Here is a 115,856-nt window from a genome sequence, read left to right on the forward strand (position 1 = left end):
AAAACCGGAAGTGGTGCTGTGGCTCAAGTGGTAGAGTGCTCACCTTGAGCTGAAGAGCTGAGGGGACAGCGCCCAGGACCAGAGTACAAGCCCCACGACCGACCAACCCCCACCTCCCCCCCCCCCCTCCAAGAAAAAAATCAACTTCTTTATGTCTAAGTATTTTTGTTATTTCGGTGCTAGTCCTGGGGCTTGAACTCAGGCTGGGTGCTGTCTCTGGGCACTTTTGCTCATGGATAGCACTCTACAACTTGGATCACGGCTCTACTTATGACGCTTTGGTGGTTAATTGGAGATTCCAGTGCCACAGGCAGAACATTTGAGCTGGCTTCATATCTAAGCCTCCTGAGTAGTTAGGATTACAGGCATGAGCCACCAGCACCCGGCTACAATATCTACTTTTGCTGGCCATAATTTTCACCAGATAGCTGATTTGTTCTTCCCTGTAAAAACAATTTGAATTTTCCATACTAGATTTTTTTTTTTTTTTTAAGATTTTTGAAGTTCAACACTTTCTGCCCATTGTCTCTCAGTAAAGTTTAAGTGAAAAGTTTAACACAAAATTTTCCAATACACAAAATTTCTTGTGGGAATGGTACTGGTATGAAATCAAAGCACAACACTGCACTTGCTTAAGCAAGTGTTCAACCACTTGAGCCAGTCCTCTAGCTCTTTTCGTTTTTATTTTCACCACAGGGTTTAGCAGGGATTTTTGTTGTTGAGTCTGTCCTATAACATGATCCTATTTTTGCCTTCTGCTGGAATTACAGGCACATACCAGGCCTATCTTATTGAGATGGGGGTCTAACATTTTGCGTAGTACAGCCTCAAACCACAATTCTCCCCAGAACTCTGCTTTACAAAAGCTGGGACTACAGGTATGAGCCACAACCTAAAAAAATGTTTTAATAGGTGTGCCAGAGCTAGCCAGGCTTAGGATTCATGCATTTGCATTATGGACTACCAAATCAGTTTTCAAAATCAAGCATAAAAAAACTATGTACATTTAAGCTTCTTTAGACCTCTAGCAAATTATGAAATCTAGGTGGACTAAATACTGAGTGGCCATACACATCATCCAAACTGGGATACTTCAGGGTACACTTCAGGCATCTCAAACTTTGCACCATTCCCTCTCCGTTGTTCTTCTTGACTTCTCATTTATCCTTATCCATCACTGAATTTCAATAATGCTAAGCCCAAATGGCAGGCAAGGCAGTGGTCCTAATTATGGACTCACTTGCTTCCTCAGGCTGAGGACAGAATTTTTATTCTTTGCAAACCATCCACCATCACAGAAATTACCATACACGTTTGAAAAAAAGAAATTACTTTCTAAAGGCAAATGAACAAGAGCAAGTCATCCAAGCTATTTAGCGAATTTGTAAACCCAGCCATTGTATATTATAGATGGAACAGGAGTTTGCTTTAAGATTCTTTTAAGAAGCTGGGCGCTGGTGGCTCATGCCTGTAATCCTAGCTACTCAGGAAACTGAGAAATGAGGATCTCGGTTCAAAGCCAGCCCAGGCAGGAAAGACCATGAGACTCCTATCTCCAATAAACCATTAGAAAACCAGAAGTGGTGCTGCAGCTCAAGTGGTAGAGCGCTCGCCTTGAGCTGAAAGAGCTGAGGGATAGCACCCAGGCCCAGAGTTCAAACCCCATACAGACCAAAAAAAAAAAAAAAATTGGAAAAAAAGAATCTTTGGTCAATGCTATCTCTAAATCATGAAGCAGTCATTGGAACGAAGAAATAAACCTTATTTTTGTTTCTACTTGTCTGAAGTTAAACTGGAGATATGAGTAAAGTGTTCTTATGCTGTATAAAAATGAACAATCCCTGTCTCACATTCTAACGACATGCTTCCACATCAGTTGATATAGCTAGTAAGAGTTTGATTTTAAAATGACAGGAGATGGAGATATTTTTGGTATACATTAAGCACAAAGTTGATTATGTATTATATCTATAGGATGTATTCCCTGTGTGTACCGGCTGGTACTGGGCCTTGTTGGAGTTTACTCTTAACTTTTCCATTCAAGGCTGGCCCTTGAGCCAAACCTCTATTTCTGGCTTTTGTGGTTCACTGGATATACGTCTCTTAGATATGTCTGTCTGGTCTGGCTTCATATAATGATCCTTAGATCTGAGCCTCCCGGATAGCTTTACAAGTTTGATCCACCCGTACTGGGCTAGACGTTTGTTTTTTCAAAAAAAGCTCTTCTGTGACAATGTTTGCTTTGTAAACATTATGTCTCATGACTATACATAAAACACTTAAAAGGCTGAGACACATATGTTAATAATTGTTAATCTAGTTTTCAAGGAACATTAGTCTGTTGGAATTTTTTTTGTAATCAATAATCCCTTATAATAGAGATGTACATTTCACCATTTGTTACTCATTTTATGTCTATTATATATAGATTTCTATTCTATGCAAGGCACTCACCCATGGCCATTACCACCATTCCAAATTAGTATCAGAACATTTAGAAAAGGACAGAGTTGTCAAGATGACTGAGGTAAGCAGAAATACTAAGTAACAAATACAAAGGGAGATGATCATGGGACAATCCTTTAGGGAAAAACAGGCTGTCATATTTATATCCAAGGCACTGCTTTCTAGCAATTCTTTCATTTTGAAGCTTTTCCTTTTCTGTGTCAAACATTCCTGTGTTTACATTTCAATGGGTAGACCTTAGCCATTTTATTACTCAATTCAAAATCAATCATTTGTGCATTTTTTGGGGGGGAGGGAGGGTAGGTCATGGGTGAACTCTGGGCCTGGACACTGTCCCTCAGCTCTTCAGCTCAAGGCAAGTGCTTACCATTGAGCCACAGCAACACTTCCAGTTTTCTGGTTGTCAGTTGACGATAACTCACAGACTTTCCTGCCTGGGCTGGCTTTGAACAGGAATCCTCAGATCTCAGACTCCTGAGTAGCTAGGATTACTGCTACGAGCCACTGGTGCCTGGCCACTTGTACATTTTTTTTTTAACCTCTGTTGGACTATCTAGTACCAAATTATAGACTGCAGAAATGAAAATATGGATGGCTGGGTGGTCCTACAGATCAGATTATGTAAACTAAACTAACACCCAATGGCTTTTTTTTGCCAGGCCTGGGAACTGAACTCAGGGCCTGGGCACTGTCTGAGTTTCTTTTGCTCAAGGCTAACTCTACCGATTGAGCTGCAGTGCTCCTTACAGCTTTTTCTGTACTGAGGAATGGAACCCAGAGCTTCATGCATGCTAGGTAAGCACTCTACGACTAGCCACATCCTCCCAGCCCAATGGCATTATTTTAAGGTGTCGCTGAGTCATTGATAAGATTCACGGAAGAATGGTCCACAAAAAGGGCTTGCCTACCTGTAGCTGCTGAAGGTAGTTCTGCAGTTCATGGGCACAACATGGATGAATGGCCATGTTCGAGACATAGAACTTGCAGAGTGATTTTTTTCCCTTAGCTAGCCAGTATCTAAGGAATGTTGCCTTGAGGCAAAGATAATTTCTTCTAAGATGTGACTTTGTCATCTATAATGTAGTGATAATAATTCACCTCAAAGAGCAGCTAGCGGATTAATTAAATTTAAAGGGATTAATTTGAAGCAAAGGAAATCTTTTAGCCAAGCAGCTGGTACACAGTAGAAGGATGCTGTATTGAGAGTAAAGACAAATTGTCCTTACCGGGCAACAGTGGCTCATGCCTGTAATCCTATCTACTCAAGAGACTAGGTCCTTGGTTTGAGTCCAGCATGGGCAGAAAAGTCCTTAAGACATTTATTGAAGTGGTAAGAATGCCAGCCTTAAGATAAACAGCCAACCCAGAGGACACACACACACACACACACACACACACACTTAACTGAAAAATAGAATTTTCTTGGTGCAGATCCTGGGCATAAACTCAGGGTGTGGGGCTGTTCCTGAGCTTTTGTGCTTAAGGTTAGTGGTCTACTACTTGAGTCACAACCCCACTTGTGGTTTTTTAGTAGCTAATTCAAAATTAGTCTCATGGACTTACCTGCCTAGGCTGGCTTTGATCCTCAGATCTCAGCATCCTGAGTAGCTAGGATTATAGGCATGAACCATCAGCACCTGGCCAAAGAATTGGAACTTTTATTCCACTAACAGTCCTTAATACTTTCTTATCAAAGCTTCCAAGATGCATCTCAGGCTGAATAGCAATTTGATACTTTCTAGTAGTATATAGATATTTGCTTTATTAGCATTATTTTGGTGCCCAGGTAGCATTATCCCAATGCTCAAATACTGTTCTCATAGTCCATCCTTTCTTGGCAAGAAAGTATGTTAAAAATATCCAATATCCTTTATATTAGAGTCAAGATAATATGCAATATTTTATTTTGTGTGTGTGACACATCCCTAGCTTTAACTTCAAAACTTACTTTTGACATTTGATGACAGGAAAAGGGAGCCTAAAAACCTAACTGGGTAGGTGATATATAGTTAGCCTATTTACCTCACAACCAATGGTATGACCCTAGTAATTTAGGACTTCAAAACATTTAGATTTGAAATATCCACATATGGGCGCATTTATCTATGCAAATGAGTTTCTGGAATGAAGGAGTTAGCACAGTCTACAGTTAAAATGAAAAATACTCCTTTCAAAAAGTGAGTCCCTTTGCTTTACTTAACAGTATCCTTAGATACACAATATCCAATTTACAAAAAAAAATTCAATCCCTAAAACAGCTATAATGATTTGCTTATTGATAACAGTTTCCACAAAGTTTATCAGCAAGAAAATAAATCCCTTGACCCAAGGAAAACCTTTTATAACGTGGTCCCCAAGTTTGGAAATCCAACAGGTGATGATGTTTATTACTGGAGAAACAAATCCAAAGCTGCCTGTAGGTAGCCACATACCATAGAGGATTTATTTGACAGATCTGATCAATAAATTATACTGACTTTTTTTTGCTTCATCGAAATCAGCAGAAATCTATAATACTTCAGATATATTATGGGACATTATGTATTATGTTTTTTCCTCTTTGACAGTGCAGCTGAATCAAATCAGATTTATCTGCTGTACGGAAGAAATCCTAGAATAACAGAATTTTCAAAAGCAGTATTATTGATAAAAGTAATAATTATAAAGGGTCTTGACTGTTGACAAGGGCATATAATGTTCCACAGAGAACTGTCTCCTAAATATATATCTTTTCTTTTTTTTTTTTTTTTTGGTCGGTCGTGGGGCTTGAACTCTGGGCCTGGGCGCTCAGCTCAAGGCAAGCGCTCTACCACTTAAGCTACAGCGCCACTTCCGGTTTTCTGGTGGTTTATTGGAGATAGGAGTCTCACGGTCTTTCCTGCCCGGGCTGGCTTTGAACCGCGATCCTCAGATCTCAGCCTCCTGAATAGCTAGGATTACAGGCGTGAGCCACCAGCGCCCAGCAATATATATCTTTTCTTTATATCATTCATATTGTCTTTCCTATTATTTCTCCATCCAACTATAGCTACTTGTTGGTTCTTCATAGACTAGGTACCTTTATTTTTTCAATGTGTTCCATATCACACACCCCCGCCCCCAAATGCCTCACCAAAGTCTTACTATAAGAAATGCATTTTGAAAGTTTGGAGACAGAGCGGGGAACAAAAAGGAAAAGCCAATAGCCACTTTCTTTCAGAACAGTATTAATAAAATCACAAGAATTTTCTTGTGTTAAAATTAACATGCTTTTGTAGTGAATAACACCTTTATGATAAAAGTATTCAATTTTTAAACCAAAACCAAGTAAGAATCTCTGCCAGGTAAAAGGGAGTTTAAATGCCACTTCTATTACCTAAAAGGCTGTTTTTATCAGTACCAAAATCCAGCATATTTGTATTATACTGGTATTTAACTTAGTTCTAATTTTATATTTAAAAACTTATTTTGAAGTTTACTTCAGACGTTACAGTTCATGAACTCCCAGGACTAGAAACAACATAAACTTTTCTACTTGAAAAAATAAATCATAGCAGTTAATGGGGTTTGTTTTAATTTAATCACTGAGACACCTGAAACTGCTAGCAAAAATTCCAATAGTATGCTACCCTGGCTAACATGGGGCACAACTTTCAAATTGGTTAATAAAATGGATTTTTTTTTTTAGCTATTCAACAGAAGGTACATCATTTAAAACAATCTATAGAAATGACATGTTACCAGTAATTTACAATAAAAAAACAAACTCAGCCACGCAAAGAGTCAAAGCTAAAAACAAGATTTTTACTATGATTCAGTGCTTCTATTATCCTTCTGAAAGGAGTTAATGTGATGTAAAGGCAACATTGAAAGTTCTTTAAATTAACCACCTAATTAATCCCTAAAATTACAAAGAATCAAAGTCTTTTACAGGTCAAGTGCAGTAAACTAAAATTTTCTCTCAGCACAAAGCAGCACTAGAAAAATAACAGTACAGATGGGACTTGACTAGTTTTGCAGTGGCTGCTCCATCAATAACAGACATCAGACAGTATCCATCCCAGAGCACAGACACAACTACAGACTAGAGGCGAAGAATGCATCACACTCTTGGCTGAAAAATGTCCTTTGTCTCGGAATCTTTCTAGTTTGAATGAAGTGGACTTTTAAAAAAGTAAATCAGGTCATATAAGTTGGCTGTTTAAATAACATCATGATGAGGTATGAAAGCTCTGTATTCCTTACATTCAGCAGGATTTACCAGAGATGTGTAACAGCTTGTCAGGGGCAACTGTCCAATAGTTTTTACACTTTGGGATTATAATGAATTCTAGAAGGGTATAAGTAAGTCTAAAGAGGATTAAAAAGGATATATGCTCTGAATGAAGTGAGCAACTTTTCCTTCGGAATTCATTTTGAACAGATATCACCAAAAATCTTCTCTGATCACGTATCCCAACATTTGAGTCAAGATGGCCAACTAGCACCGAGAAGTCTTATTGAACTCATTTGCAGTTCTCTTGGCAATTAATACATTTTGTTTTCCATTCCCGTCCAAGCAAAATGTGGATCAGTGAACACAGTACTAGAAGAGCCATTTGTAGATGCAGACTTGTAGGGTACTAGTAGAAGTTGAAATAAAATCGTTAGCCAACACTGAGGTTATTAGAAAAAGATCATTGCCCTTGAGTTAAGCAGGTCTCGTTGAAAAGATGGTTATTTTTTTGAAGATAAAGATGTTACATTATAGGGATCCTATATGCAGCGCAAACACATTAAAATCAAGGTACACTGGCTAAGAAAAACAAATCCCTAAGTAATCTTTCAAAGTATGTTATTTTCCAGGCATGGAGGGGAAAGCACCTAGGGTGACCTCCAACTTACTGAGGACCTTGATCAGACCACAAAACCTGAAATATTTGCTGCAATGCAGACAACAGCCTCTAGTCACACTGGTTGAGTTTGGGAAAAGCAAAAGGTTTGGTTTTCTTCTTATTCCTTTATTAAATTATAGGATATGGTTTTTACTAAGAACTCTAAATCTTGAGAATTGAAACCACTTCCAAATCCTAAGACACATAAGACCAAAGAGAAGCAAAGTCATTCAAATTAGTATGTGCTCCTCTCCTTTCTGCTTTAAAGGGAATCTGCAAACCAGTATCACATTTAAGAATCAGAGTTAATTCTTCAGCATTCCTGACAACTAGAAAGCACATTCACTGAAGGCTGAAGGTGAGGGAGTGGATGGTTTAACTTTAGTATCTGAAGAATGGCGCCAATAGAGGAAAGAAAACCATCCAATCTCAGTAAGGATTAATGCAAATTTGGCTAGAAAAAGCCACCAGGTAATCCAAAGGTTCACTGTGGAAGAACTCATGAAAAGTACTCTGAAGTATACATAACAGGTCTAAACACCTCCCTTGTTGCAAGTAGTTGTGTGAAATTCAAGATAAAAGGTTTAGTTTTATCTTTTAATGTCAGTATTTTTCCCCACTCTATAAAGGGAATGAGGAGGAAGTCCTCTTTTTTCCCCACAAAAAAGGGAGCCACATTAATATGTGTATATTCCCATGACTCTAATGTAAATGCAGATCTCCAAAGCCTAGGGATTTTTCCATAAGAGAGTGGGCCATTCTGGTTACCCTTTTATTATAAGGGTATTCCACCACAGAGAGCCAGAGGTTTTCCAATGTGTGTAAGAGAGCAGGTGCGCAAGGCAAGCAAATGAGCGCAAACAGTATTATGGAAAACATTTGAGAAGATAGCTCCATGAGGACTGTGGGCTCCACAAGAGGACTCAACTGAGTAGCCTGGTCTTACACAGGAACATGAAAGTTGAATATTCCTTCAAAGCTGGAAACCTTCCATAGGAGCCTCACACTGCTGGAAGATGTACTGCTGCTGGCTAAGGTCAACCTGGGGTGCAATGCTGCTATCCTCATCTTCGGTCCCAAAGTAATGCTCAATAAGATCAAAGGCCTTCTGGTAAATCTCCTGGTTTTCATGACTCTGTAGGAATTCAATTTTGTCCAGACCTAGAATGAAGAATAAAGGAAACTCTTGACTGGCAATTCCAATAAATTATTTTGCATATACTTCCTTTTTTGATTTAAAGGAAAAATCTCTACTTACATATCTCTTATATTCTATGCCAGTATAGAAATGGTTGGTGGTATTACATGTGAAAGCTAGTAAAGGCTCCAGCCAGGTGCTGGTGGCTCATATTTAATTCTAGCTACTCAGGAGGCTTAGATCTATCTGAGGATTGTGGTTAAAGCCAGCGTAGGCAGGAAAGTCCATGTAATAACTCTTTTATCTCCAATAAACTACTCAGAAAAAGCCAGAAATGGAGTTGTGGCTCAAGTGATAAAGCACTAGCCTTGCGCAAAAAGAACTGAGGGACAGTGCCCAGGCCTGGAGGTTAAGCCCAGACCCAGCACAAAATAAGACATAGAAAAAAAAAAATCTGACCTCTTAAAAACACAGGCAAGCAACACCCTGTCCATAGAAACAGAATTTTTTTTTTTTGATCAGTTGTGGGGCTTGAACTCTGGGCCTGGGTGCTGATCTCCTTAGCTCGTCAGCTCAAGGTGAGCACTTCACCACTTGAGCCACAGCGCCACTTCCAGTTTTCTGATGGTTATTTGAAGATAAGAGTCTCTTACCTGGGCTGGCTCTGAATTGAGATCCTCAGATCTCAGTCTCCTAAGTAGCTAGGATTACAGGCATGAGCCACCAGTGGCCAGCAGAAACAGAAATGTTTTTTTTAAGAGTTCTTACATCACATAGTACTAAGAAATGTTAGTATTTTTATTGGAATCATCTATGGCTTAATTCTTAGCAATAAGCTTCTTCACGCAAAGCATCTTACCATAAGCTTCTTCAATCAAAGCACAGTACGGATTAATGCCAGAGCCATTTCTTTTGGCCTCTTGTTCTCCAAGCCTCAGAATATTTTCCAAACCATTTAGGGCAACCTGTACAATCTTAGAGTCCATGACAGTGAGGAGATCACAGAGTGGCTTGATACAACCCAGTTCTACTAGGTACCTAAATCAATACAAAGAACAATGTGGTCAAACAATATACCTCATTTTGTAAAATGGTAAGAATCAACTTCAAACTTACTGAATGAAATTAAGTACTCAATCAACTATACAAGTTATACCTAATCACAAAAAAAGCTTCAAAAATTAACCAAAACCAAATATCCTGACATCTGTTTTCCTCTTCACAATTTTTGGATTGCAAAAAGTAAGAAATAAGAATTCTTTCTAACTATGAATAAGAGTATTTTTTCAAAAAAGTAGTTTTCCTGGGCTGTCATATTTGTTACTATAGACAAGCCACAATTCTCAAATATGACAACGTATTTGGTTTGAAAAGCCAGCACAAGCCCAACAGATTATCTTCCCAATGTAATTAAAATTTTATGAAAGTTGCTGAGAAGACTATGAGAAGAATAGAACAAACTTAAAGAAGACGCTGACCAAAAGAAAGACATGTAGACCAGGTATGGAGGTCCATGCCCATCATCTTCATGTTTAGAGATACAGGTAGGAGCATAATGAGTTTAGAGACCAGCCTGGGATATCAAGCAAGTTTAAGACCAGCCTGGGCTCAGAGTAAAACCCTGTCTCACTAAATCACAAAATAAAAAACCAATGAGGTAGGTATTAGGACATTAAATGTACATTTGAGTCTATAACACTAAAAGTAAGTGTTAAAAAGGGCTAGAATTAAGCATATTTAATTAATAATATCTCACCTTATTCCTCAAATAGAGTTAAACTTTCATTCTAAGTAATATATTGGGGAGAGATGGAAACAGTGTTTCCTTCAATTTGCAAAATATTACATGGTCAGTACGTACTTGATCTGTTCAGCTGATCCTCCAGAAGTTGCATTTGTGATGGCCCAAGCAGCTTCTTTCCTTGTTCGAAACTCAGCAGTTTGTAATATACTAATAAGGGCTGGAAAAATGTTGGCGTCTATCACAGTCTGAAATTAAAGCAAAATTTAAATAGAACAGGAAATTAATCCTAATATTAACTTTTAACTAGTTCACTAATCACACCCTGAGGCCACCTGTGAAAACTAATGGGGCTAGCCAGGTGCCAGGCGCTCAGGCCTGTAATCCTAGGTACTCAGGAGGCTGAGATCTGAGGATCACAATTTAAAGCCAGCCTGGGCAGGAAAGTCCGTGAGACTCCTATCTCCAATAAACCACCAGAAAACCTGAAGTGGCACTGTAGTTAAAGTGGTAGAGCGCTTGCCTTGAGCTAAAGAACTCAGGGACAGAGCCCAGGCTCAGAGTTCAAACCCTATGACTGACAAAAAAAAAGAAACAAAACTAAACTAGTGGGGCTGGATGCCAGTGGCTCACATCTGTAATCCTAAATTACCAGGAGGCTGAAATCTGAGAATCATTTGAAGTCAACCTGGGATGACAAATCCTAGAGATTAAATACATTGGAAGAAGTCTTTATTATCATTAACCTTCAGGCTATTAGTGGTATCAGGGATAATATAATAACAGTTTGTGATGTTATTCTCCAAGTATTCTTCCTGAGCTCTTATCTTCATTCTACCCCCATAACAAATTATACAATTTATATATAACTGTGTAAATTATAAATTGCATGATTATACAACAAATTATAAATTATATAATACAAATATACTATTGTATATTATGATTGATACAATTACATAGTTACACAATTCTATCTGTTAATCTTATCGGTTCCCTTGTATGCACTCTTGCATATATGTTGTGACTCTCAAGTTAATCATTTGTCGCTGAAGTCCACCCAGGGTACCCAGCAGCTTACTACACATCTCAAACGCATCATCTGCCCTCTCTATCATCTCCTTTTAAGCCTCTCCAGTTTACAAAGGCTATTTATCTTCATTCTGTATTCACTCAATCAGTTATCACTATCAACTGGAAATATCCCAAGTCTAGCTTTTCTGTTCTTTAGGATTTCTACTCCATCTTATTCCAAACTGCTACCTCTCAATGAGATTAGAAGGTCATTATTTGAAATACTCTGGCTCAATTCCAGTAACATGATTTTATATGCACACTACAAATGGCTACGGTTATCAATCTCAGTTCCTAATTCAGTTTTATAGGGAGACTAATACCATTCATGGCCAAAACTTTTTGTCAGTGATGAAAGCCAGCAATATTTAACAGAAAGAATCCTAATTTGATTATGTCATTTACTGGAGATGTCCTTGAGAAAACTGATTTCTATGAGACTGTCTTATCATGTTCTAAACTGCTATGTTCATTAGTAATAACTGTATATAGATAGTAGGTATAACATGGGAGATGTGATTTTTTTCTTTCTTTTTTTTTTGTTGGTTGTGGGGCTTGAACTCTGGGCCTGGGCACTGTCCCTCAGCTCTCTAGCTCAAGGCAAGTGCTCTACCACTTGAGCCAGTGCTGCTTCCAGTTTTCTGGTGATTTATTGGAGATAAAAAGTCTCATGGACTTTCCTGCCTGGTCTGGCTTTGAACCCGATCCTCAGATCTCAGCCTCCTGAGTAGCTAGGATTACAGGCGTGAGCCACCAGCTCCCGGTAGGAGATGTGAATTTATTGTGATTAAAATTCTGGTGAGACAAACCTTATGACTCCACTCAACTCCAAGTCCTCTGAGTCTCTTATTATACCTTTTCCAACCCATTTTTCCAGACCTGATCATGACTTGTGCTGAGCACTTGGCACAGTGCTTTTCCTTCAGTTATTTTCCCAGTGACAAAAAGGCAAAATTAAAGGGCAAATAATCACTTGGAAAAAAAGGAAAGGAAAGCCAGTCTCCTAAAGTTTCTGATAATACATGAGTTCATTGTAAAAATAAACATTTTAATAAGCATGAGTCAATTAAATCTATTTAGCATAAAGTCCATCATATTGTTTAAAAAATGTAAGATATTTTTTCTAGGATCTTTAATAAATCATTACTTATTAAAGGCAAAGGGAAAAATCAAGGCCTAAATGTGTGTGTGTTTAAAGGTTCGGTGAAAAAAACTACCCATCAATAGAAATAAAAGCAGGTACTTTTTGACATTACCTGGATTTGTGCCCTATTTCCAGCCGTGATGTTAGATATAGTCCAGCATGCTTCCTTTTTAATAGATTCTTTCGGGCTACTCAGCAAATGGAATAAACTCTGAAGAGCTGAGCAATTCAAAATTACCTAAAAGGAAAAGTTTAAAATGTTCACTGACTGCATTATTCCAAACTTATTTTAGGAAAATATCAAAATCTTCTCTTGGACTTTATATATTTTCATATACATAAGAAAGTACTAAAGTTAGAATTAGTTTCTAGGTCATCAAACTAGTTTCATTATGTACTTTCACAACTGCTAAAATTGCAGTTTATAAAATATAATACTGAGCCAAGTATGTTGGCAATATGCCTATATTCCTAGTAGTCAGGGGAGGATGAGATGAGATTCACAAGTTTGAGGCCAGCCTTGGCTACACAAATGCATTTACTTTAGTGTCACTACAGCTAACGGATAAATATACCTAGAGATCAGAAAATAAGAAGTATTCTAAGATTTTTAAGTCCTCAAATAACTATCTTGCAGTGAAATACATACTCAATGAAATCTATATCAAATATAGAATACAAATATTAAAAAAACATACCAAATATGAGTTCACAAACTCTTGACTGGGGGAGAGGGGGTGTCTCATGACCCTGGGACCCCCTCCCCCTACAAAAGGAAACATTACTGGCAGAATATAGGTTATGCATAAGATCATGATAGATCAGCAGAGACAAGTGTCCTATGCTGATGGAAAAAGTAGGCATGAAAGCTCATGGTGGTTGGGTACCGGTGGCTCACACCTGTAATCTTAGCTACTCAGGAGGCTGAGATCTGAGGATCACAGTTCAAAGCCAGCCTGGGCAAGAAAGCCCATGAGACTTTTTTTTTTTGGGGGGGGGGGGGGGGGTCCGGTCATGGGGCCTGAACTCTGGGCCTGGACACTGTTCCTCAGCTCTTCAGCTCAAGGCTAGCGCTCTACCACTGGAGCCACAGCGCCACTTCCAGCTTTTTTCTTTTTGCTTATGTGGTGCTGAGGAATCAAACCCAGGGCCTCAGGCATGCAAGGCAAGCACTCTACCACTGAGCCACCTTCCCAGCCCCTCCATGAGACTCTTATCTCCAATAAACCACCAGAAAAGCAAAGTGACGCTGTGGCTCAAGTGGTAAAGCGCTAGAACCTTGAGCTGAAGAGCTGAGGGACTGTACAGTGCCCAGGCCTAGAGTTCAAGCCCATGGAAAAAAAAAACAAAAACAAAAACCAAAACAAAAGCTCATGGTGGTGAGTTGTTATATTTAATTAAAGGAACACATATGGTAAGCACCTAAAGCCTATGTGGCAGTGAGGAAATACAAAAACTTGCTTTTTAATTCCCCCGCCCCCAAACATACTCTTAGTGAGTTACAAACCCAGTCCTAGAAACCACTGAAGACTATTAAGCATATGGCTCAAAATTTGAGGAACACAAAAATTAGTTGCAACACTCCTTTTGATTCCATACCCCAATCTACCAAGGTTCCCTCAGAAATAAATGCCATTAGTCCTATTCTTCTAAAGAGATTTCACCCAAGTACAATCAAACATGTATTCTTTTCTTCTTTTCTAAAATGTCTAAACTAACACTGTAGGGAATGAGCAGAGAGGGGAGAATCAAGCTGATGTCCAGGTTTCTGGCATGGACAACTGTTAATGCCACTCACTGAGATAGGGTACAGAAGCAGTAGTTCAGATACATGAAGAACAGAATAATTTGGAAGTATACCGCAAATAAATAATTATAGCTGGAAAAACTTAAGACAACAAATGTAGTCTATTTAATTATATAGAGACAAGGAAAGCACAAACATTGAATAAAAAGTTAGAACTGGTTAAGAAAAAGCTAAGTTCAAAATTTTTCCTAATTTTCACAATCCATGCACAAAAGGGTTATCATTAAAGTTGTAAGATTTATGAATGAGCTGAAGAACTTCCCTGTGGAGAATGATCTCACAAAGAGAACAAGAAAAAGTAAAGTTGGTAAGAAGAAATAAATGGTCAATGAAACAAAGAACCAAAACACGTCAATATCACGAACAACTATCTAGGAAGGTAAGTTTTAAGACATCTCAAAGAAAAACGTCCAGAACAATCCACTGTATCTTGATATCAAAATTGAGTGGGCACTAGAAAAAATTTTTCTTACATAAAAGATAAGGAAGCTATCAAAAAGATAATTAATTCAACAATTAGTCATTTCAAATAACAGTATAATAAATAAACATTTGCCTCCAAAAGGAGGGGTGGGAGGGAGAGAGTCAAGTAACAGGCCAATACAGAGATACAAGTTATTGAGAACAGAGATACCTAAGGAAAATATTTCTGTTTTTGCTTTTCTGTGTGCCAGTATTACAGCATTAACTCAGAGCACCTCATTTTCTCACTAGGCATTTTTTTGCTCATGGCTGGTGCTCTACCACTTAAGCCACACCTCCAACTCAAGTTCTTTGCTGGTTAGATTGGAGATAAATTTCTTATATTTGTCTGCCAGGGCTGGCTTCAAACCTAGATCCTCAGATCTCAGCCTCCTGAGTAGCTAGGACTATAGGCATGAGCCACTGATGTCTAAAGCTCAATATGCTGTTTTGGAAGGGCAAAATATAGTTACTTATTCATACCTGTGTCTGAATATCATCCCCCGTGACAATGTTTCCTACAGCTCGCAAAGCAGGAGAAACTACTTTATAGTCATCGTGCCTGCAACCATAAAAAGAAATGTTATAGCTAACAGCTCTAATCTACAGTTCCTTTTCTAAAGGGATAAAATCTGAAAAAATTATAAATGGTTAAGATTTTAGAGAAAACATACCTATTAGTTATTAAGGGAACCCTAACACAATGACAAAATGCTTGGTATCCTCTAGAGGAGCTGCCTTTTCCCTTTAATGCTTTGGGAAAAACTACAAATAATTTCTAGTCATCTTTCCCAGGCATTTCAGCACCCTGATTGCACAATTTCCTTTTTCATTCCTAATGTGGGCTTCCTCTTTAGTCTTCTATAGTTGCTGAGATAATAAAGAACAATGAGTAACGTTTATATAGTTTTATAATTTATTTTTTTAGCAGTGATACTGATAAGTCAGCTGCTTAACTAAGTTGAAAATAAAAGTGAGAATTAGTACCTCAAATACTGAACTCTTCCTACTAAATCTACAAAGCTGTCTTACTGGTCAAAAACACTTTCCACAAAGGCATTTTATATACAAAACATAGCTACTAAGTCCTAATTTCAGAATAAGTCAATATTATTTAACTTTCCTTAAAGGTCCTACTTTCTTCTCCTTTAATGAGACTGGTTATTCTTAAAACAGTTTCTTTACATTTAAGATTTAATAACTAAAATACAATAATTAAAATGTATAGAAATATAAAAGGATTACTTCCCAGACTTAGATAGCTTCTGACTCTAGCAGCATCATGTTGCCTTTAATTCACTATAGCATTACTTTCTTGCAGTTAAGTCTATTGGCCAGCTTTGTACAATCCCTGAATTTTGTGTCTGTACATTAAACTCAACTACCCTATTCAACGTCATTCAGAAAAATGTATATCTACTTTGTATTTCAATTAAATTTTATTTGTTGCATATACACTTCCTCATTACCTTACCAGTCTATTTTTTTCTAAGTACTACCTAAAAATGTAATTACTATACTTTCAAATTATTTATGCCATGAGTAAGTCTCTCATTTCATCACCAAAGGCACAATAAAGGATAAAATAAGATTCAATGTCTGTTACTAGTAGCTCTAAGAGAGACAGATAAAGGATGACTATTTTTAGTGACAATAAGCCTTCTGATTTTTAGTCCCAAGCACAATAAATCAATAAAAATATGATCAACTAATATTTAAGTATGAACAAAAAGAAAAGTACTATGGAGGGGAAAAAAGCAGATACATTTTTAAAAAAAGATACATATTTCGACAGTAAAACAATAATAAAAACACACAATGAATCCTATTGAAATTCTTTTAGAAGGGGAAAAAGGCAGGCAGAGTAATTAGAAAGGGTGAGATTCATTACAATACATTGTAAATGTGTGGAAATTCAACAATGAATACCTTGGGCCCCCCCTTATAACTAACACGTTTAAAAAAAAAAAGATATCTTACATCAGCAGCTCCACAAGTCTCCTACATACTCCTGCATCAATGACTGCCTGAATTTTATCATTGGGTCCATCTGATAGATAAGAAAGAGCCCAACAGGCATCAGCCAGTACATCAGTGTCGCTGACAAACAGCAACCAGGAAAGGACATTCAGACAGGGGGAGACCTATTAAAAAAAAAAAAAAGACATTATGAAGAAATTGAACAGAATAAAAAGCAGAAATAAGATACTTAAGAAGGCTGCCAGGCAATCACTTGATGACTGATTGCATTTCTGTCTTTGGGAATGCTGTCTGTGGTCTTGTTTACTTCGCTGAGGTAATCAGAATCCAGAATCAGAATATAAATTCAGAGGAATATAAATTCAGAGTGGCACAAGCGTTAGAGGACTCACCAAGGAACAACAACAAAAAAGGTTCAGAATATAAATTCAGAAACCAAGTTTTATATATACCTATTCTTAGGGTTAAATTCTTTGGCCTAGTCTTTGTCAACCAGGTAAAAGAATCTCACATATGCCACTGCTCGGAAATGCTATATTTTAGATACTTAGTCAACAAAAAAGGTTCAGAATATAAATTCAGAAACCAAGTTTTATATATACCTATTCTTAGGGTTAAATTCTTTGGCCTAGTCTTTGTCAACCAGGTAAAAGAATCTCACATATGCCACTGCTCGGAAATGCTATATTTTAGATACTTAGTTGTTAACAAAAATTACTAAAGATGAATTTGGAGTTTTTCCAGGCAGCAAGAAATGATCTCAAATTTAAACAAAAACCAGAAATGACCAAAACAATCTATTTCTGTACAAACTGATAAAATTCTTTTTTTTTTTGTCGGTCGTGGAGCTTGAACTCTGGACCTGGGCGCTGTCCCTCAGCTCTTCAGCTCAAGGCGAGCGCTCTACCACTTGAGCTACAGCGCCACTTCCGGTTTTCTGGTGGTTTATTGGAGATAGGAGTCTCACGGTCTCTCCTGCCCGGGCTGGCTTTGAACCGCGATCCTCAGATCTCAGCCTCCTGAGTAGTTAGGATTACAGGCGTGAGCCACCAGCGCCCAGCTCAAACTGATAAAATTCTAACATTCCAAATTTTACTATTCAAAATTATCTCTCTGTAATCGTTAAATTGGTTGCTGAGGTCTTTTAACAGCACTTTTCCTGCCAATTTCCCACAAGTATAGTGCTTACCTTTGCAAATTCTGGAGGTGGACTTTTCCCTCTACAGAGATTAGACAATGCCCACACTGCATTCCGGGTCATGGTCAAACGATTTTGCTTTGAAAATAACCTACAAGCATGAGAGTGTGATGGTAAGTTATACAACAGATGTTAATTCACTGACTGCGTAAAATAAGTAATAAACTAATGCTATGGATAAAACAGTAGACTTCAAATAGATTTCTCCAGGACAAAAAAATTCATTAACTCCATTATAAGTAATCTGGAATTTTAGCACTGGAGCAAGTGTCTGAAGAAATGATCTAACAAATTAATAAGAAAGCATCAGGGGAAGGGATAACATTGTCCAAAAAGAAACCCCTCTGTACACCATCTTTTAAATAAATAAAAAACTGGAAGGAAAAAAAGGCATATGGAAAGTAACACTAAAAAATACAAAGTAATTTCCAAAGATAATGCTTTCTGAGGAACTTCTCTTGTTCTTATTATTACTCATGGAAAGGGGAAAAAAGGCAAGCAAGCAAAAAAAGAAATGAAACTTACTGCAAAAGAGGAGGAAGGATATTGCAGTCTAAAACATAGTCCCTGCACATGGTACTATCACCAGCAATGTTGCCCAGGGCCCAGACTGCCTGTGAAAGAATTAATTCGTTAATAATAATGTGTAACTTAATTCCCTCATAAATCTTTCAAAGGGGCCAATATATCACAGTAATGCTTTAAATAAAGAAAATGAGTTAAATAACATTTATGGTGAGATGAACCAATATTTATATTCTTTCTTTCTATAGGACCCCATTCTCATTCCTAAGTAACATTTTATATAGCTCTTGGCAACCAGCAGATTCAAGTACCTTACTAAGCTGAGTTGATTCAAGTGCTATCAAAATACAGATAATTTTATTAAACTTTTGGATGTGATAAAAAGCCCTATTCACTTAGTGGTAATATCTTTTAAAATGTGATAAGGCTGGCAATAATAAAAAAAAATAATGTTGTTTTTGTCTTTTCTAGTAAAATGACTGAAGACTTCAACTAGAAACTCCCAAGAAACCCTCTTATAGAGACTAAAAAGCTTATAGAGACTAAAGAGTTTTATGTGGCTAGAAGTGTGCTTATATTCACAAAATATATTCTATTTTGACTAAGTTTAAATTTCTAGAACACTCCCAGGAACAAACTGGATTATCACAGTATCACCCACTCAAGTCCTGAATATGACTAACAGGAAGGTTTTAGTCATTCATAAGTTCATCTGCTACTCCTTACTTACTGTATTTTTACTTAATTTTACTTGTTTTGTTTACCTGTTCCTGGACATCTTCAAACTCTGAGCTGAGCAACTCTATGAAGATGGGTACTGCTCCTGCCTGGATCACAATCCGGGTCTGAAGGGAATTTCCTGAAGCAATGTTTGTCAGTACCCAAGCTGATTCAAACTAGAAAAATAAGAATAATTTTCATCATCCTAACAACTTAAAATCTTGCTCATAATGATTTCTATATATAAAGAAGAATCTGAGATTGTTATTTGCAGCTCTGATCAGCTGAATACCATTATAATTTTATACCAGTACTGGGGCTTGAACTCAGGGCTTCGTGCTCTTGCATGGCTTTTCTGTTCAAGGCTGGTGCTCCTATTACTGAACCATACACCCCTACTACTGACAATATTAACTTTAAAAGAACTTCAAAGAATTAGCACACCCTATATTCAGGGTGTCTAACATTTCAAATCAAGTTACAGTTAACATGAGACCATAAAAAAATGAGGAAATGTTGTGTAGGCTATAAAATAAGACTCCTGAGGTTCAAATAAAAAAAACTAAATGAGGGGCTGGGAAGGTGGCTCAGTGGTAGAGCGCTTGCCTTGCATGCCTGAGGCCCTGGGTTCGATTCCTCAGCACCACATAAGCTAAAAGAAAAAAGCCGGAAGTGGCGCTGTGGCACAAGTGGTAGAGCACTAGCCTTGAGCTGAAGGACAGTGCCCAGGCCCAGAGTTCAGGCCCCACGACCGGACCCTCCCCCCCAAAAAAAACTAAATGCAAAATAATATACATAAATATAGTGCAAAATCACATTACCAAACAGGGTTAAAAAGACTATGAGTTAATACAGTTTTATTTTGAGGCACTTAACTTAGGGACTCAATGTTTGATAATATACAAGTTACTCTACCACTTGAGCTACACTTTCAACCCTTCTTAGATCTAGCTATTTTTTCTAAGGTTTTAAATTTTCCCCCAGACCAGGCCTCAGATGAGAATTCCCCTACCTATACCTCCCACATTGCTGGGACCACAAGTGCATGCCACCAAGCCTGGCTTATTTACTTAGATAGTATCTTACTAACTTTTGTGCCCAGGCTAAGCTTTAGTATTGACTGGATCTCTGCCTCCCGAGTACCTAAAATTACAGGTATAAGCCACTGAGCCTAGCCCTTAATGTAATTATTGCACAGATTATATCTGAATGCAATTATAAGAAACTATAAAATATGTATTACTTATACAAAGAATCCTGGATGACATCAGAATGGGGATAAGATAAAAAAATTTTCACTGAAAACTATGTTCCCTTGGGCCTTAATCTATGTATATGGTATCATACATAATTTCTGCAAGACTGGCAAAGCAAAATAGAAAGATATTAGTGTAAAGTGTATAAAATGTGGTTATAGCGAGAAAGGCAAAAAGTATTTTAAATGTTAAATAGGTCAAAATGAGTTAACAGGGAATTCATAGAAATAACAGCTTCAATACATAAGAGCTTCCAATAAATGAGAAGACTCCAAACCAAAGAGCATTTCTTACAGAGCATTCCAAGTATTGAGAAAAAAGGGCACATATGGAGTATTATAACACTAGTAAACAGAAGATATGAACAAAATTATAGTCAGCAAACTAAAGCATGCTACTAATTCTACAAATCTCTAGCAGTAACTTGTCTCACTAACTTAGTGTTAGAAAGTAGAAGTTAATAAATATTTCTTTCTTGGTTTTGGTCAATCCTGGGACTTGAACTCAGAGCCTGGGCACTGTCCTGAGATCTTTTGCTCAAGGCTAGAACTAGGGACTCTACCACTTAAGAGCCACAGCTCCATTTTCTGGTTAGCTAATGGTTATAGATAAGAGTCTCATAGACTTTCCTGCCAGGAATGGCTTTGAACCACAATCTTCAGATCTCGGCCTCCTGAGCAGCTAGGATTATAGGCATGAGCCACCAGCACCCAACGGAAAGCTTGTATTTCTAGATAGTTCATAGTTCTCATACTTATTTAACAAAACACATAGAAAGAAAAAAAATTAACATTCCTTTCCTTTATTTATCTAACAGGTCAACAGTACTTCTAACTTTTTCTAAGCTTTCAGATAAACTAAAAAAGCAGGGGCCATAAGGGAAAACAGAGCCATCAGAGGAAGAAATGGCAGACAAGGGAACTGACACAGTTCAAAGCCATGTGAGTGATAATAAATGCATAGAATAGCAGAAGGCACTTAAAAGATTGAAAGCATGGCTAATGTGGTGGGCTACCTAGCAAGGGCAATCAATTCATACTGAGCGAAAAGAAAGAAAGGGAAAGAAGGGAGGGGAGGGGAAAGGAGGATGTTCAAAGCCTGTAAGTGACAAAACAAGTAGATGGAGTAGCTGATAGCCTAGATATGGAGGTTAGTTACAGCAGCCAAGGAGGCCCAGACTAGGAGTATCACAGGGTTAAAGAGAACTATAAATTTTATCTGAAAAGGTAGGATTTTGTTGTAGCAGAAGTTCAGGAAACTTACGGTTTAAACCCTGAACACTCCCACAAAACTTAAGACACATTCATCACTTACTAATAAAAGCAATATTCAAAACCTTTTAAAAGTCTCTCTAAAACATATCTGTAACACTGCCACAGGAACATTTAATTGCTTTTATTTTTATTTCTCAGAAATAAAATAGCGATATGCCAGACAGTATGGGCTAAAAAAACAAGAGTTCACCTAAAGTAGTTTCTTTTGCTTACTAGGAAAATTAAAAGAGAAATATAATGTAAGTATAAAAGCAAGGATCCTGCCAGAAGATTACCCCAAGGTTCAACCATCACCAATCCCTGCAGAGATCATGTCAAAAGAAATAAAAACTGTGAGTAAAAGTCTTTTGGAAATAGAATCTATATAATATGTAATATATACCAAATATTATATATGATATATAATAGGTAACATATACTATACAATATATATTACATATAACATACTATATATAATACAGACAAAAAGATCTGCAGTGAGGTTTTTTTGATTTGGTGGCACTGAAGTTTTGAAATCAAGGCCTTGTACTTATTATACAGGTACTTTACTAATTACTACACCCCTAGACATTTTTAGTTTTAGTTACTTTTCAGATAGGAAGAGGTTTTTGGTGTTTTTTTAACTGGTCCTGTGGCTTGAACTCAGGGCCTGGGCTCTGTCCCAAGCCTCTTTGTGCTCAAGTCTAGTGCTCTACCACTTGAGTCACAATACCACTTCTGGCTTTTTCTTAGTTTGTGAGATAAGGGTGTCAGACTTTTTCTGCCAATGCAGAAAACCTTGATCCTCAGATCTCAGCCTGAGAAGCTAGGATTATAGGCATGAGCCATCAGCGCCCAGATGGTCTAGTGGTTTTTATAGAGGGTCAGCTTGACTTCAATCCCTCTAATCTATGACTTCTGTTCAGTTCTCCTACCCATGCTTCCTGAGTAGCTGAGCTTATAGGCATGAATGATCATGCCTAGTATATTTGTTAAAATTTTTGCCTAGGCTAGCCACAAAACCTCCTAACCTCTTAAGTGGGATTACAGGCATAAGCTACCTTGCCCAGCTGTAGTGAGGTTTTGATGCAAAATAATAACCCAACTAAGTAAAAGACATGTTAAAGAGTTATTGAATAAAATCAATTTGAGTATTAATGGTACCAGAACTCAAACTGCTGAGTTTACCATTAAAGACCTCAGAGGAAATGAGGCAAATCCAGAAGCTACTTAAGTAAATTAAACAAAAACAAAATGAAGTGACAATGACTATAGCAAAGAAAAAGAAGTCAATAATGTCCTGAAGATGGATGATACAAGACTGGAAACTAAGCCAGGTGTAGGGCAAACACCTCTAATTTCAGCACTCAGGAGGCTGAGGCAGGATGAACTTGAATTTAAGGCCAACCAGAGCTACCTAGAGACATCCTATGCCAATCAATCATCAATCAATCAATCAACCAGTAAATCAATACTATATCATAGCAGAGGAACAGACAGTTGTGTTTATTACTGAGAAGTTCATGATGACAACCACTGAATGCAAGAATATTTAGAATGGAAATTGAAAGGTAGTTTTGTTATTTTCAAAGACAGAAACAGATAATAACTATAGATGAGGGTCACTGAAGACAAACAGTATCCATGCATTCATAAAGCATAAAGATACAAGTACTTTGGTATTTTCACCATATAAAAACAAATTTTCTGTGTGTGTGTGTGTGTGTGTGTGTGTGTGTGTGTGTGTGTGTGTGTGTGTGTGTGTGTGTGTGTGTGTGTGTGTGTGTGTGTGTGTGTGTGTGTGTGTGTGTGTGTGTGTGTCTGAGGCCATGAGAAGGACAATTCCCTTAAGAGTATTGGTCTGTTAATGATGGAAAAAGCAATGTTTAATGTTAAGTAGATTTTTGAAGACTTGCAGTTGAACTACTTAACTTCCCTTCATCAGAGTCTAGTCTGCTCTTATGATTTTCATTTTTTTTTTATTATTTTGAAACACTTTAGAGCTTTGAGCACTAGATTAGAATTATAAAATCGGAGAGCCCAGAACAGATGGTAAAATTAATAATAGAAGCAGCTTAAAAGAATTAGTGTAATATATTATGACTCAATAGAAAAATAAAAAAAACCTGGGGGAGGGAGAAATTTAAGAAATGGTATCACTTTTAATATCTATACAGTGGCCAAAACAGTTATAACCTTCACTCCTCCTTTGTTGTTTTAAACTATCAATAAAGAATGGAACCACAGAAGGAACCTCCTTGCCGCTAACTGCTTATAATTAGCATTTTCACTAGTATTTTTCACTGTCCAAAATCTGCTAAAGGCTGCCACTGAATTCTACATATTGAAGATTTGATGTTTTCTCTATACCCTTTCTCAGTTTCTACCTTCTGGTGCTCAGTTCCTTAAATAAGGGAAATGAGAATCCAAAGCTGAAGTACTTCTGACCTCCTATCAAGTTTCCCACTCCAGGTTGAGGTACGCCTGGGTTCCCTTTCTCCATTTGGATCAGGACTCTGTTGCTGGCCACTTTGCCGGTTCCACTCTGGTTCCTAGCAAATGCCAGGCTCACCTGGAGAGCAAGTGAAAAGAAAGGCTCGCATCAGAAAAATAAACCCAGATATCAAACTCTGCAGAGCACAGTGCTTGAGTCATCTGAGCAACCTTCCAGAAAGGCAGAGAGGTCAATGAAGATGGGAAAAAGCATAGGAGGATGAAGGCTTACTGCAGTTTATCACATTAAGCTTTTAGAGGGGACAAGTAAAGCAGGAAAGGGGAAACTAAGCCAACTGAATTCAAATTTACAACTTTTGGAAAAGTACCTATCTACTGTTTAGAAGCAGAAGGTAATTTGCTAATCTGTAGTAGATATTTTTATAAGCCATTATTAAAAAGGGCTTGAGAATGCAAAATTGTAGCACTGTAGAACAATGGGTCCATAGATAAAGACCAGTTTCATGTCAAAGGCTCAATTAAGTATGTCTGATCTGGATGTCACTGGCTGCTTTCAAATTCTGTATTAGATCCAAGCTCACTTCTATTTTGACGGTAAGTTTGTCCCTGGGTAGTAATGCTAAAAACAAAACAAACAAACAAACAAAAAACCCAGCTATTGATTAGGAAAGTCAGAATGAAGAAATCAAGTTTGTCCTTCAGACTAATTAGAGTTGTCTCAACGAATTTCCTCTTTCTATACAGTACTGACTCTCTTTCTGGAAGAGAATTGGCAAAATCACTATTCCAAATATGCTTTATTTGTAGCTCTGGTTAAGTAGACAAGAGTATTGAGAGCTAGCTTATGTATTTTACTGCTAAGAAAACAGGGCATACCCTCTCAGCTTACAAGAGCAAGTCCAATTATTTGAATACATAGCACAGCATCAAGTCTCCTGACTCTAAGCCTCCTTGAATGAATATTCTTGCTCTTTCTGCTTCAGAAGTTAACCATTATTCACACTGGACAGAGAATGCCATCCTGTGCTTAAACTGGCAAGAGAGAAAGCTGGAGAGGACAATTCTTCAAATAAGTTATTTCTTGGTCTTTAGAATAGCTAAGATGAAAATCATGAGATCATGAGGTGGTCACTTGCACAGGAGTCATTTTCAATCTGTTAGCCTATTAGTTTGCACAAGAGTACCATCTAGAAATTTAGATAGAAGCAAAGTAGTATTTCTGAAGGTTTTCATCTTCAGACATGTTAAATGTACATTCTAGTATTAGAGAGCACTGAATCAAAAAATGATGCCTCATTTACATGTGCTAGTTAAGAGAGGGCACTCTGAGAACATATTGTACTTTTGTAGAATAGAAATAAGATTCATTTCTTATGTAGAGAATATAAAGATAAGACTCATTTCTCTGACTTTTCATTTTGGGTAAACTTTCTTTAATGCATAAGAAATTGGATCTTTGCAATCACCTAGGAAGAACCACTACTAGAACAGTAAAAATCAGTTTATCTCTCAACTCTACTCATTCCCAGAGACAGGACAGAAACATTTTTGTTAGCATGAACAAAATGATAATTTTCCCTACCTCCCTTTTCCTACAAAGCATTTCAAATGATAAACTGCAGTAAGGCTCCTCATTTGGTCCCTCTGGTTTTCTTGGCAGGTTGCTTAGGGGCTCAGGCTCTGTTCTCTGCAGTGTTGGTTGTCTGGATTTCCTTTTTTTCTGAGAAAAGTCTCTTTCTTGTGTTCAGGGTGAACAGGATTTTTCAGGTGTCTGGTGATTTTGGCCTTAGATGAGGACCAGAATTACAATCCAGGAAGCAGCTAGCAAAACAGAATCTTAATTCAAATAAACACAGGGATTGGCAAATGTCAAACTGGAAAAGAAAAACTGATGGGACATCGAAGTATTCTAAAAAATTGATGGGAAATCGAAGTATTCTACCTTTTCTATACTGCTTGTTTTCCCTGTAAGGAAATCAATATGGTAATAAAGATGTAAAAGAAAGACAGAAGGGTAAAAAGAGAGAAAACACCAAGAAAAAGCATTAAGATTAGGAATGATCTGGCCAGTTAGAAGCCTGGAGATATGGGTTACCTTGTACAAAAATGCCCCACTCCCTACAAAAAAAAAACTATTAAAATATAGTAAAAGCACACAAAGTACAATGGGAGTTATCTTTATGATTAACTTATTGTCAATTATTACTGTAGAAAAAAATCATCTCACTTTGTGATCTCCTTGACACCTAACCCAATTTTATAGTTGCAGTCTCTAAGAGGGTCTGAGGCATTCTGTTTAGATGCAAGGCTGAGAATTCTGAGATCCCAGACACCTGTTAATACATATTGATACTGACTCTACTGGCTACTCTAATGAAGTCTAGACATTGAAAAACCCACAAGAAAAAACTCCAGCTCTTATTCAGGAAAAACATACAGGTTTTTAAATTTTAATTCTACATAATTCCAAGGATGAAGAATGGTTGGCAGTTGGTTCCTTTTACTGTGAAAACTATCTAATTCAGAGGCTGCAGAATTTCTTCTTTAATCTCTACACAAAATAGTACTGAAATATCAAAATGATACTGGCAGGAAGCACAAATACAGACTCTGACAAAACAGTCTCTCCATCAGCTCTTTTAAGGTAGAAGGAGGATTGAAAGTTGAGTTTTTGATCCAGTTCTTCTTGAGACTAACATCATCTTGAGATTAACAATTGTAATCTATAAGACCCTCAAAACCATTTTCCCCCCCAATCCTGGGGCTTGAACTCAGGACCTGGACACTGTCCCTGGGCTTCTTTTGCTCCTAGCACTCTACCCACTTGAGCCACAGCACCAATTCCCGCTTTTTCTGCTTATGTGGTACTGAGAAATAGAACCTAGGGCTCCATGCATGCTAGGCAAGCACTCTACCACTAAGCCACATTCCCAGCCCTCAAAACCAAATTTTATGCAGCCTATTTATAAGGTTCTTATTTATCATGGCTCCTCTACATTTCCTTCTTACATATTACCTACAATAATAATCACAAGATATTTTAAATGACTAAAAACAAACTCTGAAGAGCACAGCCAGGGGTTATATGTTACATCAATAAAGCTATAACAGCTTACAATGTAGTCATCAGGAATATTATTATAAACAAATATAACCTCCACAAAGATCAAAGTAAATAAAAAAATTCATATACAAAATGAAATTTTCCAAGAGCTAAGAAATGAAAATGTTCGCACCTGCAGTGTACAGTTCTCTTTTCGTTTGAGGAACTCCACAAACCTGGCAACTACGCCTGGTGTGCTGATAACTTCATCAATAGGAGGATTCGGCTCTGTTTCCACATAAAATAAAAAGAAAAACAATCCTTTGATTTCAGTGTAAGGACTTTATAGCTCAAAATTATTTCACAATACTCCCTCCTTTATTTACTGGGCCTCACCACTTCAAGACTAGGGCAAGGTGAAAGGTTTCACATAAACCAACAAGCTTTAATAGGAAAATAAAGAATGGGCAGTATTCATTGTGTCTTAAGTGGTAGGAAGCTTTCTTTCGTTTTGTGGTATGGGGCCTTGATGAACTATACACCTACACCGTAAAAATTCTTAAAAATTAAAATTACTCCAACTACTATTTTTAGGAAACCCAGAAAGCAATGGAAAACAACAACAAAAATAACAACACCCAGACAATTACAATCAGCATTTTGTATCCTTTCTGCTGGTTTTCTGTCCATGAGCTTTCAGTTTATCATTTTTGTTTTTCATACTGTTTTTATCATGGACTGTCTTGGGGGAAACTGCCTTACAGAATTTATACTGTGTTTACAGAATACAATTAGTATCTGTCGTGATGAATGCCAGCAGGAATTCATTAAGATTTACTCGCCAAATTAATCTCATTTTTAGTTATGACAATAAATACTTTATAAATGAAGTATTTCAATAAATTTATTGGGTAACAGATTGGAAATGGCAGATAATGAGAGTAATCACAGCAGAGACACAGCAAATTTTGAATGTACATGGGGCAATACCAGAAAATATGCAGTAATTTCACTGCATTATCTGTACAGAATCATAGCCAAGTTAGAAGTCTTATTGAAAGAGGTTTAATTTGACAAGGATCCTAATGACATAACTTTGTCTGTTTCCACATTTTTATCAATCACTCAACTAAATAAATTTGTTACAATAAATTGGTTAATAGGATAAATTGTAGAAATATACACCAAAACTGATAATAAAACAAGAGAAATAACACAAAATTCAGCGAAGACTCTTGTTGTTTTATAGTGCCTATGCATTCTGGTAAGCACTCTACTGTTCACATTCTGAGCTCCAGCAGAGAGTGGGGGGAGGGAGAGAGAGACAGAGACAGAGAAAGAGAGAAAGACAGAGAGAGAGAAAGAGAGAAAGGGTGAGAGAAAGAAAGAGAGAAAGGGGGGGGATAGAGGAGAATGGAGGAAAAGAGGAGCTAAAGATCAGTGAAGTCCTGGGGCTTGAATTCAGGGTCTGGATACTGTCCCCTGGCTTTTTTGCTCAGGACTAGTGCTCTTACCATTTGAGCTACAGATTCATTTCTGGCTCCTTCTGATAGTTAACTGTAGGTAAGAGTCTTATAGACTTTCCTACTTGGGGTGGCTTTGAACTACAATCCTCAGATCTCAGCCTATTGAGTAGCTAGGATTACAGGCATAAGCCAAGTGTCAATCTAATATTTGGTTTTGTTTGTATGTTTGATACAAAGTCTGGTCTCCTCCCTATGTTGACCAAGCTGGCTTCAAACTCTTAGGCTCAATGATACTCTTTAGACTCCTGAGAGTCTAAAGACTCTAGGCATATCTGCCATTTAGCAACTAAATTTTACAAAAAGCAATCTCACAAAATACAAGCAAAATACAATTCATGAAGAAAACCACTAGTAAATTTAATGAAAATTCAAAATACTACCACTATGCAATGACTACCAAAAACACTACAGTCTCTTCTATCATTGGCATGAATAATTTCAGGACAAAGAAGGTAACACCTCTCATCATGCTCTACACTAGAAAGAGCATATATGGTGTTTTGTATTCTAATGTTTTGTAATGTACATTTTTGTACACAGGGACTCAGTATGTAGCTCAGACTGATCTTAAATTTGTAATCCTCCAGACATAGACTCTTCCTGAGTTCTGGGTATGCCACCATGCCCAGCTTGTATACTTTTCTTTAAGAGGAATGTTGGCAAATCAGAATATATGTAAGGTAGTAGTGGTGAAAGTCTTAAAAAGCCCAATTTTGTGAGAAATCATTATCATGCTAAAGAGACAATAGTTATAGAGATAGAGGACATATACTTTCTCTTCGAATACTGGTTAAGTCGTCGTGTAAAACAAGAGTTTTTAGGTATGTGCATTATGGTGGTAGGTTTTCCTTTTATTTAACTTCAAAGGCTGTACTTTGGGTTTTTTTGTGCTAGTACCAAGTCTTGAATCCAAGGCCCTATTGTTGGCTTTCTTTTGCTCACAGCTGAGCCACTGGTTAATTAAAAATAGAGTCTATTGGACTTTTCTGCCCAGACTGACCACAGTCCTCAGATCTCAGCCTCCTGAATAGCTAGGATAATAAGCATGAGACTCTGGCACCTAGCATATTAATATTTTACATTACTAATAACCATAACTTATCACTGGAAAATTATTTACTAGCATCAACATTTTAATTATTTTTATTTGCCTAGGGTGACAAGTACCATACTTCAGTCCTATTCTATACTTATTATACCAAACAGATGGGTTTAAACTTAACCACTAACAAATCCATGGTAACTTTCAGTAGTAAACTAGCATTAGAAACATCATACTATTTTTCAAGTAACATTAAAAAATTTTTCCTAAAAAGAATTAACATAACATGTTGGTCACTACACTATAAAAATGAAATTGCCTGTAGTCTGAAAAGAGGTAATGGGAAAGTTAAAATTTTTTTGGTGCCAGTCATGGGGCTTGAACTCAGGGCTTTAGCCCTGTCCTCTAGCTTTATTGATCAAGACAGCATTCTACCACTTCAGCCACAGCTCTACTTCTAGCTCTTTTTGGTGGTTAATCAGAGATGGACTTTCCTGCCTGAGCTGGTCTGAGTTGCTAGGATTACAGGTATGTACCACCAGTGCCCAGAAGGAATATTTTACAGAAAAGAAAGTATTCTTTCATATCGAAAGAAACATACTCAGATCTTACCTTTTGAAAGCAGCTTTCTGAATTTCTGTGTTGCAGAAAGCTGTTGCTCTGGGCTATTAGAAAATATCATTTCTATCATGTCAGAAGTAATGACACCACCCTGGATCACAAACAAAAAGCAAATATAACAATGTAAACCTTAATTCAGATAAAATAAATAAAAAAATTACAAATTATGACAGACCAAAAAGAAAAAAAAGCAGATCACACGGAGTACATTATACAAATATATGAAAATGCCACACACACACCTCTTTAAGATAAAGTTTCTATTCAGCTCTGACTAACCTAGGAATTCACAATCCTACCTCAGCCTTCCAAGTGCTAGTATTATAGATAGATGTGATTTACCATGCCCAGGATTTTTTTTTCCTTTAAATTTAAAAAAAAAATAATTTTTTTGTTTTGGAGGTTGAACCCCAGCCCTCTACATGTATTTTCATTTGTTTGGGGGTTTTTGTATGTTTTTAAAGAAAATACTGTCTACTTTAATTATCCTAACATTTTCCTTCAGTACCATTATGCCACTATTACTCAATTTTGGTTTATTTCCCGCATTCCCCCCACCCCTCACCTGTCTGTCTTATATCTCAAAGAGGTATGTGTGGGGAGGCCAGGGGGGAGCGGACAGACCATTATGACATTTTCATATATTTGTATAAACGTACTGTGTGATCTGCTTTTTTGTTAAATTTTTTTGGTCTGTCATGGGACTTGAACTCATGGTCTGGGCATTATCCTTGAGTTCTTTTGCTCAAGGATAGTACTCTACAACTTTGAGCCACAGTTCCACTTCCAGTTTTCTCGTGATTAATTGGAGGTAAGAATCTCATGAATTTTCCTACCCAGACTGGCTTTGAACTATGATCCTTAGATCTCAGCCTTCTGAACAGCTAAGATTACAGGCATGAGCCACTAGCACCCAAACCTATGATCTACTTTTAAACTACACAGAAATCCTACACATATATGAGGTATGTAAATAAATAATAAGTTCTATATCTTTATTGGCTGCTAACATTTTATAACAGAATATCCTAATAGTTCTGATACAAATTCAATTTTTCAATTTATATGGTATTTTATAGCTATAAATTTTGAAGAATTTAATTTTACATATTTTTTAAATTTTGAAGGGTATATTTTTTTAATGACACACATAACTACAATTTTATGGGGTACAATGAGACGTTTTGCCACACATACTATTTTTTAAGTTGAGACAGGGTTTCTCACTGACCTCCCACTCTTGCCTCAGCTACTCCAGTACTAGACTACAAATATATACCATCACACCTGGCTCTCTGTAAGTTTTTATTTATTTATTTTCTGTTGGTCGTGGGGCTTGAACTCTGGGTTAGGTTCTGTCCCTGAGCTCTTCAGCTCAAGGTGAGCACTTTACCACTTGAGCCACATGCCACTTTCTGTTTTCTGGTGGTTGTTTTGGAGATAGGCTGGCTTTGAACTGCTATCCTTGGATCTCAGTCTCCTGGGTAGCTAGGATTACAAGCTTAAGTTTTATAGCTGAGTTATCTTTCTAATTTAGTTGATTTTTTACTGCATACTACACCAAAATACAATAAGCATGTAATAAGCCAAGATGATTAAATATGTAACCTAAAATACTAAGTGCCTTTTATAGCCATCTAACATAATGTTTTATAAAACTCATAGAGACTTGCAAAAACTGGAGAGGCTCTAGTGGTAGGGCACCAGCTATGAGCAAAAACCCAAGGGAAAGAATAGGTGGTGAGTTCAGAGCCCCAGTATAAAAAATAATTTTCAAAATTAACTTTAAAAAGAGAAAAATCTCCTATCTTCAACAATAAAATAAGTTCCTTTTAATATCTTACTTACTGGTGCCATCTCCATGTTATTAATCTGGGCCTCATGAAAGCCACCATCGGACATAACTTCCTCTTCTGTTTCCTCTTCTGCTGTAGCAACATTTCTTCGCTTGAATAACTGAAAAGTAAGATAATGAATAATGTAATTTTAACCCAAGGGAGTTCAACATGCAAATATTATTAAGTACTCCTTTCCAAACAGCAATAGGAATGAAGCTCTTTAAGTCATTTAAAAAATTCTAAACACTGTACAGCCCTTAGACTTTCCTGATGAAGTACAATTTCAGGCTTCTCCATAGTCTTTGTCTAATACTGTATATTAGCTACAACCATGTATACAATTAATACTTGGTGGCATAAAACTTGAGAGGTCTTACAGTGAGTAACAAAAAAATAGTAACACTGGTAAAAACAAAAATATATAAGGTTTGAAAATGGTCTGGTAATCTTTGTCATTTGCCTCACCTTTTTATGTGAAATAGACAACAAATAAGTCTTAAACATTTTCAGGGAAAAGGAGACAAAAATGCTATTAAAAGTAGAAATGTGGAAAAGTGCCAACCTTGAGTAAAAAAGCCAAGTGAGAGTACGCACAAGGCCCCGAGCAAGCCCCAGTACTGTCACAAGAAAGCAAATAACGAAGCAAGCAAGAAAAAAAAAAGAGAAAAGATTAGAACAATATTGGTCTTCAAGGATGATGGACTGAAACTTCTGACCTCCCAATCTCTCTAGCAATCAGTAATAAGGAAGGACAACTACTTGAATTCTATAAAGCATCTATTAATTTGTGTAAATCTCTTCAAACTCAGCCAAGTAAGGTGCTTCTATTATATCCTCAAGAGTCCTAGGCAGTACACACTCATCAAACCATAGGAACCTGTCCTCCAAGCTAAACAGCCAAAAAGCAGACAATACAAAAATAATAAAATACTGTTTTCCTACCTTTAAAAAAGTATGTACCACCAGAAAGTGATTTTTCAAAATATCCAAGATTAACCCCCGACTCCCTCAGATAACTGCCTAGACAGTTTTCAGACTGTAGTTCAGGGAGGGTAAACCCAAACAACTTAACACAGACAAGTAAGAGGTTGGAACTATTAAGGCTCAAAATCAGAAGTCACAAATCAGAGTAGAGAGGCAACATAGTAAGAATATTCCAAACGGGAGGTCCCTCCTTTGACAATTTTGTACTTATCAGTGCACAATCATGTTCTTCCAGAAGACAGAAGCAGAGGAAATACTTTCCAACTTATTCTATAGGGACAGCTTTACTCTAACACAAAACCACCTTGGTCCCCTTTACTTGGTATATTATGTCCAAGTTATCAAGGGAAAAAATTACAAGGCAAACTAAATGAATAAAAACAGACAGAAAAACAGCTTGACAAGACAAAGTATCAGAACTAGACTATTTCAGGGATGTTGGAAGTATGAGACTCAAATTTGTGAACTATGACCAATATGCTAAAGACTCTAAGGATTTAAGAATATAAAAAAGGATAGGAACCTAAAGGAGAGAAACAAAAGCTCTAAGTAAGAAAGAAGAAATGAAATCACTTAAAAATACTGTAACAGAAATGAAGAAGTTTTTTGGGGGGATGGGGGGAATCGTGAAACCTGAACTCTGGGCCTGGGCATGTTCCTCAGTTCAAGGCTAACACTCTACCTTTTGAGCCACAGTGCCACTTCTGGCCTTTTCTGCTTATGTGGTGCTAAAGAATTGAACCCAGGGCCTCATGCATGCAAGGCAAGCACTCCACCACTAAGCCACCTTCCCAGCCCCTGAAGAATGTTTTTGATGGCTTATTACCTGAGGAAATCATCTCAGAGCTTTAGGCTATGTCAGAAACTTCCAAGAGTAGCCATGTCTACTCTGTGACAGCACAACTGTAATCTCAGAACTTGGGGGAAAAGGCAGGAATATCTGGAGATGAAGTCCAGCCTGGGCTACATAGCAAGACTTTGCCTCAGAAAAAAAAAAGAAAAGGAAAAGCAATGTGGAGTCAAAGTTGGTGGATCACATTTATAATTCTACCTACTCAGAGGAATTAAGAGGCAGAAGGATGATTCATGAGTTCAGGCCAGCCTGGGGAAAGTTACAGGGATTGTATCTCAAAAAAGCAAAAGGGCTGAGAGTACAGTTTCAAGTGGTAAAGGATTATTGGCCTAGTATACACCAGGCCTTTACTATGGGGAAAAGGAGACCAGAATGCCAAACCAAAAAGCAAGTAAGAAAAAAAAAAAGACAAAAATGCATGCGTAAATAAATAACATAACCACAAACAAGAAAGGATGAATAGAAGAAATATCATAGAGGCTTAAGTAGGCCAAGAGGATCGTTGGTTCGAGGATAGCCTGGGCATTCTGTTACCAAAATGCCATTCCTACCAACAAGCCAGGCACTGTGTGTGATATACACTCACGGTTTGATACAGAGAATACCATAAATAGAAGGATTTTATCTGAGGCTAATCTGGGGCAAAAACCTAAGGCCCTACTTAAAAAATAACAGCAAAATAAGGCTGAGAGTATGGCTCAATTAGTATAGCTTCTACTTAGAAAGCCTGAGTCCCTGAGATCAAATTCCAATACAATAAGGAAGGGAGAAGAATGAAAATCATATATCCTTAATTAAATCACAAAAGATGACCACTAATGGGGGGTCATGCCTGTAATTCATAATCCTACCTACTCAGGAGGCTGAGATCTGAGGATCACAGTTCAAAGCCAGCCCAGGCAAGAAAATCTCTAAGTTTCTAATCTTCAATTAACCACCAAAAAGGCAGAAATGAAGCTATGGCTCAAGGAGTAAAGTATCAGCCTTGAGAGAAAAAAGCTCAGGAATGGCACCCAGGCCCTGAGCTCAAGCCCCAGTACACACACCACACACACACACACACACACACACACACACACACACACACACACACACACACACACACACACACGCATGCACATACGCACGCATGCACACACGCACAATAAATATATACATAATTGGTAACATATGGTAAAGATCTAGCCATATTAGTAATTACTCTATATGCCAATTTTATAAATGCACCAATTAAATGAAAGATTGTCAAAGTGTATCAAGAAATATTTTCTCAATCAAAAATACCCATGTTAAATAGAGAACATACATCAACTAAAAGTAAATTAGCCATGTATGTTAACACTAATCAAAATAAAGAGTAGATAAAATAGCTTCAGACCAGATCAGATTTTAGAGAAAAGTAACTTCAGAAGCATTATATAGTGAAGTCGTCAATTCTTCAAGAAGACGTAATAGTCCTTAACGCGAATGAGGTGACAATAAAGTGTCAAAATACATAGGCAAAATCTGATACATGTACAAGGAGAAATATATTAATTCACTTGTATTTGGAGACTTCAAAATCTATCAGAAACTGACAGGTCCAAAGATAAAAGAAGGTAGGAAGGGAGGGAGGCACAGTATCAATTAGAATGTAACTGCACCCAATAACCTCAGCAATACTGTGCAGAATTAGTTTCTATAGACTCCTTAATGCAAAACCCACAAAATATATATTATTAACCTTATGTGAAACTTATCAAGATAGCATATACAACATTATGAAACAGATAAGACACTCAACATAATAAATAAAACAGAAATCAAAGTGTCTACCAGATTACATTGAAATTAAACTACAAGTCAGAAAAAAACTAGAAAAATAGATGAAAATATCTCCAAATACGTATAGATTAAACATTTATTTTCTTTATTGAGATTAAGGACTTACACAAATTCATAGTTTTGGGGCACAGTGATAATTAGTTAAAATCACAAACATGTTTTAACCTTCACAATGCTAACTGTCATTGTCTTGATCTACAAAGCTTATGAATTCTACAGACTAAAACTTGTGGCATAGTGATAATTAGCTAAAATCACAAACATGTTTTAACCTTCACAATGTCAGCATTTTCTTGATCTACAAAGCTTATGACCTCTAAAGACTAAAACTATTTCTTCCAAATTGGGTGATTTGTATATTTCCTTCCTTTTGCTTATGGTCAGCGGTTTCCACTTTCTCTCTCATTCCCTCCCTTCCTTACCACCCCTGAGTTGCTTAGTTCACTTTCATCAATGTCCTCCACTACAGCTGAGGGGCCCCTCTGGGCCCCTCTGCTGTACTTTTCCACCCATTTTCCTCTAGTTCTGTGCCTCCCTCCTAGCTTCCCTCAGATGTGCACGTGTATACACCAAGTATGAGGTCAAGAATAGAGAGTCATCTAGAAACTATATGACAAATTAAGAAAAGTTCCTTTGTTTCTTGAATCCTGTTTACTTGGTCATATCTCATGTTTTGAATCTAACATCAGCATATCAGAACACATGCCATATGTCTTCTCTGTTCTTGGCTTATCTTACTTAACATGATTTGTTCAAGTTCCATCCATGTACCTGCAAATATCATTTTGTCCTTTCTAATGGCCATGTAATATTCCATTGTATATATGTATCACAATCTTTGGATCCTTCCATCTGTGGTGGGGCATCTGGGTTGTTTCAGTATCTTAGCTATTGTGAACAGTGCATCATGGAACATGGAAGTGCAGGTGTCCTTGTTGTATCCTGGTTCCTGCTCCTCAGGGTAGATGCCTTGGAGGAGTATGGCTGGGTCATAGGGAAGCTCCATGTTTAGTTTTCTGAGGAACCTCCAAATTTTCCAGAGTAGTTGTATTAGTTTACATTTCTACCAGCAGTGTAGTAATCTCCGCCAGCATTTGTTATTGCCTGAATTTAGGATATAGGTCATTCTGACTAAGGTAAAGTGGGTTGTTTTTCTTTGTATTTCCTTTACGGCCAGGGATGATGAACATTTCCTCATGAGTTTCTTTGCCATTTTTATCTCTTCTTCTGAGAAGTCTCTCTTCTGCTCTCTTGCCCATGTAATGATTGGTTTATTAGATTTGGGAGGGATTCATTCCTTGGGTTCCCTGTATATAACGGGTATTAGGCCTTGGTCTGATATATTGCTGGTAAATATCTTCTCCCAGTTGGTTGGCTGTTTTTCTGGTTTGGTAGCTATGTCTTTAGCTGTGCAGAAACTTTTATTTTGAAGTAGTTCCATTTGTCGAGTCTCTCTACAATTTATTATGACCCTGGAACTTTGTTCAGGAAGTTCTTGCCTGTGCCTATAAGTCTAGTGTCTCTCCTACTCTGTCCTACAGTAGTTTCAGAGTTTCAGGTTTGCTGTTGAGGTCTTTAATCTATTTTGAATTAATGTTAGTGCATAGTGACAGGCTGGGGTCCACTTTTAGTTTTCTACATGTGGCTGCCCAGTTTTCCCAGCACCAATAGTTGAAGGGGTTATGTTTTTATCACTGTATGTCTTTGTCTCCTTTGTCTATTGTCAGATGAGTATATGTGCTTTTATTTATGGATCTTCTATTCCATTAGTCTTCAGGTCTATTTTTGTGCCAATATCAAGCAGGTTTTTTTTTTTTGTCATTATGGTTCTAGAGTAGAGCTTGAAATCCTGCATTGCTTCTTTTGCCTAGAATTATTATGGCTATTCTAGGCCTTTTGTTGTTCCTTATGAATTTTTTGGAATGTTTTCTCTATTTCAGTAAAGAACACCACATGGATTTTGATGGGAATTGCGTTGAATTTGTGTATCATTTATAGCAGTATGGCCGTTTTCACAATATTGATTCTACCTATTGATGATCATGGAAGGTCTTTCCATTTTCTGGTGACATCTTTAATTACTTTAAATTTTAATAGTTTTCACTAAATAGGTCCTTTACATCTTTGATTAGGGTGATTCCTAGATATCTTTATTCTTTTAGGGGTTATTGTGAATGGGGTTGTTTTCCTGATTTCCTTTTCTGCTTGTACATTGTTGGTGTACAGAAAGGAAATTTATGTTTGTGGGTTAATTTTGTATCCTGCTACTTTGCATAAGTGGTTAATTCTAGGAGTTAGGGAGTAGAGTTTTTTGGGGTCATTTAGGTATAAGATCATGTCATCTGCAAACAAGGATAGTTTAATTTTTCCTTTCTATATGCGGATCCCTTTAATATCCTTTTCTTCTATTCCTATTTTCTACAGAGCTTTCAACATAAATGGACGTGATATTTTGTCAAAAGCCTTTTCAAAGGTGGGCACCAATGGCTCATGCCTGTAATCCTAGCTACTTGGGAGACATATCTGAGGGTCACAGTTCAAAGCCAGCCTGGGCAAGAAAGTCTGTGACTCTTATCTCCAATTAACCAGCAGAAAACCCTAAGTGGAGCTGTTGTGCAAATGGTAGAGCACTTGCCTTGAGCTGAAGAACTCAGGGACAGCACCCAGATCCAGGAATTCAAGTCCCACAACCAACAAAAAAAAAAGAAAAAAAGAAAAAAGCATTTTCTGCATAAATTGAGCTAATCATGTGGTTAATGACCTTGGCTCTATTGATGTGGCAGATTACATTAATTGATTTACGTATGTTAAACCAGCTTTGCATCTGTGGGATGCAAATCATAATTATCATTTTATGTTTCTGGATTCTGTATGCTAATATTTTATTGAGGACTTTTGCATCTATGTTCAGAGAGATTGGTCTGTAGTTCTTTTTTTTTGTTGGATCCTTGCCTGGTTTAGGGATGTGTGGTATTGGTTGCATAGAATGAGTTTGGGATTGCTCCCTATGGTGCTTTTTCACTGAAGAGCTGAGGACTATGGGTATTAGTTCCTCTTTCTTATTGAATTCCATAGTGAATCCATCTGGTCCTGGGCTTTTCCTTATTGGAAGACTTCTGATTGCTTCCTCTATTTTGTTCTATGTTATTGGTTTATTTGACTTAAATATTATTGGTTTGGTTTGGGCAATTTGTATTTCTCTAAAAATTTGTTCATTTCAGCTAGGTTTTCTTCTTTAGTGAGTATAGATTCTGGGAAGAGTTCATCTTTGATCATTTGGATATCTTGGATGTATAATTTTTCCTGTGGCATCCCTAATGTTACTAATTTAGGTTTCTTTCTCTTTTCTTAACTAACCTTGCAAGAGCTCTGTCAACTTTATTATTTTTTTAAAAAAGCTTTTTCATGCTGGGTGCCAGTGGCTCATGCCTATAATCTTAGCTACTCTGTAGGCTGAGATCTGAGGATCACGGTTCAAAGCCAGCCCAGGCAGGAAAGTACTTGAGACTCACCTCCAATTAACCACCAGAAAACTGAAAGTGGCGCTGTGGCCCAAGTGGCAGAGTACTAGCTTTGAGCTGAAGAGCTGAGGGACAGCACCCAGGCTGTCATTAATTTCTTTGGTTTATCTTGCTCTTGTCTACAAACTTTCGGTTCAATTTTTTTCTTGCTTTTCTAACAGTTTTAGTTGCATCATGAGAATATTTACTTGAGCTGCCTCTGTTTTCTTGTTATGTGCACTGAGAGCAATGAATTTCCCCCCAGGACTGCTTTTCCTGTGTCCCAGCGGTTTCTTTGTGATGTAGGAACTTATTAACCCAAGCGTTAATCAACCCTAGCATTGATTAGTGTGCTGTTCAATCTCCATGTATTTGAGTAATTTCTACAGTATGCTTTGATGCTGAGACTTAGTTTCATTCCACTATGGTTGGATAGAAAACAAGGATTGAATGGGTTATCTTGTATTTGCTTAGGCTCTTCGTGTGAACTATGATCTGGTCTATTTGGGAGAACATTCCATGGGCTGCTGAGCATTCTAGAATGTGTACTGGGTGTGTTGGGTGGGAACTCTGTAGATGTCTATTAAGTCCATTTGGAATATGGGGTCATGTAGTTCAGAGGCCTCTTTGCAGATCCTCTGATTGGCAGACCTGTCCTTTGGGGAAAGAGGGGTATCAATCTCCTACTATTAGTTGGGTCTATTTTTTCTGTAAGTCTGAGTGTATTTGTTTAACCTCTTCTTGGATTGTTCCCTGTATTAATTGTGCGGTGACTTTTGTCTTTTTATACTGATTTTAATGAGAATTTTATTTTGTCAGATGTCAAGATGGCAACCCCTGCCTTCTTGCTGGGTGCATTTGCATGGAAGATCTTCTTCCACCCTCTCCCCCCTTCACTCAGTTTTTTCCTTTGACTGCAAGACAGGTTTCTTGGAGACAACAAATGGATGGACCTTGTTTTTCTGACTCACGCTGCAGTTCTTTTTAATTGGTGAAGAATCCATTAATGTTTATGGTTATTATGGAGAAATGTGTTATGTTTCCTGTCATTTTCTTGCTTTCCTGAGTTTTGCTTCTTTCCTTCTCCTGTGCTTACTAAATTGATCTCCTAGTGATATCTATATGATGAGGTTTCCTGATCTTGTTTTTTTCAGACTATTCTTTCCTTTTAATGTTTTTTTTTTAAATAATTCTGGTTTATTGTTCATGAATTCCTGTAGTTTTTTTTTCTTTGTGTATCAGTCATGGGGCTTGAACTCTGGCCCTGGGCGCTGTCCCCAGCTCTTCAGCTCAAGGTGAGCACTCTACCATTTGAGCCACAGTGCCTCCTCCAGGTTTCTGGTGGTTTATTAGAGATAAAGTGTCTCACAGACTTTCCTGCCTGGCTGGCTTTGAACTTCGATCTTCAGATCTCAGCCTCCAGAGTAGCTAGGATTATAGGCATGAGCTAATGGTACCTGGCCCTTCAGTTTTTCTTTACTATTAAAAATTCTATTTTATTTTATTTTTTGGTCGGTCGTGGGGCTTGAACTCTGGGCCTGGGCATTGTCCCTGCGCTCTTCAGCTCAAGGCTAGCACGCTACCCCTTGAGCCACAGTGCCACTTCTGATTTTCGAGTGGTTTATTGGAGATAAGAGTCTCACGAACTTTCCGGGCTGGCTTTGAACTGCAATCCTCAGATCTCAGCCTCCAGAGTAGCTAGGATTACAGGCATGAGCCAACGGCACCTGACCCTTCAGTTTTTCTTTACTATTAAAAATTTTAGTTTGTCCATCAAAAGCGAATGCTAGCTTAACTGGAAATATCAATCTGGGTTGGCAATTGTTGGTTCTCAGTTTTCGGATAGCAATGTTTCAGGCTCTCCTTGCATTGAGGGTCTGTGTGCAGAGGTCCACAGTGATTCTGATTTTCTTTCCATTGTAGAATAGCTTCTTCTTTGATTTGTGCAGCATTTAAGCTCATCTCTTTCTACTCAAGTCTAGTATTTTTACTGATGTGTCTAGAAGTGTTCCTTTTAGGATCCTATTTGCTAGAGTTCTGTATGCTTCTGTTATATAGGTGAGATTTTTCTCTTTTAAGATTGGAGAAATTTTGGTAATAACTTGGTTGAGTAAGTGTTACATCCCTCAACTCTGGTATTCCTCTCCTTCATCAATCCCAATTATACGAAGATTGAACTTCTTGGCATTGTGTGCCTGTTCTTAGACTTTTGTTAAGTTTTGAATGTTTTTAACAAATCTGTGACTGTTTTTCTCCAGCTGCTGTGTTTTGTCTTCTATTTTCCATCTCATTTATTCTGTTACCTATGGCTTCCATTGTGGTTTGCATAGTGGAAATTGAACGATTTATGGTTTCTATGTCGGTTCTCAAAGTGTTAATTTCATCTGGTTATGTACTGTGTCTATTTTTTTATTGTGAAAATACTGTACAGAGGGGTTACAATTACATGGGCAAGGTAATTACATTTCTTACCAAGCATTGTTGCCTCCTCCTCTGTTTTCCCTTCCCACCCCTCCCACCCCTGCCCAAAGTTGTAAAGTTCATTTTTCTACATAACAACTTGTACATCCCCTTGTTGCAATGGGTCTACCTGTATCCCTATTTAAATGATTTGTTTTTTCCCTTCTCCTCCACAAATTATACCATCATGAAATACAGTGAACGTAGGGGTTATACTGTGCGGGAGGGACATACAAAACAACAGAAAAATCATCTTTCTTATAAACATGTTAGAAACAATAGCAAGAAAGAAAAACCATTTGAATCCTGTGTCTATTCTTGACTGCATCTTTTTAGGTCTTCAAATTCCTTTGACATTTCTTTGTATTTTTGGGGAAGTGGAGGGGGTCGGTCATGGGACTTGAACTCTGGACCTGGGCACTGCCCCTCAGCTCTTTAGCTCAAGACTAGAGCCCTACCACTTGAACCACAGCATCACTTCCAGCTTTTTTCTGCTTATGTGGTGCTGAGGAATCGAACCCAGAGCCTCGTGCATGCGAGGCAAGAACTCTCCACCATTGAGCCAACTTCCCAACCCCTCGAAATTGCTGTTGTATCTCTCCTTTTATTTCTTTGGCCAATTCCTCCATCAATTCTATAATTGATCGTTTGTCCTCTGTTTCTTCTTCCCTGGCACTGGAGTTCTTTTCTGGGTTGCTGCTGGTTTGGGGTCGGTTACTGTCTTAAAACTATTCTTCAATCTTGTAATTTTTCGCTATGACTTACACTTCGGGGTTCAAGGATTATTAAGAGTTGAATCCTGAGCTCTGACTGTTTTTTGGCTGATAGGTGGCGGCCTTCGCCTGGTTCTGGGTTGGTTTGCCCTGGCCATGAGTGTGCTCAGGTGCCAGCAGGCTGAAAGGAATTTGCCCAGTCTGCAGCCAAGAATGAGCCAGTTGAGTTCAGGCTTCCTATAGTCATTGGTTTCATGAGGGATGGCTTCCAACCAGTACACTGGGGATGTTTTTGGTTGGGTGGGGGTGAACCTTGGCCTCAGGTTCTCTCCTCTACAGTGGTTGGTGCTTGGTTCGCTGCTTAGGCTACCTTGTCTCATGCACAAGTGCATGCTCCACCCACTCTCAGTGCATTCACACAAAGCGCATTTCTAGACAAGGCAGAGATTTTAGTGGCTCCCTTCAGGGGACAGTGCCTCCCAATGGGAGTGTGCTGCCTGCATTGCCATGTATCCTGTTTCCTTACAGGAGTTGGAATGCAGGTGAACTGGCTTGGCAGATGTATGGGGGGAGGACCAGTCCTCTTAGCTACTGGGTGCTGCCAAGTGTGGCGCATACCTAGGATCCCAGGCTTGGCAGATTTTGCCAGGGCCAGGGATGGTTCTTCGGCCGCTGGCCACGGCAGGCATACCTCGGTGTCCCGGCTGAAGGGAGAGGGGAATGGACTTCTGGCACTGGCTGCTGCTAGACTGTGTGCACTTCGGCTCCCCAACTTGCAGGTTCTGTAGAGGGGGAAGAACGTTCCTCCAACTACTAGCCGCTACAGGCCTGCAGGCACCTCAGTTCTCCAGCAGGAGAGCCCTCCACCAGCTGCTGCCCTGTAGCCAGCCACGCAATCCAGGTAGCCAGAACTGTGGGCAGACTAAGTACTAGCACCCATCAAGTATGGGTCCCTATAACCTCCCACTGAACATTAGTAGGTGGAGCATGGGGGATGGCTCTGTCCTCATTTTCCCCTTAAGGTGCAGTGTTTCTTCTTGGGAGGAGGAGTGAGGGGTCCAGTTCAAGCTCTGTGGGTGACTGGCATTGGTCTCCCATAGGGGAGGTCCCCAGCAGGGTACTCACTGATCCTGGGACTAGTTGTTGGTTTCTAGCAGTGCTGTGGGAGTTCTCCGCTTCTTGGTGTCTCAGTGCCATGCCTCTGGTCTCAGACTGTCTGCACTGTCCAGGTCACGCATTGTGGGAGTTTCCTGCCTCTGAGTTCTGCAGTCCACTGTGATCCTTTAGTGGCGAGCATCTTCTGCCGCTTTCCAAGCCCCGCTCTAGTGGTGGGTGCAGGAGAGGCCTTCGTGGACCTCCCTCTTTGTGTATGCAGTTTATGAGCTCTTTTTTCTCTTTTCTCCTTTGATTCCTGTGGTTCTCTTGTTCAGCTTCTCATTGTTGTTGATCTCTTGGGGGGGGGGGGGGGGGGCTAATTGTATGTTGGGATTCTCCACTCTCTATTTGGTTGGAGAGAACTAGGGTGATTCCCTATTGTTTTGGCACCATCTTGGGTCCCTCTGACTAAACATTTATAATAACACATAGATCAATGAAGAAATTATGAAGAAAAAAATAAAACACTTCATTAAAATGTGTGGGATAAAGCAAAGTAATGTTTATAGAGAAACTTGCAGCATTGAATGCTATAATGTATTAGAAAATAGAAAAGATTTCAAATAAGGAAACCAAAATAACAAATTAAATCCAAAATAAATTAAGGAAAGCATAAAAATGAGGAGTATCAAAGATACTGAGAAGAGGAACTCAACAGAGTAAAACCTACAAAACCAAAAGAGCTGGCTCTTGCAAACATCAATAAAATCTACAAACCTCTAGGCAAGCAAATTAAGAAAAAAAAAGTCAGAGGACACAAATTACTAATGTCAGAAATTGAAGAGAGGGTGCATAATACAGAAACTATAAACATTAAAAGGCAAAAAAAAAAAAAAAAAAGAATACTCTATAGCCACAATTTGGTATATGAGAAGACTATCCTCATTCCATGAGGGTCTAGTCCTATACCCAGGAGGGAAGAATTCTGCAGAGAGTACTAAGTACCCAAGAAGGGGTAAAAATGCAAGTTAATGTAACTGTTAAAGTGAAAATTTTCTAACATGCTGGATAGGAAAATCTTTCATCAATAAGTAAGTCTATAAGTACAACTGCAATCACACAGAATTAGACATGTACCATCAATTTCCAATAGTTGTTATCAGTATCATTTAATATTTAGTAGTTTTAAGGAGTCAAAAAGTTTTAAGCCTCCATTTTAAACTACAGTCTATTTCTATTCTGCCCTGAAAAACAGTGTGTAAGTGTTGTTTAGCAAGTAATTTTCATCAGATGATCCTAAAAATATAGACAATACTGTGGAAAGTGTACCTCCACATATAATGGGAGTTTTGGTTCACTAATCTAACTAGTCTTTGGAAAATCATTCAAACTCAAAACTGTTTTCTAGTACATGATTTATATACTCATTGTCCAACAGAAACGTCACAAACTAAATTTTCAAAAATTCTAGTAGTCACATTTTAAAAAGAAAAACAAAGCTGGTATGATGGTTTATTATTATAATCCTAGCTACTTGGGAGGCTACAATTGGGAAGACAGTAGTTTGAGGGCCAGCCAGGGATAAGTTTGTAAAATAGTGTCTCAACAGAAAAAACTGGATGTGGTGTCACGTGCATAAACGGAAGGAAGGCCTAAATAGGAGGATTATAATCCAGGCTAGGCAAAAAGTGAGATCTTAAAAAAAAAAAGGCAATATGTAGAAATATACCTTATTTAACCCAACAAGCACAGAGTTCTATTTCAAAGTCAAGAGAAAAAAAAAAAAAGATTACTTCACATGTTTTTCTTTGTAGTAATTCAATGTAAATTTTATAAGGACACATTTCAATTTGAACTAGCCACATATGAATGTTATATATCAGAGGCTACCATATTGGACATATAGTTCAACAGGTTTTGTTTGTTTTTTTGCAGAGAAATAGAAGAAGCATGAGACATACCTAAAACGCCAAACCTTCAGAATACAATTTGAATGTTAATTGACCTAGATGATGCCCAAAGGTTCCTTCCAATGTTATTTTCAATGAATTGTTGCAATCACTGAAGTTGCTGGACTTCAGCTAAAGCATGAAGAATGCAATGAAATTATTTATTTATCTGAGACTGGACTCAAACTGTGTCTGAGGCTTTCAGTGACTGCTGATGCTCTACTGCCTGAGCCAGGCATCCAACTCCAGCAATTAACAAACTTATATTTTTTCCTTTTCAATGTTTTCATGCACATATTATACTTTATTTTGCCAAGGATCATATATTTAAAGACACTTCAATTTCATTCAATGAATTTTTTGTTTCATTTTTGGTTCACCATTAAGAGTCTGGCTCAGAGAATGAGTATGTTAGTCATAAAATTCTTATCCACACAGTGCCTGATATATCAAACACTTAACCGTTAACTATTATTACCCATGCTTCATAATTACTAACCAGTACACTATTCTGGAACTGGAAGGGAGGGAGGGGGGGGAGGGAGGGAAGGAGGGAAAAAAAAAAGTAAAAGAGGGAAAACAGAACCAGAAAGTGAAGCATCACTACAAGAAAGACAGAAATTTCCCACAAAAGTACTTAGCACAGTAGCTCCACAATTGAGCCCTCCGATAAGCAATGCTAATTGGAACAAGACAGAAAAAAAAAGGGGAGATCTCCAGTGACAGTGAATGAATTATATAATAGTTGAATAAGTAGAAAATTAGAAAAAAAATTAAAGAGCTAGCAAAAAAAAAAAAGAACTCCAGGAAAAACATAAGTAATATTGCCACATTATTTCAGCTCAGCTCAGCAACGGAAAATGCAACCATACTGAAATATAATTGTACTATGAGGAAGGATAGAAGGACGGACGGATACAAAGAATACTTACATCTTCATTACAATAGAACATCATCAGATTATTTTCAATTTACATATAATAAATAATATTACTTAGAAACATAGCAGTATAAGCCACATTGAACAGTTACAGAACTGAGAAAGTAGATGACCTGTAAATAAAGCCAGGAAACTGTTTATTTTTGGGTATTTTAGCCTTACTTTAACTTTCTCAACCATGTATATTATATATGTATGTGTATCTATATGTGTACATATATATGTACATAGACATACTGTATATATATATACACACATATATATATATATATATTCAGATAAGCCCAGGTTTTTGAAAAAATGCCTGATAAACAATCTTAACTAGTGGACTACATATAATATATATATAATTTATAGAAAATAATTGCCTAAACTTACCAGCCAAGTTGAGAAATGCTGCCTATTCAAAAGTTTATCAACTTGTTATTCCAGATGATATTTCTTATAACTAGCAATCCCAAACAAGCCTCTATTCTTCATCACTTTGGTTTCCACAATTTTATTAGACATACTATATCACTCACACTGAGTCAGCAAGAATCTATGTAATTCAGACTATATTTTAACATTAAATGCAAACTGACTGTCACTGTCAAACAGGACAGAGGTTCTTTTATATAGTGCTGGCTAGATAACAAAATATTCTGCTAAAATGATGACACTAATTGTCTGTGTATTTGACCGCATCAACTGCCATACTTTCTACAAATGCAACATCTTATTAGTTGGTTGACATAAACCTGTTGACTTCTCCAGATAGATGACAAAGCAGCTGTAGAAAGATAAACAGTAGCTAAATGAATTTGCATTTTCCTGATGTTCACTATTTTAAATATTAGACATGAAGTAAGTATGGCTGTGCTATTGGGAAGCCTGATTCGTTTTATAAGTTCTTCCTATGATGTAAGATGAAATTTTTTAAATGAAAAAATTAGTTCTTTGTGCCAACTATGATCCCTAGGCTAGCAGTTACATTCGCATATACAGGTGCATTCACCTACATATACATGTATTTACTTTTACCTAAGTGAATATAAGTATAGAAAAATGTTGCTTGATTCAAAAATAAAAAGGAAATTTATTCCAGACATAAAAGACAGTAATAATACTTAAGTTCATCTAAAGAAACTCAAAGTCTATTGTATTTACAAACTACCTTTTCCAGTGATGATACTAATTAAGTGCTTGATTCAAGCATCTACAATGCTAACAACAAATACTGAAGTTATAATGTACTCTAGGACTTAATTTAACTGAATTAGCCAGTAAGGGCTTCTCAAGAGTATTTGTTGAAACTATTTTACTGTAACTGCAAAATGTTTATGAAAGATTACCTTATTTCTCAGGTATAGAGTTATAGCTACTTCATTTGCCTTTAACTCTATGAAGTTTTTATGGACGTGTGTGGCCAGAGACAAATGATTCTTACAAACTAAAGTCTCTTCATACAAAAATAAATAAAAAGTCACCAAAGGTTTATGTCTTTAAATTTCTTTGTCCTAAGCTTTTTTTTTTTTCTGTGCAGGTGCTAAGGCTTGAACTCAGGGCGTGGGTGCTGTCTCTTACCTTTTGTGCTTAAGGCTATTCATGAAGGTTCTGTGATCATTACTTTAATCATATTAGATCCACCAGCATCATCACACTAGGAATTAGGATTTCACATTCAAATTAGGGACAGATGGGAACATTCACTTTATGGCAAATACCAAGACCATTTATGTATGTACCGCTTTGAGCCACAGATCCATTCCTGGCTTTTTATGATAGTTAATTAAGAGGTAAAAGTCTCCCAGATTTCCTACCCAGGCTGGCTTTGAACTGTGATTTCTCAGACCTCTGCCTCCTGAGTAGCTAGAATTACAGGCATGAGCCACCAGCACCCAGTTGTCCTAAGTATTTTCAAAGAACCATAAAGTGAAGTGAAATCCCATGTGCTCCTATATTCTCAGGTTAAAAATAATTTTAACTAAAAAAAAAATAATAATTTTAAAAGAAATCAACACCTAAATGTCCTTATGAATAAAACTTTTTTATACCAACTTACTAAATACATGTAAAAATAAATATGAAGTACAGCAAACTGGAGACAATTACTAGATTCAAAGATTATGAGGTTCACTATCCTTCCATTTTTTATGTTTGCAACTTTTCAAATTAAGTTTATAATGAAAATTAATGAATGCATTGTTGGGTTATTTGAAAATTCATTAATTAACATACACAAAAATCTTTAAGAAGTTGAAATATTAGAAAAATGAAATACACTAAAAACAGGTCAAAATATTAAACAGTGGTTATATTAAGAAAATAGGAATGTGGGCTGGAGGCATGACTCATGGTAGAGCATCTGCTTAGCAAGTACAAAGCTGATGAATGCAATCCCCAAGAAGAACCAAAAAAGAAGAGAAAAAAGAAAACAAGAACCAGAGATTTCCTATTTTTTCTTATTGGTATACAATTCAGTAACTGTTACTGTATTCACACATACATGCAATCCTTTTTACAATGAATGATACAGCATTTTCAAGGAAATTTTATTGTGCTATATTTCATACACTGATACAATGTACTCTGACCAAGTTTATCCCCTCTATTGCTGTTTCTGATCCTTTCTCCTTTTTATTTACTGACATGAAACAACTCCATTTCAGGTTGTTGAATAAGTGACTATATGTAAAGGCCCACAGCATATTCTTTTTTTGGGGGGGGCGGGGGCATCTGGTCGTGGGGCCTGAACTCTGAGCCTGGGCCCTGTCCCTTAGCTCTTCAGCTCAAGGCTAATGCTCTCCCACTTGAACCACAGTGCCTCTTCTGGCTTTTTTCTTTTTGCTTATGTGGTGGTAAAGAATTGAACCCAGGGCCTCATGCATGCAAGGCAAGCACTCTACCACTGAGCCACCGTCCCAGCCCCCCCCCCTTTCTCCTTTTTAAAATCATTTCTTAACTGGCTTTATTATTCTACTTTCACATGAATATAAAGTACTTCAATCCTATGTAACACCCCTTCACTGATCCTCCCCCACCCCATTGGTTCCCACCTGAGATTTCTCTATTCTTCTATTTTTCAATACCTCTTCCCTATTCTAAAAAAAGTGTTTATTTGATGAAAGAGACAAACATTGATTAAATATTGCTAAAATATAAAGAGGATGTCTCCCACTTTAAAATGGAATGAGTAAACACATCAAGGACTTACTTGTTCTTCTCTTTTCTGCTTGCGTAACTGCAGTCCTTCTTCCTCCCTCCTCCTGCGCATCTCATCAGGATTCAGAGATTTGTTCTTGTAACTTTTTAGGCGAAAGTTCTCTTTTCCTGGGGTGGTCATGATTTCTATAAGAACAGAGAACACATGAGCTTACTTAAAGAGTTCTATTTTGTAGCTGCTCAGCCTTAATCACATATACAGGCCCAGACTCATTCAATAGGGACATCAAAAAGTTCCTTTTTTACTGCTATTAAAAGGTACAATACAATCATTTTAGGACCCACACATATGTGCAACCCTTACCACAATTAGTTTTACAGTATTTTCATCACCTCAAAAAGAAATCTTGGGGCTGGAAGTATAGTTTAAATGGAAGCGTCCCTGCCTAGTAAGCACAAAGCCCCAGGAGTTCAAACCCAGGACTGCCAAAAAATAAACAAGAACCAGAAATCCTGTATTGGTTAGCTATTATTCTTACTCCGGACATTTCATTTCATATGGACAAAATCATGTAATACACAATCTTTTGTGACTAGCTGCTTCTTCATGTGGACTAACATACACAAGGTACATTTACACTGTAGCATGTATCAGTATTTCCTTCTTTTTAGGGCTAAATATTCCATTGTGTGCATATACCCAATTACATTTATCCTTTCAACTAACAGGTATTTAAACTACTTTTACCTTTGGCTATTATGAACAATGCTTCCACATACACCTATAGACATTACATATATACAGATGTGTAAGCATGTATGTATTTATGTATGGGTCAAATTAAAAGTCATGACAACCCCATTTCCTCACTTGAGGAACTACTCAACTATTTTTCCAAAATGGCTTTATCATTTTGTATTCCTTCCTACCAGTAGCATATGAAGGCTATACTTTCTCTACATCACCAACACTTGGCTATTATTGACTTTTTTTAACCAAGCCATACTAGTGGGGATAAAATATCTTCTTATGGTTTTGATTTGTAACCCCCAGATGAATAAAGTAAACCGTCTTTTTAGGCAATTATTTGCTATATATTGCCCATTAAAAGCTATGCAAATCCTTTACCTATTTTTAAATTGGATAACTAGGTTGTCTTTTTACTGAGTCATAATAGTTTAACATTTTAGATAAAACATTTCAACTACATGCCTAACAAAAATGTCCCCCAATCCTTTACCTTTCCACCCCCCCCCCTTTTTTCTGTAGGTACTGAGATTTGACCTCAAGGTCTCCATACTGGCTAGATAGCTGCTTGACCACCTGAAACACTACCCCCAATTCACATTCTTGATGGTATTCTTTGGAGCATAAAAGTTTTTAATTTTGATGAAGTCTAAACTAATCTACTTTTTCCTTTTGGGGGCAATACCAGGCCTTGTGCTTAATTGGCTTGTTTGGCTAGTCCTCTATGACTTGAATTATACTTCTAGCCCTGTTTTTTTTGTTGGATATTTTGGAGATGGAAGTCTCTAAAACCTTTCTGCCCAAGCGGGCTTTAAACTACCAGTTCCTTTGACTCTCAATCCTTAGTATCAAGGGTGACAGACATGGGCCACCAGAGCCCAGACTGGTCTTTCTCTTATTCATGCTTTTGGTGTCAGATCTAAGAATTAGTAATCTTGTTTCCTTACAGGAGTTTTATTTTAGTTTACCTCATACATTTATATCTGAGATTCATTCTGAATTAACTTTTTGTACATGGTATAAGAGCCAAGCTTCATTTTTTTTTTTCATGTAGCTGGGCAGTTTACTAACATTATCTGGTTAAAAAAAAAAAAAAAAACTATTATTTCTCCTTTCAATGGTCTTGGTATTTGCTATAAACTGAATGTTCCCATCTGTCCCAAATTTGTATGTGAAATCCTAATTCCTAGTAGGATGATGTTGAAGGTGGGTCTGGTGTGATTTTAAAAAAAGAACATCAGTCATGTGTGATGCCTCACACCTGTAGTGTCAACATTGAGAAGGCTGAGGCAGGAAGACTAATGTTCAACACCAGCTTGAGTTTGACCAGTCTGCCCTTATCTCAAAGAAGAAATGCCAGCGTCTATGAAATTAGGTGCAAGTTCTCAACAAATATAAATCTGCTAGTACCTTGGTCTTTGACTTTCAAGCCTCCAGAACTGTAAGAAATAAATTATGTTATGATTATTAAATTTCTGATCTTTATTACCTGCCAAAATGGTATTCAATAAGCAGCTGTGTGTGTGCAAGTAGGTGTGATTTGGTTTACAATTCCACAATGTCTTGGTCATCACTGCCTTGTAAAAAGTTTTAGAATGAAGAAATATTTAAATATTTACGTTCTTTTACAAGATTGATTTACCTTTTGTGAATTCCTTGCAATTCCACACCAATTTTACAATCAGCTTGTCAACTTCTATAACGTCCGTCTACTCTGCCAAGGATCTGTACTCACTGTAGGTAAGTGTATGGAATACTGCTACCTCTAAGTACTACACACTGAGACTTGGCTGACTGTTTCTAAAATGTGGAAGAGTTGGGGATGCAGCTCAGGGGTACAGCACTTGTCTAGGGTATATGAAGCTCTAGATTAGATCCCTCACATATAATAGTAAGATAAAATCTGAAATGCATATCAAATTTTATCTGGTAGTTATTGAAATAATTGTTTTTCTTCTTTGAATTACTAAATACACCAAGTTATACTGACAGATTCCTCAAAAATGATCCTGATTGGGGAAAACATGGTGTTGCACACTTTTTACATTCTTCTATTTAAATAATCTCATTGTTATTATTAAAGTGTTTTGAAAAGAGGCTACCAGTTCTTAAATCAGGTAATAAGTACATTTCATTTTTGGGGGTAGGGGGTACAATGTCACTCCTTCCTTTACTTTCTCCCAGCTCCCCCCCCCCCCCCCGCCACTTCCCTCCTTTTTAAATTCTATTGGCTAATTTTTTTCTTAACCACCTCTACACCAGTATCCATAGCTAACAAGATACAGTTTCTTCTCTTTCAGGGAGAAAGGGTACTATATTTATCATGGTAAAAGATTTTTTTAGTATATTTTCAATTTTATGACTTCTGGAAGAGATGTATAACCAACCAGGTATTTGTGATGGAAGAAAGGCAATTATTAGGAAATAAAAAGTAAAATGTGTCAGATGTACATACAGAATTTTGATAGTAGTAGAAAAGCAGGCAATCAGGGAATTGCCCATGCAACTTGTATATGGCATAAGCTCATAAGCCAAAAATCTGTCAATAAATTAAAAAAAAACAAAACAGGAAAATAGAGGAAGGGGGGCTACAAAAGAATGAAAATGCAGAGGTCATTGAACCTTTTTGGCTCCATGAAACAAAAAGAAGACCCACCAATCAGAAAGCTATCATCTTCAAGTACTCCAATTCTCCAAATTTAATCCAAAACCAAGCTCTTTAACCCTAAAGATGGCTGAGATGTGCTGAAGTGCTGTTTTCCCCATGACATGTCTATGCTGCATGCTCTTTCTACCATTTTTCTTTTCTAATAAATTCTCAACTGCCATCCAAGTGCATGCCCAGACAGGAAGCAAAATTCTAGTCCAAATGGAGCTGGAGGTTCAGCTGTAGAGTGCTGCAAGCAATCATGAGGCTGGCTCTAAGTTCACTTCCAGCGCCACCAAAGCTACACAACAAAACCTACCTAATATCTAACCCGTTCTGATACAAAACTGAATAAAATCAAGCTTTAATGATTGCAGTTCAATACATTACAGATAGCCTATGTTTGAATCCCACCTCTACCAGTCAGTGAAGTGTAAGGCAACTTACCTCATCATGCTGTACACATATACTCTCCTCCACAGAGTGGTTTTGCAAAGATAATTAAGGGAAACCAACTCACTTAGCCTTTACACATTTGTAGATTCTATTACTTTCTGTGAGTTTGTTCCCCAGCTACAAACCCCCATTCTGATCTCAAGCCGCTTTGCTGGTCAGAGCATAGAGATACATGGACAACTCAGCACATATCCCCATTAGTGCTGGAAAATCAATCATGATGAGTAAGCAGACTTATCTTTGTATATGAAGGACAGCATTATTCTTGTTATATGAAGGAGATTATCTCTTTTATCCACATTCTGGATTAGTGCCTGCTTTCAAGAATGGTCTCAATTAGTCTACAACATTAGATCAGAACCATTTTTCCCCTGAGGTCTATTTTATAGTGTTAACATTTTTAAAAAGAAAAACAAACTACATCCCATCAGTCCTAATCCCTGCTCTTTCAGTGCACAACCTCAAAAGTTTTCTAATACCCTAATTGGCAGCTAATTAACTTATTTACTATTCCCAATATTTTCTTCCATTATTATATCTAAATTCCTAATCCTAACAAAGTACAAAGACATTTAACACAAAATCAAAAAGCCCTAGAGTTCTTTATCACTAGATTACTCATCTTTACTTGCATAGCCAATTAAAAGTCTTAATTCATTTTATGTACAATATTTATATATAGATACTTCTAAACACAATCTGACAGATTTAAAAGCACAGACATCATAAATTACTAAGGCTTTTATTAACTCAATAACCCTGTGCTAAAACCATGGCGATCAAAAGTAAAATATTACCTTATTCTCAAATGTACAAGAAAAACATAAAAGATCAAAATAATCAAGACCAACAGAAAAACAACAAAAATATTTTACTCCAGAAACCTGCAGCGATTCCAAATTAATACAAAGCAATTCATAATACAGTTGAGCTTAAGAAAAATTACAAAACTTAAACACACAGCACATTATAAGTCACCTAAAGTTAAAATTTAAAAAAAGACAGTTTTAAAAAAGCAATTTAAGCCGGGTGCTGGTGGCTCACGCCTGTAATCTTAGCTACTCAAGAGGCTGAGATCTGAGGATCTCAGTTCAAAGCCAGCCCAGGCAGGAAAGTCCGTGAGACTCTCATCTCCAATAAATCACTTGAAAACCGGAAGTGGCGCTGTGGCTCAAGCAGTAGAGAGCTCGCCTTGAGCTAAAGAGTGCAGGGATAGCGCCCAAGCCTGAAGTTCAAGCCCCACAACCGACCAAAAAAAAAAGCAATTTAATGAAGTCATTTGTTAATTTTTTTTTTTTTTAGAAAAAAAAATTTGACTCTAGTCTGTCTTGGGGGGCGGAGCACAATGTAAGGTTTTAATTTAGGACTTTGCTTGGCTTGCTCTATGGGTGCTCTACTACATGAGCCAGCTTCCAGCTCAGCCTTTTGATAGTTATTTTGGAGATGAAGTCTCATGGACTTTTCTGACTGGGCTAATTTCAAATCTCTATCTCTGGATCTCAGCCTAGTAATTAGTATTACAGGCATAAGATACCAATGCCTGGCTTTAAGCCTGTATTTCATAGGGACCAACAAACAAATTAGAAAGTTTTACATGGCAAATAAATAATACAATTTTTTCATGGCCACTTTATATGTAGTAATTCTAAATGAATATTAAGGCATATAAATAATTAAATCAGTGCACCTTAGAAAACACCTTGCAAGTCAGGATAAAGATACTTGCACTATTCATTGAAGCCAAGTTATAGAAACAGCCCAGATGCCCTCCAATCAAGAAATATGAGTGTGAAATACATCCACATATATATGTGTATATATACACACACATATATAATAGAATTTTACTCATCCATCAGGAAGAATGAATATTTATCTACATATATATACATATATAATGGAATTTTTCTCAACCATCAGGAAGTATATTATGGCATTTGCAGGGAAATAAATGTACCTTAAAAAATTATGTCAAGTCCGGCTCAGAGACTAAGGACACATAGGATGTATGTTTTCCCTTATACATGGAAGTTAGAGCTAAATTACAAATATATATATATATATGTGAACATATATAGGGTCACATGCATATATACACAAACATATTTACTAAAGTTAGCTATATGCATGGAAAAATAACCACAGTGCATTATTGTAACCCCTTTAAAGAACTAAGAGAGGTTAACAGAAGGCATACCAGAAGGTAGAACATGTACTGGGGATCAATGAAGAGACAAAGTATAGGCAAATGCAGTCATAATATGAGTGGAGTTGGGAGACAGGGAGAATGATAAAAGGTGTGATGTCATAGACTGACAAACAACTGAAATCCCTTTGTATAACTACTTAAATAGAATAAAAAAAAAACAAAATGGTCTGGGAGAATACTCTGAACCTTTAACATACATGTCCATTTTGTATGCTATCTCTTGTTATAGACAATATCACCTCCATGTTTTCCAGAGGAAGAAGAAATGAAGAACTGGCATCTTGGATCTGAAAAATCTAACACCACCCCCCTCCGTCGTGGGGCCTGAACTCTGGGCCTGGGTGCTGTCCCTCAGCTCGTCAGCTCAAGGCTAGCGCTCTACCACTTGAGCAACAGCACCACTTCCAGCTTTTTCTGCTTATCTGGAATTGAACCCAGGGCCTCATGCATGCAAGGCAAACACTCTACCACTGAGCCACCTTCCCAGCCCCCGATTTTTTTTTTTAAATTAAGCTCATGAATCCTTGTCTGTTCAGTTTGCAATCTTACTGATCTCATTACTCAGTGGTCGGCAGGTTTCATAGTTTATACAGAAGAAAGCAAAATCAAAAGAAAAAAGTTAATCCTAAAGTACACTACAGGTACTCTGTCACGTAATTTATTCTAGTTTAAAAAAAAAAAATGATTCTAGGAATGGAACCCAGGACTTTGGACACTCAAGAATCTTACCACTGAGCAACATCCTTAACCCTATTTAGGGTTTTTTTTTATTGTGGAGTAGAGAAGATTTTATTTTTAATTGTTTTTGTTTGCTTTTCTAAGACTGACCATTATGTGTATCCCAGGTTGGCCTGGCACTCTGAATCCTCCTACCTCAGCTTTTGAAAAGCTAGTATTACAAGCATGAGCTTTTTGTTTCCCAATGAATATAAGACCCTCAAAACTTATGCTTTCATTTGAACTTGTCTTGATATGTAGTCACGTCCCTTTTTGCATTTCTGTTAAATTACAATGACTGTTAAAATGTCATTTGGTTAACATTTGTATTAACTGTTAGTCTTTCCCATTATGCTATAAATTCTATCAGGAAATGAGAATAAGGATACACCAGTTACAATCACTCTCCAAGTACTGGATGAGTGAATGGATTAAGTAAATAAACACAACCAGGGCCAGGTAGAGTAACACAAGCCAGTGGCAGATTTTAAGTTCAAGGCCAGCCTAGGCTGCATAGTCAGAAATTCTCAAAAAACCAAAGACAAAACCAACAAGCAGATTTTTTTTTTGGTTCATTTTTAGTTTTCTTATTTATTTAGTGCCAGTCCTGGGGCTTGAACTTAGGTCCAGGATACTCACCTTGAGCTTTTTTGCTAAAGGCTAGTGGTCTACCACTTGAGCCAAAGCTGGATACCCAGCTTTTCTGCTGGATAACTGGATAAAAAGACTTAAGACTTTCCTGCTGGGTCTGGCTTTTAACAGCAATCCTCAGATCTTAGCCTCCTGAGTAGCTAGGATTACAGGTATGAGCCTCTGTTGGCTGGACTAGTTTTCTTTTTTCTTGTTGTTTTTGTTCTGTTCCAGTCCAGGGGCTTGAACTCAGAACTTGGGTTCTGTCCTTGAGCTTTTTGCTCAAGGATAGCACTCTACCACTAGAGCCACAACTCCACTTCCAGCTTTTTGATGGTTAATTGGAGATAAAAGTCTCACAGATGTAGCTGCCTGGACTGGCCTGGAACCCTAATCCTCAGATCTCAACCTCCTTAGTGTGAGGCTGAGTCACCATGGCCCAGCATTTTCTTTTTCTTTTTCTTTTCAGTGTTGGGGATGGAGAAAAAATTTTAATCATAGTACCAACAACAACAACAAAAAATGACAGCAGGGCGTCAGTGGCTCACACCTGTAATACTAGCTACTCTGGAGACTGAGATCTGAGGATCATGGTTCAAAGCCAGCCAGGGCAGGAAAGGCCAGGAGACTCTTATCTCCAATAAACCACTCAGAGAAAGGAAGTGGCACTGTGGCTCAAGTGGTAGAGTGCTAGCCTTGAGCTGAAGAGCTGAGGGACAGTGCCCAGACCCCACAACTGACAACAACAACAACAACAAGAATGAACAACAACAACAACAAAAAAGAATGACAGTCCATACATCTGAAAATTAGGGAAAGTGAGTATGTACTTTAAGTATTGAGTGTTTAAAACACATGCTTTTAGCACATTATCTGGAAAGAAGCTCCCTAAGTGTTCATTATTTTCTCATGCTTTCTATCTTAAAACTGAAGCATGACAGGTGAGAAGACAGAAAATCATTTCATCTTCAACAAAATATCAAAAAGGCCAGAGTCATAAGTTAAAACCAGAAAAGTAAACTGAAAAAGCTTTTCTATCACCATACCTCACTTTTAAAATTAGAAGATCAGGAAATATAGTCTCTCTTTCTCTCTTTCTTCAAAGTACAGGAGACTGTCTAAATCTATCGTTTGAAACGGCAAAACTTTGGTAGCTATAAATGGATGTGTAAAGGTAGAAATCATGAAAGGCATATCTGGCAAAAAAAAAAAGTACTAAATAGTACTAAATGTTCCCTATGTTTTAGGTGGGGCTTACCATCTTATCTATGCAAAACATTCGTGGAATAGTTAGTTGCTAGAAAAGCTGTATTCCCCTAGTATAGAAATTACACATAGGGGCTTCCATTTTTGAGAACAGGAAAGGCTTCCATATTTTCCATATCTCCCAATTTTAACTTATAATAAAAACAAATCTTTGCTGAAACTTCACCTGCTGAGACTTTCCTTTTGTGAGACGCCTTGAAATACTTTTCATCAGTGGATCTCAAGGACCTGTGGTTTTGTGTCAAAGCTGGAAAGCTGAAGGAAATCCTCATCCACCCATATATAAAATCAAATAAACACAGTATTCCAACAATTTCAGCAAAAATAGAAAAACACAGTAGAGCTCATTCTCACTGTTCTTGGAAAAGCTTAAATATCATCAATCTTTTAAGTGGAAGGAGAAATAACTTGTGAATTATATTTCAGAAAATTACAAATGCAAGAACAACTTAAACCGAATATGGAAATTTAAAATCTCAGCAACTGAGAAGGCAGATGCAGGAGGATTCATCTGGACCCACAGAGAGACTCTCAAAAACAGTTAAGAAAGAACCTAAGGCAGCTCGGAGCCAATAGCTCTCACATTTGTACCACAGCTTCTGAAGATCATGGTTCTAAGCCAGTAAAGTCATTAGACTCTTCTCCCAATTAACCACCCGAGAGCCCCAAGTGAAGCGGCTCAAGTAATAGAGCAAACCTTGAAGAGAAAAGGCTAAGGGACAGTGCCCAGGCCCTTGAGCTCAAGCCCCAATACTGCAACAAAAACAATGAAAAATATTCCATAGATAGGAAAATGAAAAAAAATTGCCTATTTATCTGCTACCGGTGGCTTTTTTTTTTTTTTTTTTTGGGGAGAAACTGTTGTAAGGAGAAAAAAAACGATGTTGGTGACAGTAGGTAACAGGGCATCTCGGAAAGATTATTTCCTGTTTATTCTGAGAGTTGTAAACATCCATTATTTTGGAACTTTTCATTGAAAAAGTAGGACCAAAAAACAACAACAACAACAGAAACAAAACACCCAAACAGAAGCCTGTCCACTGGGGCCTAGCACCGGCTCTCGGGACGCCCTCCGGACTCGCGCGAGTCATCCCTCAGGCTGAACTCCGCGGTAGTTCTTAGCGGTTCCCCCCGCGTCCGCGCTCGCCCAGGCTCCACGCACACCGAGTTCTGTCATTCCCATCATCACCACACCCCGGCCGGCCGCGGCGGGCCCGTGGGGTCACGACGTCGGTGAACTGCAGCCGACCGACCCCACCACACCCCACACCGGCTCCGGTCATCCCCCCCCCCCCCGCCGCCCCGCCCCGCCCGTCCCTTCCGGGGGGAGGAGGGGGAGTGCTGGGATTTCCGACTCGCCTCCCCGGCTCTGCCCGGCCTCCCTCGCAGCCCTCGCGCCGCCCGCCCACCCTCCAGCGCGCGCGCCACGGCCCCGGCGCAGGCTCCGCGCGGCCTCATCGCCGCCCCGCAGCCTCCGCGCCCCGCCGTCCTCGGCGTCGTTTCCTTCCACCCGCCCCGCCTCGACCGGCGGATCCCGATGGCGGCGCACACTCCGGCGCTCCCCGCCCCCATCCTCCCCTCCGCCGGCCGCGCGGCCGTTAAAGGCACCCCCGGACCGGTGACGCACGGACGCACCGCGAGCGTCCGGGCCCAGGGAGCCGAGCTCGAGCTCCCGCCGGCGCCCCACCGTCCCCCCTCCCTTCACCCCGTCGCCCCGGGGCCTCTCCCGGATCCCGCCGTGGACACCCCGGATCCATCGGCGGGAGGGGGAGGGGCCGCGGCCGCACTCACCGGCTCGAGGCAACCGACCCTGGTGCCACTGCTAGAGTGAAACGCTGGCTCTCTCGCCCCTCCGCCGCGCCTCTTTCACCCACCACCTAAACAAGCCGATCCCGGCCTCAGCGGTGCGCACCGGACCAGGCCTCGCCTTCCGCCGCCGCCGCGCACCGAGCAGCGAGACCCAGCTCAGCCGGCGTGCGCAATGCGCCTGCGTGCAGGGGGCCGGCCTACGCGCCTGCGTACGCCCCTGCGACGCCCACCGCAGAGCCTGCCGGGAGATGTAGTTTTCTGGTTGTTAGGCGTCCGATCGCCCAGAGTCTCGGAATCTTGAGTCCAGGGATAGGATCTCACTGACCGGGAGATTGGGGTCCGCCCATAGCCATAGCGGGAATGAGCGGGGGGGGGGGGGGGAAGGGGGGGGGAGAGTGGAAGGGAGTAATGTCAACGAACCTCCTTTACTAAGCTATTATAGAATGCACAGCTCTCCCCCTACTTTTCCAGATACAGCCTCTCACATAGTAGGCACCTGATTTTTTTTTTTTTTTAAGGAACGATGGCATGGTTGAAGGAGGAAGAATATAATGGAAGTATTAAGTCAGTGTCTCACGGCCAAAGAGATCACGTGCAGCTCGCTTGCTGGAAGCTTCTTGCTATTCTCTTTTTAGTTCACACCCATCCCCTCTGCCTGATAATTTGTAAGTAGTATCAAAAAGAAATTAATTCTTGAGCCAGGTGTGCTGGTACACTATAAATTCCAGCAATTAGGGAAGCTGAGGCAGGTGGATCAGGAGTTTAAGGCCAGCCTTGAAGAGCAGCATTTTATAAGAATAGCTCCCTAACTGTATATTTTGTTATTTTGAGAAATTTAAAAGCTATAGAATAATTTTTTTGCCACTACAAGTAGTGCTATTACTAACATTCTTATGCATCTATACTATAGACAAGAAAACTTCTAAATGACAATATGTTGATTACATTTTTGTAGTATTGGAGATTGAATCCAAGGCCTCACACATGATAGGCAAGCACTCTGCCAATTGAGCCATGCCCCTCATATTTTTAAAATAGGATTTCAATAACTATGCTCAAGCTGGCTGGCCTTGAACTCACTATCCTCCTCCTCCACTTTCTAATTAACTGGATTACTGATATGCTTCACCACATCCAACTTACAGCATTATAATCATCAGATGAGGTAGGCACAATTTTAAGATACCAGCCCCTCCCATGATCTCTGCCCCTTGGTGTTTCTATGTATATCTCCACTCCCTGAATGTAGATGGGTCCTCTCACTTCAACCCAATAGAATATGACCAAAGAAGCAGAGACCTCCCATGATGACATTTCATTGCATTCATTCATTTCATGGTCTTCTTATACTAGAGCTACACACTTGCCTGCTGCACTTGAATAAACAAGTCATCATGTTGTCAGCTGACTGGAGATAGTTACGTGACAGGTAACCACTGATAGCCTCTAGGACCTGAGTGTAGCCTTTAGCTATCAGTAAGAGTCCAGGGCCCTCAAGCACACAACTACATGCAAATGAATTCTGTCAATAGCCTGTGAGAGGTTAGAATAAGATTAATCCTCAGCCAAGCCTCCAGACATGACAGTCTGACCTTATACTTTCCTGAACCTTATTAGAGCCTGAGCAGAGAAACAAGCTAAGCTGTGTCTGTACTCCTGGCTCAGAGGAACAGTGAGATAAGTGGTTGTTAGGCCATTAGGTTTGTTACAAGGCAATAGAAAATGAATGCACTAGATATTGCTGGACTAGTTTCCAAAATGCACCAATTTATACTCCACACTGTGTAAGATTCCCTTTTTGACACATTCTTGCTAATATTTGGAAATGCCTGCTTTAAAAAGAATTGTCAATAAGAAGGTATGCAAATAAATAAAAATGATATAAATCAAAATATATTCATATATTTCTTGAACATAAAAAAAATAGGCATTGACCTGGAATCATGCATTCCAGGTTTCTCTGTTACATACTTTCTATTACTTAAACAAATAGCAATAATACTAGTAATAGTATCAGCAACTAATAATAATGAGTTAGGCACCAGTTAAGCAAGTAATAAAAACATGAAAAATAGCAATACTTTAAAAATGTTCCTATCCTTTAGTGCAGCAAGTTATTTTAATTATTACATGTTTAAATCTTAGAGGCTGTACTATTCTGTATATGCAAATACAACCAATTAACTAGGTAACCTATATTAATTAAAATAATGACTTATTTCTGTCCCATGATATTATAGATCATTTTTATTTATTTTCTGTTCTGCTTTGTTGGGAGCCATTTTTCTTTTATGTAATGACAAAAATAATAGAGTAGTTGGGTTAATCCTAGCTACTTGGGAGGCTGAGTTGTTTTTTTTTTTTTTTTTTTTTTTTTTTGAGGTCAAATCAGGAGTCTTTATTGGAAAGCCAGTGACTACAGGTGGATTCCTATCCCAAAGACCTGTACACTTAACACTGTCAGAAAACTGAACCAAAGGCTGAGATCTGAGGATCGTGGTTCAAAGCCAGCCCGGGCAGGAGAGACCGTGAGACTCCTATCTCCAATAAACCACCAGAAAACCGGAAGTGGCACTGTAGCTCAAGTGGTAGGGCGCTCGCCTTGAGCTGAAGAGCTGAGGGACAGCGCCCAGGCCCAGAGTTCAAGCCCCACGACCGACCAAAAAAAAAAAGAAAAAGAAAACTGAACCAAGAGAGCAAGAAGGGATACTCAAGAAACAGATACAATTAGACCCTGGAAATAGATTCAGCTGTTCCAGTAGGAAATGAGGAGTTCTTGGTTCTGAACAGGGAGCTTAGTATTGAATAATGATGGTTCTAGACAGATCTATTCTGTATGCCCTGTAGACTGGTCATTTTATAATAGAATCATACCTCAACTAGTAGAATAATTGACTAGGAAGCATAAGGCCCTGCATTTAATCCTCATTGCTGAAAAGCAAGTTAAGAAATGACACTGAGGAGAAGGAAGATATACCCTGTGCCAGAGGGTGAAGATGTAAGATTAGAAGACTTTAGAAGTGGAGCTGAGTCTGGATTTGGAAGAAAGATTAGCTGGTCTTCACATTACAAACAGACCTTCGAGTCAATTTGAGGCCCAGTCACAGTGGATTCACCCTTTATAAAAGCTAGTTTCTTTTCCTAAAACACTCCTCCTACTCTCTCCCTCATTTGCCACATTCCTAATGGTCTCAGATTGAATTTGTTTTCTTTTGAAGGGCTTCTTCCAATCATTGATTAATTTATCCTTCTCCTCCTTCTTAATTTTTTTCAAGCAATTTGTAATTTAAGTTGTCTGTACCTACCTTTCTGATTATTTAGGCTAAAAGATTTGTGAAGCTATTTGTCTTATCTAGTATCATATCCTTAGAACCCAGAAAGTGACTAACACACTTCTGGTGATCAATAAATGCTTGGTTAATTATTACTTAGGACACATGGTGTTTGGGCAGCATTGCTTGATATGACTGAATCTAAACTGAATATCAGTCTTTTCGTGTCCTTCAAATTCAGATTATTTCATTTTACAAATAATTATTCAGACAAAGGTCACTCCAACAAAGTTTATTTATTTTGGGATCCAAGGCATGTCATATGATTCTCTGGAAAATCTTAAGCTATTTTCCTGTCCAAATAATGTCATACTATCATGTATAGCAAATAAAGATTTAGATTTTACTTGGGAATAATCTCTTCTTTACATGTAATACTTCCTGTTGACTGTAGCAAAAAGAAATATGAAAGAACATTGTGCAAGGAGAAGGAACAATCATAGAAGTGTATCAGTTGGTATTTTTCCATCCCAACTCCAAGATGAAAGCAGAAATTCATGCAGGATGCGTCCTTGCAACAGCCCAGCCAATCCAAACAGATAATCCATTTAACATATGTAAGCTACTCTTTGAGTCATTAATAATGACCACTTGGTTGGTTCCCCCAAAGCAAGATCATACCAGTTGTTAAAATGATGTGGAGATTAATCAACAGAGCTGCCATTTGAAAATTTTTTCCAATCCTGCCCTGAAGAGGATACTGATTCTGATGAGTAACCCTGTGGCCCTGCATGATCCTGAGTGCAAATCCACAAATATTTGGGTATAGCTTGCATACCATTAAAAATAACAACGGTTTCAGGCATGGACTCACTGTCAACAACACTGTCATAGCAATCTACAGCTTCACGAGACAATGGTGGGGGGACAATATTTGACCGATGACCTGGGCAGGAGGAGCCTTTGAGGACCTCAGCCTCAAACACATAGATGAACTTGTCGGTGTTAGAAGTCTTGACTTTATCAGCTAGGCTTTTGAGATTTGTGGTGAAGTATATGCCAGCTCCATATCGTGGGTCTGAAAAGAGAAGAAACAAAAGATTCTTCTGATCAGGCAAAAGATATTGCCAATCTGGGTATCCTGTGTATCTCTCACTAGTCTTTCAAATAATCATATCCTCCTGGTCTCAAGACTGCTGATCCTATAGCCAACCCCCCCAAGTTGTTCCCTTAGGATGAGTCAGCACTTATATCATTAGTATAATAATAGTTTTCATTTGAATGCATCATTCAAGTTTATGGGGAAGTCTCTAACTTTCAAAGCATTTTTACACTGATCAGATTCAATTAATCTGTACTTCCATTTAAAAGATGAAAAATCTGAAATTCAAGTAAATTATGATTCAATTTAACATAGACCAAGCAGGGCAAGAATGGTAGAGTACCAACTTGAGCAAGCAAGCCCAAGAAATGAGAGGCCCTGAATTCAAGCCCTGGTTATCAGATGCAAGAGAGGGAGGTGGGAGAGAGAGAGAGAGAGAAGAACAAGAAGATTAATCAAGCAGTTGCATAGTAGAAGGAAATATCTGTTTTTCTTAGAACATTTATAGGTTCTATAACCCATAAATAGTCTTATCTAAATGTTTGAGAATGCAATGGTATTCTGTACTGTGGGTCAGGTAATGGACATCAGCTTTCACTCTGGCATAGCCCAATATAGCACCAAGAATTCTCCACACGTTTCTCATCTAGGTTCATGCTTACGAGGCATTCCACCCATCAGGCATTTGAGAGACTATGATACTAAGGAGGAGATGTCCAAGTCCAACTAGAAGAAATGAATATTCTTCATTCTGGCATACTGTGTGTTATCTGTACTGTCTTTTCTGGAGTATTAAGATACTCAAGAATGAGCCTACATGGCAGTGCATGCCTATAATCCCAACACTCTGGGCTAAGAATCAAATTCTGGACCTCAAGGCAATCCTGTTCAATGCCCATTTCAAAGTCACTTGGGGGAGAGAGTTCACGTACAAATCCCGGGTTTAGTCCCCAGCACTGAAAAAATAAACCTCAGATGGGTAAAAATTAAACTTCTTTAAACATATATTCTTATCCTTCCTTTCTCTTTCCTTCCTTCTCCTGGAACTTTTTGTCACTTAACCAAATATTGGTTTAGGTTGTAAAGCTGCACTGAATAAAATATAAGTTACAAATGTAATTTGTATGTATATGCATATATGTGCCAGTCCTGGGGCTTGAACTCAGAGCCTGGGCTCTGTCCTTGAGCCTTTTTTGCTCAAGGTTAGTGTTCTACCACTCGAGCCACAGCACCACTTCTGGCTTTTTTGATGGTTAATTGGAGGTAAGTCTCCCAGGTTTTCCTGCTCATGCTGGATTAGAACCACATTTCTCAGATGTCAGCCTCCTGAGAAGCTAGAATTACAAGCATGAGCTATTTTCTAGTACCCACATTTTGTAATCTGTCTTTGAAATCCTGTACACATTTCCTATGTACAGTATATCTCAATTCATATTAGCCACATTTCCCATGTTCAGTAGACATGTGGCTAGCAGTTATAATATTGAATAGTGCAGCTATACAAATTCAAAAATCACCATGATATCATCCTTGTTCTTTAAACTTCACAAATAGAACTCCCTTCCCCCAAACAAATAAAATATAATACAATACAAAGTAATAAAATATAACACATTACAAAGTAATATTTTGAGGGAAAAAGATTTTCCTTTTTTTTTGCCAGTCCTGGGACTTGAACTCAGGGCCTGGGCACTGTCCTCAACCTTCTTTTGCTCTATGCTAGCACTTTACCACTTCAGCCACAGAACCACTTCCAGCTTTTACTGTTTATGTGGTACTGAGGAATGGAACACAGCACTTCATGCATGCTAGGTAAGCACTCTACCACTAAGTCACATTCCCAGCCCAAGATTTTCCTTCTTGACAGGTACTGTTGCCTTACAATCCTATTTGGGAGGCTGATCGCCAGAGGATCATGGTTTGAGGCCAGACAAGCAAAAAAGACAAGTTCCTTGATCCAAAGCTGGGCATGGCAACATGTGCCTGTCATCTAACTATGTGGGAGATCAAGATCAGGAGGATCACAGCTCCAGGTTACCTTGGACAGAAAAGTTCTTGAAAATGTCTCAACAGAAGAAGCTAGGAGTGGTGACACATGCGTGTCATCCCAGTTACTAAAGAAAGCCTAAAACAGGCAGACTGTAGTCCAGATGTATATCTGGGAAGAAGTGAGACTCTACCTCAAAACTAAAGAGCACAAAAAAGCTGGGGATGTGGCTCAGTAGTAGAGCGCTTGCTCAACAAGCAGGAGGCATCCAAGGTTAGGACTGCTTTTTTGTTTGTTTTGTTTTTTTGGGACCGGTTGTGGGGCTTGAACTCTGGGCCTGGGCGCTGTCCCTCAGCTCTTCAGCTCAAGGCTAGCACTCTACCACTTGAGCCACAGCACCGCTTCTGGCCTTTTCTGGTTATGTGGTGCTGAGGAATCGAACCCAGGGCCTCAAGTATGCAAGGCAAGCGCTCTACCACTGAACCACCTTCCCAGCCCTAGGACTGCTTTTAAAGAAAGAAAAATAAAAGAATTTTCCTTCTCAAGAGTTTCTTCTTGATCTTCCTTCTCCATTGCTTTGTTGCTACCTATTACCTCAAGGGCAAAAAAAGTTTAGAATGTGTGTGTGTGTGTGTGTGTGTGTGTGTGCGTGTTTATATATATATATTCACAGAGAAAATATAATCTTGAAATTATGGCTTTCAGAGTTCCTGTGAAGGAAAGGGCCTTTTGAGGTAAAGGCTAAAACTGGAAGGATTTTTTTTCACATGAAAATGGAGTTCTTGAGCCAGACACTGGTGGCTCACACCTGTAATCCTAACTGCTTAGGGGGCTTAGATCTGAGAATCCAGGTTCAAACCCAACCTAGGCAGAAAGTCCAGGAGATTCACATCTTTAACTATCAAAAAGCCAGAAGTGGAGCTGTGGCTCAAGCAGCCCTGAGTTCAAACCCTAGGACTGGCACACAATAAAAGGTCTTACCATAAATGAGAGACGAGGGAATAAAGCAAAACTAAACCAAGAGCAATTTTCTCACTTCAGCACAAAAGTTCTTCTTCTATTAGAAAAGAATCTGAGGAAATGTGACTAGAGCTCTTAAAGTTTTTGAGAAGGAATTCACTTTATTCAAGAGTGCCCTCAGAGTCAAGACAAGCAGAAAAATAGAAATCTCAGAAAGACTAGAGGAATTCCCAGGGAAAAAGGAATCACTACCCGGCTCTGCAATCTACATACTCTCATCTATGCAGTTAAGGCAGTTCTGAGCCCACTAGTAGGCAGTCAGCCTTGAAATGGTCAAAAATCACAATACATAAAGAACATTTTCTTTCTGGAGTGCAAATAAGTATCCACTCAATCCACTCCCAGAGCAAAGAGTCCTCCCTGCTCCTAGAATCCAGCAGCACATGGCAAGGACTGCTGCATTTCTGTTTCTGTGTCCTATTTGAGCCATGCTCATCCCTTAATAATCGTTCAATATAGGAGTTCTCTTGGCAGTGTTTCTGCCCTTTAAGTGTCATTATGTAATGAGTATATAAGGGTGATCCTTTGCTTTTATGCTTTAACAGAGAATGTCTGAACTTAAGGCTGATAAAGAGACTGAATAAGTGTGTGGGACTGTTTTCTTGAGAGGATAATAAACGCCTTGGATGTCTGGAGAAGAAGAATGTGTATAGATAGTGGGCAGAAAATTCTGGGCTTGGGAATGAAAGAGGGCATTTACCAGACTAGGAAAATAGTGACAATCTCGGAGGGAATATTTTAAGTAAAAGTAGGGATGCAGAGAAGCCAGTTAAGGAACTGACAATAAGCCAGGTGCCTGTGGCTCACTCCTGTAACCCTAGGTACTGAGGAGGCTGAGATCTGAGGATTAAGGTTCAAGGCCAGCCAGTCGGGAAAGTCGGAGAGACTCTTATTTCCAATTAACTATCCAAAAGCTGAAAGAAGAGATGTGGTTCAAGAAGTAGAGTGCCAGCCTTGAGATATAAAGTTAAGGGACAGCATCCAGGCCTTGAGATCAAACTCCAGTACTAACACACACATACACACACACACACACACACACACACACACACACACACACACACACACACACACACACACACACACACACACACTATCTGTGCTCAATTTTTACCTGATACTACCTATGTTCTCTCTGGTATAAAGATGATTTCCAGAACCTTTGCTTTGTAGAAATTAAGATTCTTGGGACTGGCTCTACAGCAAGGATCATGCTATATGTTTGAAAGGTAAAGATCAAGCGCTGCATATTTAATGAGCCAAGTAAAAGCATAGGTAGGCATCTCTCCATGAGTATTACTCAAGTTGTTAGTCTCCCTTGGAGAGAGGAAAAGGCACAACATAGCAATTATGTATCTAACATTTTTATACCACTGGGTTGAGGAAGCTTCATATAGAACTCCCATGGCTGGGAAGGATCTTGAGACACTATTTACTTCACCTGCCACATGATATCTAATTCATTCACTAGTAGACTACATGAGAGAAAGAGGATGAAGGAGAAAATGTAGACTGTCTTAACTTCAGGAAAATATCTTTTAATTAAGGGATGAGGATGGCTCAGTGATGTTGAGATAAGTAAGCCAATAATAGCAATAACAACAACAATGACAGTAATGATAAAAGTTGCAAATAGGACACAGAAACAGAAATGAGAAAAAACAGTGACCCATGGATCCCACTGCTTATGCAGTCATCAATGTAAAACCCAGCAACAAAGAGATATAAAGGATCAAAACAACCCTTTCCAAAACTTCATTTCTATAGTCCAATTACAATGATTCCCTCTCTACAGCAAGAGATGTTTTTAATTGCAAGCCACCTGCTACCTGAATGAGTGCTTGTCAACACCCACATTGGGAAGCCCTGAGGATGATGGACTGACACCTACTATAGGATGCAGTATAGAATCTGTGAAAGCCGACTCTGCACACAGCATCAAGGAACTGGTATGGAACTTGCTGGAATGCCCTGAGGCTCACAGGTGATTGCTGGGTTCTCACTTCCATCATTTTCTTCTTCTTTTGGTAGGCATCCACGAGTAATGGATTTTGTAACTCCTCCACCTATGACCAAGGTGGGGGTGGGGACAAGAAACTGGATGAATTACCTGAAGTATAACAGACTCTATAGAGAACTTAAGTAGTATACTTTTTTTTTTTTGAGAAAGATTAGGTCAAAGCCAGGTGCTGGTGGCTCATGCCTGTAATCCTAGCTACTCAGGAGGCTAAGATCTGAGGATCATGGTGCAAAGCCAGCCTGGGCAGGAAAGTCCATGCGACTCTTATCTCCAACAAACCATCAGAACACTGGCGCAGTGGCTCAAGTGGTAGAATGCTAACCTTGAGCTAAAGAGCTCAAGGACAGTGCCCAGGTCCATAATTCAAGCTCCATGACTGACAGAAGGAAGGAAGAGAGGAAGGGAGGAAGGAAGGAAGGAAGGAAGGAAGAAAGGTAGGAAGGAAGGAAGGAAGAAAGGAAGGAAGGAAGAGAGGGAGGAAGGAAGGAAAGATAGATGGATAGATTAGGTCAACACAAAGAAATGGGTATATCCAAGAAGGGGAGGGGATGGAGCTAAACTGAAAGGGATAAGTGAATGAAGGGGGCTGGGAAGAGGGAGAACACAATCAAGAATTCATTGTATTTACCACAAAAATTAGAAAAGTAAGGGAAGGCCAGGTACCAGTGGCTCACGCCTGTAATCCTAGCTACTCAGGAGGATGAGAGCTGAGGATCAAGGTTCAAAGCCAGCCCGGGCAGGAAAGTCTGTGAGACTTTTATCTCCAATAAACCACTAGAAAACCGAAAGTGGTACTGTGGCTCAAGTGGCAGAGCATTCACCTTGAACTAAAGAGCCCAGGGACAGCGCCCAGGCCCAGAGTTCAAGCCCTATGATCACAAAAAAAAAAAGAAAGAAAGAAAAAGAAAAGAAAAGAAAAAAGAAAAGTAAGGGAAGGAGTGAGTCAAAGGGATGACACTGATCAAGATACACTGTATTTATAAACTACTTTGTTAAATAGCATCTAGTTAATGTTAATGGCACCTACTTGTACAACTACTTAAAGATAATAAAAACTTTTTTAAAAAGCAATTTAAATCACCTCTGTTCTACCTCAAAAATAGTCACTTTTGTGCATCCTATTTTGCATGCAATTTGCTTTTCATATAAAACTACATGGCATTCTCTCCTACTCATAATCTTCTAATCGGACTATTTTTTGTCTTCTTAAAACCCTCTGCTGCTGCTTCAATATATTTATTTCATAAACATTCACTGGCAATCTCTATGTCAGAGGGACTGGTAATATAATGGTCAATAATACAGATATAGTATCTGCCTTGTTAAAGCTCAGGGTTTACTGAAACATAAAAATAGGTAAGCAAAGTCTAGGGAAATGGCTTGGGTAGATCACATGCCTGGTAAATTCAAGGCCCTGAGTTCAAACCCAAGTGCAGTTATAATACAGCATAAGACATGCTATACTGTTTTCTACTTTCTTTTATTTTGCTCAAAGATGGGCAGATCACTCACCTTAAATGGATCTTTAATCTACATTTTGTATGTTCTGATTTCATTTCTACCTCCTAATTCCAACTATACCCTCATGCTTGCCTTCCTGCCAGTCTTACTCCTGGGATTCCAGGGCACAGAGCAGTTAGCTGAGTCACTGACAGGTGAGCTTTTCTATTGTCTACATACCAAGTTAATTAATAGCAACATGAGCCAAATTCTCTTCTTAATTAGGTTTTACCTTTATAACTTGCAAACCACATTTTTCAAATATCTTCTTTTCATGTTGAAGTTCTGGACATGAAGGCACTAGATATCGAAGATATAAGATCTTTTCTATCTTTTCATTTTGTAGTTTGGGATGCTGACCAGTCCATTGTCCTAAAAATGAGTAAGATAAAACTGTGTCTCAATGCACTGTATCAAAAAAAAAAACTTGTAAAGAAATTTAAGGAAATTTAATTCTTGGGCATGTATCTAAATGAATATAACTCAACATACAATACAGTCAACATGCAATAAGTGTAAGTCAATATACAATAGAAATAACTGCACACCCACGTTTACAGCATCACTATTAACAATAGCCAAGGCATGGAACCTGCTTACGTGCCTAACAGACAATGCTAGGATAAGAAAATGTTCTACATTTATTCCATTTATTCAGCCATAAAGAAGAGTGAAATGAAATTGTCTTTACAGTAAAGTGGATGTATCTAGAGATCATCATGTTAAGTGAGATAAGCCAAGCTCAGATAGACATATATCACATCCTGTTGCTCATCTGTAGAAACTAGACTTAAAGCAATATGACTAGACTGTAAAACAATAGGGGGAGGGAGAAAAGAAAAGGTGACAGAGTGAATATTACAGAAACATTACATATATGTATGAAAATAGCATAATAAAACCCACCAAAAAACAGCATAAAAGGAGGGGAAATGGAAGGGAGTAAGGAAGAGTAATCTGGATGAGGTCAACTTGATGAAAGTAAATTATATACATGTTCTGCATATCATAATGAAGCCATTTGTACAATTAATTTATGCTAATAAAAATTTAAAAACAAAATTAATAAAATGAATTCTAGAAACTTAGAGGACTAGCCCATTTAAAGCAAATGCCTCAGATTGTTTAGGATATACAAGAACTACAACAAAAATAAGTCATAGAATAAAATGAAGGGGTTAAAAAAATTGTCCTTCAATAGTTTGGATTAAGAAGCCAAAGGATGCGAGAGAAAACAAGCACTAATTATATTCCTCCTTGCAGGATCAGTAGTATGAAGGATACAAGATTGTGATACTGATTAGAATTATTTGTATTTCTGGTCAGGATAGCTATCAGCAAAAAGATTGTTTTTTTTGTTTTTGGTGGTTTTTTTTGGGTCTGGTAGTGGGGCCTGAACTCTGGGCCTGGGCACTATCCCTCAGCTCTTCAGCTCAAGGCTAGCGCTCTACCACTTGAGCCACAGCGCCACTTCCGGCTTTTTTCTTTTTGCTTATGTGGTGCTGAGGAATTGAACCCAGGGCCTCATGCGTGCAAGGCAAGCGCTCTACCACTGAGCCACCTTCCCAGCCCAGCAAAAAGATTGTTAAGAAAACCTGAATGATAGAAAACAGTAGGACATTAATGTAACACTTCAAAGTTTTCAAGGAGATTTCATTCTCTACTTCATTTGATCGTCACAACACCATTATTGAAATAATTAACTCAACTTTATAAATAAGGAAATTAAAGTTCTGACAAATTAAGTCACTTGTCCAATAATTCAAAAAGCTAGTAAGCAAAGATAAGATTAGAAATCTGGCTTTCACCATTGCTCTCTGAAAAGACAAGGCAAAAGACTGGGAACAAGTATCACTCATTCACCACCCAAGCAAGAAAGGTAAAATTTGAAGATCAAATCTTCCTCCCTTTTGTGCCTCCTTTCTATTTCCTCCTCTCTTTCTCCTTCCTTTCTTCTTCTCCCTTTCCTTTTTTTTTTTTTTTGCCAGTTGTGGGGCCTGAACTCTGGGCCTGGGCACTGTTCCTCAGCTCTTCAGCTCAGGCAAGAGCTCTGTCACTTGAGCCACAGCGCCACTTCTGGCTTTTTCTGCTTATGTGGAGCTGAGGAATCAAAGCCAGGGCCTCATGCTTGCAAGGCAAACACTCTACCACTGAGTCACCTTCCAGCCCCTCCCTTTCCTTTTAAAAACAGAATAGACAACTTGTTTCGATGCACGATGCACGTAAGCTCCTTATACAGGTAAACAAATGCAAACAATAAATAAATAAATAGATAAATAAATTTTAAAAAGCTTGATTTATCTCAGTTGATTTTCAGTTTGGCTTGAGAATAAATATATTGTAATGGCCCAATCCCTGGTATATTATCTAATTGAATAAGTTTACCATGAAAATCAGGTGATCAGAGTAATTCACTAAAAAGCCAAGTTGTGCATGCAAGGAAAGGATCACTTAGCCAGGTCCCTATGGCTCATGCTTGTAATCCTAGCTACTCACTAGGCTGAGATTTTAAGATTGCAGTTCCAAGCCAGCCCAGGCAGGAAAGTTTGTGAGCCTCTTATCTCCAATTAACTACTAAAAAGCCAGAAATGGTACTGTGATCCAAAGTGATAGAGCACTGGGGCTGGGAAGGTGGCTCAGTGGTATTGCGCTTGCCTTGCATACATGAGGCCCTGGGTTCGGATTCCTCAGCATCACATAAGCAAAAAGAAAAAAGCCGGAAGTGGCGCTGTGGCTCAAGTGGTAGAGTGCTAGCCTTGAGCTGAAGAGCTGAGGGACAGCGCCCAGGCCCAGAGTTCAGGCCCCACAACCGGATCCCCCCCCCCCCAAAAGAAAAAGTGATAGAGCACTATTCTCAAGCATAAAAGCTCAGGGACAGGGCCCGGGCTCTGAGTTCAAGTCCCAGGACCAGCACAAAAAGAAGAAGGTGGTGGAGGTGGTGGAGGAGGAGGAGGAGGCAGAGGCGGTGCCGCTCCATAATAGAGGAGCTCCAAAATCTCAAAACTTCAAAGGAAGAGACCGTAAATTAAGTCTGGAGACTAAGACCTCACATTTACAAAGTATAAGATTAGAATCCAATTCTTTGAATTCAAGAAATGTAAGCCAAGCTTCTAGTATATGCCAGCCATTGTTCTGGACACGGGGGACTTTGAAGTCCCATAAACTTCAGTCAGAAGCACACACTAGCTAGCTGTGTCTCCAGCTCTGTTCTCACTGGTTACTTTATTTTTTTGTCGGTCATGGGGCTTGAACTCTGGGCCTGGGCGCTGTCCCTCAGCTCTTCAGCTCAAGGCGAGCGCTCTACCACTTGAGCTACAGCGCCACTTCCGGTTTTCTGGTGGTTTATTGGAGATAGGAGTCTCACGGTCTCTCCTGCCCAGGCTGGCTTTGAACCGCGATCCTCAGATCTCAGCCTCCTGAGTAGCTAGGATTATAGGCGTGAGCCACCAGCTCCCGGCTTCACTGGTTACTTTTTGAGGTAGTCTTGCTTTCCACCTAGATGCAAGCATCATTCTTGATCTGCCTACTTTTAGGCTTCCCATTTTCTCTGGATCACAGTCATGTGTTGTCAGCTTTCCTCCATGGAGACACATTCTTAGGGACTTTTCTGCACAGTCTAGCCTGGACCCACAATCCTCCCATTCTCTGCTCCCCAAGTATCTGGGATGGGTTACAAGTATAAGCCACTGGATCTGAGTTCTAGGGTTATTTCTTAAGATTTTCTTTCATTGCCTGGTTATCTACCACAGATAATTAAATTCTTCATTCATAACATCTCTTATGTTGTAAATGACCTTTCTCCAGACTTCCCAAATCCATGAGAAGTGCCTCACCTTTGTGTCCATTGTACTTTTACCCCTTGTGTCCAGAGCTTACTAGGTCATTTGTCAATATCCCCAATTAGACTCTGAGCAAGGACAATGTCCATCTGTTTACACCATTTACACAGTTTGACACATATATGAATACATGAAATAATCTTCTCTTCCATGTCTCACTTTTTTGTGTGTGTGTTTGGCTTGTTTGTTTTTGTGTTGGACTTGGGGATTGAACTCAGGGCCTAGGTGCTGTCTTTGAGCTTTATCCATTCAGGCTTGAACTCTACTTGAACCACAGCTCAACTTCCAGCTTATTAAAAATATTTAGTTAGAGATAAGAGTCTCACAGACTTTTCTGCCCCGGCTAGTTTTGAATCATGATGCTCAGATCTCAAGGCTCCTGATTAGCTAGGATTATACTTATGAGCCACTAGCACCTGGCTGATTTGTTTTAAGACAATTAGCTCAGACTGGTCTGGAACTTACTATGTAACCCAAGCTGGCCTCAAACTCACAAAAAAATCTTGCCTCAGCCTCCTGAGTCATAGGATTTTAGGGTGCACTACCACCCATGGTATAGTTATTTTTGTGTCTCAGCATTACTAACATTTGAACTCAGAACCACCCCCTTGTAGGAAGGCGCTCTACCATTTGAGCTGTTTCCCTAGGATGGGGTTTAGATGACACAGTTTCCCAGTTAGCACTAGGGATCTATTAAAATGATTTCTCTGGGTCCTAATCCCCTTATTATCCTTTGAAAGGAGCTATGTTACAGAACTAACAAATACATTAATTGGTGACAAATACATTAATTATTGGGGATGCTGGCTAGGCATGGTGGTACACACTTATAATCCCAGCACTAGGGAGGCTGAGGCAGGACTGAAAGTTCAAAGCCAACCTGAAGAGCTACCTAGCAAGTCTGTGGAAGGAAGGAAAAGAGGACAGGAGTGAGGGAAAGAAGGAAGGAGGGAAGAAGGGAGGGAGGCAAGAAGAAAAGAAAGAACAAAGTTTGTTTTATGGATCCTAATGCTGCCAGCAATAAAAAGGTATAATAAAATTCAATACAAGAAATAATCAAGTAGAATTATCTACATTTGAATGCTTAACTTACAGAATTAGGGATAAACTTTTTTCTGTGTGTACGCCAGGCCCTGAGTTCTATATGCCAGTTCTGGCGCTTGAACTCAGGGCCTGCCACTGTCCCAAAGCTTCTTTTACTCAGGGCTAGCACTCTACCACTCAATGACCTAAACTGGATACCAGTGGCTTATGTCTGTAACCCTCAACAGGCTGAGGACTAAGGATTGTGGTCTAAAGCCAGCTTGGGTTGGAAAGTTCATGAGACTCTTATCTCCAATTAAACACCAAGAAGCTGGAAATGGAGCTGTGGGTCAGTAGTAGAGTGCTAACATTGAGGGAAAAAAGTTCAAAGACAGGCCCCAGGCCCTCAGTTCAAGCCACACACAAGGGGATAAAAAACCTTAGTGACTTAACACAGTTAGAATGGTTTGCTTTCTTTCCAATTTTACCTCTTCTCCACACATCACAAAGAAGAACAATTGGGAGAGTTAACTTTTTAACTTAGTAAGAAGTTACTCACCTAAAAAGCTATAAAGGGCTTTCTCATTTTTTCTTACCACTTCCTCCTGAACATCACACAACATACATTCAACTTTCATAACCACCTTCATGAGGTTAGATCGGTCTCCTTTAATCTCCAAATATGTCTTTCCTATAAGGATAGTCTCTGTGATGGAGACACTTGTGGTTTTCTGGAGCAGAGCCAGTTTTTCATGTTCTTTTTTCCCAAGGTAGAGAATATGATTATTCTCAATGATGTGGTGGTCCTGGAAAGTCAGTAACCTTTTGATCCATGCTTCAGCCTCTTGCATCTTTTCTTTGGTGGCTCCTATCAGATTGACAGTAGGCAATCCAGCTTCAAGGCCATTTATTCTTTGCTCCTCTGTGGTCCACTGGAAGACTGATAGGACCATTATAAGTAACATGGAAAGGTAGTGAGTTTTTAAATAATGCAGAACAAAACTCTCTGGCCACCATTTGCCCAAGAATATTGTCATCATTGCCAACTGTAACAACCCTGCTTTTAAATACATATCTCTAGAAGGTGCACTAGATATACAGAAAACACATAGGGACATTTTATCTTAGGAATACAAAATTTAGCTTAGAAGGGGCTGGCCTCATCGTATCTGGCTCCTGCTAGCATCTGTCAACTCACAGGTGAGTTCATCTTCTGATCTCAACTAGGATTTTGTACTTTTTCCTGCTAAGTGTCTTTAACATCTTCTAATAGGTTTGAAAATCAAATATCTTGGAAAGACTTTAAAAAATAAAAGCAACCACCAAGAATTTCTGATTATAAAACTAACATGTTTAGGGTTTGCAGGCCTGGTTTGGGTGGTAGAGTATCAGCCAATGAGCAGAAATGTTGGATCAAGAGTTTAAATCCTGGTGTCAGACAAAAAAAAGGCCCAAACCTAATATGCTTATTACTGGAAAACTAGAAAATTATCAAAGTATAACAAAAGGAGAAATATCTATAATTCCACTAACCACTAGTAAACAAGAAAAGTATACAAGAAACGACATACTGTTGGGCATAGCAAAAAAAAAAAAATTCCCTGAAAAGAACCAAATATCCCTCAACAATGGAATATTATTATAGTAATAAATAAAAAGAAATGAGCTTTGCATGGAGGAATCTAGGAAATATATTTTGAGGAGGAAAAAAAAGTAAGTTGATCACTAAAGCTCTAGGCATTGGTTCAATAATATGTGCATTATTTTATTCAATCCTTACAAGTCTATTATTTAACTGAAGAAAGTCAGTGAAAACTCAAAAAAATCCTTAAGTAACCACTGTTATAAAACTTGTTAGTGTTAGTTATAAAATTAGCAGATGCGGTGTGGGACAATTGGGTAGCTAGCATCTTTCTCCCAATGTTGTAGCTGAGTGGTGTTAGGAACTAGGAAAAATCATTAGGACAGAACTAGAAGTGGGAGACAAAGGCCTCGCTCAAAGTAAAAGAAAAGTGGATGTTCTCAACAACAGAAATGACAAAGATATTTTAATTGTGTTTTACATTACTTTTTAGGAGAAAATAAAAAACTATATTCCCTTCCCTAGGAGTTTATGTAGTGTATGTGTGTGTGTGTGTGTGTGTGTGTGTGTGTGTGTGTGTGTGTGCGCGCGTGCTTGCGCGTGCATGCACCTGCCCTGGGGCTTGAACTCAGGACCTGGGTGCTGTCCCAGAGCTATATTATGCTTGAGGTAGTGCTTTACCACTTTGAGTCACAGTACCATTTCTGGCCTTTTGGTGATAAGAGTCTCACAAAATTTCCTGCCTGGGCTGGCTTTGAACCACAATCTTCAGATCTCAGCCTCCTGAGTAGCTAGTGTTACAGGCATGAGCCACTGGCACCCAGCATTATTTTTTTAAACAAGAAAACAAAAACAATGTATTAATCTGTCATTATTAAGAAGACTTATTCTTCTAGATAGCTATATTGTTCAGATCACAAAATGATAATCTTCTAAGCACCACAATTAAATTTACCTTTAATTATATATTAAATCTTTCTAATGAAAACATATGTCTGCCTTCCTAACTAGTTAACTTTTTCTTGATGAGAAAATCATCATCAGTTGTTATGGATGTTGATTATTGCCCTATGTGAACTAACAGATGTACTCAAGAATTGTTGAAATAGTGACTTGCATCCACACTTTAGATTAATTGTAAGTGAAGTTTCCTACGTTCCTTTTCTATATTAGGCCCACCTGAAACTACTCCTCTAGTCTTGATAGCCTGTATTGTGGTTCCCCAAATATATACTGCATTTGTTTGCTCCTGTGGGTTTTCTTCACTTTGGGTGCCTCCCCTCTGCCACTGACCATTGAAAAACCTTTATTATCCTAACGCCTAATTTAGAACCATTCTAATCCATAAAGCTTTTCTCTTCTTTTCCTTTCTCTTTCTTCTCTCTCTTGTGCTGTTACTGGGGCTGGGCACTGTCCCTTAGTTTTTTTGCTCAGTGGCAGCACTCTACCACTTGAGCCACAGCTCCACTTCCTGCTTTTTGCAGGTTAATTGGATGAGTCTCAAGAACTTTACTGCCCTAGCTGACTCCAAACTGTGATCCTTAGATCTCAGTCTCTTGAATAGCTAGAATTACAAACATGAGTCTCTGGCACCTTGCTCATAAAGCCATTCTTTTGTTTGTTTCATTTTTTTGCCTGTCCTGAGGCTTGAACTTTGGACCTGAGCTCATTTTTTTGCTCAAGGCTAGCACTCTACCACTTGATCCATAGCACTACTTGTGGCTTTTTCTGTGATTAATTGATAAGAGTCTCATAGACTTTCCTGCCTGGGCTGGCTTTGAACCTTGATCCTCAGATCTCAGCCTCCAGAGTAGCTAGGATTACAGGTGTGAGTTACCAGCACCCAGCTAAAGTCATTTGTGTGTGTGTGTGTGTGTGTGTGTGTGTGTGTGTGTGTGTGTATGTGCACACACACATGCACATACTTAGAAACAAATACATGCTCGTCTTCAAGCTTGAAGTAGGGGCTGGGTGCTGACCCTGAACTTTTTTGTGCAAGGCTAGTGCTCCTCTGCTTGAGCCACAGCTCCACTCCTAGTTCATAAAGCCATTCTTGAGCCCTCTTTCAGAGGGACTGTCTCCTCCTGGGCTATCTGGAGGAAGCCTTGTTCATCTTCTCATTCATTATTTGTCCCCTTGCATTTGTTTAATGCTTTGTAATTTACAGAATCTTCACATCTATCTCTAATTATCCTCATAATAATCTTCTATAGTCATCATTTTCTTTCCTTTTTTTTTTTGTACTGGTACTGGGATTTGAACTTAACTTTTTGCACAAGGCTGGTGCTCTACCTCTTGAGCCACACCTCCACTTCTGGCTTTTTTGCTGGTTAAGTAGAGATACCAGCCCCACAGATTTTTCTGCCCAGGTTGGCTTGGATCTATTATCCTCAGATCTTAGCTTCATCAGTAGCTAGGATTACAGGTGTAAGTTAGTAGCACCTATAATCATCATTTTGTAGACAAAGTGATAGACTCTTAAGAGGCTCAGTATCAAACCAGATCTCCTAGAGTTCCCTTTTCTTCATTTCCACTATCACTGAGCCATTGAATATTCCATCTTTGTCCATTCAATTTCCATCAAAAGAATGGAATTATGAGTTATAGCTAATCCTTCACCACCACACCTACCAGGACAAGTTTATCCAATGATCCCAAACATAGCCCACCTGCAAAACTGACTAGAGAGCTTTCATAACAAGGTCTGCTTGGCCTAGAGCCAGAGTTTTAAATCAAAATCTTTAGATCTGGGGCCTATATGATTTCTCCTTTCTCTCTGTCCATCTTTCTCTGTTTGTTAAGGTGATCCCAGTGATTACTCCGATTTGAGTAGCAATGTGTTAACCTGTTTATCTGGTATTACCAAAATGTATTTTGTATAATTATCAATAAGTGTTTGGAGCAGAAAGTATGGACTAGCTTAGACAGCTTTTGGAGGGCAAACTTTCTGGGTCGGTCTCTCTCTCTCTCTCTCTCTCTCTCTCTCTCTCTCTCTCTCGGGTCACAGTATATATCCATACTAGCCTTAAACTCACAATCCTTCTATCTATGTGCTAGGATTAGAGGTGTGAAAATCATGCCTGGTGCAGAATTACCAAATGGGGAAAAACTCTAGACAGCCATTTGTGAATGAACTACTCATGCTGTAGATTATCTACTACAATTTAGCATTCCCTGTTGGTATCATGGAATTTGAGCAAGAGTAGAATCATAGTTAAGAAAGAAAGCAGGTTGATAATATCCTAGCAGGAGCACAATGAATTTCTTTTGGCTTTACTTATTCATTTCTCTTCTATTAGTTGAGATGATCAAGAGCAAAATGTGCCTATTGTAGGAAACTGTACTTTTAGACCTGTGGATCTCTTACCATTGTTATCATTGGGATTGTGTGAGTTGAATTTTGTCATTTCAGCTTTGAAAGCCTATAGTAAGAAAAACACAAAAAGAGTCATAAGTAGGGCTTATCACCATTGCCACCAAAATCTACCTACTTCTACCTGTACACACCACACTTGACTTTGCTGATGTCGACAGCCTCCCTCTCTCTGCATCTAAAACAAGTGGTAGAAAAGTTCTAGTGAACAGCAATTGCACAATCTCAATATCTAAGGGAAACAAGTACAGGAGAGATGAGGAAAAAACAAAATCTAATATGAAAAAGAATTTATATAACTAGGTAAAAATATAGTAACAGATATTAATGTCCTGTTTACTATAGGCACTATTATGTTAGGCCTGGATTAGAGATGAACTTCAAATACAAATTCATCTTTAAATGTTCTACATATATCAAACTATATAGATAGAATGAATGGTTTGTTTTATATGAGTTAGTTCCTGCAAAGTATTTAAAATTATACCTGACACACAGTAAGCACTCAGTAAGCACTCGTAATGACTATTTGCAATCATATTTCCTATAGTTTAGAACTACTTTCTCCTGTCTATTCCTTGTTCAAGACTAACAGAGTTGTCCGTATTTAATTTAGTGGACATATGGTTATTAATGAGGTATTAAATTTGCTTCCCATCTGAACTTTAACAATGAAGTTTCTTAATCTATGGGGAATTTTCTTTATAACTTGTATTTGTAGCTACTGTTTCCAGAGCAAAAAGCCTTTGTTCTTACCATGTTTAGTTACATGGCATTTCCTTGTCCTCTCCATTCAAAAACTTGAAAATAAAACAAATAAGGTAATATCATCTGCTGATAAAGAAACACCTGCTGATAAAGAGCTGCCATACACTTGGATTAAAAATTTCTCTAGAAGGTAATTTAAAAACAGAATGGGTTGTGGGATTAGAAAGAATTAGACAAGACTTTTGAACAGAATGTAAAGGAAAACTATAAATCACTAGCAATGACTTTGAAGAAAGACTATGTTCATAGCAAGTAGATGATAATCTGCAAGGAGCGCAGAAAAGTAGAGTCAAATGATATGAATTTGGCAGTGGTGTTCCACCAGCTCTGTCTGCTAGTGAACAACACCTGGTCTGAGAGATAGCAACCATGAGATAATAAGAGATATTTCAGAATAAGTTGTTCCTTATTCTGAGATACAATGTCTGGTGAAAGATAGATATGCAAGAAATATTTGTCAACTAGCTGTCCATTTTCGTTTATAGATACCCAGTTCTGCCTAGCACCCTTAACATCATGAAATACTAGTAAACACAAGGATTTCAATCTTCTGAGGACTCATTTATTCACTTCAATTTGGAACTGGAAAATAATGAGTATGTGAATATAAATTCTACTTCATCTTAAGTTGAATAATTGAGTATGTGAATATAAATTCTACTTCATCTTAAGTTGGTCTGGTTGAGCCATATCAATTGGATATCTGATAAATCCATTTTCTGGGATGTGGGGACTCTATCAAGTTAACACACCCTGAGAGAATGAGGACCCGGATATGGGGTCTTCTGTTCTTTCCGTAAGCACATTTCTCATTGTATGACTTTATTTAGGATGAAAAGAAATGTTTATAAGAAGGCCAACAGTGGATAAGGGACTGGTACCTAACACCTGTGATCCTAGCTACTCAAGAAGCTGAGCTCTCAGGCTAGAGATTCAAGGCAACCCAAGCAGGAAAGAGACTCTTATCCAATTAACTACCAAAAAAGTGAAAGTGGAGCTGTGGCTCAAGCAATAGAGTACCAGCCTTGCTAAGTGACAAGGAGGTTGCTTATATTTTCAAGGAGCAGAGAAGGAAGAATTAATGCAAAAAAAAGGGGGAAAGGAAAACCTAAGTAGTGAATTAAAAAAAAAAAAGTAAAAAACCCTGGCTTCTACATTGACATTTATTGTTAAGGTGGGTAATTTACAGAAATTAAATTTCAATAAGTTACAATACCACTACACTGTAGAGCACCTAGCCCTGTGTCTTAGACTAGATTACTAAATACATGTTTAATGAATCGATGAATAAATGACCTGCAAGACATTTCTAAGATAGTAACTCACCACATATGTATCCCTGTCTTCTGGAAAGATCACGAATTTTACAGTTAGTTGTTTTGTAGGGTGATTTTTGGCAAATGCTAAAACTTCATCAAACATAATCTCGGCTGCTTCATCTTTCATCATACCCATGTTTCCAATCCCAAAGGCAGGAAAGGAAATAGAAGTTATAGTTCGATCAAGACACTTTTTCAAACACTTCTTCATTGCTTCTCTTAATGTCTATAAAAGAAACACACATTTAGGATCAGCCTTTGAAGTAAGATTTCACTTAGCCCTAGATTCTGTCCATAGTTTACAATGCCAGACTCCATTAAAGGTCATATCCATGGCTCTTCGGTAGGCAGCAGAAGCCATGCTCCATAGCTCAAAGGCTAGAGGATGAGAAATGTAAAGCCTGAGAAACAGAAGCACTTGAGCAATTCAATGTTTCTTCAGGACATTTGGGCACTATGATTTTTTCCCCTGTTTCTGCCCCAGGGCAGAAAGCCCAGCATCAGTTTGCTGCTGCTCATCAGTCATTTCCAAGTCAATAAAAACAAATCTTAAAACAAGTTCAACAGGTTTCCTCACTGAAGTATTTCAACCATATTCATCCTCATTCACCCCTCTTGAATTAGCCCTCCACCCTACCTCTGACACCCATCCCCCATCAGAGCCTGTTACACATTCCTGTCGTTCATTATTTTTAGCACACACTGACTGTACCAAGGAAGTTCACCATGGTATTTCAGATGTGCCTCAATTATATTTTGTTCAGAATAATCCTCTCTATTGTCCCAATTGAACTAGTTCAGCATTTTAGAATTGCAAGCAGCCTTCAAAATGGGGGTTCTACCACTTGACAATATTTCATCAATGTAATGAAATGGCGGAAATGTAACAGACTTGTTAGGCATGGAAATAAAGGTAAATTTATTTTGCGCTTACCTGAGGACTGTGATTACTTGAATGCCATATTATGTGGAACACAAAATGACAGGACAACTTAAATCCTTCTGTGACCAGTACTAACAGGGAATTTGAAGACAGTGTAGGTATAGTCTCCCTAAGGTGCCTTTCCATTTGCTCTCCTGCTTGTTGTAGAATCGCTTTTGATACCAAGCTGACTTTAAGGCTACGTCCACTTATTGAATTAACAATTACATCTGACTGAAAACAAAAAAAAAAAAAGAAAGCTCAGGGTTCTTTGTTAAATTCCTCCTTCTTAAATGACTAATGTAAATCTTTATGGCTCCAATGAGCTTTTAAAAATACATTTTGAACATTCCCAAACCCACCAAAATTAATTCACTAAATAGTTTTAGATCACTCTTATTTCTAAAGAGTGACCATTTGGTTGCACAAAGCTGTTTATCCTATGAAGCTATTATCCATCTAGCTGTATAATTTACATGGATGGAAAATAATTTCTTTCGCAAATATCTATTAGTCCTTGCTGGATTATGCCTCATATATTCTAGATTCTGATAATTATTTGTGAAAGTTTTTTTTGTTGTTGTTTTTGTTTCTTTTTGAGTCGAGACTCACCATGTAATACAAGTTAGTCTTAAATTCCCAATCTACCAAGTCTGTGATTATAGGCATGTGCCACCATGTCTTTTTTCCCCTCAGTTCTGGGAATCAAACCCAAGACTTTGAACATATTAGCTAAGCACTCAACAACTGACTTATACACCCAGCCTATGTTATTATCATCACCTTTTGCTATTTCTATGTGAGATATTTGTTTTTAAAAATACAAAAAAAATCTGAGGAAATTTCTACCACTTTTCCCTTCCTTCCTTCCTTTCCTTTTTTTGTCCGTCATGGGGCTTGAACTCTGGGCCTGGGCTCTGTCCCTCAGCTCTTCAGCTCAAGGCAAGTACTCTGCCACTTGAGCCATAGCACCACTTGCGATTTTCTGGTGGTTAATTGGAGATAAGAGTCTCACAGACTTATCTGCCTGGGCTGACTTTGAACTTTGATCCTCAGATCTCAGCCTCCTGAGTAGTTAGAATTACAGGCATGAGCCACCAGAACCTGGCTCTTTCCTTTCTTTCTTTCCCTTTCCTTCCCCTTCTCTCTCTCCCTCCCACCCCCCTCACTCTTCTTTTTTTCCTTCCTTCCTTCCTTTCTTTTTCTTTCTTTCCTTCTTTTTTTCTTTCCTTCTCTCTCTCTCTCAGCAGAATCTCGCTCACTATGTCATCCAGGCTAGCTTAGAACTTGCTATGTAGTCCAGGCTGCCATTGAACTCACAATCCTGCCTCTGCCTCTCAAGATCACAAGTGTATACCACAGTTCTTGGCTTGTTTTTCCATTTTAATGTACATGGTTAAAGAAAGTCCAACTAAGGCAAAAAGGTCTTTCATGAAAACTAAGCTTCTCTCTGGCTAGGGTCCCTGGATCCACTCACCTATCCATTCTACAGTAGAACACTCTTACCAGTTCTTTGTCTATCTTTTCAGAAGCAGACTACATGTATGCAGGACTGCCCTGTGAATAACATCTTATCTCTCAGAATTGTGTGAAAGAAGGTTATGTCCTCCCCAGGGTCCAAGACTTCCTAATCATCTTGATGGCTTGACTCCCTTCAGAGAGAAGGTTTATACTTTTCATTGATGTTAATGAGTGTTCACTTTGATGTTCCCTTTGAAGGTGCAATCAGAATTTGCCATTTGGGAGTACCGGTACCCTAAAAAAAATTGAAGGTTTCTAATGCTGCTGGAATAAGTAAACACAATAGTATTTCAGTTGAAGGAGTAAGTTTGTTCAACTAGAGTTTTTGCTTTAATTTCCAATGAAATCTGTATCAATTACTTCTCAAATACTTCATTTCACGGGGTGTCTTCTCTATAATTGTCTTGTAGGTAGCAAGTAGTTTTTAAGTCTATTTGTGACCATAAGGAAGATCACCGATTGATAAAGAAAGGAGAGAAGTTGGGCTCTGGTGGCTCACTCCTGTAATCCTAGCTACTGATGAGGCTGAGATCTGAGGATCAAGGTGTGGGGCCAGCCTAGGCAGGAAAGTCTGTGAGACTCTTTTTTAAAAAACGTTTTTTATTGTAAAAATACTGTACAGAGGGGTTACAGTTACATGAGTAAGGTAATGAGTACATTTCCTATCCAGCATTGTTGCCTCCTTATTTGTTTTTTTCCCTACCATCCCTTCCCTCCCTACCTCTCCAATGCCTTCCCCCACCCCCCACTGAAGTTGTAAAGTTCATTTTCAACATAGTGTCTTGTACAACTCATTGTTACAATGGGTCAACATGTATCCTTATTTAAGCATTTTGTTATTTCCCTTCCCCTCCCCAAATTAGAAAAATGTATATACAATCTGCAGGGCACGACAATCAAATACCTTGAAAACAAGGGTTATACCATGGGGGAAGAACATACAAAAGAAACAAAAAAATCACATAAGACATTATAGATATGTTAAAGACAATAGCAAGAAAGTAATAAACAAGTTGTCCCTATCTTGAGGTTCATTTCACTTAACATCATCTTATATGGTCATATGTACATAGCTTTTGACCTTTTTTGCTTGTCCTAGACATATACTAGTTATTGCAAATAAGGAAAACCATGGGACTTATATTTCTTTGGGCCTGGCTTACTTCACTTAATATAATTTTTTCCAAGCCTTTCCATTTCCTATCAAATGGGGCAAGTCTGTGAGACTCTTATCTCCAATTAACCATCAGAAAGCCAGAAGTGGAGCTGTGGTTCCCTCCCAAGTCCCTGGTCTTTGGTAGGTTACACCTTGTCTTCTACACAAGGGCTAGGAGAATAAACAGAGTGTGACATTGAGTTCTACCTGTGTTTCCTATGACTCAAATCAAGTTCCATTATCTCCTGTCTATCTCTGGTGAGTTCCTCTGTGTCTCTCCCATTGAGCCACTCAAGTTATCTAGAAAGTCATTTCATACTCATCACAACTTAAGAGCGGATCCCAAACTCCCAACTTCCCAAATAATCTGTTGTTTCACTATATTCTTTCCATAAAGTTATATACACTTAAATATTATTTTCATTTGTATTCATAGGTTGTTTCAGAAATACTGATAGGTTTGTCTCCCTAGTGAAATTTTCCATATAAAAACTTCTTTAAATAAAAAAGGATATAATAGGGCTGGACATGATGGTTTATGTCTATAATCCCAGCTCAGAAGGATGAGATCAGAAGGATCATGGTTCAAAGCTAGTTCAGGCAAAAAGTTAGTGAGACCCTCTACCCAACTCAATTTTTAAAAAAAATGGGTACAGTGGTACTCATCTATAATCCAAGCTATATGACAGGTGTAGATAAGAGGATTGTAGGCCCACACACATCCTGAGCAAAAAGCACAATACTACATCTGAAAAATAATTTAACTCCAGAAAAGAGCTGGAGGCATGACTCAAGTGGTAGAGTATCTGTCCAGCAAGTGAGAGGTCCTGAGTTCAAACCCTTGGACAAGACCCCCCCCCCCCAAAAAAAAGAAAATAGATTTAAATTATTTGAGATCAAAGGTTGTTTTAATTCCTTACAACACAGAAACTATTATTATTTATAATAATAATTATTATTATAAATCTGTACTAATGGCTCCATGGCAAGCATTTTATAGGTATGTAGAGTTTAAGTCTAGATCTAAGATGTAAGTGCTCTCAGAATTCTTGTTTGCAGACTGAAAAGACTTGAAGTAAAAGTTCCAGACCGCTCAGTCAGTGGCAACACTGATATTCAAATCCAGATGGCCAGGCTGTGAAGCCCACATGTTTAACACCAACAAAGTGCTGCCTACACAGTTTTAGATCCTATATACTCTAAAATCTCTCAATACATAGTAAACAATTCCAGATCCCCTTGAGCAGTGCTGGAAAATAGAAGCAAATATTTACCTTCTGCTGTTCAATGTGGCCCTGGACAAGCTGGAGCTTCGTATTGAAAGGAGGAGTGGTTTCTTGACTCTTGCAGAGGTCCCGCTCATTCTCCCCTAGGACAAATTCTGAAGCAGCTTTGAAAGCAGCAACAGTACGCTCCTCGTTGCTCACCAGGTGAATTTCTTGCAAATGACCCATGACTTGATGCTTTTGTAAATAAAAGCAGATTGTTTCTAAAATGGTACGTGTACACAAGTCCACAGGAACTTGATAAATTCCAGAGCCCAGAGCTGGAATAGCTATTGTTCTAATGGATGGTTTATAGTTGACACAGTTCAGAATATTTATAATAGCAGTTTGTAGCTTTTTCATAGATCTCTCTGGACCCAAAATGTGCCACTGAGGCCCCACAGCATGGATAATCATTTTGCAAGGAAGCTTCCCTGCTCCAGTAACAGCTATACTACCAACTGGTATTTTACCATGGGTGGTCACCCATCTTCTGCTCTCCTCCTGGATGTCAGGGCCACCAGCTCTCTCCAGGGCCCCTGCCAGGCCTCCTACATGGAGAAGATCTTCATTGGCTGCATTCACCACAGCGTCAACCATGTGTTTGGTGAGGTCATCCTTCCAAACAGATAACTCCAGTCCAGGGACCAACCTTTTTCTGAAGACTGGCTCAACAAGAGATTTGCTGTTTCCTTCCAGAGCTTGAAAGAACAGGGTAGAGACACAGCCAAACTTTTTCAGGAGGACTTCACACAGCAGACTTTCATTCTTTTTTAAAATTTGGAAAGCATCATGACTAATGGAAACTAGCCAAGTATAGTTTTCTTCAAGAGATGTGGTATCTAGAAAAGAAGACAAAACAATAAAGGAATGAGCAAAGATTCCTTGAAAAAAAAAAAGGGGGGGGGGAGAATGACAGCTAGGCATTGGTGGCTCATTCCACTAATCCTAGCTACTCAGGAGGCTGCTGAGGATTATGGTTCAAAGCCAGCCCGGGTAGGAAAGTCTATGATTCTTATCTTCAATTTATCACCAGAAAAATTGGAAGTGGAGTTGTGGCTCAGTGTGGAAGAGTACTAGCCTTGAACAAAAAAGTTCAAGGACAATGTCCAGGCCCTGAGTTCAAGCCCCACATCAGATAAAATAAACAAACAAATAAAAATAATGTCATTTCTCTTCACATTAGGAGTTGGAGTTCATTTACAAAAGATAGATGAGCTTCCTCTAGCCTCCTCATTGATTCTTTTCACTCATCTAGACATACAATTAGATAAAGAATATAGAAGAGTTTTCCATGGCTGATCACTTGTACCTGGCACTTAGTATTCCATAAGTGATAGCTCTGTGTACAATGATGGTGAGTAAACCATGTGCATGGGAACTCACGAAGGTCTTCAGTTCATGTGAAATCAGTGAGCTTGGGGATGGCCATGCCAGATGCACGTGTACTAGAAAGTAATTATGATTCACAAACGTAAGGAGGTGATATTCAGAAGAACTGTTTTCCCTTTTCAGCATCTTAGTTTGAATTCTCGAAGAAGTACACCTTGGGGCAAGTATTTGAGTGGTAGTAGTTTATTTGGGAGGTGACCTTAGTAGGTATAAAAGCTCTGGTAAAAGGGTACAGGTAGAGAAGAGAAGAAATGAAGAAAAAGAAAATAAATAAATAAAATGTGTGTTAGCTTAACTCCAGGGAGAGACAATGTAGATCTGAACCTCTGAGTAAGACCCCCTAGAGGGCCAATTCAGGAGCTGAGATAAGTAACTGACTCCCATGGATTATTAGTGTAAGCTGTTTCTTAGTGAGGGAAGCGCGAGGGAGTAATTAAACCAGCAGGTAGATGGAACACTGAAAAGTCTGTTAGAGTAAAGAATGCATTGTAGTACTTGAATTCTATGACATGACTAAAACTAATGTAGAAGTAAAACTAATTGACGAAAAGTTATTTACAGTATATCGCAGACATGATGATGTGCTGCTCAGCTCCCTCTGCCAACTTGGTTTGGTGATGAAGTAGAAAGTGTGATTAGCACCTATTAGTGCAGCTTCTCAAGGGCTCAGCTCAGCTCTCAGCCAAGGTCAGGCTATTCCAAGAGCAGTCCCCATAGGGATGGAGCAAAGGCCATGCACACTCAACATGAGACACTGCCAGGCAATGTCAGGCTGCCTGAGACTGTCAGGCTTTCATTATAATTGGGTGGCTCCACATGCCCATTCTGGCAGAGGCAGCCTCCGCCGCCTCCTCCTCCTCCTCCTCCTCCTCTTCCCTATCATCTTCTTTCTTTTCTTTCTCCTCTTCTTCCTCCTTTTCCTGCTCCTCCTCCTCTCCCTCTACCTCTTTCTCCTTTTTATCTTCTTCTTCTCCTTTTTCTCCTCCCCTTTTAATTAGTATCCACTAGTTATACAGGAGGAAGGCTTTCATTTTGACATTTCTACTCAGGTATTTCAGTCAATCTCACCCCATGTCCCTCTTCCTTTCCCCTCTCCTAGAACAATTTCAGCAGGTTTCATTATGCTATTTTCATATATGCAAATAATTTACTTTGACCATATTTATCCATATTTACCCTAATGGGTAGCCCAGCCTCTTCCAGCTACTGCTTTCTTTCTTTTTCATCAGGAATCTTTTGCACATCTAATTCCATTTCCAATTCTAGTTCCTGGAAAACCTAACTTCCACATGTTTTTCATGGAGTTTAAGACATTATTATTGTTAATAGTAGTAGTAGTAGTAGTAGTAGTAGTAGTAGTTAGTATATGCTTCTGAGAGAGGAAAAATGGTACAAATGAAACTGCTCTTTCAGAGATGTTAAAGTATGGAGAAACGTGCATCACAAACTAGATTTTAAATACTTGTTACTTGAATTCCATTTATGGTTTGAGCCACCTAGAAAGACCTCTGGTGGTCTCAGATACTCCAAATAAGCAGTTTGCCCCAAATGAACTGAGCTTTGGTCAGAAATCTCAAATGGACCACTCGTTGGATAGTATCTGGCCTTTCAGCCTTGCTGATCAAGGGGACAATACGTTGGTCACCTCTTCTGGCATTTGGCCATATGGCTGTGATCAGAAGGGTCCTAACAACTTTGGATAAGGGAGAAAAGCAAAGGAAAGAACATGTGTATGGATGCCACACTGGAGCAGTCCCCTTCTGAAGTATGGACTGAAGCCTCCACAAGAGGTTGCCTTGATTCACAGGAGCACTTGCAGGACACAGTCCCCTTTGTATACCCTTTTCTTCACTGAGGAAAGATCTGAGCACAGCCTCTCTGTAGTATGAGTGACACTGTAGTGCTCTTACCTGAGCTTTCACTGGAAGCTGCTGCTCCAACACCCTGTGAAAATGAGAATGGATTTTTTTTAAGTGACATAGAATAAGTACAGATTACTTATAACTAACACAACAAATCAGAAGATCTGCTCAAAGTACTAAGCTTGGGATCTTTTTCTTGTTTCATGTTTTGATTTTATCTGTGTCTGAAACATTGAAATGTTCCATTGAACATTGACCTTATCCTACTTTTTTAGAAGTCAATGCACTTCTAATTCAGAAGGAGATGAAGAGCTGGATTGAGTGTGTGTGTGTGTACTGGAGATTGAACTCAAGGCCTGGGCTCTATCCCTGAGCAATTTCACTCAAGGCTAGCACTCTACCCTGTGAGCTTCAGCTCCACTTCTAGCTATTTGTTGGTTAACTGGGGACAAGAGTCTCACAGACTTTGCTACTGGGCTGGCTTTGATCTCAGCTTCCTGGATAGCTAGGATTATGAGTTTGAGCCACAGATGCCCAGTGAAGGGTTGTCGATTAACCCTTGAAGAAACCCAAAGGTCACAGATCAAAATGACCCAAAGCTCTCAGTCTCCAGCATCTGAAGTCTCCTGGACTTTCTCTAGACAGAATAGAGAGCCTGAAGACATAAGCCTCAACAGCTCTATCTCCCACCATGCAGGGCCACCTCCAACTGCCTATTTCATGACATAAGCCCTAAGTAGGAATTTTCAGACTCAGCAAATGACAGACCTTTCTCTAGTCCCTTGTTTTCATTCCTCCTCCATCAACCTCCTTATCCCATGTGGAAACAAAATTACTGAAAGAGTAAAGAACATTCTAGAAGAGGAGAAGACATTTAAGTATCTGCTACATAAATGATTTTATTGATAGGTCATACTAGGCAGTTGGGAGAAAACAGTTTTTTTTTTTAAAGATTATATAAGCTGGGCACCCATGGCTAATGCCTGTAATCCTAGCTACTCAGGAGGCTGAGGTCTGAGGATCATGGTTCAAAGCCAGCGCAGGCAGGAAAGTCCATGAGACTCTTATCTCCAATAAACAACTAGAAAACCAGAAGTGGCACTGTGGTTCAAGTGGTAGAGCGCTCCCCTTGAGCTGAAGAGTACAGGGACAGTGCCAAGCCCAGAGTTCAAGCCTCACCACCAAAAAAAAAAAAAGATTATACATCCTTGATTTCTTTTTAGTATTAGGATTTAACCTAGAGCCTCATATATATGTTATGAAAGCATTGATTAGCATATTGTATTTTTGTTGTATTCTTTTTAGCATACATGAGTTATATAAGAGGAGTTTCATGGTGATGTTTCCATATATGCACAGAGTGTATCACATCAAACACAGCACCTATCTTTGCCCCTTATTCCTCTTATTTCTTCTTAAAACAATGTCAACAGGTTTCGTTGGCTTATTTTTATACATGCATATAAGGTACTTTGACCATATTCATCATCTCTCTTCTCCAAAAAACAAGCCCTAACAGAGCCCGTTTTATTTTCCTGTCATTTATTTATTTTAGTGTATTACTTGTACCATGGAGTTTCACCAGGCACACAGAGTTTTGAATATGCATATACGTATATTATATTTTTAGATCAGTATATTGATTCCCCATTTCCCACATGTTATAAAGAGAAAACTTTTTTTTTCAGCTTTTACATCAATTTTATTCTCAGAGCCAACCTGTTAAAGAGAACACTTTTAGGGTGCTCTTCAAACCGTATGGGCCAGGTGCTAGTGGCTCATTTCTTTAATCCAAGTTATCCAGGAAGCTGAGATCTGAAGATCATTCTTTAAAGCCAGCCTCAGCAAAAAAATTCAAGAGATTTGTCCGAAGATTTCTTGATTTCTTCTGTTGTAGATAAAACTATTAGGGTTCATGATATATAGACATTAAGCTTTTTACCATTGAGAAGTCCATTGTCCCAGTCCCAGTGGATCTTTCAATGTTTGTTGGTGTTTCCAAGGGTAGACTGGTGGCCTACTAGGAATCAATAGAAAGAACACAGTAAGCACTGACGAGAAGCTAAGGGAGTTTGGTAAAGATATACAAAGAGTGAAAATTATTTCTAATCTTGAATAGTTTGCATTTCATAGGTGAGGATGTGGAGATTGTATTCTCATTGATATTCTTTACCTTCTGCCTTTCTAGAAAAGGTTCCAACTGAAGCTCCAATGGTAGATCAGAGAAGGGAAAATACTTCAAGGGTTGGAGCAGGGAAAGCTTTGTGGAGGTGAAACAGGAGCCAGGATAGAACAAAATTTTACAAAATTAAAAGATGAATCCGGGCACCAGTGGCGCATGCCTGTAATCCTAGCTACTCAGGAGGCTGAGATCTATGGATCATGGTTCAAAGCCAGCCCAGGCAGGAAACTCCATGAAACTCTTATCTCCAATAAACCACTAGAAAACTAGAAGTGGTGTTGTGGCTCAAGCAGTAGAGTGCTTGCCTTGAGCTGAAGAGCCAGGGAAAGTGGCCAGGCCCAGAGTTCAAGCTCCACGACTGACAAAAATAAATAAATAAAAATTTTAAAAGATGAACATGGAACATGTTCATGATAGCTGTTGGCTCAAACCTATACTCCAAACAGCTCAGGAGGCTGAGGTCTCAGAATCGAGGTTCAAAGCCAACCTTGGCTGGGAATTCCATAAGACAATTATTTCCAATGAACCACCAAAAAGCCAGAAAATGTAGAGAGCTGTACAGAGTATACAGAGCTATAGCTGTACAGAAGTATACAGAACTGTAGCTCAAGTGGTAGAGCATCAGCCTTGAATGAAGAAGCTAATTGACAGTATCCAGGCACTTAGTTGAAGCTCTAGTACAGATAAACACACACACACACACACACACACACACACACACACACACACACTCACTCACACATGTGCATGCACACTCCCCCCCTCATGCATACACATACACAGATGAACATGACAATAAAGTGATCCAATTGAGCACAGCATTCATGCAACAGCCTTAGAAGGAGCGGAGAGCCCAGAACAGTGTCTGAAGAAAGAGGAAACACTAATTGTGCCTGTATCAGGTACATATTTCTGCGTTTATGATCAACAACTTTTACCTAATTAGACAGGGCATATCGGAGCAAAATTTAGAAACTTGGGAAAAATATACTCAACCTAAGAATTAAAGACTGTGAGTTGTTAAACGAATGATAATTAAAATGCTTAAAGATACAGTGGTTCACATTTGTTGCTGTGTTTAAGTCTCTGAAGTGATGTATAATTTCTTTCCAATAGAAACAAGAGAACACCGAAACACCATTATTCATATGTCTTAAGGAATAAGGCCTGCACAATTCTAAAATTTAAGAACAAGATGCATTTGTGCCTCCAGAGGGCACTGCTGTTTTTAAAAAGAAGAGGGTTGCTGCATTTGCCAAGGGGTGCTGGGAGGCTTTTTGTTTAGATGTTGTTTCACTTGTATCTGTCCTTCAACCAGGCCCTAAGGACCCAGAAATAGACTTGACTTGAGTGTGGGGAGAAGTTAGTGACATCCATCTAACACCAAAGAAAGTGAAAACAAGAAAGCACATTGACTAAAATAGTCAATCTCTTCCATTTAAAACATAACACTATACTGGTGACTCACACCTGCAATCCTAGCTACTCAGGAAGCTGAGACCTGAGGATTGAAGTTGAAGCTAAGCCAGAGCAGGAAAGCCCATGAGACTCTTACCTCCAATTACCAAAAGGCTGGAAGTGTAAGTATGGTTCAAGTGGAAGAGCACCAGGCTTGAAGGAAAAAAAAAACCAAAAACACCAAAACTAAAGGATAGTGCCCAGGCCTTAAGTTCTAGCACTAGTACTGTCACAAAAGAAAAAAAAATGTCTTCCACACAATTGTCATCCCCCTTATTTTAAAATGCAAGCCTGGTGAGTCACCTGCTCCCCGCTTTCTGATCCTTCCATTTCTCCTCTCTGGATCCTCAGAGCTATGCTATCCAAGGTAGCATTGGGCATATGAAGCAATTGAGCCCTGTGCATGAGATTAGTGTGAAATGAGATGTAAGGCTTAAGTGTACAAAACACCAAATAACAAAAACTAAGGGGAAAAAAGAATAAACTATCCCATTGCCTGCTGAAAGGACTACAATTTAGATATACTGACTTATATAACAACAGTAAAATTAACTTCTCCTTTTTCTTTCTCTTTCATTCTTTTGTGTCTGTCAGTACTGAGGTTTGAACTCAGAGCTCTGGGCCCTGTCCCTTTCCCTTCTTTTTCTTTTTTTTCCCCCTCAAGGCTGAAGCTCTACCCCTTGAGCCACAGCTCCCCTTTTGCCTTTTCAGTGATTAATTGGAGATAAGATTCTTATGATTTTCTTTTATCTGCTTAGGCTTCAAACTGTGATCCTCAGAGCTCAGCCTCCTGAATACCCAGGATGGCAGGCATGAGGCCCTAGTGCCCAACTTGTACCTGGTTTGTTTGACTCCAAATTGCAAATATAGCTGGGAATTTTTAAGTTAACCCAAGTGCTTCTCACTATGGACCTAATGAGCAGGTCATCTTGCAGGTTTTTCTCATCTCCCCCCAGGCCTCTCTCTGCCTAAGTATCAGATACTCTTTTCCTAATCCAGCCCCAGCACTGCTAGAAACTTCTTCCTCCAGAGGGTCTTCAAGAGATTTTGCTTCTTTGTTCTCAGGTTCGCTGGCCCCATTACCAAGCCCTTAGGTGATCAGCAAATAGTACAGTGTTGTTGGCCAACTCCAGGGGGGAGGGTCAGGCAGCCCAAGTGCCAATCTAATGGGCACATTGCAGGGAGGAAGCGCATAAGAAGTCACCATGCAGACAAGCACACACAACTCAAACAAACAAACAAAAAGAACTCAAAATGTGAATTACATCGGAATGACAAATAATAATGGTAACGGATTCAAAGAACAGAAAAGCGGAGGAAACGTCTCCCCTGCCTCCTTTACATCCTCAAATAGGAGCCCTGGCACTGGGGACCCCCTGTCCTTGCTGGCTCCCTCCCTCCACCTGTCCCCCACCCCGAGCCTGCAAGAGGGGCCCCCAAGTTTCTCACGGGGGTCAGCCTCTTCTCAATCTACTCACGCCCGACGAAGGCCTCTGGAAGACAGCAGCGAGCAGGAGAGGCAGCTCTGCTGGGAACAGGAAGGGAACTGGGAAGCGAAACTGAAACTTTGCGCCCCATCTCGCAGGGTGGGGCGGGACGCAAAGCGCCTTTGCCCTGCCCTGGCTCAAGACGCTACCCAGGTCTCCGTCTTCACGCCAGCCGGACTGACACACCTGGAGTCATGGCCTCCAGCCTCAGCCCGCCGCCGTCCCCACTCGTAGTGAGATTGTCCCAGACCATCCAGAAACGGCCTGGGACAATCTCCAGGAAGCTGGAGAGGTACTTTCAGACCAAGGCCTCGGGCGGCGGGGAGTGCAGCGTGCGTCCCGGGAGCCACAGCGGCCCTGACACCTTCCTGGTGGAGTTTGCAGATAGGGCAGGTGAGTGGGGGGGGGGGGGCAGGCTGGGGTGCAAAGGCCGTCCTTTATTGAGGGTACCCAGCCCTACAGGTCCTAGAAGGGGAGGCCTGGACTGTGTGGCCCCTGGGGAAGCGGGGGAGACAGGGACCCCAGCAGACTTCCCAGCCCCACAGTGGTGGATAGATTCCCCCACCCGCGTTGTACCAAGCCCCTGGTCTGATTTCATTGCCCCCCAAGAATCACACTTTCCAAGTGCTTATCTGGACTGACACTAAAGTCAGGTCCTTTCCCATCTGCTCGCCAAGCACCGATCCCTTCCTGGTCACTGCTGGAGTTTCATGCAAGCCTTCCACTTTCATTTGCTTTTGATCTTCTTTTCTTTCTTTCCTTTAAAATTTTTATTTTGTGTTACACTACTGAGCTACATCCCTGGCCACTTTCAAGTTTTAAATCATTATCCATTAACTTGTGTTTGAGGATTGCAAAAGTAGTATATGCTTACCATAGAAAAGAGAGAACAGAAGAAAGAAGAAAATAATGTGGAAATTTGCTGTGAGACCATTTTGGTATATTTCCTTCTGGTCATTTTCTATAAATGTCAACAAATATACATGCCTTTACAACATTGTAAGTCTGAACTTTGGATTCTCTCTTTTTTTCCCCCTCTTAACTACATAATGAATGAGGTTTTTTTTTTTCCTATCGTTGAAATGGGGAATTAGAGACAATTTTCAGAAACATAATTTTACAGAGGAGAGGGTGTTCCATTAATTTAATGAGATGATGTTCCATTATCATTAAGCTCTCCCTCCCTCCCTCTCCCCCTCCCTCTCTCTCTTTCCCTCCCTCTCTTTTTCTCCCTCCCTCCCTCCCTCCCACCTCCCCCCTCTCTGTGCTGGTACTGGAGCTTTTACTCAAGGACTGGGTTTTTGTGCTTAAATCTGGTGCACACTTGAGCCACAGCTCCACTTTCTACTTTTTGATGGTCAGTTGGAGGTAAGAGTCTCACAGACTAGTCTGTCAATGCTGGCTTTGAACCACAATCCTCAGATCTCAGCCTTCTGAGCAGCTAGAATTACAGGCATAAGGCACCAGCATCTAGCTTAAGCTTTCATTTCTACAGTAAAACTCAAGCTACCTACTTCAGAGTTCTGAACAACTCCATATACTTCTCTTCTCACCAGCTCACCTTTAGACCAGGATGCAGGGGGACAGCTTGACTGCCACCTAGCTGGGACAGCAAACAGGTGAATGAAAGAGGCCTGGGTGCACGGGTTCAGTCTCTATAGATTCAACCAGCCAGGGATGGAAAATACTTGAGGAAAAAAAAAAGCATTTGTAGTGAACATGTAGATACTTTTCTTGCCAATATTCCCTAAACAAATCAGTGTAATAAGTAACACAGTATTGCAGATAATCTAGAACTTGTTTAAACTAGATAGGAGATGTGAGTAGAAGATAGGCCCATTCTGTGCTGTTTTTATGCCAAGAACTTGAGCATTCATGAATTTGTATATCCTTGGGGGTTCCCAGAACCAACTCACAGGAAATAGCAAGGGCCAAACATTTGAACTCTCTTTTTTTTCTTTTTTAAAGTACATTTTTATATTGTAAAAATATTGTACAGAGGGGTTACAGTTACATGAGTAAGGTAACGAGTACATTACCTATAGAGCATTGTTGCTTCCTCCTTTGTTTTGAACTCTCTCTTGTTTCTGTGTGGACATTTGTTTTATGTCTCCCTCAAAGCCAAGAAGAGAGTGTTGGAAAAAGAGAAGCACCAGATTGAGGTTGACAATAAATATGTGACTGTTTTCCTGGAAACCACTAAAAAGTCAAAAGAGAATACAAGACCCAGAATTCCTTCATTGACACAGTGGCAAGTGGAAGCACTGTCTGATGAGAAGCATCCAAAGGTAGGACTTGTTCCTAGAGCTGGGAACGCCTGTGTCCAGAAGGTGAGTGTTGATAGGAGTCTGTTCTGTTCCTGTGACTGCCCCTGTGGTCTCCATACCTTCTGCTCTGTTGGTCTAATAACTACTTGCTGGGGACTGACTGTAGTTTAGGAACTGGGACACAGAGGTGTGCACAAAAAGGTCCCTGCTACCATTCAGCTTGTATTGGAGATAGAGAGGTGCACAGAAATAATAAACCATAAACGAAGGAATGAATAGGACAAACCTATTTCAGAGACGAGTACATGGTAAGAAGAGAATACAATGTAGTTTTGCTTCAGAAAGGAACAGGGCCAGGGTGAGGAAGGGGAAGATAGAGGTGGTTCTACTTCTGATGAAAAGGCAAAATCTACTTTTCTGCAAAAGGTGATATGTGGCCTAAAACTTAAATGATGAGAAGGAGGCAAACATCCAAAATTTCTTCAACAAATAGATACTGACTGCCTACTGTGTGCCAGACATTATTACAGGCTACAGGGCGGTGACACACCCAGGTGAACTACAGCCTCTGCACTTGAGGCCCTTACTTCCTAATAAGAGGAACAGATAATCATAAACAAGTAGATACACAACAAAATGCCTGCCAGTGGCAACCATTCCTGTTAGAGGGATGAGAAGAGGCTAGATTGAAGAAAAAACAAAAACACCTGAAAATCTAGAGGAACAATATTCCATACCCCTCTCCCCCCAGAAAGTCCTCCTTGCAAAATTAAAATGAGAAAATTCGCTTTTTTCTTGCATCTGATTTGGCTCTGTCCTTTTAGTCCTAATCTGATCCTTCTTTCCTATAACTGAGCCTCTAGAGACCAAGGTTTAAAAGGGACTAACAACTCTGCATAAAGTCAGAAGCTTACTATTTTGTTTTGCTTTATTGAAGGTAAGAAAATAAGAGGAAAAAGACTGATAAATAAGCAAAGCCTCCTTTGTCATATGGCTACCTTCTAAGCTTCTTGACTCTTGTGAGACCACAGCAACTTGTCTAGAGTGCAGAAATACTTTCTCTCTACCCTCATCCTGTATCCCCCAAGGTTAAGTAGTTAATGCCAGCTCTACAACATAGCTCTCTTAGCCACAGGGCTTTAAAATACTTATTCCTATTGAGTGCTGGTAGTTCACACTTGTAATCCTAGCTACTCAGGAGCCTAAGATCTGAGGATATCAGTTCAAAGCCAGTCTGGGAAGGAAAATCCATGAGACTCTTAACTTCATTTAAACAGCTAAGATCTGGAAGTGGGTCTGTGGCTCAAATGATAGAGCAGTGAAAAAACTGACATGGTACTCAGGCCCTGAGTTCAAGCCCCAGAACTGGCACACATACAAAAACAGTTATTTCCTGTGCCTTACTACAAACAAATTACATGAATTTCTGAGATGAGTCTGGGCCCTGGCTTTTTTTCTTTCTTAAACCACTTACCTGATTCTAATATGCATGTAGGACTAAGAACTTCTGGGTTATAGCACACATTCTTCTTCTGAAAGGATTTGAAAAGAATAATTCCCTGCTAAGGAAAGACAGCCTTTCGAAGAGAAGACTGTAGGTGTGGGAGAAATCTTATTTCTACCTTTCTTTTTAAAATCTCAGGTCTTTCAGATGGTGGAGGCTAGCCTGAACTGTGACCTGTTTTCCAAAGAGCAGAGGGCACAAGTGACCATTCTCTGCCCTGGTATCAAGAAGATGGAGGGTGAAGATGGAATTGAGAAGGTTTCTGGTGATTTCAGAGACATTGAAAAAATCTACCACTTCTTCAGTAGGCAACTGATAGAACATGAGCAGGAAGAGATGTCTTCCCTTTCCACCGTGGAGACTGTGTCATCTGACCTGCAGGACTGGGACAGCAACCTGTACACTTCAGAACCAAACACCAGATCAGAAGATACAGGTTTTAAACTTTCTTTGCCTTACTTCGAATATTTCATGCATACTTGTCCTGATAAAATAGAATCCATACAGACACTATTTGGTGTACACATCCAAACTCAAGATATACCTCCCAATGCAGTCTATATAGATTTTATCCCTGGTCAATCAGGTGATCTGGATGCAGCTCGAGAGTATTTTACCAAGGAGTTTCAGAAGAACACAGAATCTCTGACTCAAGACTCTGTCTCTTTAGCAGACAGTCAGTGGACAAAACAGGAACTGAGTCACTGTTTTAGAAAGCTTCTGATAAAAGAAAAAGGAGGAATGCTAACTCTCCTTGGGACCCAAGATGACATTTCAGCTGCCAAAAAAAAAATCTCTGAAAATGTCAGGATACCTGTGAAAATGTTAGCCAGTGGGATGAATGAAATCGAGGTTAATACTGTTCTCTATAAGCTTCTAGAAGCTGAATTACTCCAGGAGATAAAAGAGATAGAGCAAAAGTACAACACTAGTGGTACAGTTTGTACGAAACGTCAGAAAACATTCATTCAATTTAATCCTGTGGATAAGCAGGATCTGTCTGCCCATGCGTCTGCAAGTTTCATTGATGCTTTTCAATATGTCACAAGTCAGCTGGTAAGAGAAGATCTTTCACTGAAACATCTGGGCCAGGATAAAAAGCACTTACATTGGACCAAGTTTGTTGATGACTTTAGGAAAAGTCATCCATATATACACTTGGCATTGAACAAAGAGTCAATGACTTTGATTGGTTTGCCAAAGCATTTTGCTGAAGCTAAGCAGCATATCTTCTTAGAAAGTGAGGTATTATCCACTGGAGGGAAATTGAATATGGAACAGGAGACACCCATGGAAATTGATCAGAATGCATCAAAATCAACTTCTCTCTCCCTCAGCAGCTCTGCATGCTCTGAGGTCTCAGAAGTGAATGAGGAGAAAGCCATTTGTGTCATCTGCATGGATACCATTAGAAACAAGCACGTGTTGCCAAAGTGCAAGCATGAATTCTGTGATGATTGTATCAGAAAGTCCATGACATATAAGCCAGTTTGTCCTGTGTGCCAAGTTTCCTATGGTGTCCATAAAGGGAATCAACCAAATGGATCCATGACTCACACCATTTTGAAAGAGCCACTTCCAGGTTATGAAGGCTGTGGCACCATTGAGATTCAATATAAGATAGAAAAAGGCATACAAAGTGTAAGTTCCTGAGTTCCCTGCTTTTCCCCCCGCATTATGTTAGGATTACCAGAGCAAAAGTGATTTCTCTGTTACCTCTTAGATAATAGATTTCCCAGAGAATTATTTCAAGGACATTGTGCAAGGGATTGAACATACTTTGCTTTTTAAGAGATATCATTCCTGTTTTCCTCTCCCTCTCTCCCTCTCCTTTTCTCTCTTCCTCTCTTGTTCTTCCTCTCCCATGTTTGGGATTGAATCCAGGGCTAAATAGACACTGTACTACCAAGCTAAAACCACAGCATTTCGTGTCTATTTCGTTCCTTTTTGAAATGCTTCTTTTTTATTATTAACTTCCAATAGTTGTACAATGGTGTTTTGATCTAACATGTCCAGTTATATGTAAAATGAATTTTTGTGGGGGATGGGTGCAGTACTGGGGTTGAACTGGGTGCTGTCCTGCAGCTTTTTCCTTTAAAGCTACCACTCTACCACTTGAGCCATGCTTCCACTTTCAGCTTTTTTTGGGGGGGGGGTGATTAATTGGAGATAAGAATCTCACAGATTTTCCTGCCTAAGCTGTTTTGGAACTGCCTCAGATCTCAGCCTCCTGTGTAGTGCTGGTGCTGTAAAATTCATCTTGATCAGAGTTATCCCTTCTATAGTTCCTTCCCTTCCCATCTATATGCTCCCCACACATCTCTTTGAGTTTTCTACTTGTGTCTGTTTCTTAAGGTAGAAGAAGGATAGGTGGGGATTACATGTTGGGATGTGGGGAGTTGAATGGTAATATTCCTAGAATGAATTTGAAGAGAAGATACATGAATTATCGGGAATCTGATGACAGCTTTAGTACTTTTCTTTCTTTTAGTTTGTTCTATCTACAAAGAAAAAAAAATATGTAAAGCTTAGCAGCAGACTGTTTTCAAATGGTATTTTCTTGTTTTCTTACAGAAAGAACATCCAAACCCAGGAAAGCCTTATTATGGAACACAGAGAGCTGCATATTTGCCTAATAATAAGGAAGGAAGGGAGGTTTTGGATCTGCTCAAAATCGCCTTTGAACAAAAGCTGATTTTCACAGTGGGGGATTCTCGAGTATTGGGAGTCTCTGATGTTGTCACATGGAATGATATCCACCATAAAACATCAAAATATGGAGGACCACAAAAGTGAGAACTTCTTGAAATACTACAGTTGGTAAACGAAGTGTAGAGGTGATGAAATGTGGCAATTTCAGGGTGTGGATATAAGTAGACTTTATTTATTTTTTGTCAGTTGAGGGGCTTGAACTCTGGGCCTGGGTGCTACCCTGAGCTCTTCAACTCAAGGCAAGAGCTCTACCACTTAAGCCATGGTGCTTCCAGTTTTCTGGTAGTTAATTGGAGATAAGAGTCTCACAGACTTTCCTACCAGGGCTGGCTTTGAACCATGATCCTCAGATCTCAGCCTCCTGAGTAGCTAAGATTATAGGCATGAGCCCACTGGAGCCTGGATTAAGTAGACTTTATTGACAGTGGTATTTTGCAGTATTTTAGGAGATGCTAATTTGATATAATAATTTCAAAGCCAGAAAGATTGGTCTCTATAACCTTTTCTCTTGCCAACCACAGAGTTTTATGTACTCAGGACTGTGGTATCCATGTTGACTTAGTTTGGGGCTTTATGTCTGTTTGAAGGGCTGATCATAGGAATATTATTTGCTTTTGCTTAAGGTCATCTTTTGAGGTCCTATCTTTTCCCCTTCTTTTTATAATAGACCACAAAGAATCTGAACTCACTTGGCCAAAGGCATGCTAGAAAAAGGTTTAGTTGTAAGGGAACTAATTGGTGGTAGAAGCTGTTTAATAGGAGATCTGATTTTTTTTCTTGGTGGTACTGGGGGTCAAACTCTCAGGGCCTCATGCTTTCTAGGCAGGTGCTCTATCATTTGAGCTATTCTGCTAGCCTTTTTGTGTGTTGTGTGTGTTGATTAGTTAGAGCCTTGCTTTATGCCTGGCCCATCCTTCCTGGGCTGCGATCCTCCTACTTGTGCTTCTCTGCATCATTGGGGATGACAAGTGGCTGCCACTGTGACAAACCATTGGTTGAGATTATGTCTCAAAAACTCTTGTATGTTTGTTTATATTTTTAATGCCTTGGCTGACTTCAATGGCAATCCTCTGCCTCATTTCTGCTTTTCAAATAGCTAGGACTACATTCTTAAGCTACCACATACACATATCAGGGAATCAAGTTGCTTTCTTTTTTTTATGAAACTCAGAGTACCTCAGACAAAAGAAATATTTTTTGACGTGTGTGTGTGTGTGTGTGTGTGCGCGTGTGTGTGTGTGTGTGTGTGTGTGTGCGCGCGCGCGCGTGCATGCGCTGGTACTTGGCTTATACTCAGGGCCTAGACACCATTCCTTAGCTTTTTTTTGCTAAAGGCTGTCATTATTTCAGCTCCACTTCCAGCTATTTGCTGGTTAAATGGCGATAAGAATATCATGGACTCTCTTGTCCCAGCTGGCTAAAAGCTTTGATCTTTAGAGCTCAGCCTCCTGAGTAGCTAGAATTACAGCCATGAGCCAAAGGTGCCCAGCTTAAACTATATCTATCCCTCAAACTTTACAATCTTATTTGTAAAATACAGTGTGTCATAATCTTAAAAGCATTACAGCTTATAATGAACTGAAAAGTTTAAAGCCTGCTGGCCTGACTAAATGTACTTATTAGCTAGCTGAGTCTTATCTGCACACTGAAAATGATTATACAGAGGTTAGAGATATGGCTCAATTGGTAGAGTGCTAGCCAGTGAGCAAAAGTGGCAGATACTGAGTTCAAGTCCTGGTCTTGGACCTATAAAAAAGAAAAGAAAGAAAGAAAATAATGATTATACATCATCTACCATCAGGACTTACCTGTGAATGTTTGTAACCTTCAAATACAGAAGATCTATTGTATAGATTCTTTAGAACCACTGATGTGAAACTAAAGAGTTGTTTTTTTTTTTTTTTTGTTTTGTTTTTGTTTTTCATTTTGCAGCTTTGGTTACCCTGATCCCACGTACCTGGAACGTGTCAAGGAGGAGCTAAAAGCTAAAGGAATTGAAAAGAAAACTCCTGGAGGGAAGTCCTAATTCAAGCCTTCAGAAGATGTATTTTAGGAGGCTGAATGAATGCCAATCTAAATCCTTCTATAGAAATACTTTCAAAATCTTTTCATCTCAAGAAATGGTTTGTGTAAGAGTAAAGTTCTGCTAGCCTCTTATTTCTGGATGTTGCTTTTTTTATGGAAGGTAAAGATAAAGAACAGTGTGATTTTATGGCAGAAATTTAGTTTCATTCTTATGTCATGGTTAGGGTATGGGGTGGTTTGAAATTTCTGTCCTTCAGTTTAGCTACTATCATACAATGAAGTCCTCTTTCCCCTTTATTCCCTCTCTTCCCTTCCCCTTTTCTCTTCCTCCCCTTCTCTCTTTTCTTTTCCTGTTGGTTCTGGAAATCAAACCTAGGGCAGTGGAGTTCTACCTACAGCCTCTTGAGCCTTCTCTCACTGCCATCTCTAGGACAGTACTTTAATTGCCATTTAATCTCTAGCTATGAAAGCGAAACCTTTGCATAAATGAAAATGTTTTTAGCAGGTTTTAGTGGTGGAAAATTAGAGACCGGAATTCGCCACTCACTTCTTCATAGCAGTGGCTAGGAGCCAAGATTAGGCCACTTTGGGTTATAACTGGAGTAAGGAAATTACTTTTAGTCACACAGTGCCTGGCTTACTTTTGCTACTTGTTATATTTTTGTTGCCTGACTCAGGTTCCTAATAGTTGGTGGAGGGATATACTCTCCTATATCTTTAGCAGCAACAGGAATTACAAAACCATTCTTAGAACATTCATCAGAAACTGTTTCCTATTCTGGATACTTGTTGGCTGAATTCTGACTAAGCCCAAAGCCTGGCCCTTGATTCCTCCATGATTCTTGGAACCTGCCTAAAGGGGTGCATTTGTCCTGCTATGGAAATGTTATATATTTCTGATCTGTTTATTCTTCTGGATATGTTGTGCTTTTCAATATACCTTGCTTTCCAGACCTAACATTTATGGTCTAATATGTAAGAGTTTTTGTAACCCTCTCAAATGTCAACCACTCAAGTTAGAAATATTTTACCTCTCTAGACAGGAAAAGAAAGTGTTGAGAGTTCAATTCACTATAAGGAACATATGACATGTCAAAATTTACTTTCATTTGATTCTCCAAGTCAGAAGAAAGTTGTAACAAGCAAATTATCTGGTTACCTGTGCCACACCTCTCTCTCAAAATGAGAAGAATATGACTTGTCTTGTTCTTTTCCTAAAGATAGATGTGCACACTGACAAAATTTTTTGGCCTGATAACAATACTTCATATTTATTGAGTATTTACTCTGTCCCTTTTCTAAGAGTTTTATGTTATTTGGTTAATAAAATCTCCATTTTATGCATGCGGGGTGGTGGTTAAATCATTCACCAGAGTCACAGGGTAGCAACCAAAGTACTGGCATTTGAACCCATGCACCTCAGGGCCATAAGCCTTCAAAAGGGGGTGCTTCTCCATGGAGCAAGCTGAGGAGCTCCTTATGTCTTGTCCTTCCCTCAGTGATTCCTGCACAGTGCTCAAAGCAAACTTCCTGCTAAGAAGTCCAATTTGAAGAACATATCCTACCTCCTCAGGAGGCTGAGGTGTGAAGATCACAGTTTTTTTTAAGTGTAAAGGTGATGTAGAGAGGGGTTAAGTTACATAAGTCAGGTCATGAGTGTATTTCTTTTTGAACAGTGTCACCTCCTCCTTTATTTTTTTACAGTGTTGTCCCTCCCCATTCCCCTTCTCCCCAAATTGTATCCTTCATCTCCAATATAGTGTCCAGTGAATATCACTGGTGAATTAGTTTGAAACCCACCAAGAAATCTGTGAGACTCTGACTTCCACTCAGTCACCAAAAAACTGAAGAGAAGCCATGGATCAAGTAATAAAGCACCAGCCTTGAGCAAAAAATCTAAGGGACAATGCCCAGGGCCTGAGTTCAAGCCCCAGTGCCAGCACAAACAAACCTTAAAAACTCAGAGTCCTTTCCTTTCATTGGTCCAGAATGTTAAGGTAAATGACATGTCTTTTATTTTAATCAGATTATGCATTTAATTTTTTTAAGATACAAGTTGGCTATGTTGCCCAGAGTGGCCTTACTCTTGAGATCTTCTCACCTTAGCCTCCATAGTAGCTGAGATTACAGATACATACCTCTAACTTCTAGTTTGTTGTTAATTTTTTATTTTTATGATTGATTTTTATCTTTTGATCTTTTAGTTAAATTTTCTCCAAAAATATAAAAGTTTGATTTCTGCTAACTTCCAGATATTGTATTGCATTGGGTATATGTAAGTTTCATGATGTGAAAGGCTGGTGAGCATTTGGATTACTACTTTTCCTCTTTGAAAGATGCCATGATCTATCTGCCTTAAATAAAAGTATGTCACCATTTGGAACAGATTGTCTGTGTTCTTTCCTTCACTCTTTTTATTCCTTTTCCCTTAAATTGAGGTTTTGAGTGTTTCCCATACCAATGTAGTTTACAATTTTATACCATATGGATGTCTTGAGCTGATTTTATGTATAGCTGTTTGATCTATAGCTCCATTTCTAGCTTTTTGCTTGTTAATTGGAGATAAGGGTCTCACAGACTTTCCTGCCTGGCTAGCTTCAAACCATGATCCTCAGATCTCAGTCTCCTTGAGTAACTAGGATTACAGTTGTGAGCCACCAGCACCCAGTCTCCTTTTAGATTTTCAAATTTCACCTTCCTTTAACATCTTCCAAGTTGCCTCCCCAGGATGACTGAAATACTTTCATGGGATCTCTCTGTCCTGGTCCTCTTCACTACCAACTTCACTACCTTTTTTTGTTTAAATACATTTTTATTATCTTTAAGCAGTTGCACATAGGAGTTACCATCTAACAAAGAATTGGTTGGACTTGGGAAAATACATGGAGTGAAGTAAGCTAGGCTCAGAGAGACAAAGAGTGTATGTTCTCTCTCATATGTGAGCTAATTATGAATGTACAAGTAAACACATATAGGGTTGCATGCAAGCACACACAAATGTATTAATCAAAGTATGGTATTTGCAGACACAGAATGAATGCCAATTTTGTTGTATACTTAAAAAGAATAGAAGCTGGGTACTGGTGGCTCACACATGTAATCCTAGCTCCTGAGGAGGCTGAGATCTGAGACTCGAGGCTCAAAGCCAGCTCAGGCAGGAGAGTTTGTGAGATTCTTTTTTAAAAAAATATATTTATTGTAAAAATGTTGTACAGAGAGGTTACAGTTACATGAGTAAGGTAATGATACATTTTGTAGGGAGCACTTTACCTCCTCTTTTGTTTTGTTTTCTCCCTACCATCACTTCCCTCCCCACCTCCCCAATTCCTCCCGCCCCCCACAATGATGACATTGAAAAGTTTGTTTTTAACATAGTGTCCTGTACATCTCATCGTCATCGTCACAATGGGTCAGCCTGCATCCCCATTTAAGCGTTCCCCAATATCCTTTCCCCTTCCCAAATTACAAAAATGTATATACAAGGTGCAGAACACTGGCATCAAACCCAGTGAAAATGGGTTATACTGTGGGGGAAGAACATACAAAAGAAACAAAAGAATTACATAGTTCATTGTAAGTACATTAAAAACACTAGCAAGAAAGAAAAAAACCACTTGTGTCCCAGTCTTGGGGAACATTTTGCTTAACATTATCTCATGTGGTCGTATGTACATAGCCTTTGACCTTCTCTGCCTGTCCTAGACATATACTAGTCATTGCAAACAAGAGAAACCATGGGACCTATGTTTCTTTGAGCCTGCCTTACTTCACTTAATATAATTTTTTTCCAAGTCTTTCCATTTCCTAACAATTGAGGCAATGTCATTCTTTCTGACAGAGGCATAGGATTCCATTATATATATATATATATATATATATATATATATATATATATATATATATCACATTTACTTGATCCATTCATCTACTGAGGAGCATCTGGGTTGGTTCCATATCTTAGCTATGGTAAATAAAGCTGCAATACACATAGTTGTGCTGGTAGCTTTAGAATGGTCTTGTTTGTGATCATTCAGATAAATGCCCAAAAGTGGGATTGCTGGGTCATAGGGTAGCTCTATGTGGAGTCTTTTGAGGAACCTCCACACTACTTTCCAAAGTGGTTGAACAAGTTTACACTCCCACCAACAATATATACACAATAGAATTCTATGCCCCCATCAGAAATGACATTGCCTCATTTGTTAGGACGTGGAAAGACTTGGAAAAAATTATATTAAGTGAAGTAAGCCAGGTCCAAAGAAACATAGGTCCCATGCTTTCCTTTATTTGCAATAACTAGTATATGTATGAGACAAGCAGAAACAGTCAGATAAGTTGATGTTAGGCGAAATGAACCCCAAGATAAGGACACAAGCAGTTTTTTTCTTTTTTGCTATTGTTCCTAACATATTTATAAGGTGATTGTTTTGTTGCTTTGTATGTCCCTCCCTCACGGTATAACCCCTGTTTTCACTGTATTTGATGTTGGTATAATTTAGCTGGAAGGGAAAAAAACAAATTGTTTAAATAGGGATACAGGTTGACCCATTGCAACAATGAGATGTACAAAATGCTATGTTGAAAAACGAACTTTACAACTTGGAGAGGGGAGTGTAGTCATGGGAGGACAAGGATGGTAGGGGAAAAATAAAGGAGGAGGCAACAATGTTTGATAAGAAATGTACTTATTACCTTGCTCATGTAATTGTAACCCCTCTGTACAGTATTTTTACAATAAAAACTTATTAAATAAAAAAAGAAATAGAGGAAGCAATCCAAAAATTCACATGGAACAATAAAAGACCCCGAATAGCAAAAACAATCCTTAGTCGAAAGAACAGTGCTGGAGGAATAACAATTCCAAATTTCAAACTCTACTACAAAGCCATAGTAACCAAAATAGCTTGGTACTGGCACAAGAACAGACCTGAGGACCAATAGAATAGGACTGAAGACTCAGAAATGAACCCACAGACCTATAGCACCTAATCTTTGACAAGGGAGATAAAGAAATAGAATGCTCTGCTTTGAAGGCCTTGTAGAATTCCGTTGTAAATCCATTCGGTCCTGGGCTTTTCTTAGACGGGAGGGCTCTTATTGCTGTTTCTATTTCAATGCTTGATATGGGCCTGTTAAGTTGGTTTAACTCATCTTGGTTTAGTTTTGGCATGTTGATATTTGCTAGGAAAAGGTCCATTTCTTCTAGGTTCTCAAACTTATTAGCATAAAGGTTTGAGAAATATTCCCTTATAATGTTCTAGATCTTGGTTGCTTTTGTGGTGATGTTTCCATTCTCATCCCTGAGTTTGTTTATTTGGGTGTGTTCTCTTCTTTGTCTGATAAGATTTGCTAAGGATCTGTCAATTTTTTAAAATTTTTTTCAAAGAACCAACTCTTTGTTTTGTTGATTCTTTCTTAATTTTTTTGGATTCTAATTGGTTTAATTCTGATTTAATTTTAATTATTTCTATCCATCTATTGGATTGGGGCTTAGCTTGCTGCTCCCAGAAACACAACAAATCAAAGAAAAGTTGGACAAATGGGATTGCATGAAATTGCAGAGCTTCTGCATGGCAAAGGACATAGCTAGCAAAATCAATAGAAAACCCATGGATTGGGAGAAGATCTTCACTAGCCATGCAATGCACAAGGGTCTCATATCTAAAATATAACTAGAACTCAAAAAATTAAATCCCCCAACAACAAATCCTCAAAGAAACAACTGCCCAATAAATAAGTGGGCTAAAGATTTACAGAGAAGCCAGTTGCCGGTGGCTCTCGTCTGTAATCCTAGCTACTCAGGAGGCTGAGATCTGAGGATTGCGATTCAAAGCCAGCCCGGGCAGGAATGTCCGGGAGACTCTTATCTCCAATAAACCACTAGAAAACCAGAAGTGGTGCTATGGCTCAAGCGGTAGAGCGCTCACCTTGAGTTGAAGAGTGCAGGGACAGGCCCAGAGTTCAAGCCCCATGACCGACAAAAAAAAAAAAGAAAAAGAAAAAGCAAGAGTTACAGAGAGATGACTCTGAAGAGGAAAGAAAGATGGCCAATAGACACATGAGGAAGAGCTCAACCTCTCTAGCCATAAAAGAAATACAAATCAAAACAACACTGAGATACCACCTCACCCAAGTTAGAATGGCTATAATCAAGAACTGTAATACAACAGGTGTTGGAGGTGATGTGGCCAGAAGGAAACCCTACTGCATTGTTGGTGGGAGTGTAAACTTGTTCAACCACTTTGGAAAGTAGTATGGAGGTTCCTAAAAGACTCCACAAAGAGCTCCCCTATGACTCAGCAATCCTACTTTTGGGTATTTACCCAAATGATCACAAACAAGAGCATACTAAAGCTACCAGCACAACTATGTTTATTGCAGCATTATTTACCATAGTTAAGATATGGAACCAACCCAGATGCCCCTCAGTAGATGAATGGATCAAGAAAATGTGGTATATATACACAATGGAATTCTATACCTCCATCAGAAAGCATGACACTGCCCTATTTGTTAGGAAATGGAAAGACTTGGAAAAAATTATATTAAGTAAGCCAGGCCCAAAGAAACATGGATCCCATGGTTTCTCTTATTTGCTATAGCTAGTATATGTATGAAACCGGCAGAAAAGTTCAGACAAGTTGATGTTAGGCGAAATTAACCTAAAGATAAGGACTCAAGTGGTTTTCTTTTGCTATTGTTTCTAACATATTTATAAGGTGATTTTTTTGTTGCTTTGTATGTCCCTCCCCCTTGGCATAACCCCTGTTTTCACTGTATTTGATGTTGGTATAATTTGTGGAAGGGAAGAGAAAAAAATCACATTGTTTAAATAGGGATACAGGTGGACCCATTGCAACAATAAAATGTACAAGATGCTATGTCGAAAACTGAACTTTGCATCTTTGGTGGGAGGGGGGGTAGTGTAGTCTTGGAGATGGAGGGCAGGGATGGTAAGGGAAAAACAAAGAAGGAGGCAACAATGCTTGATAAGAAATGTACCAATTACCTTGCTCATGTAATTGTAACCCGTCTGTACTGTATTTTCACAATAAAAAACTTATTAATAAAAAAGAAAGTAATAAAACATTGCTTGGCTAGACAAACAACAACAACAAAAGAAATAGAATGGAAGAAAAACAGCCTTTTCAGTAAATGGTGCTGGTAAAATTGGTTAAACACTTGTAGAAAACTAAAGCTAGATCTGTATATATCACCCTGCACTAGAATCAACTCCAAATGGATCAAAGACCTCGAAATAAAAGCAGACTCCATAAAATATTACAGAAAGGAATAGGAGAAACCTCAGGGCTCCTTGACACAGGCGGAAATTTTCTTAATAGCGATCCATGAGATGCTTATCTCCAATTAACCACCAGAAAACCAGAAGTGGCACTGTGGTTTAAGTGCTTGTGTGCTGAAGAGCTCAGGGACAGCACCCAGGCCCAGAGTTCAAGCCCCATGATCAACAAAAAAGAAAGAAAGAAAAAAGAATAGAATGTTGGGACATACAAATTATCATGCTCTAAAATTCTGAGAAAAAAGTATTCTAAACCAAAGTTGACAGTTGATCCAGTGATTCCAAGTGTCTAAAATTGAGATTATGTTCATTCTATCTTTCTTGTTTAATGAGAAAGAATAAAACAAAATTATTCTCCTTGAAGTTGGGTAGCTACTGGTTAGTTATGATTGAAAACATCTTTCCTCTTTCTACCCAAATACTTTATTCTTTTTATCATCCAAACAACAAGCAAACCTTTCATTAAGATACTTGTTTGTTGCAATCTTAAGCTTATGTCAGGCACTAATATAAGGACATCTGTAACAAATGTAACTCATAATAGCAGTGCTTATTTGGAGGTTGGTGTAAACATCTTTACAATGGAATCAGAAATTTCAGGCACACTGCTAAGAGAGCAGAGGCTGGCACATCAACAGATTCACTACCTTTCAGAAAGCAGCTCTGAGGCTTTGTCCTTTTTTGGCTTCCTGAGCCACTGTAGCACTTGCCAAACCTGACCTTGCATCAGAATCACCTGGACTCGGATGGCTGAGAATAACCCTCCAATAGATTTGACATTGGGGCAAGATTTACATTTTTAAAATATTCCCAGATGGTACTGATTCTGCTAGTCTGGAAATGAGGTTTTGAAAACACTAACATAGAAAATAAACTCAACTCAGTGGTGTGACTATCAGCTATTCATCATTCTATTTGCTTACTTTAAATCCCTTCCTCACCCTGAAATAATAGAATCTAATCACATCAGACTACCAGCTTTACAAAAGCCCAAGTGATGCTTTCATGCTTCTGATTTCTATCCTGTGTGTTCTTTGGCTTGTCCCTCTACCCATTCTTCTTTTAGAAATCCTATACTCAAATACCACTAACATTGGAACTTTTCTCTACATCTTGTGTGTAAATTACATTGAATCATGTATTTCTATTTGTCTCTACTAATGCAAATATGAAATCAAATCACCCTGCTGCATTGGGGGTAGTATTGGAGGCTGACCCCTAAGTACTGAATCAGCTCCATTCTCAGATGACTGGTAGAAATTGAAGCTGTCAGGGAATAGGGGAAGCCTCATAGGGCTTCTTCTGACTGCTTCTGGAAAGCAGTTATGGCTCTTGCCTGATGATGGCACCCTGCCTGGGTATGGCTCTTACCAGTTACCAGCAGCTGTTTCTTCCCTCATTCCAGTTGCCTAAATGCTATGTATGGAGGGGGGAATAGGGACACTGGTGCTTCAATGTCACTGAGTTCTTTACCTCAACACTCTGGCCATACTTAGGTGCAATGGCTTCCTAAATTCTCAATTATCCATTTGAGTACACTATCTATCTCCTGCTAGGACCTTTCAGGACACTCCATGCAATTATGTGTTTATGCCAGAGGAAAGGGATCTGTGTCTGATTCATCTTCATACTACTCACATATTGCCAAATACATCTAGGGCCTACAATATCTGCTCAGAAGGAAAACTAGAGCAGTCTCCAGCAACTCAGAAAAAGACTCAATGTATTTTCTTTTTTTTCTTCCTACCTTTCTTTTCCCATCCTCCCTCCAATCTCTCTTTTCTTTCTTTCATCCCTCCTTCCTATCCTTCTATCCGGCCTTCCCCTCTCCTCCTCCTTCTTTCCCTCGTCCTCTCTTTCCCCCTCCTCCTTTATGAGCGAGTGTCTCATTATGTAGTATAGATCAGAACCAAATTTAGCGATCTTCCTTCCTCAGCCTCATAAGTGTTAGGATTATAGATGTACATCTAGGTGTATTTTCTGAAGATGGAATTACAGGGAATGAAAGTAAGATTGTTTAGGAATGGGATACTCCACAGGAAAGGAAATTTAATACTCATTTTTGGTTTCTAATGTGCCAAGTCCCTACAGACATTTCAATCCTCCTGATAATGATATGAAATAGTTATGACTATGTACATTGTTTGCTTGCAATTGATTAAAGCAACACAACTAATGGATATGCACAGACCAGGTTGCTTTTTGTTTTTTGGTTTTTTTATCCTAAATCTGTCTGACAGCCATGCCTGCCCCCAAATAACCACACAATCCTAAGTAAACGGTTTGCCACTTCCAACACAGAACCTGCTTTTGTCACCAAGGGAAGACCTGAGTGCACCTCAGCTCTGCTTGCCAAGCTGTATCATAATTCAGATAGGCTGTATTCTTAGTCTCCCACTAGCTTTGCATCTCTGACTGAAACCACCTAAGGGGTTAAAATTCCATGGGGTAGGGTATTGTGGTGCACATCTGTATCCCAAAGCTGAGGAGGTGGAGGCAGGAGGACTAAGGATCGCCTGTGATATATAGCAAGTTTGAGGCTGGCCTGGGCCTTGGCAGAATCAAGAAGCCAAACAAAACCAAACACCACCACTGCCAATGTATTCTATGAAAATTGCATGTCACTATCTTGTCCAGTCTCTCCCATCATCTTCCCCTGGTCTCTAAGAGACAGTTGACCTTTGCTATCATCCTTTGTTTTCTGATGCTTAAAAAAAAAAAACCCTAATGTTAACTGTAAGATTAAGCAGCCTGAGTGTCAGAAAAGCAGATTACCCACAAATTATAACTTCTCTGGTGTACTCTCATCAAATATGCTCTGAAGATCCTATTAAAAACCTGCAGTCCTCAACAGAGAAGAGTTTGAAAGAATCTAAGGGCCCATTTTCCAACTTGTCAGCTTGTTGCCCATAAAAGTCTGTATTCCTCGTCTCTGCCTGTGGAGAGTTTGGCTGCACTGGTAACAGAAAAGCAGAACTTTCCCCAATCTCAGTTATGTTTTCACAGAAAGAAAAGCGAAAGGAGCTCAAGGCACTTGGTGGAGGACAGCCAGCAATCAGGGTGGACTGGCCTGACCTCACCGGGAACGCGGTGTCTGCCAGGTTCTGCCTGCTGGAGCAGGGCTCTGCGGGACACACTGCAGACTTGAAGGCTGCAGAGGCATGCTTCTTGGGACTCTGTCTTCCAAGGGGTGCTAACCACCCCAGAGCTATTTCTGTCTTTTCTGTTCTCAAATTTAAAGCACACCATTTTAACAGCTCCCTCATGTTCAACCAAGTATTTATTGCGTTTGAGAATTCTGATTATAATAGAAGTGAGCCTGCTACAGTCTTCAGAGAAACCAGCAGCAGGGAGGAGGCTGGGCCTCTCCCAGCTTTCTCAGGGTCAGTGATTTGATTTCTTCATGGTTGTAGTGTGGTTTGTGGTAACCCATGGGACTGTGTGTCTGTTTCTCTTTTCTTCAGCTGGACAGTCTCCTCCAGGAGATTTTTTTCTAAGTACATAACGTAGATACTAAAGTACAAAAGAATAATTTTTGTGCTCAGGGGAAAGTGATGTCAGGAAACCAGTCTCCAGTGTTCTAAGAGAGTGTGAACAGAGAGAGCATTACTTCTGTTTCCCTGACAACCACTGGGACAAGGTTGTAGCTAACATTCTGTGCTAACATGTGGTGCTAACATTCTGAGTGATGTAGGTGTCCTTTGATTCAGCCTCACTCTGAATGCCATCAATGCTGAGTTCATCAAAAGGCAGTGATAAGTGAATCAGAGGGCTATCCACCGAGGAGATCCAAACATTTCTCTCACCTTCTGCCTTTCATTTATGCTGCCTATGTATCTCTATGAGTTGATGCTTGTGTAAGTCAGCTTTATTACTATAACAAATACCGAAATAGATTAACTTGTAAAGAGAA

The 115,856-nt window shown here is 39.1% G+C and overlaps 3 protein-coding genes across 8 annotated transcripts; 1 reads left to right on the forward strand and 2 right to left on the reverse strand.

Moving 5' to 3' along the window:
- Nucleotides 1-6,228: 6,228 nt before the first annotated feature.
- Nucleotides 6,229-60,258, reverse strand: Kpna1 (karyopherin subunit alpha 1). The gene is made up of 14 exons (XM_042668961.1): nucleotides 60,068-60,258; nucleotides 49,656-49,789; nucleotides 32,152-32,259; nucleotides 30,295-30,394; nucleotides 27,308-27,402; nucleotides 19,153-19,284; nucleotides 18,389-18,477; nucleotides 17,855-17,954; nucleotides 16,666-16,829; nucleotides 15,169-15,247; nucleotides 12,529-12,654; nucleotides 10,319-10,446; nucleotides 9,317-9,495; nucleotides 6,229-8,480 (listed from the first exon to the last, which is right to left on the reverse strand). The coding sequence occupies exons 2-14, from the start codon at nucleotides 49,782-49,784 to the stop codon at nucleotides 8,293-8,295; spliced, it is 1,617 nt and encodes a 538-aa protein (XP_042524895.1). The 5' UTR covers nucleotides 49,785-49,789; nucleotides 60,068-60,258; the 3' UTR covers nucleotides 6,229-8,292.
- Nucleotides 60,259-63,634: 3,376 nt separating this feature from the next.
- Nucleotides 63,635-96,196, reverse strand: Parp9 (poly(ADP-ribose) polymerase family member 9). Of its 5 annotated transcripts, none has more exons than XM_042667473.1 (11): nucleotides 96,127-96,196; nucleotides 92,951-93,028; nucleotides 91,057-91,090; nucleotides 87,764-88,596; nucleotides 83,825-84,046; nucleotides 82,898-83,116; nucleotides 80,798-80,852; nucleotides 76,408-76,788; nucleotides 71,219-71,358; nucleotides 69,358-69,532; nucleotides 63,635-64,435 (listed from the first exon to the last, which is right to left on the reverse strand). In XM_042667473.1, the coding sequence occupies exons 2-11, from the start codon at nucleotides 92,963-92,965 to the stop codon at nucleotides 64,062-64,064; spliced, it is 2,448 nt and encodes an 815-aa protein (XP_042523407.1). In that variant the 5' UTR covers nucleotides 92,966-93,028; nucleotides 96,127-96,196; the 3' UTR covers nucleotides 63,635-64,061. The 5 variants fall into 5 exon arrangements, with proteins under 5 accessions (XP_042523407.1, XP_042523416.1, XP_042523426.1 ...); XM_042667482.1 differs by having other exon boundaries at nucleotides 96,098-96,181; XM_042667492.1 differs by having other exon boundaries at nucleotides 92,951-93,025; nucleotides 96,098-96,168.
- A 58-nt stretch (nucleotides 96,197-96,254) lies between these two features.
- Dtx3l (deltex E3 ubiquitin ligase 3L) lies at nucleotides 96,255-107,026 on the forward strand. Of its 2 annotated transcripts, none has more exons than XM_042667527.1 (5): nucleotides 96,255-96,528; nucleotides 98,257-98,465; nucleotides 100,045-101,547; nucleotides 102,481-102,698; nucleotides 104,551-107,026. In XM_042667527.1, the coding sequence occupies exons 1-5, from the start codon at nucleotides 96,330-96,332 to the stop codon at nucleotides 104,642-104,644; spliced, it is 2,223 nt and encodes a 740-aa protein (XP_042523461.1). In that variant the 5' UTR covers nucleotides 96,255-96,329; the 3' UTR covers nucleotides 104,645-107,026. The 2 variants fall into 2 exon arrangements, with proteins under 2 accessions (XP_042523461.1, XP_042523454.1); XM_042667520.1 differs by having other exon boundaries at nucleotides 98,257-98,423.
- Nucleotides 107,027-115,856: the final 8,830 nt, after the last annotated feature.

This window comes from Dipodomys spectabilis, unplaced genomic scaffold, assembly GCF_019054845.1.
Source record: "Dipodomys spectabilis isolate Male_0828 unplaced genomic scaffold, ASM1905484v1 ptg000017l, whole genome shotgun sequence".
Classification (NCBI taxonomy): domain Eukaryota; kingdom Metazoa; phylum Chordata; class Mammalia; order Rodentia; family Heteromyidae; genus Dipodomys; species Dipodomys spectabilis.

Coding starts and splice junctions, on each gene's coding strand:
- Dtx3l (XM_042667527.1), top strand. CDS start 96,330: ATGGCCTCCAGCCTCAGCCCGCCGCCGTCCCCACTCGTAGTGAGATTG. Junction 96,529..98,256: donor GGAGTTTGCAGATAGGGCAG/GTGAGTGGGGGG, acceptor TCTCCCTCAAAG/CCAAGAAGAGAGTGTTGGAA. Junction 102,699..104,550: donor AAATATGGAGGACCACAAAA/GTGAGAACTTCT, acceptor TTCATTTTGCAG/CTTTGGTTACCCTGATCCCA.
- Parp9 (XM_042667473.1), bottom strand. Junction 84,047..87,763: donor GCCACATTGAACAGCAGAAG/GTAAATATTTGC, acceptor TTTTGTTTTCAG/TCAGATGTAATTGTTAATTC. Junction 80,853..82,897: donor AAGACAGGGATACATATGTG/GTGAGTTACTAT, acceptor TTCTTACTATAG/GCTTTCAAAGCTGAAATGAC.
- Kpna1 (XM_042668961.1), bottom strand. CDS start 49,784: ATGACCACCCCAGGAAAAGAGAACTTTCGCCTAAAAAGTTACAAGAAC. Junction 30,395..32,151: donor ATAACATGGAGATGGCACCA/GTAAGTAAGATA, acceptor TTTGTGATCCAG/GGTGGTGTCATTACTTCTGA. Junction 19,285..27,307: donor AAGAGAACTGTACACTGCAG/GTGCGAACATTT, acceptor TTATTTTTCTAG/TTTGAATCAGCTTGGGTACT.